This window comes from Osmerus mordax, chromosome 15 (assembly GCF_038355195.1).
Source record: "Osmerus mordax isolate fOsmMor3 chromosome 15, fOsmMor3.pri, whole genome shotgun sequence".
Lineage (NCBI taxonomy): Eukaryota > Metazoa > Chordata > Actinopteri > Osmeriformes > Osmeridae > Osmerus > Osmerus mordax.
In genome coordinates this window covers 15,497,636-15,626,245 of record NC_090064.1, presented here as the reverse complement: position 1 = coordinate 15,626,245, position 128,610 = coordinate 15,497,636, and the positions used below count along the sequence as shown (strand labels likewise).

The following is a 128,610-nucleotide window of genomic DNA, read 5'->3' as shown; positions in this document are numbered from 1 at the left end:
AGCCTAATGGAGACCAGACTTGCGGGGAAATTATACGAAAAACAATTAGCCTTGATGAATACAACTCCTTTCAAGTCGTTAGCCTGCGTTGAACCTCGTTTTAGGGCTGGCTTCAGCTAATCGTTTGTTTCAGACTTCTAAAAAAAGAAAATTGGAATTTAATGAAAGGGCTACAGTGATTAAAAATTGCCTGTAGGCAGAGACACTACATCGGAGAACTGTGGTACACAAGAGGACTGCTAATTAGCTGAAGCAGAACGCTTGTTCAGATCTATTGTTTTCCCAGTTTTAATTGGTTTTACATGACATTCATGCTAAATAGCATGTTATGTTTATACATACGACATTTGGTTTAGTAGCATATAAAGACTGTTTTTATTTATCGTTTACAACGATAGGCCATCGCAGTCTCTTCGATGAAAGCTTGGCGCCACTAGACCCTTGACTGCCGACGACTGTTTGTTTGTTGACCCAGAGGACTAGGGAGTATATCTCTGTCCGCATCTGCGGCTGAGCAGCAGAGGTGAATGACACGCCGAACATCCGGGAAGACCTCCAACTCCAAGGACACAGTTCACTCTAACGCCATCTACTCTTCAGATCTCCATGCATTATTTACATGGCCTTAAAAATCAGAACCTCCCTCGAAGCCTGGTTTTAGAGCCTGTGAGAGATATGCTACTTAAGTAAAGTAGCGTCAGGTGGCTGAGCAGGTGGCTGAGCGGTTAGGGAAGCGGGCTAGTAATCTGAAGGTTGCCAGTTCGATTCCCGGCCGTGCCAGATGACGTTGTGTCCTTGGGCAAGGCACTTCCCCCTACTTGCCTCGGGGGGAGTGTCCCTGTACTTACTGTAAGTCGCTCTGGATAAGAGCGTCTGCTAAATGACTAAATGTAATGTATATGTAATGTAATGTAGCCATGCCTCATATTAATACATGAATACAAAAAGACAGACACGCGGCACATTCGCCAGGAATCCTTTTTTGACACCAACAATTTCCAATATCTCCATCATAGACCATGACCATGGGTGATCAGAAATGTGTCTATTCTCGGTCATGTCGACACCGACGACTTTCGTCGGAAATATTTTGTCAACCTTTCGAAACTTTTTTTTCAAAACATTTTTGTGCAAATCTTCATTTAGAAACTTTACCAGAATTATTTTTCGTTACTTCCCATCTCTGAGCGGAGGGTTAGCGTAAACATAATCTATCACTGCAAAGAACATTGTGGTGTATTATTCTGTGAGGATTCATAAACTGAACGTCTGGAGTCACTCAGCATGTGATTGAAAAAGCCGACTGTCTACAATAACAACGAGACTGTAAATAGAGAATCCAGGGAGTGGCTATTCCTCGTTGATCTTTTCAAACTGCTTTTAATCAGGCAGTTTTGTAGCTGAGTCCTCAGTCCAGGCGTTCAACTCCAAGTAGGATACACACCGGTTTCTCCTGCGCAACGACGGCGTGTAAATAAACACCTCAGATAACAGAAAATACCCTTTCACAGACCATGCTTACCGGGCCTGATCCCTCGGATCAGTCAATCACGCTGTACTACAGCTCTCTACAACTGTACTTTTGACAACTGATATGAGCGGCAAAAAAAACACATGGACACAAACGCACAATGACGAACGTGTTGCAACACCACCTAGCACATAGTTGGCCTTTGCTACAACTTGTCCTGTAATGCTTCCAGCTTTGCAGCTTTCATTACATTAGCTTTAGGGCAAGGTTGCCGTCTCAAAACCACCAGAAAAACAACAATTAAAATACAGTAAAGAACACAGCTGCACAAATCTCAAACAAGTCCTTGTGTTTAGGCTGGCATCAAAAGCATCGGGCCATATTTCCCTCTCCTCCTAGCACTTCCTGAACCTGATCTGTCATCTGTAGGCTGAATGAAACGTTCAGATGTTTTGCCTCTGATGTGTGGATGGCTATCACCCAATTTCAAGATCCACCCCTCATGCAGTAATAATAGGCCTAAAAGCCTATTAATGTCAATAATGTTGTTGTTAATAACATTTAACGCTTTTGAAGCCAAGCACAGGTGGGGATTCGAACCGGAGACCTCTACCTTTACCACTGAGCCGTACCCTCTTCTCCCACTCCAACAACAGAACCACTACCTCCTTACGATCGTAGGGGCGATTACACAAATTACATTACATTTAGTCATTTAGCAGACGCTCTTATCCAGAGCGATTTACAGTAGGTACAGGGACATTCCCCCCGAGGCAAGTAGGGTGAAGTGCCTTGCCCAAGGACACAATGTCATTTCGCACGGCCGGGAATCAAACTGGCAACCTTCAGATTACTAGCCCGATTCCCTAACCGCTCAGCCACCTGACTCCCACCTGAATGTGCACTACACATCAGTCCACCAACACCCTGGGCCTTTAGGACCCTGAAGCTCTGTGGGTTCAAAAGGGTCCAATCTGAAACCTTTCATTGAGAAATATAATAAAATAATGACATTGCACGTTAAAACTGTCTACGCGCCGAACTCCCACTAGATTCTCATAAGAAATCCAAACACTCCTGATTTATTGACCAGCGACAAGCCGTCTCATTGGTTGAGTCGTGTTTGGGGATTACATATTCAATGACTATGCACACACTCACTTGGTTAAGGAAATATTTACCGTCAATGTGATCATGATTCATGAGTGACACTGTAACACTGTTAGCCAGACCAGACTAATAATAATACTACAGCTAATAATAATGACGTATTCAGAAACTTTTATCCAAAGCCATCTGACTCCTGAGGGAGTCAGATGGATGAGCGGTGAGGGAATCGGGCTAGTAATCCGAAGGTTGCCAGTTCGATTCCCGGTCATGCCAACTGACGTTGTGTCCTTGGGCAAGGCACTTCACCCTACTTGCCTCGGGGGAATGTCCCTGTACTTACTGTAAGTCGCTCTGGATAAGAGCGTCTGCTAAATGACTAAATGTAAATGTAAAGCAACATATAGCATAGGCAGGATTTGAACCTGCAACCTCTTTATCAGCAGTCAGTTGCTCTTACCACTGAACTATACCAGTGGTTCTCATCCCTGGTATTCAGGTACCCCCCCCCCCATATGTTCTAGATGTTTCCCTCCTTCAACACACCTGATTCAAATGGTCCTTACCAGGCTTCTGCTGAGCTAGATAACAACCCATTAATTTGAATCAGGTGTGTTGGAGGATGGAAACATCTAGAACATGCAGGACAGGGGGGGGTCCCTGAGAACCAGGGTTGAGAACCGCTGTTCTATATCCTCCCCACGGGCTCCTGGGACGGGCTCCTGGGACGGGCCTGTCGTCAGCGTGGGGGTCTAGTCTGCTGCACAAACTCTTTACCGGTTCTGTCTCCGGCAGCTCTGCGACAAGCTGGAAGGCTTGTTTCCATGATTCCAGACTGAGATGGCTGCTTCCTTGGAAGCAGGGCTGCCTCCTCACCATGCCATTATTCCATAGAGCAGGAATGTGAGCGTGTGTGTGTGTTAAGGGCAGTACCCCAAAAAAAGAAAAGAAAAACAGCTTCCAAGTTAAGACTCGCAGGAGAGGTTCATAAGGAACTGTCAAAACAGGATTGGAGAAGGTGTCAAGGACAAGACGAGTGCTTTTTCCATTTTAATTCCATTAGCAAACACAACATACTCTGTTTCTGAAAAATACTGTACGGACAGTATGTAAGACAGTACAGTAGATCCCTAGCCTGGTCCTAACCAGACCCGTATTACATTTCATTTGTACAGAGGGTCTGGGATCACTCCATTGACAAGCGTTAACTTCCTTGAAGGCGAGTACTCTGTTGAAGTTTAAAACTATTGGATCTGCCCAGAGCCACTCTGATCTGCCATAACCAATCGCTAGCGTTCGCCTTAGCCAACTCCTTCACCACTACTGTAACGGAGCGAGCTGCTGTAGCTGGAAAATCAAAGTGTTCCCGAACCCCGCGGGAGGAGGGCCACAACATCATGGCCACCAACAAAACGTAGCAAAGATTGTTCTTGCATGTTCTCTGACAATGGAGTTACGTAAATGCATGCATCCCTATCCAAACGTGCCCACGCTATCTGGTAATGACTCACCTGAGCCAACACAAGGGGCGGCCTAGCATGGGAGGAAACAGGAAGCAGGGGTGGAGAGAGACAGATAGAGGGAGGGAAGGAAGGAGAGCGAAAGGGAGAAGGCGGGGAGGAGTAAAGAAAGAGAGAGAGATACTTTGTGAGAAAGACAGACTTAGAGAGAGAGAGATAGAAGAGTATAGAAAGGGAGGGAAAAATAATACATAAAGACGGCGAGGTCTTTTTAGACGCCAGTAGAAGGGTGTTACTACGTTCCAAACCTCAGGAGTGCCGTAACCCCGGCAACAGCTGTGGGGGAGACATGAAGTCGTGGAGTTCATAATACCAAGACTTGAACGACAAATAAAGGGTTCTGGGCCATACGTTTTAACAGCTAATGTCTAGCGACCAGTAGCTAAAAGCTTCGAGGTTACTAGAATGTAAATATATATCTTCAAGTTGCGCTGATCCCTGATAAAAGCACACGTCTCTCCAAGGCTGTTGGGGGGGGGGGGGGGGGTAGCCTTTTTGTCATCGCTAGCTCAGCAAAGATCTGTACTTTCCAACTCCTTTCATGGAGACTTTCCTTCCCTGCTTATTGTCCGGGCTAATGATTGGCCCAGCTATCTCTCCCAACGGGCTAATATTTCAACCAAGGTCCTATGAGTAAGGCCAGGCCGGAGCAGGCCAGACCAGGCCAGGCCAGGCCAGACCAGGCCAGAGGGGGGAGAAGGGACAAAGAGAATGAGGCCAGCCAGTCACACCCACACATCACTGATCTCTGCTGGAGTCAAAATATCCTTAATGAGTAATTTAGATACACACAAACACAGAGCAAAGATTAGCTGTTAGTCTGCGTCAAGGCCACACTGGTCTGTGAAGGGCTCCTATCAACCAGAGGTGTGGTCATGGTAGTCCCATGAACCAGCTATACGTTTAATATCCCACAAATCCTCCAGGCGTACTACACAGTACAAGGATGAACTGTCTGTCTGTGGGCTGACTACCAAGTTTACTATTCATTACACACGGTTAACAGTCAACATCCATGACCACCTATGAAGGGGACGTCAATGATTACAGTGGATGTAAAATAAGCAGAGTAGAACAAACCTGCATCTGTCAGTGTGTGTGTGTGTGTGTCTGTGTGTGTGTGTGTGCCCATGCAAGCAGATGGGCATCTCTCTGAAAGAGAAGCAGTGAGATAGCTCAGAGGTCGCTGGTGTTTGTGACCCCAGTTTGACCCCTGTGGAAGCTGTCTGGTAAAGAGAGATAAGGACAGGCCGTGCTGCTTTCATCCTCAGTCTAACAGCGAAAGTGAACCAGACACCCTGTCAGTCAGCACTGCAGGCAGCCAGTCTCTACACAGCATCACAGATAACTAATCTCTACTGACCCAAATTCTGACAAATATGGTGCTGCTGTGTAGTGTTTGATCCTGTATCCCACAGTAGAGTGGTAGCATTATAGGATAGTTACACTACTAATGCCCTAGACCAGAGGAAATCCCAAGCTTTATTAGTTACAATTGGAACATTACCCTTTAGCCAAGCACAACCGCCATAAAGTGTGCCCACTGCCCAGCGACAACGAAATCCCATAGTTTCATCTCTCTGTGTTTGAGGACGACTGGGGGAGGGGGGGGACATTTTGATCTGCAGTCAGAAGCGACCACTGAGCTGTTCCAACTCCCTGGGGTGCTGTGAAGACTGTCTGTCTCACTTCAACCCAATGTTCTGTCTTAGAGTTCCACTGGTATGTCACACTGCAGATGTTGCCTGCGTCTCCACAGTCTCTGGGCCAGAAAGGCCTTCCCTGTGGGCTCCACACCTTCCACTGGGTGAACTGGACCTGTGGACCAGCTGACTGAAAGAGAGGGAGAGGTGGAGAAAAGAGAGAGGGAGAGTGAGAGAGAAGGGGAAGGGAGAGAGGGGGGGGGGAGAGGGAAAGGGAGAAAAATAGAGAGCTACAGAAACAGAGAGAGAGCGAGAGAGGCAGTCAGAGGAAGAAAGGGAGGACTCCGCGGTGTCCTGTGGCCCAGATGAGTCGAGGGTCGCTGGGTTCAGCTTTGGACTGGTCCCCTGCCCCTCCCTGCAGTTCTCCGCTTTCCAACTTCACCACAGACAACTGCAAACGCACGCTGAAGCCGGAGCCAGGCTGCAGCCAGGACCGGTCATATCCTCCTCTGTGCAGCTCTAAAGTCTCAGGTCACATCCTCCTCTGTGCAGCACTACAGTCTCAGTCGTTACCATAATAATATCACTGTTGTCAGTTCGCTGCCCTTGCGCTGACAGGACGAAAGGGGCTTGTCTCTTACGTAACCACAAGCCCTCACAGTGCATCAGAGCTAACGAGAGCTGACACACATTCCACAGACTCGATTCCTACTCTCCTTGTTTGGCGTTTGGATGCAGCTGGCTTCTCAGAGCTCCCCAGCTGAGCCTCAGCAGGGAGGAGGGCTGAGCTGGTCAGCTCCGGGTTCCGGCTGAGAGGATGGAAGCTGTGCTCACCGGCGTGGTGCCTTCCATCCAGGCGTGTCTCAGGACCTTCCTAGTTCCTACACAATCAGCGCTAAGCTGAGAACTTCCAGGAACCTGTCTGACTGAGGGCTGTTGGTGTGAGGTCAGGTGTGTGTGTGTGTGGTTGTGTGTGTATACTGTGTATGTGTGTGGGGTTATGTAGAACTTTATTAAATCTCCCAATCCTGGGAGACGCGAGCAGGGAGCGGCTAAACAGTTCTAAGAATTGTACTGTGTGTGTGTGTGTGTGTGTGTGTATGAGGAATGTGTGTGCACGTGTGTATGTGCATGTGTGTATCTGAATTCGTGCATGTATGGAGGTTAGGAGAGGATGTCAAAGTGCGACCAACCAGAAAAAGATGTGAGAAATGTGGCCGTTCGGGGGACAAAAGGAGGGTTCCAGGAGTCACAGAGCCAAGAGGGAGAACACACACTGAGAGGGGGGGCTGGGAGGGGGGGGGGGGGGGGGGGGTGGCTGGGAGGGGGGGGGGGGGATCAGGTCAACTCAATGGTTTGGGATGTACAGGAACACAGAATAAGACAGGGTCTTAGGAAACACCAACACTGTAGGAAATGGAACTTTCTTCTTCTTCTCTCTCTTCAGTGTCAGGGGTAAGCTATACCATATCCAAAGACTAATGCTGCCGTGTTACAAAGTAACAACACAAGTGAGCAGGGTGATCCCAACTAACGAAGAAAACCACAAACTTGCACCAGAACCTGTTATCTTCTGGGAAGAATCGTTTAGAGGGAAAAACAGCCATTGCCCAGGTACAAACTCGTGACTCACAGCACTCGTAAACCCACGGTGGGAGGAGCCTAGAGGTCTGATCCTGGAGAGGACACGTTCTCTCGGTGAGAACCGACGCTGAGATGAAAGACTAAAAGATAAATCATCATCAGTCTTCATGGTCTGGCTTCAGGCTGCGGCCCTCACAGCTACTGCTCATGTGCAGTACAACCCCACAGCAGAGGGAGCAGCAACATATATGGAAATATCCAGAACAGACAGGGGGATGTTTTCGACAAGATGTATGATGTACGTTGAGTCGGTTTCCAGGAGGAGAAAGTCAGAGAATCTCATATCAAGCCGTTCACTCCCAGATGAGGTCACCACACAGCGCACAGCTAATCAAGATGGGAACTGAAGGGTTCTACCCCGACGTAAAACAATCTCACCTAAACTATCCAACTTGTGACCTGGGTGTACATACATCAAGGTTTTTCTCTCATCCTACATAAGGCCTGTAGTGGGTGGGGTTAGCTAGAGGGCTCTGCTACCTTGTCGACAGCAGGCAGTAACACAGTCTGATGGGGTTCAAGACCGACAGGCCCCAATCAGACTGGATTTTAGAGGAGTCCTCCTCAGCTGTCTGGCTGCTGCTCTCCACCAGCTGGTAAACTACAGAAACAGGCTGCAACTGGGTTTGGGTAGGCATTCAAACCCCTCCATTGTATGTGGTGGAAAGGAAAGTGAGTAGATCTAGACTCGTCAAAGACTAGCTCAGCTCAGAACAGAGTTCATGGTTCACCAGACGCCTCAGGTCCAGGCTTCCACAGCGCTGCACGGATCCGGCCACGGAGAACTGACAGCCGAGCGCCAGGTCCTGTTGGGGGTAAACCTATCCTCCGCTCTTACCTAATCAATGGAACAGTCGCCTACGTTCTGCTGAAGTGTGGGAAACCGTGGCCTGTGTCGGGGGAGGGGATCTTAGTGTCTTCGTCGTGAGGAAACCAAGGCGGCGCCGCGGAAGCAACAGCAGCCAGTGGCCAAGGCTTTATTTAACTGCATCAAGCATGCTGCAAATAATCATCTAGTATTTATGGAGTGAGATTCAAGGTAACTTAAAAGTGTGGGCAAAGTAACTAGACTTAGTCAAAGTCCACATCCGCAGAAAAGCCTGATAATGACACTAAGCGAGAAGAAGCATTTAAGACTTTGGTTTCATTCTTTATTCTCGGTATGGCAGCTCTATGAAGGGATTAAAACACATCTGAACGCTGTTTAATGACCAGGAACGTTAGCCTCAGACAACCTTGCAAAGACTGGCCCGGTCTCTCTCAGGAACGAACAAGGGAAATGCTGAATACTTTCCACGCGAGAACAGCTCCCTGTAAATAAATATCTTGGCAATAGTACCAGCTTTGGTTCACCAAACTATTCAAAGCCCATGAAACAAAAGGTCCATGACGTGACTCCAATATCAATGCAGCCCCATCACTAAGGACCAGTCAGTGTTGGAACTGGCCGTAGCAACAGTAACACACTTTCATTCATCCAATAGACATTAAATGGGTCTAACGCAAACCATTAAAATTCCACAAAGAAATGTACTGTGTTCCTTTAAGGGACCATTCAGTACTGCAGAGACTCACCAATACCTCATACAGGGAGAAATATGAAGCCATCACTTGATTAAGAAATGGTCATGGAGCAGATATCAAACTTTCGGTCTACAATGCAACCTTATGACATGGTGTTGCAAGGTTTGTCTACCTGCTTGACTAAATCGCCACATTACAGTATCTGAGTGTAGAAAATAACTCGTAACTGTCCAATCCTCTGACACTGTCGGGCAAGAACAGACCTGAACAGAAGCAGGAACTGGCTCATCCAGGTAGGCAACAATCTGGATATTGGGGTGTATACTGAAATATGCATACATTACACAACCGCCCAATCAAATTCACCCCGAATCAAAACCTTTCAAATGATCAGACTTAATGACTGATATTCTTAAAGATCTTTAGAAGGATGTTTACTCCTACCATACTGTGGTTCTGGACACATTTTGCTTGATTGCTCTTTAAATGTCTTGGGTCGGCTCAGTTTAGGTCAATAACAGGTCCATAAATGAACATAAATGTAGGCTACTTCAGATCCCTAAACTGTAGGCTACGGAGTTTGTAGCTCATTGGAAGCGGACTTACTATAATCAACACTCATCTACCCTACCCTACGACATTAGAGATCCAGTGAATCATACACTGTGTATGATAAATTCAGTTTACTAACAGTGACCTAATGTAGGCTACTGTAATGCTGAAATGTAAACTATGTGTATAGCATCACGACATTTCCCATAAGTTCTCATGTCAGGAACTTCTCCGATGCTGCTGACACCGCGTTGCAACTTTGACACCATGCGTTTTCTTGCCAATGTGCCAATCAAACCGATCGACCATTCTTCACTCAAACCTCAACTGTGCAAAGTATTTCATTCGTATGCTTTCCATCAAAGTATCATAATCAGATGTTTTCTTAAGAAATGCGCCATATTGCGAAAGCAGCTTCGAGGACAGGCGAGAATGTTTCCATGGGGAATACACATCGAAAATGTTGAAAAGCACCATCGCTTACCTTGGCAATAGCTTTTTTATATCTCACGGCGGCTTGCTCGATAAGACAGTGGATTTTAATGTTTCCATTTCCACACGGAACGACCACCCTGGTCGTCCCAAAACACACAGTCACTTTCATAGTTTTCTACGTCGCCCACCTGAGCGGGTCGTTACTTTTTAAAGACGTACATTAGATTCCTTCAGAGTCGTGTAGGCTTCATACAAATCCCAAAGGGTCGGACGGCACGAATAATATACTCGCTTGATATCCTTAATGTGCTCAATAGCTCAGACCACCTGTTCATTCCCTGAAATGCGTCTTCTGTGATATATTCCGATCCAGCACGAAGCTGGGTGGTGACTGTCTTTGCGCTCCCGACTCCAAGTAGGCTAGGCTGTGTGAAGCAGCCTGGGTTGACTCATAAACCGAAACTTCTAGGCAGGCCTATCCATATCTCGGCACAGAAGACCAGGTAGATCATGACATGGCAAACGACACCCTTTCTTTCGATTAATATAGTTTGGCTTCAGACTTTCATTTTGCATTCCACAAAACATTGTCCAACCGACACATCTGACATCGAAGCAGCAATATGTTCCATGATTAACTGAAAAAGGGTTATATTGTGTAAATTAATACATTATTAATATTATCCTATAAAATGCTTGTAAAAACCAGTTTTCGGCAGTGGTTCAGATCATAAAACTAAGAAGAATATGAATATCGGTGCAGAAGACATCTGGGCCCATAACGACTATGTTTGTGATTAGGAGAGCGTCTTTGACCAGGCAAGTCACCCAAGATATACAGTAGTTAAACATATTAAGTGTAACCATAATTACAGAGCAATATTTCTCAGTAAAACCACAGTAAAATTCTAAGTGACCTACTTTTACCCACTCTAAAACCACATCTAAAACAGATCATAAAAATGACCAGAATCTTCCTTGTTTATACTGAAGTTTATGGACTGTCATATACCCCACAAAGGTTATTATTTTGGTTTCCTGGACCCCTATGGACTCGCATTATTAAGTCCAGATCAAATTGATCCAATTGTCCCCATGAACAAGACAGATGCCGTTAAATCGTAAGTAAACACACACACCTGAAGACTCCCCCTACTGGTAGTGGTCAGCATTACTGACTCCCGCATGAACAAACCACAGGAATACTATTCTCACGTCAGAGACACACGCGCTTATCCAAAACATTTTACATAAAAACCGTGTGTTTTTATTCATTTATTTGACAAGCAGCGGGATCATGTTTGTCACCTCAATTGTTTTTTTTTTCTCTTTACATTTGAAAGTAGATACAATTATCAGTATACCAGTTTTATTACAATATTTTTCTAACTTCGATACATTAAAAAAAGAAAGAGAGAAAACACACACACACACACACAACTGCAAACGTGTGAAAAGAAAGCATGGTTTCCATCTCGTCTCCACCTGCCATGTCACAGCTCTTTTCCCCAATTAATTTTTTTATATTTTTTCGGTTTAGTCGACTAAAAACGTATTATCAGCTTGGCGCTCGAATAGCTATAGAGGCATTTCTTCTCGTTGACGCACTGGTGCGTGGCACTGGTGATGTTGTAAACAGCATAAAATCAGATTGGGCCGAAGAGGGTGGGGTCGGGGGTCAGGGGCGGGGCAGTTAGAAGGGCCGGGCGGTGTGTTGTGGTGGTGGGGTTGGTTGTCTGGCGTGGTCTCTTTAACCCTTTTCCAAGATGGAGGCACAGCCCCCCTCCCTCTCCCCCTCCCCCCTCCCCCCCCCACGAGAACACACGAGACAGCGACAGTCCCAAAAATAAATGAATGGTCTCTCTCTCGTTCTCTCTCTTTCTGTTCCTTGTTGGCGGGTGAGCGCCGCCCCTCTCTCCTGATTCATGCCACGTAACTGTACTCGTCCGCTGAGCTCTGGCTGCGCTCGATGTACTGCTTGTCGATGAGCACCTCAATGCACTTCTTGATCATGGCAATACTGGGGTTGAATCTGGCTTTGGACTGGTTGATGACCTGGGGAGAGAGAGGCAGGGCAGAAACAGGAGAGAGGAGGGTTAGATTGGTTGTGTCTGCCGGCTCGGATCATCGGCTATGTTTCCCTACGTCTCTACATCATCTAACCCTTCATGAACACACAGAGAGAAATAAGATAGGGAAATATAACAATGTGTGTGTGTGCTCACTTTGCATCATCAGATAGATGTTTTTGTGCGTGTGTGTGTGTGTGCGTGGGCACTTGGGATGGACAGATAGATGTTTTCGTGCGTGTGTTGACAGCTAGCAAGGTGCCATGTTAAGGCCAGACGTGTCGTAATGTTTTCCCAGAAAGAGACACTCATTCCTGACACACGTGTCAGTCAGGGCTGTCTTATTAGCTTAGACATTCCCCTCCACGACTCTGTGAAAGCCCCCCTTCAAACAGCGACACACATAGGGGCTCTTGCCCTGGGGGCTCAACAGACCGCGGCGTGTCTTCATCCATGTAACACGGCTCTAAGAGAGCCTACAGAGATGAGATCTTATCTTCTCTCTATGTTGCAACCACAGTTGTTATTGGCCCTCTCCCCCTCACCTCCTGGATGAGGGCGTTGTGTCGGAGCAGTTTGCGCGCCTTCATGATTCGCACGATAGCAGCTTGTAAATACATTTTGCGGTCCTCGTCCACAGCACTCCTCGTCTGTTCCATCTCCTGCCAGGACACACACACGCACACACGCTCCGTTAAGACAGGCACAGGCACAAAACATTGCTGCGTCAGCCAGGATGCCCAGCCGTCAAGCTCACCTGTGGTGTGTCTTTCTGCATCGACGTCGTGATCTTGAACTTTGTTCTTTTACTGGTGAAACTCATATTTAGCGAAAACGTGGATTCAGGCTCGATCTCCTCCTGTAAGGAAGGACATAAACAGTGTCAGAGGAAATTACCTTCCGACAAGCAACGGCCGAAGAAGATCCTCTAGTAGGATAGTGTCCCAGACAAGCTTCTAGGCCTAGAAGGTTTTTGGTGGTCTAGCCCTCCTGGGGCGTGGGGTGTGGTCTGACCTTCTGGGAGTCATGGTTGAGCATCTTGACGTCCAGCAGGGACCTGATGGTCTTCTGCAGCTCCTTCTCGTTCATCTGCGTGCTGTCCTGCAGCTCCTTGTAGCCCACCGTGGTGCCGCTGTTGAAGGCCAGAAGCACGGCCATCTGGTAGGTGGTCACCATGGCTACGTAGGGCTTGGACAGGTAGTTCATCTTGACCTCGCCTAGGGGAAAGGGTCACACCATGAACAGACTCCAGCAACATTTTCTCTCCACTCTATTTAAAGAAGAAACAAGAAATTGTCTTTTTTTTTTTTTTTTCCACACCCACATCCACCTCCCCCCCCACACCCACATCCACCACCTCCTCCCCCCCCCCCCCCCCCCCCCACACACACACACACAGACAGTGTCCCCCATGCATTCTACAACAAGTTGGGATTAGGCCCCAATCCTTTAATAGCAGTACTGATGTGCCCCCATACAGCAAGTTGGCACAGTCTCACTGAGCTGCTGCTCAAAAGATTAGCAAGTGCAGCGTTGGGTGGATCAGTGTGTGTGTGTGTGTGTGTGTGTGCGTACCTGTGCAGAGATAGTGTAGCCAAGTCAACTTCCTCCCGCTGAAGTGTTGATTATAGAACATCTCAAACTGTTGGGAAACAGAGAAAGACACACAGACACACACACACACCATCAGCATCATATCAGTATCAGACTATAGAGCAGCTGAGGGTAGCCTTAGGACAACGTCCTCAGACAACCCCCACCCCCCCACAGGTCTGGACTGGGACTGAAAAACGTCCCAGGACTTTGAAAGGCAGACTGGTTCACAGCCGTGTATTATTATTATTTTTGTTATTGTTTTTGTTGCATTATGTCTCCCGACGGCCAGTCCGACCCAGCCCCCTGCCCCCTTCTCCCTGCCCCCCGCCTCCTGCTCCCTGCCTCCTGCCTCCTGCCCCCTGCTCCCTGCCCCCTGCCTCCTGCCTCCTACTCCCTGCCTCCTGCCTCCTGCTCCCTGCCTCCTGCTCCCTGCCTCCTGCCCCCTACTCCCTGCCCCCTGCCTCCTGCCCCCTGCCCCCTGCCTCCTGCCCCCTGCCTCCTGCCCCCGTCTCCCAGATCCACGCTCTCACCATCTGTACACTCTTTTCCAACTCCTGGGGGATGGCAAACGTAGAAGAGGGGACATGTGTGAGGGGCCAGGCTCCTGCCTGTAAAGACACACACACGCACACACACGTTGAGAACTCAACACCAGAGCCCTCAGCTAGAAACCTGCTGGAGATGCGTGACCTCCGAAGATTCCTGCAGAGAACTGTGTGGGAAAGAACCTCTGCTATGACAACGGCTCAGATCCCAAGGCAAGACAGATGAAACTGTGAATACTGAGATTATTCCATAGATGAAGGACACGGTACGAACAAGAAGAGCAGCTAAAACCTAAACACTGATTCAAATAATGACCATATTCACTCCAGTTAATGATACGTTAAAATACCGTTTTTTTTTTTCTTCTTCTATTCACCCTTCATTCACTGAAGTTTTTATTGGCCCGATCTCACCCCACCTCAAACCCCGGACCCCGTGCCCCCCTACCTGGCCAACCCTCACCTGTAATACGTAGATCTGGAAACTGATCCCCAGGTCCACCACGGTGTCCTGGGTCTTGATAAAGTTATTGAATTTGTTGTTGAGGTCGGCGCTGACGCTCATGTCTGTGTACATTCGGTGGAGCTTGCTAGTGAACTCATAACCGCACGCTTGCTGCAGAGAGAAGAGACAGAGAAGGGGGGTCACACAGAGGGGTGGGGGGGGGAGAGAGGGTGGAGCACAGGCATGCAGAATTTAATAATCTTGTCCTTCACTGTTATCAGTCAAATATCACTCGCTGACAGAAGACTGAAAGCAGACTGGCGGGGGGGGAATGGCGTGATTATACACTCGTGTCATTCAGTCAAGGAGAATGCGCTCTACAGGCTGGACACAGACTACAATGAGGGTAACGGGAGGCTTTCAGAATGAGGACTTTAATTTAAAAACAGTTAAACTTTCATTCTCACCTTTAGTTTGTTGATCATGGCTTCTTCAGAGTCCATAGACAGTGACAGGCCATGTATTAACCTCTTTGCAAGCATTCTGGCGTAAAACTGTGAGAAAGAAAGAAAGAGAGACAGAGAGAAGAGAGCAACCAAATAGCACTTTTGAGTATCAAATACCAGCTTCTTAGCAGGAAAGTAACATCTCCACATCCTCCTTCACTCAAGTTTGCACGACAAGAAATATGTATTCCGGCGAGGATAGCGGCGCCAGCAGTCACCTTCTGAAACACATCCTTGTCGTCTATGTACTTGAACACTGTGATGAAGCTGGTCAGCTTGTCCTCTACCTCGTTCTCCGTCATGCCCTTGGCGGACTTCTTCAGCAGATTGTCACAATACTTGGCAAGCTGTGCGGGAAAACAGGATGACAATAGGATGAAGTTAACCTCGGACAAACACGACGCGGGAAGATTCTGTCTCTCTGAGTATTTGGTTGGTTTCCACTCACCAGTTCTGGGGCTTTGCAAATGGATTTGGGCTCTCTGTAGTTTACCACTGAAGTCAAAGCCTGAAGGAAGAAAATGAAAATGATTTTAAGGTAACAATTAAAAACTCAGTCACTTTCATATGATTTTACAGGAATTATACACTTCAATACGTTAAACACGTGTTCGTTTAGGTATTGATTCTAAAGGGATCTGAGGAGACAATTACAGATAGCTCATTACATTACAGCTGTTTGTAGCGCCATCTACTGGACAGTGGTCATGACAAGCTTATCCCACTAAGGCTCTTTACTCCAGAGTCAGAGGTTAATACCTTATCAAGTGCGCTCATAAAGTGCTGATCCCCGTTCAGCACTGTGTTAATGAGCTGAACAAATTTACTGTGAACCTCCAACACGGACTCGACAAACAGGGTTGGCATCTGTGGGGGGGGAAGGGAAGAAAATGAAATCCAAATAAACATCTCTACTGAACAGAACTTCAGAATCTCACCAGGCAGAATGAAACAGTCTCTGAAGTCGCAGAAACCAATGCAAGTAAAGTAGATTTCTCTTCTTGAGGGTATGGTGTTGTGGAGTGAGCGTGTGAACAGGGGACTGACGTTTTCCTGAGAGAGGTTACTGGTGGCTCGAAGGCCCTCGTCGTGGATGTGGATCTGGAGTTCCTGGATCATGTGAGGTAGGCCACTGGCCACAGCCCGCAGCAGAGTGTACATGTTGGCCATGTCTGCAGCAACAGACACACACAGGGGAGGAACAGACAGTCACATCTCAGGGATGGATAAGCAAAATGTGTGTGTAGGCCAACTGATGATGGACACAGATTGCAGCAGACGTCTGCTGGGGGGAAGGGGGACATCACACAGCTGGATAAGTGAGTACAGTGTGTGTGTGTGTGTCTGACCCTCTCTCTTCTCCTGCCGGATGATGTTCTGACACTCCCCGTGGAGGAACTGCAGGTGGTCTGCCACCATCCTCTGTTGACATTCATGGATGACTTTGGCGTAGGAGCTAGGGTGCAGGTACTTCCGACACCTCACTTCCTCATCTTTCAACCGGCCCAACACCTGTGGGGGAGGGGGGGGGGGACACACGAGGATTTGATTTACATAACATTCACTCAACAGTGCGCGTTGGCACTGGGACAAGAGAGACTTTTGACATCATCGAAAGCTACACAGCCCTGGTCCCTGATAGGCCAGGCTGCCAACAAAGCAAAACAACACGCAAACAAACAGGCTGTGAATGCAAGAAGAGGCTGTTGACTTGGATGTAAACACAGTCATCTACATTGTCTCAAACAGGATGTAGACACACAGTCATCTACATCATGTCTGTTTAAACGTGAGCTTCGCCGACGCTGGGCGGGGAGGCGAAGCTCACGTTAGCCCCAGAGTTATAGAGCCTTCATATGACCTCATTACACACACACAGATGCACACGCACACACACCACTTCCACTTTCCAGTCAGCCTCAGAGTTATGGAGTATATTTGACCTCATCAGACACGAACACACGCTCACAGACACACACGTTGCCCCATGGGTTTTCTCAGAGACAAAACTAAACTCAAACCGTGCAGTGAGTCAGTGAAGCCACCACAGAACCACATGAGACAGGGCAGGTAGCGTTTGACTCTGTATTGCAGGGCCCCAGCCGTGTCACACCTGCCTGCGTGTGCATGCACGCTGACCTGCTGATGCTGCGCTCGCTGAACCCAGAGCTGCGTACAGGAACAAGGACGAGCCGCGGCTTACCTTTTCCATATACTGTGAACAGTTGGACTCTTGCAGTAAATTGGAGGCTTCTTGCTTGTAGTACTCTCCTGTTTTTGTCAGAAACGGCCCTTCGAAGATTTCCTGATAAAACTGGAAGACAGGACAAGAAACCCGTAAGTGCCTCAGGAGATAAGAGGACACACTGGTTGTGTACGGCACTCTGAGGAACCATTGATTTTTGCGGACTATCTCACCTTAAAGGGGAGGATTAGCCAGGATTGAATCAGGGGAGTGATAGTTGTCTTGAGATGTAGATCTGAAAGACTTACCTTTAGAGGAAACTTTTTCTTGTACTGTTCAACATGAACAAAGGAGTTGATGACGCCATGGATTACTTTCTGGTTCGGATCCTCACCACACCGATCGCTGACAGATACAAGCAAAACAAGCATTTGCCAAAAGGGTCCGTGGAGACGACTGTTTACTTATTTTTGCTTTAATGCCCAGGTCGCCATTATGTGCTAACCAATAGAAAACAAGGATGCAATGACTTACTTCTTGATTTCGTTCAGCAGCATGCGGATCAGAACGGCTTGAAGGGGCTCAATCATCAACTTCCTCCACATATCGAGTGCCAGCTGAAATACAAAGGAAGGCAAACACAGGCATGAATCTCACTAAAGACCAAAACACACACAGCCTTCTTATACTGGGCATGGGGAGCTCTCATCGCCTCCATGCTCATCCGGTAAAGCATGGTGTCCAAGTTTGGTTAACACAGAGCTTGTCGCCAATAGCAACAGACACACCGTGTGCTGCAGAGATCCTATATTTTACCTCCCCGATTTCCATAAGTGGTTCATTCAGGTCGACCCCGCCATAGCCATACTGCAAGTCTGCCTCGGTGAGTTTGTTCTTCTTTATGAACTGTGTGTTCAGGTACCTACACAGGCAGGAAGGAAGATGATCTGCATTAGTCATCATGTACATTTACATTTATGCATTTAGCATACATTGTGGGAAACCAAATAAGTGCCAAAGGGAAGAACCATAAGAGCATGCAGTTAAACAAGTTACAATTGAACAGCATGAAACTCCCCACAAGAGTGCAAGAGTGTACCTGTAGAAAAAACTATCAACAGTGAAATATTTCACAGCGAGTACAAGAATTTGAAACCGTTACAACTAACCAACAAGAGCAACAAGTCTCTCAATACGAGTCATTGTGATCCTGGAGGAAACTAACATCAGGTCCAGCCAAGCATTCCTAAGTGCCGTTGTACTTGTAGTGTCATAATTCATTTACATTTTACATTTAGATTACATTTAGTCATTTAGCAGACGCTCTTATCCAGAGCGACTTACAGTAAGTACAGGGACATTCCCCGAGGCAAGTAGGGTGAAGTGCCTTGCCCAAGGACACAACGTCAGTTTGCATGACCGGGAATCGAACTGGCAACCTTCGGATTACTAGCCCGATTCCCTCACCGCTCAGCCACCTGACTCCCCGACGAGCATAGACACATGCAGTCATGAATCCCATCCCTTATAATATTCCCAAAGCTTTATTTACAATCTGGGGGAATTACCTGTACAAGCAATCCATGTAGTCTGCCCCCTTACTATACTCCTCCCAGTATCTGTGGTACATCACTAAAACCTTCTCCTCTGACTCCAGAACTTTCTGAAATGTAGAAAAAGCAGGAATATCAGTACTAATGTGTCAGTCACCGTAGCCTATGCTTAATCTCACATTCACTTAAGGATCAATGTTTACCTTGTATAACTGCCCGACATGATTCTCCAGAAACACTTTTGTCTCTGTGTACAATCTTTCCCCTAGTGGCTCCGGGTATGCGACACACAAGGCATAAATGTCACTGATATAAATGTTAAAGAAAGCAACATTGAGAAGAGAAACAGGTCATCACAACTAAGGCAAATTACGTAATGGTCCACACCCTGGATTGGACATGAATCTCCTATTGGGCAACACATTTAGACAGCTCATTTCTACAGCAGAGAAGAACCAAGAATGGTGGATACGAGAAGCGGTCGTTCCACGTAGCCCTCTCCACATAGTCAAGCATCACAACTGCCTTGATCGTTGTCAGAAGCTTGTTCCATGTCTCATCGAAATCCACCACCCGCGGCTTCAAGGACATTGTATGGCTTCTTCACTCTGCAAGAGGAAAAGGGGTTAAGGTGGTGGCTTGGCTTATTGGGTGAAAGGCTACACCTTCATATTTTATTATTTACATTTAAAAAATGGAAAGCAATATGACTCTAATTCTGTAAATATTACTTTAGATTATATACTTAATCACATGCGACAAAAAAAAGTGTATGGTCAGAACCACTTACAGAATCTTTGTTCAAAGTTGCGAATCCTACAACCCTATTATGAAATATACTTTCAGCGTTGGCCTCCTTCTGTACATTACAATTTCGCAAGCGATGCGGTATATCCCACAACAAACCAATAGCCTTATTACATAGATCAAATTATTAGCTTGTTTTTGTCACTACACAATGACACATTAATCCAAACAATGAAACCGTTAAACAATGCTAGGTCGTTCTTTGATTATAATGTCAGGACAGTCCACGAACGACCACTGACAGTCACAACAAGACTGTAAACATTGGCCGAATCAGTACCATGCCCGCTATTGGCTACAGTTACCTGTGTATGTAACTAACTGGCTAGTGTGGTAACTAATGATGTAGCTTCATTCCTTTTGGCAAATGCATAGGCCTTACTAACAGTACTGTGAGTGTTTGCGTGGTCTGCGAGCTAATTCACAGATAATATTAGCAATCGAGTTCTACCAGCTAATGTCACCTGAAATGTGAGTTTAACATGGCCTAGCTAGCTAACATTCTAGAAAACGAGAATGTCAGAGAAGGCCTGGCTGGATAGCGAGCAAGCTAGCTTAGCTAACTCTCTAGTATCAATTTCATTCGTCATTCAACCGATAGTGCTAACGTTAGCTAAGTAGCCTAGCTAAGCTAACTATTAAACAAGACAACATTGCATGTTGTGGTGTCTGTTTTCATACTCAATGAATCTTGCTGAATATTAAGTATTTCAACTGAATTGTATACTGCCTTCACAAGCATTAACTGCGATAAATGGCTAGGCTACTTGTCTGGATGATCTGCTACCAACCAGTTGTGCAGGCTAGCTAGTTGCTATCAAGGCATCTGTCAAGCGAATTTGGGCATTGGGAAACAGCGACCGTCTACGGTAGCTAGCCAGCTAGCACTAGCTTAGCGAGCTTTCTTGCTCCGACTTTCTTACACTTTTTCCTGACAGCACGGTCCCAGGTTGTATTATTGTTTACAAATGCATGTTTAAAAGGTCAAGCGATGATTTATGTGTGATACGTACCCCTGGCCAATATGTACTTGTTTTAATATTTCAAGTTTCGCCGATGTCACAAGCTTGATCTCTTTTACTTACAGGTCTTCCATTACCCCACCACTTGGATTATACCTTTGAATCAGCTGGAGGGGTAACCGGGACTGTCATAGTTCCGTACTTTGTAATTTCCTGCATTATTTACAGGGCGATTTTAAAGGATTGCCAACAATGTGCATATGTCAAATGTATATTGTGTTAAAAATTGACACTTTACTGAAAATAAATACTTGAATACTTGCTTCCCAGAAACAATAAATATTTGACTTCCCTGTGTCTGATTAGTTTTGCCTAAAACTACGGGGCACTACTTGGTAACTTTAATCAAATTATGAATCGCATTTTTAGATTTATTAGATTGCTTTCTGTTGGGAAATAGAAATAGTGGTGTAATTCACAAAATACAATTTGTGACATTTAGTGGGTTTATAAAGCTTTGTATACTTTTACTGAACATATGATAAACATTAAATTACAATTTTAAACGGATTATATCCTTGTGTGTGTGTTGTAGGGCCTATTGCTAGGTCTTTTTGACAGTGTGTGCATGGCATTATTTGTATTGTAGCCTACTATTTTTAATACTTTCATTCAGGCATATATGCGTAAAAAGTACACTCATTCAATTTTAAACGTTCCTACAAGTGTGTCTGGTAGTGTCTGGTAGTAGACGGCGAGCCATTGGAGGTGGGGTGGTGATGTGACAGAGTTTCGACACTCTAATCTGGATCGGGTAGTCCTAATCCAGGCAAAACAGTTGACGAGTTTCTCATTATCCTTTTTAAAATGGGGTATATAGGGTATTTTGATTTGCAGTGTTTGACGCTGTTGCTTTAGCCTGTGAGGGACATTACATTATATTAACTGACATGTTAATTGAGATGAATAAATGACCTGTAGGCATACATTTGTGAACATTTTAATGTTCACCTCTGTCTTGCTCTTGTACCCATACATTGCATCTGTATTTTTACATTGAGAAAATACGCAATAAGGAAAATATCACGACCATGAGAAATAGCCATCGTTTCAAGACAGTAAACCCTGGACCAATCAAAATCGTCAATGGACCACGCGCTAAACTCAATGCTTTTTAAATAATTACGGTTATAGCCTGGCAAACCACCAGATAAACTAAATGTATCCTTAGATCGTAGTAGTAGCTGATATCTAGTTGGTGGTTTATGACACTTTGTTTTATCAGAATTTTGGTCCTCAATCCTTTCCCGTTTCAGATCGCAGCATCATTATATTACGTAGTTTCTACTGTACATGTTCGTCGCTTCAGATTATCCTTCTGTTAACAGGTCTGTGAAGTTTGTACTACTGTACTGTACAGTACGTTACTGTAGCTAGCAACTGAACTGTACAGTAGCCGCTAGAGCTACTAACTGTAAACTAGCTTTATCATCTCACAGATAATTTCAGACGAAATACTACCTAACCTTACTTGATAGTATTAGCTAGCACTGTTGGTAAGACTTGTTAATTCGTCAACTACAGTAGCAGCGAGGCACATCTACAGTTCAGTAGTGATGGATTGAGACCAAGTAGCTCTACAGTATCCCAGTGTGGTCTTAAATTGCCAAATAAACTGTAATAGTCAGTAGCCTACCAGTATTGTCTACTGTACAGTAAATAATGGGCAGTACAGTACCATGGTGGACTTTCTTGTATTATTATTATCCCCATGCATGTAGACTAACGTCCGGCCGTATCGTTACTAGTGTACTAGCAGCAGAACAACGGTCTTTGATTAGTTAAAATCAGGGTAGGCCTAGCTACATGTGTAGCTAATTATAGCTATTAATGTGGGTCTTTCTCTTTACAATAGTCATAATGGAAAGTCTTGAAGGGCAGAACCACAACAGTGCTTCACAGTGCTCTCTAGTGCAGGTAAATGTAGGCACAAATTGGTTCAGCGTTTCCATAGTTTCTGCTTAGCCAATAGCTAACTGAAAATTGTTCTTACTGTATAAAACTGTTGTTCAGCTCCACTGTCATGCACCATGCTTTTAAGAGTGTATTCTGTTCTCCTTCATGTTTCATCAGTTGACAACTGTTCTGTACTGTCTCAGGTGGCAACTAGAGCTAAATCAATTGACAGGGAGTCCAAACAAGACGTTTCAAACCCACAGAAGAGAAGAGAGGTTCCCCCTAGACGAGCTTGCAGGTGAACTGAAGGGCATTTCTTTGATCACAAGAAGGCATCCTGTGAAGCTCGTGCTGATACAGTAGACATAGACAGAGAAGGCACACAATCACTTCATTTGACAATAAGGAAAATGTTTTCACTTTAGAAGAAATGCCAATGATGTGCCGCCAGAGGCAACAGGCATTCCCCAAATAGAGCAAGTGAAACCAGAAGCTCCCTGTACTCTGACTGCAGAGCCCATGTCAACAACTCTCTACCAGACCAATCATGGCCAGTTCAGTAAGTTCCTGCCGATTTTGAGGAAAGTATGACTACATACTACAACGTTAAAGATTGCTAAATATGTACATCTTTTATTTCTTAACTTATAGTTGCTTTCACCCCTGGAGGTGCTATTCAGCTTTCTGAGACTATGCAGGGTCTGCAGCCTCTGACTATGACCAACAATGGACAGTCTGCCGCTGTTGTTCAGTACTCTGCACAGTCAGGGGATAACAGTCAACAATACTACCACATGCCGGGCAACAAGGTGATGGTGCAAGGTAGGCTAAACACAGGACTGAAAATTACATTTACATTTAGCAGACGCTCTTATACAGAACGACTTACAGTAAGTATAGGGACATTCCCCCGAGGCAAGTAGGGGGAAGTGCCTTGCCCAAGGACACAACGTCATTTTTAACGGCCGAAAATCGAACCGGCAACCTTCTGATTACTTACTGACTCCCTGTCTTTACTGACATTACTGGTTGGTTCAGTCAGGTTGTAGACATGTATAGTGTAAAGCTATTTAGGACAGTCGTCTTGTATTTCTTAAAGATATCAGATATTAAATGTATAACTTCTCTAACCACAATTTTGGTGTCATAAATGAGCGACTCAATGTTCAGTTTGCATCGTTCTGCTTCATGACTACCAGCAGAGGGAGCCACAAGTCATATTGTTGAAGTGGAATCACCAGTGGCTACATGACTAGTTGCTAAAGCATGTATTCACCCTCCTTTAATTTCCTCCAAATGAATCTCTGAGGGATTAGGCATGTGTTGTCTTTGAGGTACATATGTCATACATAAAATATTTTGACAATCTCTCAACTGAATGGGCGACACCTGCTAATCCTCCAAAATAAAATAAAAAGAAGACAATATATATGAATATTTAAAGCTATTTGTCAATGCAGTAATAGCATAAGCTATGCCTTTAATAATACATATTTAGCAAACATCTACTTTTGCATTCTGTTCCAGTCCAGTGAAAATAATTTATAGAGAGCCAAGAGCTAAACACCAAGGATAAGAGCAGAGCAAGGGGGAGGGGTCACAACTATCAATGACTGACATCAGGGGGGCAATGATGTCATAGTGATGTCAGTGCCCTTAATTGTAATAGAACACATAGCCGCTGCTTTTGGAAACATTTCAGTCAGTGACTTGAACGACAGGATTTATCTGGGAACACTTGGAGGGTATGGTTGTTACGGGGAGAGATGACACGGAGTCTGGTATGTGCAACTGTACTTTTATTTAATTAATAAAGTTACAAAGGGACTACTGTACATGGCTTTATATTGTTTAGATGACTGCTTAGTGAAGCTCTGTTTACAAATCTTACAGTTCCGTTCTGGTAAATGCCCGAAACAAATTTACCATAAAGATATTCTGAAAACATATCCAGGGATATTTGGCTTTTCAGACACACTGTACCATTGATGGTTTTGTAGAAAACACGCATGCAAACGCAAAATAACCCTATAATAATGTTGTCAAGAAGATCGAGAGATGATGTTGACTAGTCGTAAGAAATGTGGAGAACCAAGGATCTGATTATTCTCATTGACTTGAACGTAACCGTCAGAAGAGGATATTTTCATAGTGTTTCAGCGCTTTACTAACCCGCTCGTTTTCGCTCGGTGAAACGCTTCCTCGCTCGGCTCAGCACACTCTGAACACACTGCGGATGACGTCACCGGTGTTCCTGTAACAGCCCCCCTGTAGCGAAATGGAAACGCTCAAGGGCCGGCGAAATGCACATTGACGTCAGTCACGGCCACGCTGCGATTACTGGCAGTTCCGTTGATGTTGGCAAATGAATCAGCGTTCTAGATGGTGCTACACAGCTTCCGTGCCAATAAGAAAGCACCCAGAGCTCATAAGTAGGATTGCAACGTCTCAGGTTGCCTCTAAGAAAATATGAATCGCTGTTCAATGCCTGAACTTACTGTCTTTTGGACTTGTACATAACTTTTGATACATATCTGTGTTACATTACAGAGTTGCTCAATTGAAATAAGGATATAAAATGACAACAAATATTATGATGAGACATTAAATCTGTACCATAACAGATAACGGAAGAATGTGTAATACCCTCCCTACACACACAAACACTGACAGTTCACAGTGACATAGCCTTGCTGTGTCATCCAGTGCAGTCAGTTTTTCAGTTACCTCATGATGCTAGCTAGTTAATCCACTCTCCTGTGTGACTGGCCTTTCCAGTGAAATACTGGACATAGGCATTGCGAAACGCCTATAAAACTGCTGAATCGCTTTTGCTAGCATGTTCAACATAAAACAAACTGCCTTTCTACAGACCACCCACTTAATTGCTGACCTTGTGTATTGACTGACCTCTGTCCCGTGTGTGTGTGTCTGTTTCTCAGCTGCCACCGGTGACATGTCGGCCTACCACCTCCAGACTCCCACCTCCAGTCTGCCCCAGGGCGTGGTGATGGCGGGCTCGCCCGGCCCCACACGCAACCCTCATCAGCTGGTCGAGGACGCCACGCGCAAGAGGGAGGTCCGTCTCATGAAGAACCGGTACGAGCCACCACAGCACCCTCATCTCTCTCTCATTATCTCTCTCTCTCTGTCTCTCTGTCCATCCCTGACCTGCTCCGACGCTCCTCCCAGCTCCACACCCGCTCCCTGGTCACCTCTCCCTGCGCCTGCTGAGGGCTTGTCTGTCTGGTCACTCCCTGTCCTGTCTGCTTGGCTGTGTCCCTCACCCCTGTGAGCTCATAGTCTGCCTCGTACACTTCACGTTTCCTCCGTGTTTGGTTTTCTGGGGAATACGAACCTGTAGCTCCTATTGGCACCTGTTTGCTTTCCTGTGCTTGAACCGTCTCTATCTGGCACCTTTGAAACAAACAAACAAACATCTGGAGAACTTTGCTGCATGCGCCAGTGCACCGCTTGTTTTTGATCCATCATTTTTTTTTTTTTGATTTCTCTTGAGCTAACCTGCAGCTTAGCCTCTCACAAGGTCCACCCAGCCTGTGGGGATGCAGCAGTGAATGTGGCTTACTGTACAGTCGTACAGGAAACAACCAGCCACAAGCCTTTGTTGTCTCGCCGGACTGCCTTGTCTTTTTGATCGATTGCATTCCCCTGAGCTGTCCACAAGTCTCCTCTGTAGGTGAACACACAGTGTGTTGTGTTGTCAGAGGGGCATATTCTTGACTCTGTGCTATGCTGAGAAGACTTGGAGCAGTTTGGTTCATGTCTGTTCACTCACTTCCAGGGAGGCTGCTCGCGAGTGTCGCCGGAAGAAGAAAAAATATGTCAAATGTCTCGAAAACCGCGTGGCAGTCCTTGAAAACCAAAACAAGACTCTTATTGAAGAACTTAAGGCTCTAAAAGACATGTATCACAAATCCAACTGAGGACTGGCTCAGTCCAATGTGATTATAGACTAATGTGGGCTTTGGAGTGTGTGTGGTTTACATAACGGTCTGTGAGACCATCCACTTGATATCCAGCATTGTTGTCCAGGATTCATACACACACAAACACACACACAAACAGTCTTTTTACACAGTAGCCTATAAACATGTTATCCAGGTGTTACTGGATAACATTATAATAATGTACACTATATCTGTGTTTTTGAATATGATCCACAATCATATGCCTTCTGGTCAGGTCTGGAGTTGGTGAGTATTATGGGGTGTCCCTGTTGCATGTGCTCTTATCAGGGAGGCTGCCAAAGAGTGTCGTCGGAGGAAGAGGGAGTACGTCCGTTGCCTGGAGACGCGTCTCACCATGCTTGAGGCTGCCAATAAAAAGCTGATGGACGATCTTCAGTACTTCCACGAAGTATACGGCTCTAAGACAGGTTAGGAGAGCAGGAAAACAGATGTTATCTTTTCACACACGTTAATGAACATTGCTAACATCAATGCCTTTGAAAACTTGCCTGTTAATAACATTCCTCTGCAATCGGTTTAGATTTTCATGGATTGAAACACAGCTTCAAGCTTTTTGAAATGTCAAGTATTTGTCCCCAAAATACTAAATTGTCTGCACGATTCGGGTTAGATGACCCATCAGGTAAATGACCTCCTGTGGGGGGTTATGTTACAATCAGATGCTGAAGTCCTGACACTAATGTTTGGTTTAGATAACTGTGATAACTTATAATACTGAGGCCTCAGCCTACCTTACCTTCGCTGTCATTAAACAGAGACACCTACTGTACCAGCAGAAAGCCTAATGGCATTCCTACGAGTCATTTAATCTTTTTAAAGATTGTTGTTTTATTTATTGGATATTTATTAGGTTGTTGTCAGTCATTGTTATGTACTGTAGCTTTGACTTTGTATTTACATTGTGTGCCTTTCTTTGCTTTTTATCTTCCAATGAGTCTTGTTGTTGTCTGAATGTGAATGAATGTACTGTATTTCTATAAAGCTAAGCACAACTTGAAAATGCTAAGAACACAGAGAGTTCCTTCACAAAGTGGTTAATATGTTTGTTTTGTTGGATTCAGATTAAATTATACTCTTGTTTCTATTCATTTAAACCTGCTTCGAATTCCATTTATTTCACAATTGAAAAATTTAATAAAATATGTGCATAGTATTAAAAGCATATCTAGCTTTGCTTTTATGTATACAAAACAATACACAGTCAGTAGTCAGTGCTGCCGAATACTATTCAGTGTGACAAGTTAGCCAAATACTGTAATCAGACATGAAGCCTCAGAACAACTAAGAACTGTTGAGATCTAAGAAATAAACTTTGAAGGCCCCGTGATTCATGGGAGACTTTGTGTATCACTGATTTTCAACCTTGAAGCTGTCTCAACAGAACATGATGTGCTGTCCTTTTGAATAGGCTGGCTTGAATGCACTCCTCAAGGCTACAGTGTCACCGTCGGAAGAAGTCTCATTTCACCACACTCCTTTATTTAGTTTGTAGCATACTGATACTGGTAGCATACGGCGTGTCTATAGTGTATTTTTGCATTAATGTATTAATATAATGTGAGGTCCAACAGGTAGGTCCTAATGGCTACTTGTTTTTTAAACATTTCAAAACTTTTTTTCCCACACACAACACGACACAAAAAAGTTTAAATTTTTTTCTTACGTTTTTTTCGAAAATGTTTTTCTTGGTGCCTTCTTCCTTGCTCTCCATGGTAGATTAGTAGACTAGCAAGCTGATGTTTGTTGCGTGATAGCCACAAAATGACAAAAGGCACGCAATGACAATAAATAATATTGTTCATGCCACCAAATACAGATTAAAACTAACAAGACAGTAACAAGTAAGTTACAAGACAGAAGTAGAAAGTACCGATATTTGTAAAAAGAAACTGAGGAGTGAAAGTAAAAAGAAAAAGAAATATTTTAGAAAAATAAATAGTGAAGTAAAGTACTGATACTAGAAAAATCTACTTAAGTACAGTAACAACGTTTGAAAACACTGCATCACAAAATGTTACAGTTCATCATATTTTATTACAACACTATGAAACTACAGCTGAATAAAGTCAAGATTCATGTTCAGGTGTACACCAGTAGAATACAAGAGTGAGTTTCATTGACTTACTATGTTGTTTGTTGTGCACCAACCTACCAAAGGGATTTACTTCTTTGTGTGAACTTACTTGGCAATAAACCAGATTCTGATTCTGAGCTGACTAAGCATTTGATTTAGAAAATATAAGTACACAAATGTAAATTATATTTTTACCACAGAGCTAAATGACTTCAGATACTATAATACATTAAGAACACAACGCTACCTATAATTCCCTCTCATGTTGATCATTGTTCTGTGTACCTGGATGCTCATGTTAGAGGCTGGTGGTCTTCATGACAGGAAGGTTATAAACACCCAACATGCTGTTCTACTTTTACAGAGAGAGGTGGTACCATCTCTAATGACTGCTGTTCTGCTGTTACAGAGAGAGGAGGAACAATTTGGAATGACTGCGCTGTTCTGCTGTTCCAGAGAGAGGTGGAACAATCTCTAATGACTGTGCTGTTCTGCTGTTACAGAGAGAGGAGGAACCATCTCTAATGACTGTGCTGTTCTACTGTTACAGAGAGAGGTGCTACCATCTCTAATGACTGTGCTGTTCTACTGTTACAGAGAGAGGAGGAACCATCTCTAATGACTGTGCTGTTCTACTGTTACAGAGAGAGGAGGAACCATCTCTAATGACTGTGCTGTTCTACTGTTACAGAGAGAGGAGGAACCATCTCTAATGACTGTGCTGTTCTACTGTTACAGAGAGAGGAGGAACCATCTCTAATGACTGTGCTGTTATGCTGTTACAGAGAGAGGAGGAACCATCTCTAATGACTGTGCTTTTCTGCTGTTACAGAGAGAGGAGGAACCATCTCTAATGACTGTGCTGTTCTACTGTTACAAAGAGAGGAGGAACCATCTCTAATGACTGTGCTGTTCTACTGTTACAGAGAGAGGAGGAACCATCTCTAATGACTGTGCTGTTCTAATGTTACAGAGAGAGGAGGAACCATCTCTAATGACTGTGCTGTTCTACTGTTACAGAGAGAGGAGGAACCATCTCTAATGACTGCTGTTCTACTGTTACAGAGAGAGGAGGAACCATCTCTAATGACTGTGCTGTTCTACTGTTACAGAGAGAGGTGGTACCATCTCTAATGACTGTGCTGTTCTACGGTTACAGAGAGAGGAGGAACCATCTCTAATGACTGTGCTGTTCTACTGTTACAGAGAGACGTGGTACCATCTCTAATGACTGTGCTGTTCTACTGTTACAGAGAGAGGAGGAACCATCTCTAATGACTGTGCTGTTCTACTGTTACAGAGAGAGGAGGAACCATCTCTAATGACTGTGCTGTTCTACTGTTACAGAGAGAGGAGGAACCATCTCTAATGACTGTGCTGTTCTACTGTTACAGAGGCCTTCACTGGTCAGATCCTCAGAGGGTGGGGAGGACAGCCAATATAAATGCATGGAAAGACTCTCTCAGTGAAGGTGTGTGTGATTGTGTGCAGGTGTGTGTTTCTATCAGGGTCAGAGAATGACAGCTTTCCTCCGTCCCAGTCCAGCTGCACTCTGATCCTCTGGGGGTTCTGTCTCACTGTGAAAACAGTGCCTGGACCTGATGAGGATGCTGCCGTGTATTTACCATTGCAGAACCAGATTCTCCAGCGTTTACCCAGTTTTTCTCCCTTCCTCTGGACAGACTCTGCTAACACACCCAGGATCCAGTATGTACTGTCTCCAACCTCAACATCCCAGCTGTGTGTCCCTGAGTTAAAGCCCTCAGAGCCCAGGACATTTAAATATTCATCAAACCTCTCTGGGTTGTCAGGAAGCTGCTGTTTCTCCTGACTGTATGTCACACTGGTCAGATCCTCAGACAGGATGAGGCGTGGGTGGGCAGTGTTGGGGTCCAGAGTCACAGGAGCTGAGGAGAGATATCAGGTTTGTGTTGATGCAGTGTTTGATGTTTACACCCTCACCCACCAGGAAGTGACACCATGACAAACCCAGTAATGATTACATATCATGTATGTGGATGTCAGGGGGTTTCTACATGTATGTATCATGTTGTATTTAACATAAGGTATTGGTGTGAGATTTGGTCATTTACAGAATGTAGCCTGTACTGCAGTGATAAGGATGGTCTATGCCATGGACTGATGGTCTATTTACTTTATCAAATGAATAATAATAATGTAGTAATGTAGGAGACTGCAAGTACTTTGTTGACCATAACTACATAATCTAATACTCACTGTATGTGACAATGTCCTGAATCTTCTCCCAGACTCTGAAGGCCAGGTTGCCCAGGTGTTTGGCCACGTCTATCAGCGCTCCTGAGACCAGCTGTGGATCCGGCAGAGTGGACTGGGCTCTGGAAGAACATTCTGGAGTCAGAGCTGCTGTCGGGTTGGGTTCACAACCACAGACAAGAGAGAGACAGGAGGCAGGTCACTTACCTCTTCACTGTGTCCTTGTAGTTCTGTGGAGATACAGAAGATGAAGTTAGACACTCATAAACACACCCAGCCAGCCGTTCCATATGAACGTAGAGAGATCAGTCCTGACCTGCAGGAATGAGATGTCTTCAGCTCTCAGATCCTCCTCTATGGCTCTGATTGTGTGTGAAAGTGTTGATATCTCTCTGCTCAGCCCCTCAATCTTCTCCTTCATCACCTGACTCTTCTGCTTCTCCTCCTCCCTCAGTGCAGCTATCCTGGCCTCCTCTTCCTCTTGTAGAAACTGGTGAAGCTTCTGAAACTCCTCCTTAATCTGCCTCTCTGTGTGCTGGGTCTGGATCTGCAGACATGGAGGTTCATACAGGGTCTAGGTGACCAGTTCTTAATGTCAAAACAGTGTTGTATAATTTTGTGACTCAACATATTTACCTTAATGTGTTGTGCTGTTTGATCACAGGTTTTTTTCACTTCATTAAAAACCTCCAGTTTCGTCTTTAAGGACTTCAGAGCAGGCTGGAGTTTCTCCTGGAATGAAACAAATCAGGTTTGAAGGAAAAGTGAATCATCTTGTCATTTGACCAACTGGTTTTGAGACGTGTCTATCTGACAACACCTAGTAGAACAGCCGAGAAGTTGTGACAGAATTATGGAATGTGATACTTCACATATAGGAAATAAAACACGTATATATATATATACATTATTTACTGTATACAGTATTCTGATACCAACATACAATATATATTCTAGTACTAAGTTATCATACCTTGTGAACCTGTGCAGCTTCACCTATGGGTCTGAATCTGTGGTTGAGGTGTAGTTTAGAGTCCCGACACACGACACACACTGGCTGTTTGTCCTGCACACAGTAGAGCTTGAGTTTCTCCCTGTGCAGACTGCAGAGCACCTCAAAGCTGGTTGCCATTTTCTCACCCAGTCACACCCTGCTATATAAAACGCTGTCTGGAGTTTGCTTTCACTTTTGAGTTTTATTCATAAAAACGTCCTCTGGTTCAGTCAGCAGTGAGTTCAAGTCTCTGTTGATGACAGTATTCCTCCTGTAGCCGTTTGTCTGTCTCCTCTCAGTGTGAGCAGAGCGTCGAGTCTCAGAGTAGACAGGTTCAACTCAGAGCTGCTTGGTGAAGATTATTACAGACACAGGTGTGACAACACTAAATTTTGTTTCCTGCTTTCTGACAGGTAAGTCAGTGAGGACTAGGTTTTGAGACCCCAGGAAATAAACTGCATCGGCACAATCCGGAAATATGACATTCCACCTCTCTGCTACTTCTTGATGGTGGATGTACATCATACTTCTCATCTCCACGCCCATTTCTCTCCTGTCTGTTCCTGACATCCTTCCACAGCAGGATGTGAACCTAGTCCTGTGGACACAGGACACTAGCGCCTCCTGCTGGCCGTGTTTCACACTGACGCTCACGTTCAACATGCTGTTTCAGTTGGAGAATCCTTGAGAGAAGTGACATCAGGAGCCCAGCTGGGGTAGCGGACTGTGTCATGTGACCTCATGCAGGTGACAGGTCATGTGACTCTGACATAGCTGTGATCACATGGGGTTCCACCAGGAAGCTGCTGTCTCTAAGATGGTCCTATAAAGGCAGTGAACCTCTGACCAGAGACAAAGCTAGATGTCCTCCCCTAAACCAGGATGCACACTGTTTGTATGATATCAACTCTTTATTTGATATCACACATACTATTATTTACATTTACATTTACATTTAGTCATTTAGCAGACGCTCTTATCCAGAGCGACTTACAGTAAGTACAGGGACATTCCCCCCGGGGCAAGTAGGGTGAAGTGTCTTGCCCAAGGACACAACGTCAGTTGGCATGACCGGGAATCGAACTGGCAACCTTCGGATTACTAGCCCGACTCCCTCACCGCTCAGCCACCTGACTCTATTATCTATAATTTCTGTCAAGTTAAATAAATCACCAGGCCTAAGTGGGGATATCATGAATAAACTTTGTGTGTTTACAAGAACACACTAGTCTATGTCATTTTAGCATGCGTATATTTGTTTATTTATATTACAGATGTATACATGTCAGTTACATAAAACATCATGTTTTCATGTTTCAGCAAATCCCTGTAGATGCTGCTGAGAGCAGACAGCTGAACTGAACTGCCTTCTTCACCCTACTAACACTAGTATCAGGTGATAACATGGACACATATTAATCACATACCTTTAACCATACAAACACATATCCTTTATCATACACATCTATACCCTTAACCATACACATCTATACCCTTAATCATACACATCTATACCCTTAACCATACACATCTATACCCTTAACCATACACATCTATACCCTTAACCATACACACGTATTCCCGGTGTGATATCAATAGCTATTTTTGTTCACTTTCAAATTGAAAATGTAATTTAAAAAAAGTTTGGTAACCATTTTACCAGACAAGTGAATTAAGAACTCAAAATAGCAATGTGGTTACAGACATAAGGTCTACTGTTACAGAGAGAGGTGGTACCATCTCTAATGACTGTGCTGTTCTGCTGTTACAGAGAGAGGTGGTACCATCTCTAATGACTGTGCTGTTCTACTGTTACAGAGAGAGGAGGAGCAATCTCTAATGACTGTGCTGTTCTACTGTTACAGAGAGAGGAGGAGCAATCTCTAATGACTGTGCTGTTCTACTGTTACAGAGAGAGGAGGAGCAATCTCTAATGACTGTGCTGTTCTACTGTTACAGAGAGAGGAGGAACCATCTCTAATGACTGTGCTGTTCTACTGTTACAGAGGCCTTTACTGGTAAGATCCTCAGAGGGTGAATAGTGCTCCCATTATCAATGTATGGAAAGACTCTCTCAGTGAAGGTGTGTGTGATTGTGTGCAGGTGTGTGTTTCTATCAGGGTCAGAGAATGACAGCTTTCCTCCGTCCCAGTCCAGCTGCACTCTGATCCTCTGGGGGTTCTGTTTCACTGTGAGAACAGTGACTGGACCTGATGAGGATGCTGCTCTGTATTTACCATTGAAGCAGATTCCCCAGCGTTTACCCAGTTTGTCTCCCTTCCTCTGGACAGACTCTGCTAACACACCCAGGATCCAGACTGTACTGTCTCCCACCTCAACATCCCAGCTGTGTGTCCCTGAGTTAAAGCCCTCAGAGCCCAGGACACGTCTATAGTAATCAAACCTCTCTGGGTTGTCAGGAAGCTGCTGTTTCTCCTGACTCCGTCTCACACTGGTCAGATCCTCAGACAGGATGAGGAGTGGGTAGGCAGTGTTGGGGTCCAGAGTCACAGGAGCTGAGGAGAGATATCAGGTTTGTGTTGATGCAGTGTTTGATGTTTACACCCTCACCCACCAGGAGGTGACACCATGACAAACCCAGTAATGATTACATATCATGTATGTGGATGTCAGGGGGTTTCTACATGTATGTATCATGTTGTATTTAACATAAGGTATTGGTGTGAGATTTGGTCATTTACAGAATGTAGCCTGTACTGCAGTGTTAAGGATGGTCTATGCCATGGACTGATGGTCTATGTACTTTATCGAATGAATAATAATAATGTAGTAATGTAGGAGACTGCAAGTACTTTGTTGACTATAACTACATGATCTAATACTCACTGTATGTGACAATGTCCTGCATCTTCTCCCAGACTCTGAAGGCCAGGTTGCCCAGGTGTTTGGCCACGTCTATCAGCGCTCCCGAGACCAGCTGTGGATCCGGCAGAGTGGACTGGGCTCTGGAAGAACATTCTGGAGTCAGAGCTGCTGTGGGGTTGGGTTCACAACCACAGACAAGAGAGAGACAGGAGGCAGGTCACTCACCTTTTCACTGTGTCCTTGTAGTTCTGTGGAGATACAGAAGATGAAGTTAGACACTCATAAACACACCCAGCCAGCCGTTCCATATGAACGTAGATAGATCAGTCCTGACCTGCAGGAATGAGATGTCTTCAACTCTCAGCTCCTCCTCTATGGCTCTGATTGTGTTTGAAAGTGTCGATATCTCTCTGTTCAGCCCCTCAATCTTCTCCTTCATCACCTGACTCTTCTGCTTCTCCTCCTCCCTCAGTGCAGCTATCCTGGCCTCCTCTTCCTCTTGTAGAAACTGGTGAAGCTTCTGAAACTCCTCCTTAATCTGCCTCTCTGTGTGCTGGGTCTGGATCTGCAGACATGGAGGTTCATACAGGGTCTAGGTGACCAGTTCTTAATGTCAAAACAGTGTTGTATACTTTTGTTAATCAACATATTTACCTTAATGTGTTCTGCTGTTTGATCACAGGTTTGTTTAACTTTATTAAAGACCTTCAGCTTCTCCTGTAAGGACTTCAGAGCAGGCTGGAGTTCCTCCTAGAATGAAACAAAACATGTTTGAAGGAAAGTTGTTGATCCTCTCATTTGACCAGCTGGTTCTGAGACGTGTCTATCTGACAACACCGTAAAACAGCCGAGAGTCTAATTCTAAGTATATCACACATCTGGAGCATTAAGTCATCATACCTTGTGATCCTGTGCAGCTTCATCTATGGGTCTGAATCTGTGGTTGGAGTGTAGTTTAGAGTCCCGACACACGACACACACTGGCTGTTTGTCCTGCAGACAGTAGAGCTTGAGTTTCTCCCTGTGCAGACTGCAGAGCACCTCAGACCCTGCTGAAGCTCTCTGACCTCTCTCCTGTGAGAAGGACTCACACAGGTTCTTCAGAGCCAGGTTAAGGGGAGGATCCATAGAAGATTTTCTCCTGCAAACTGGACATTCTCGTGATTCTCTGTGTTTCCAGTATTCCTGCAGACAGGCTTTACAGAAGCTGTGGCTACATGACAGGATGACAGGGTCTGTAAAGATGTCACAGCACACAGGACAGGAGAGATCCTCTTCTGGGAGAGACGAGCTGGACGCCATTTTCTCACCCAGTCACACCCTCCTGTGGAACGTAGTGTGGAGATTACTTTTGAGTTGTATTTCGTTAACTCACGTATACAGTCAGCAGTGAGTTAAAGTCTCTGTTGATGACAGTGTTCCTCCTGTAGCTGTTTGTCTGTCTCCTCTCAGTGTGAGCAGAGTGTTGAGTCTTTCAGAGCAGACAGGTTCAACTCACCATCACCCCCTCCTTCTCCTCAATTTCACTTGACTGTCTGTAGCTACCACTTGTTTACAGGATTGAAGTCATAGAGCAGTATTCTCTTCTGAAACTAAATTAAGTAAACTGAACTGCATTTATATGATGGTTTTCTACCTCAGCGGCATTCAAAGCGCTCCATATTTCCCTCTCCACCTCCTAAGCCACAGCTGCCCTCACTAGTCCTCTCTACTGGCTCAGTTGTGCTGATATTTGCGTACAGCGCAACTTACCCCTCCTTCATCCGCTCTCTGACTTAGTAGGCCAGTCACTCTGGAACTGACCCACAGAACTAAAGTGTGGATGGTGTGTGGCCTGACGAGCATGAATACCCAATAACCATGACCTCACAGAGACGGTACATAATCATTTGTTACCGTAATAGTCATGTGCCTCACCAGGTAGAGTCCCAACATAATGATATATTCACAAATCACAAATTTCACTTGCCTGTCTGTAGCTACCACTTGTTTACAGGGGTGAAGTCACTTACCTTGGATCAGTGTTCCCTCCTGTAGCTGAGAGAAGTGAAGTCCTCTCTACTGGGTCAGTTCATGGTTCCAGACTTGTCTGCTCGGTGAGTGCAAAATATCTTTCTCAGCAGTTATAAAACTCAGAACTTTGCTCCTTGTGTTCTCAGATAACAAGCAGAGCTGCTCATACCAGGAAGTAATCTTTCCACTGAATACAACTGCTTCAAAATAATATGATGTGTCTATTTAGGTTACTTATTAAACAATATTACATCGATAAGGATGGTGTGTTCATGGGGGCTGGAGGCAGAGATGGCAAAGTACACACATCCTTCACTTTAGTAGTACAGATACTCATGTTTAAAAAGACTGGTAAAGGTTGAAGTACTGACTACACTTTTTCACTCAAGTTGAAGTAAAGAAGTGTGGACTCTGACAAATACTTCAGTAAAAAGTAGCCATTACTACCTGTTGGACCTCACATTATAATAATGTAGACATTCGCCAGGAATCCTTTTTGACACCGACAATTTCGAACATCTCCCTCATATATGGTCATGGGTGATCAGGAATGTGTCTATACTCAGTCCTGTCGAAATCGCTGACTCCCTCTGTCTCATCCATAACGTAGGGCTTAATTGTTCTTTTTTAAATATTTGTTCAACCTTAAGAAAGTTTTTTTCGAAACATTTTGTCATACTTTGTGTGACACAGAAAAGGTGATGGACTTTTGAAAAACTTTTTTTTTTTTTTAAGTCACACAAAACACGACACAAAGGTTTCATGTTTTTAGAAACTTTTTTCAACCTTCTTAGAAACTTTATTTTAAAGTTGTAAGTTAAAGGTGAGGGGATGAGAGAGGAAGAGAGAACAGAGAGGCCTAAAACAGAGTTAAGGAGAGCAGAGCAAAGTACAATAGATTACAGTAGCATTGTAGTCCTCATCAAGTACTCATCAATGATGCGATGCAAAAGCATGTTTTTCTAACCTTTCCAAAAAAAAAAGAATTCAACCTTTCCCCCAAAAAAATTAAGAACCTTTTTTCGAAAAAGGGACACCATCAGAGACACTGACTGTCTCCCAACCTTCAAGAAAAGGCTCAAGATGCACTTGTTCCGGGAGTACAACGGCACTTAGGAATGATTGGCTGGACCTGATGTTAGTTTCCTCCAGGATCACAATGACTCTTATTGAGAGACTTGTTGCTCTTGTTGGTTTGTTGTAACTGTCTTAACATTATTGTACTCGCCGTGAGATATATTATTGTTGCTTGCTTTTTTTCCACAGGTACACTCTTGCACTTTTGAGGTTCTTACTGTTTAATTGTAACTTGTCTAACTACATGCTCTCATTGTTCTTCCCTTTGGGACTTATTTGGTTTCACAATGTATGCTTCATGTTTGGCTCCCCGCAATGTTTGGGGCTTTCTCGTTGTTATGATCAGTGACCTATGCACTTTTGTAAAACTCTCTCTTGGAAGTTGCTTTGGATAAAAGCATCTGCTAAATGCATAAATGTAAATGTTTTCGACAATGTTTTTCTTGATGCTTTCTTCCTTGCTCCATGGTAGCTTAGTAGACTAGCAAGCTGACGTTTGTTGCGTGATAGCCAGGAAATGACAAGATGTGCACAATGTCAAAAAAATAATATTGATATTGCCACCAAATACAGCTTAAAACTAAAGTAACAAGACTGTCTTTAAAATGTAAGAAGTAGAAAGTACAGATATTTGTGTAAAAAATGTAAGGAGTGAAAGTAAAAAGTTGTCAGAAAAATAAACAGTGAAATAAAGTACTGACACCAGAAAAATCTACTAAAGTACAGTTACAACGTTTTAAAACACTGCATCACAACATGTTACAGTTCATCGTATTTTATTACAACAATAAGAAACTACAGCTGAATAAAGTCAAGATTCAAGTTCAGGTGTACACAAGTAGAATACTAGAGTCAGTTTAATTTACTCACTATGTTGTTTGTTATGCACCAACCTACCAAAGGGATTTACTTCTTTGTGTGAACTTACTTGGCAATAAACCAGAATCTGATTCTGAGCTGACTAAGCATTTGATTTAGAAAATATAAGTACACAAATGTAAATTATATTTTTACCACAGAGCTAAATGACTTCAGATACTATAATACATTAAGAACACAACGCTACCTATAATTCCCTCATGTTGATCGTTGTTCTGTGTACCTGGATGCTCATGTTAGAGGCTGGTGGTCTTCATGACAGGAAGGTTGTAAACACCCAACTTGCTGTTCTACTTTTACAGAGAGAGGTGGTACCATCTCTAATGACTGCTGTTCTGCTGTTACAGAGAGAGGAGGAACCATTTTTAATGACTGTGCTGTTCTGCTGTTCCAGAGAGAGGAGGAACAATCTCTAATGACTGTGCTGTTCTGCTGTTACAGAGAGAGGAGGAACCATCTCTAATGACTGTGCTGTTCTGCTGTTACAGAGAGAGGAGGAACCATCTCTAATGACTGTGCTGTTCTGCTGTTACAGAGAGAGGAGGAACCATCTCTAATGACTGTTCTGTTCTACTGTTACAGAGAGAGGAGGAACCATCTCTAATGACTGTGCTGTTCTACTGTTACAGAGAGAGGAGGAACCATCTCTAATGACTGTGCTGTTCTACTGTTACAGAGAGAGGAGGAACCATCTCTAATGACTGTGCTGTTCTACTGTTACAGAGAGAGGAGGAACCATCTCTAATGACTGTGCTGTTCTACTGTTACAGAGAGAGGAGGAGCAATCTCTAATGACTGTGCTGTTCTACTGTTACAGAGAGAGGAGGAACCATCTCTAATGACTGTGCTGTTCTACTGTTACAGAGAGAGGAGGAACCATCTCTAATGACTGTGCTGTTCTACTGTTACAGAGAGAGGAGGAGCAATCTCTAATGACTGTGCTGTTCTACTGTTACAGAGAGAGGAGGAACCATCTCTAATGACTGTGCTGTTCTACTGTTACAGAGAGAGGAGGAGCAATCTCTAATGACTGTGCTGTTCTACTGTTACAGAGAGAGGTGGTACCATCTCTAATGACTGTGCTGTTCTACTGTTACAGAGAGAGGAGGAGCAATCTCTAATGACTGTGCTGTTCTACTGTTACAGAGAGAGGAGGAGCAATCTCTAATGACTGTGCTGTTCTACTGTTACAGAGAGAGGAGGAACCATCTCTAATGACTGTGCTGTTCTACTGTTACAGAGGCCTTCACTGGTAAGATCCTCAGAGGGTGGAGAGGACAGACAATAGAAATGCATGGAAAGACTCTCTCAGTGAAGGTGTGTGTGATTGTGTGTAGGTGTGTGTTTCTATCAGGGTCAGAGAATGACAGCTTTCCTCCGTCCCAGTCCAGCTGCACTCTGATCCTCTGGGGGTTCTGTCTCACTGTGAAAACAGTGCCTGGACCTGATGAGGATGCTGCCGTGTATTTACCATTGCAGAACCAGATTCTCCAGCGCTTACCCAGTTTTTCTCCCTTCCTCTGGACAGACTCTGCTAACACACCCAGGAGCCAGTATGTACTGTCTCCAACCTCAACATCCCAGCTGTGTGTCCCTGAGTTAAAGCCCTCAGAGCCCAGGACACGTCTATAGTAATCAAACCTCTCTGGGTTGTCAGGAAGCTGCTGTTTCTCCTGACTCCGTCTCACACTGGTCAGATCCTCAGACAGGATGAGGTCTGGGTGGGCAGTGTTGGGGTCCAGAGTCACAGGAGCTGAGGAGAGAGATCAGGTTTGTGTTGATGCAGTGTTTGATGTTTACACCCTCACCCACCAGGAGGTGACACCATGACAAACCCAGTAATGATTACATATCATGTATGTGGATGTCAGGGGGTTTCTACATGTATGTATCATGTTGTATTTAACACAAGGTATTGGTGTGAGATTTGGTCATTTACAGAATGTAGCCTGTACTGCAGTGTTAAGGATGGTCTATGCCATGGACTGATGGTCTATGTACTTTATCAAATGAATAATAATAATGTAGTAATGCAGGATACTGCAAGTACTTTGTTGACTATAACTACATGATCTAATACTCACTGTATGTGACAATGTCCTGCATCTTCTCCCAGACTCTGAAGGCCAGGTTGCCCAGGTGTTTGGCCACGTCTATCAGCACTCCTGAGACCAGCTGTGGATCCGGCAGAGTGGACTGGGCTCTGGAAGAACATTCTGGAGTCAGAGCTGCTGTGGGGTTGGGTTCACAACCACAGACAAGAGAGAGACAGGAGGCAGGTCACTTACCTTTTCACTGTGTCCTTGTAGTTCTGTGGAGATACAGAAGATGAAGTTAGACACTCATAAACACACCCAGCCAGCAATTCCATATGAACGTAGAGAGATCAGTCCTGACCTGCAGGAATGAGATGTCTTCAGCTCTCAGATCCTCCTCTATGGCTCTGATTGTGTGTGAAAGTGTTGATATCTCTCTGCTCAGCCCCTCAATCTTCTCCTTCATCACCTGACTTTTCTCTTCCTCCTCCTCCCTCAGTGCAGCTATCCTGGCCTCCTCTTCCTCTTGTAGAAACTGGTGAAGCTTCTGAAACTCCTCCTTAATCTGCCTCTCTGTGTGCTGGGTCTGGATCTGCAGACATGGAGGTTCATACAGGGTCTAGGTGACCAGTTCTTAATGTCAAAACAGTGTTGTATAATTTTGTGACTCAACATATTTACCTTAATGTGTTCTGCTGTTTGATCACAGGTTTTTCTCACTTTATTAAAAACCTCCAGTTTCATCTTTAAGGACTTCAGAGCAGGCTGGAGTTCCTCCTGAAATGAAACAAAACAGGTTTGAAGGAAAAGTGAATCATGTTTTCTCATGTGACCAGCTGGTTTTGAGACGTGTCTATCTGACAAAATCGAGAAGAACAGCCAAGAAGACAGAATGATGGAACGTGATACTTCACATAAAGTCAATAAAACACGTATATATTTACATTATTTACTGTATACAGTATTCTGATACCAACATACAATATATATTCTAGTACTAAGTTATCATACCTTGTGATCCTGTGCAGCTTCATCTATGGGTCTGAATCTGTGGTCGGTGTGTTTTTTAGAAGTCTGACACACGACACACACTGGCTGTTTGTCCTGCAGACAGTAGAGCTTGAGTTTCTCCCTGTGCAGACTGCAGAGCACCTCAGACCCTGCTGAAGCTCTCTGACCTCTCTCCTGTGAGAAGGACTCACACAGGTTCTTCAGAGCCAGGTTAGAAGGAGGTAAGTCCTTTGAAGATCTTCTTCTGCAAACTGGACATTCCCGTGATTCATTGTGTTTCCAGTATTCCTGCAGACAGGCTTTACAGAAGCTGTGGCTACATCGCAGGAGGACAGGGTTTGTAAAGATGTCACAGCACACAGGACAGGAGAGATCCTCTTCTGGGAGAGACGAGCTGGACGCCATTTTCTCACCCAGTCACACTCTGCTATATAAATCGCTGTCTGGAGTTTGCTTTCACTTTTGAGTTTTATTCATAAAAACTTACTCTGGTTCAGTCAGCAGTGAGTTCAAGTCTCTGTTGATGACAGTATTCCTCCTGTAGCCGTTTGTCTGTCTCCTCTCAGTGTGAGCAGAGCGTCGAGTCTCAGAGTAGACAGGTTCAACTCAGAGCTGCTTGGTGAAGATTATTACAGACACAGGTGTGACAACACCTTTGTCTGTAATAACAACTTTGTTTCCTGCTTTCTGACAGGTAAGTCAGTGAGGACTGGGTTTTGAGAGCCCAAGAAATAAACTGCATCGGCACAATCCGGATATATGACATTCCACCTCTCTGATACTGCTTGATGGTGGATGTACATCATACTTCTCATCTCCACGCCCATTTCTCTCCTGTCTGTTCCTGACATCCTTCCACAGCAGGATGTGAACCTAGTCCTGTGGACACAGGACACTAGCGCCTCCTGCTGGCCGTGTTTCACACTGACGCTCACGTTCATCATGCTGTTTCAGTTGGAGAATCCTTGAGAGAAGTGACATCAGGAGCCCAGCTGGAATAGAGGACTGTGTCATGTGACCCCCTGCAGGTGACAGGTCACGTGACTCTAGGTACGTTTGACTTCATGCAGCGCCGGCGTCGCCTGCATGACCCGGCTGACTTGAAGCAGCCAATGGCATTCTCAGCTTCAAGTCAGCCGCCTGCAGCCGGCTGCAGCGCTGCACAAAGTCAGTCCATGTCGAATGCACCTTCTGACATAGCTGTGATCACATGGGGTTCCACCAGGAAGCTGCTGTCTCTAAGATGGTCCTATAAAGGCAGTGAACCTCTGACCAGAGACAAAGCTAGATGTCCTCCCCTAAACCAGGATGCACACTGTTTGTATGGTATCAACTCTTTATTTGATATCACACATACTATTATCTATAATTTCTGTCAAGTTAAATAAATCACCAGGCCTAAGTGGGGATATCATGAATAAACTTTGTGTGTTTACAAGAACACACTAGTCTATGTCATTTTAGCATGCGTATATTTGTTTATTTATATTACAGATGTATACATGTCAGTTACATAAAACATCATGTTTTCATGTTTCAGCAAATCCCTGTAGATGCTGCTGAGAGCAGACAGCTGAACTGAACTGCCTTCTTCACCCTACTAACACTAGTATCAGGTGATAACATGGACACATATTAATCACATACCTTTAACCATACAAACACATATCCTTTATCATACACATCTATACCCTTAACCATACACATCTATACCCTTAATCATACACATCTATACCCTTAACCATACACATCTATACCCTTAACCATACACATCTATACCCTTAACCATACACACGTATTCCCGGTGTGATATCAATAGCTATTTTTGTTCACTTTCAAATTGAAAATGTAATTTAAAAAAAGTTTGGTAACCATTTTACCAGACAAGTGAATTAAGAACTCAAAATAGCAATGTGGTTACAGACATAAGGTCTACTGTTACAGAGAGAGGTGGTACCATCTCTAATGACTGTGCTGTTCTGCTGTTACAGAGAGAGGTGGTACCATCTCTAATGACTGTGCTGTTCTACTGTTACAGAGAGAGGAGGAGCAATCTCTAATGACTGTGCTGTTCTACTGTTACAGAGAGAGGAGGAGCAATCTCTAATGACTGTGCTGTTCTACTGTTACAGAGAGAGGAGGAGCAATCTCTAATGACTGTGCTGTTCTACTGTTACAGAGAGAGGAGGAGCAATCTCTAATGACTGTGCTGTTCTACTGTTACAGAGAGAGGAGGAACCATCTCTAATGACTGTGCTGTTCTACTGTTACAGAGAGAGGAGGAACCATCTCTAATGACTGTGCTGTTCTACTGTTACAGAGGCCTTTACTGGTAAGATCCTCAGAGGGTGAATAGTGCTCCCATTATCAATGTATGGAAAGAGTCTCTCAGTGAAGGTGTGTGTGATTGTGTGTAGGTGTGTGTTTCTATCAGGGTCAGAGAATGACAGCTTTCCTCCGTCCCAGTCCAGCTGCACTCTGATCCTCTGGGGGTTCTGTCTCACTGTGAAAACAGTGACTGGACCTGATGAGGATGCTGCTGTGTATTTACCCTTGCAGAACCAGATTCTCCAGCATTTACCCAGTTTGTCTCCCTTCCTCTGGACAGACTCTGCTAACACACCCAGGATCCACAATGTACTGTCTCCAACCTCAACATCCCAGCTGTGTGTCCCTGAGTTAAAGCCCTCAGAGCCCAGGACACGTCTATAGTAATCAAACCTCTCTGGGTTGTCAGGAAGCTGCTGTCTCGTCTGACTGAGTCTCACACTGGTCAGATCCTCAGACAGGATGAGGTCTGGGTGGGCAGTGTTGGGGTCCAGAGTCACAGGAGCTGAGGAGAGATATCAGGTTTGTGTTGATGCAGTGTTTGATGTTTACACCCTCACCCACCAGGAGGTGACACCATGACAAACCCAGTAATGATTACATATCATGTATGTGGATGTCAGGGGGTTTCTACATGTATGTATCATGTTGTATTTAACATAAGGTATTGGTGTGAGATTTGGTCATTTACAGAATGTAGCCTGTACTGCAGTGTTAAGGATGGTCTATGCCATGGACTGATGGTCTATTTACTTTATCGAATGAATAATAATAATGTAGTAATGTAGGAGACTGCAAGTACTTTGTTGACTATAACTACATGATCTAATACTCACTGTATGTGACAATGTACTGCATCTTCTCCCAGACTCTGAAGGTCAGGTTGCCCAGGTGTTTGGCCACGTCTATCAGCGCTCCCGAGACCAGCTGTGGATCCGGCAGAGTGGACTGGGCTCTGGAAGAACATTCTGGAGTCAGAGCTGCTGTGGGGTTGGGTTCACAACCACAGACAAGAGAGAGACAGGAGGCAGGTCACTTACCTTTTCACTGTGTCCTTGTAGTTCTGTGGAGATACAGAAGATGAAGTTAGACACTCATAAACACACCCAGCCAGCCGTTCCATATGAACGTAGATAGATCAGTCCTGACCTGCAGGAATGAGATGTCTTCAACTCTCAGCTCCTCCTCTATGGCTCTGATTGTGTTTGAAAGTGTCGATATCTCTCTGTTCAGCCCCTCAATCTTCTCCTTCATCACCTGACTCTTCTGCTTCTCCTCCTCCCTCAGTGCAGCTATCCTGGCCTCCTCTTCCTCTTGTAGAAACTGGTGAAGCTTCTGAAACTCCTCCTTAATCTGCCTCTCTGTGTGCTGGGTCTGGATCTGCAGACATGGAGGTTCATACAGGGTCTAGGTGACCAGTTCTTAATGTCAAAACAGTGTTGTATACTTTTGTTAATCAACATATTTACCTTAATGTGTTCTGCTGTTTGATCACAGGTTTGTTTAACTTTATTAAAGACCTTCAGCTTCTCCTGTAAGGACTTCAGAGCAGGCTGGAGTTCCTCCTAGAATGAAACAAAACATGTTTGAAGGAAAGTTGTTGATCCTCTCATTTGACCAGCTGGTTCTGAGACGTGTCTATCTGACAACACCGTAAAACAGCCGAGAGTCTAATTCTAAGTATATCACACATCTGGAGCATTAAGTCATCATACCTTGTGATCCTGTGCAGCTTCATCTATGGGTCTGAATCTGTGGTTGGAGTGTAGTTTAGAGTCCCGACACACGACACACACTGGCTGTTTGTCCTGCAGACAGTAGAGCTTGAGTTTCTCCCTGTGCAGACTGCAGAGCACCTCAGACCCTGCTGAAGCGCTCTGACCTCTCTCCTGTGAGAAGGACTCACACAGGTTCTTCAGAGCCAGGTTAAGGGGAAGATCCATAGAAGATTTTCTCCTGCAAACTGGACATTCTCGTGATTCTCTGTGTTTCCAGTATTCCTCCAGACAGGCTTTACAGAAGCTGTGGCCACATCGCAGGAGGACAGGGTTTGTAAAGATGTCATGACACACAGGACAGGAGAGATCCTCTTCTGGGAGAGACGAGCTGGACGCCATTTTCTCACCCAGTCACACCCTGCTAAATGAAACGCTGTCTGGAGTTTGCTTTCACTTTTGAGTTTTGTTCATAAAAACTTACTCTGGTTCAGTCAGCAGTGAGTTAAAGTCTGTTGATTACAGTGTTCCTCCTATAGATGAGTAAGGACAGTATCTCTCTCTTCTCAGTGTGAGTTGTACTTTAGTCCAGTTTTCTCTTAGAGCAGAACGGTGAATCTCAGAGCCTGTCAGTGAACAGAGAAACACTGAACTCTACTTCCTGGATTCTAATAGGTGAATCATCTAGTGGGCGGGGCTTCATACACCAGGAAGTAAACTGCATCACTGTGTACTGAAGGAAGGAAAACAAATATCTTTTCCTTTCAAAGTTTCAAAAAACAAGTTTCGAAAAATTGAAAAAATAATTTTGAAGGAAAGTTTTTTTTTTTTTTTCAAAAAAGAAAAGGTAGCGCATGTTATGGATGATACAGAGGGAATTAGCAATGTTGAAATTACTGAGAATAGAGACATTCCTGGTCACCCATGGCCATATGTGAGAAATTGTCGGTGTCAAAAAGTATTCCTGGCGTATGTGCGGCGTGTCTATAGAATCAGAATCAGAATTAGAATTCGGTTTATTCGCCATGTATGTTATACAAACACGGAATTTACTGTGGCAGGGAGGTGCAAAACACTAAACATATACAGATCTTAAATTAAGTAAAAGTACAAAAGTTTAACTATTTTTAAGAACTAAACAATCTAAGAATACAACAATTTAAATATAAAATAAAATATATATAAAAATAAGAATAATAAGAATAATGATGAATAATGAATAATATACCGTGTATTTTTAAATTTTAAGTACTTTTTACTCAGTATATGTCAGAGCCCACACTTATTTACTTAATCTTGAGTGAAAAACTGTAGTCAGTACTTCAACTTTTATCTGTCTTTCTACACAAGTATTTGTACTTGTACTTGAGTGAAGGATGTGTGTACTTTTGCCACTCTGCCCAGCACTAATGATCTGTGTGTGTATGTGTCAGGTGTGTGTGTTTGTCAGGGCTGGTGTTGCTGGCTGTTCTCTCCCCAGCCTCCTTCCTCTCTCCTCCAGCCAGCTGTGTTAACAGGCTGGACGGGCAAGTGAAGGATGTGTGTACTTTTGCAATCTCTTGTTGCTGTCATCATATCCATGATGCACTCGGTAGTAAAATAAATAGTTAAATCTGTTCAAACACACAAGTTATATTGTTGCTGATATTTGAACAGTTCACGTTGTGTTCAAGATCAGTTACAGTGTCTGGCAAGCGACTGTATTCACTGTAGCCTACACAACTGCAATATACTAAACATTCCTGTCATCGTCATTTTATTGTAAGACTACATTTAAGTAATGATGTTGTGTCCTTGGGCAAGGCACTTCACCCTACTTGCCTCAGGGGAATGTCCCTGTACTTACTGTATGTCGCTCTGGATAAGAGCGTCCGCTAAATGACTTAATGTAATGTAATGTAATGGCTCTGACCAGCAAAATAGCCTACTGTTGAAGAATGCACTTGTTGTACTCTTGGTCTTCTGCTAAACTTTCTATGCACTGTTTGTGCAAGATTGTGCTCAAATGGGAAGTAGTTTGAAGCCGTGAATAGTCTTCTTAAAATAATTGCTTGAATTATACTTTTCTAGTAGTATAGACTGTTCCTCAATCCAGATCACGTTTTAATTTGAGAATCTGTCTCCACCAAGTGGACACACATTGAACTACATGTCCACTGTCCATTCATCTTGGTCTATCAATGTTAAGTGTGTAAGAGGAGCAACCAACCGTCTTAGATTCCAAATACAGCCTCACCCCCTCAAACCATGTTTTGTTACCAAACTGATTATGAAAAAGGGAACTCAAGTTTGTGTTACCGCAATTGAGGATTATTCATGGGAAAATACCATATCCATCATCATGATGTCATTCTGTCACCATGAATCAGCAAGGCAGTAGCCTATACCGTATATTCTGACACGGTATCTCAAATGTTTGTTATGATTAATTAAGTGGTTGTTTTGCCTTTAGACTAAAAGAACAGTTTATTGTTTGTAATGAGTTGTCTGCACCAGTAGGAAGCACTAAAACACAACACCAAATCAGTGTTGTAGGTTTGTTACTCCAGGTTTGTTACTCCCAAAAAAACTAGCACATTGTCTCCATGGATAAAACCCAGGATTCTGTAGAAATCTATTTAAATCGATCATGTGGGCCCTGAGTTATTACAATGAGGATTCGCTTTTACAGGAATAACACACCAATAATCTATTATCTAAAAGATACATTACAGAAGTTACCTGTTTACCCCTATGCACAACATTTTTGAGAAGTAAGAGACACACATTGTACAGTATGGCTTAGGTGTGCATTGTATTGCACTGTGGTTAATATAACATTGACATAATGACAATGTTATCCAAATTAATGACAGCCCACCTGTATGGAATCTACGGTGATGCAATTACATACATAAAAAAAACACACATCATGGTATAAGGACAAACCGTGGCCTAAAAGTTAGCTGTAAAGTCACTCATATAAGTGACATTACAGCATTTATTTTGCAATTTCAAGTCTCTCAGAGTATATTTCCCTATCTATATATAGCCTATCTTACCAGTCTACCAGACAAACAAAAATGGCAAAGAAGACCCACTATGATTAAAATCGTTTAAAAATGCAAATTATCTGTAGAGGAGATAAGAGTGGGTGCGTAAAATGTTGCCTTGGTTTTTTCGCCTCCCATTTGACCCGGAACCTTTTTTAATGGAGCGTACAGCAGCCTAGCCCCGGCTTCTGCGCGCCGTCTCTTCGCTTGCGCTTTTTTTGCTCCGGAGACTCAGTTGCAAAAGCGGCAGTGCACTAGCAACAATGTAGCGGACAGATCACTCTCAATTGTGACTATTTCCGATTATCTTTAAAATGTTCAAAATACAGATGGACAAAATGTCTGAATTATAAGGGCTGTGTGGACGAGAGAACATCTGGCAAATGCGTGGGAAGAGCATAATTTTGTGCGTCCACATTTGAAAAAGATGCGATATTGATTTATTAGTATTTCTTCTCACTTTTTGAATGGGTGTACGTTTACCTCCGCCCGTCTGAATCGTTTACACATCGCCACAAGTATCCGCGTTACCGCCCCATTTTCGCCTGTCTCCGAGGCGCGGATAAAAGGAATTAGATACATTTTTGCTGTCAGGCCGCTACTTCTACTGCGATCTGACGATGGGGAATACTACCTCCTGCTGCGTGTCTTCAAGCCCAAAGCACCGTAGAAATAACCATTCAAGGCTTGAACCCTACCGCCCTGAACAGCAGCTTAGTAGGGAGGACACGGGCTGCAACCTTCAGCACATCAGCGACAGAGAAAACATAGACGGTAGGATTAATGAATGGATGCATTTATGTTTGTTAAGCTCATTAAACTGTCTTAACCAAACACGAATTTGTTATATGGGAATTAGAGGTAGAAGTAAGAATATATTATTGTTGAACTAATATCTTGCCATATTAAAATAACGTAACTTACACTTGACGAAATTGATATAACATCGTAAAAGCCTGCAAGCTATTACAAGCATCAAGCTCTTCTGGGTAAGGCACTGTCTGAAGATCCAGAACCAATGAAAAAATCCCCCAACTTGCCAATTCAGATCTATATTCAGTGACGTTTAATCTTCCTATTTTAGTGAAGGGTGTGCAGGAAAGAATTATTTGACATGATTCTCCCAGGATGGTTGTGTGTGAGTGTGTGTGTGTGTGTGTGAGTCTGAGTGTGTGTGTGTGTGAGTGTGTGTGTGTGTGTGTGTGAGTGTGTGTGAGTGTGTGTGTGAGTGTGTGTGAGTGTGTGTGTGAGTGTGTGTGTGTGTGTGAGTGTGTGTGAGTGTGTGTGTGAGTGTGTGTGTGTGTGTGTGTGTGGGGGGGGGGGGGGCTGGTCCATTCTTCATTCAAGGCCCCAACAGTAATTCTACTGTAGATTACTTGATGCAGGCTGTAGCCTTCCGCCTATGTTCTCTGTGTGTGTGTGTCAGTGTTCATAGGCCAGAAATGTGTGACACGTATGTGATGGTGCCAGGTACTGCCTGCGTGTCAGAGAGTGTATGTGTGTACTGCACGCTCATCAGAGGAGCTGTCCTCCAGCCTAATCTGGTGTTACGTAGCGGGGGTTCTGGGGCAGTGGCGGGCGTTCTGGGGCAGTGGCGGGCGTTCTGGGGCAGTGGCGGGCGTTCTGGGGCAGTGGTGGGCATTCTGGGGCAGTGGCGGGCGTTCTGGGGCAGTGGTGGGCGTTCTGGGGCAGTGGTGGGCGTTCTGGGGCAGTGGTGGGCGTTCTGGGGCAGTGGCGGGCGTTCTGGGGCAGTGGTGGGCGTTCTGGGGCAGTGGTGGGCATTCTTTGCAGAAAACAACTTTAACCATGTGACCAAAAAGCATCCAACATCACATCAACCCTAGATTGTAGTCATCAGTGGTGAACAGATCACAGCTTGAAAACAATCTGATGATGGAGGGATCATTCCATATCAGTGTCATCAATGCCTGGGCCAGTGATGTGTGTGTGTGTGTGTGTGTGTGTGAGAGTGTATATGTGCCAGATGTATGTGCCAGGTGCCGACTGGCCTGGGGAGGGATGCTGTCGGTGGCAGTCTGAATCTGCCCGTTCTCCATAAATCTCCTTGGTAAGCTAAACATGACCAGTGAAGTGAGTTAGCACTCATTAACACCAGAATGGTGAGCTGGAGCGCTGAGTCTCTGTGTTCTGTGAGTCACTCGCGGAGGAAGCTCTGTTCACAGATAACAAAGGCTGTGTAGAACGCAATTAAACAGATACAACGAAAGGAATTTGATCACAACACCTACTTTTAATTCATCATGTCCATCTCTGTTATCACACTTTGGTTTTGCAGATATAAGATTTGAGTTCATAAACTACATCCTAATATTAATCTATTAACAACCTAGCCGTTGTAACAACCGAGAAAGAACACACCCTGTCGACTCAGCTATTGAAATATAGCAAGAAGTTGACACCCAGAGTGAGAGAGCCTGTCTCTAAACCAGGGCTGCATGGTGTTGCTGAAGACCCAAGCAGACCCGGTGGTCCCAGCGCTCTCACTAATGTACCCTCACAACTCGTCCTTCAGCTCTGCTCTCCCCTCCCTCTTCCTCTCCTCTCCCTCTCCTCTCCCTCTTCCTCTCCCTCTTCCTCTCCCTCTCCTCTCCTCTCCTCTCCTCTCCTCTCCCTCTCCTCTCCTCTCCTCTCCTCTCCTCTCCTCTCCTCTCCTCTCCTCTCCCTCCCCTCTCCTCTCACTCTTCCTCTTCCTCTCCCTCTTCCTCTTCCTCTCCTTCCCACCCCCTTCTCTTTCTTCCTTCCCCTGTCCTTCGTACTGAGTTGTTTGTCTTCGGGTATTCACTCCACTGATTGGGTTTGACCTGTTGCCCGTCTGTATTGGTGTCCGTGGGACATTCCAATGTCAAGTGACTCCTTCAGGAGTATCTGAACTTGTAATCACCCCGTGCCTTACTAAGAGGGCTGTGGAGATAGACGTCCGAATGCAGTGTAAATTCTTGAGGTATTTTTAGACATTTAAGTAGGGTGCACACATGCGATAATGCTGTTTCCCTGTTGATAGTGCAGTGAATAGTAACATCGGGTCAACGTGTGTGTGCGTTGGCGCGTATGAATGGACTGTGATAAGAGAGGTGTGTGATAATGCAGAGGTTGCATGAGCCACTCGTGACTGATAGCTGTGTGTGTGTGTGTGTGTGTGTGCATGTGTGTGTTTAGGTCTGTGTATGACCCCAGCACTCTTGTGTGACAGCGAGAAAATCAGCCATGGGAACTGCTGACTGCTATGACCAACCCCCCCCCCCACACACACACACACTACACTCACATACACACAACTACAGACCTAAGCCCTACATAGTACCCTTTCAGTCTCTCCATGTGTCCTCCAGTTTAATCGCAATGCCGACAGATCCCCCATACCAGAATATCAGATATACCCCAGCATAATCCCTCGTGTGAACACATTTTCATTCAGTCATTTAGCAGACGCTCTTATCCAGAGCGACTTACAGTAAGTACAGGGACATTCCCCCCGAGCCAAGTAGGGTGAAGTGCCTTGCCCAAAGACACAACGTCATTTAGCACGGCCAGGAATCGAACCGGCAACCTTCTGATTAATAGCCCGATTCCCTAACCGCTCAGCCACCTGACATCACACCATTCCAACATTTACCGTGGGCTAGAAGGTGTAGCGTGAAGATCCATCTGTAAGCCAGTCATCCTCGTTGATGTGGAGGCAACAAGACTGTTTACTCCTCTTCAGCCGTGTGAGCAGTGAAGTCTTAAATCCAGTCCTCCGGTAGCAGCCTGGGAGAGATGGTTGTGTCTGGTCTGTTAATAGACCCTGGCTTCATCTAGGGTGACACTAGGACACCGATGGAGACTTCATCTACAGAGGGGATGGAGAAATGGATGGAGAGGTAGATAGAGATGAATGCATAGGATGGTGATGTGGTGTGATGGGAGCGATCACAGGTCGGAGAAGGAACAGGTTGTCAAGAAGTGAGTGAGAGACTATGCCCTGGAGGAGAAGAGAGATGGAGGTGAAGAAAGGAGAGAAGAAAGAAGACTGTGGAAGATAAAATATGAGGTTTTCTTCAAGTAAAGGATGGACATAATTCTCTGTCTTGTGGAGCCCCGGGACTTAAAGAGACCAGTGAGATATTTTTACCGGAACCATCTATTGAGAAAGTTATTATTTTGGAGCGTTAAGCCTGAACATGAAGCCTGCACATGTCTATTAGATAGACTAAAGAGCCGAGTAGGTGTTTTCTAGGAATAGAAAACAATGTGCATGATTAAAAATTATATCTAACCCAGTTAGGATTTTATTCAACATTGACACAGCCCACAGGCAGTACTCATTAGCAGGCCTAGTCTCACCAGTGTGAACACACTTCTTTTAGTACGCAACTGTTATCTGAAATTACTGAATCATGTCTGGCTAAATATGACAGAGCAATATGCAGACACAAACACACACAAACATACACGCACACACACAAACACCGCTTCATATACTTGCTCGTTCTACAGTCCGTTCTGTCAGAGCACACACACACACACACACACGGTCCCCTGTATGTAAGTGTGGGGTGATTATGTGACATTAGCCTGGAGCTCCCAGCAGGCTGGAGTGTTCTGTCTCCCAGTCTCCCTGGGGGAGAGAGAGGGGGAGAGAGAGGGGGAGAGAGAGGGGGAGAGAGAGGGGGAGAGAGAAGGGGAGAGAGAGGGGGAGAGAGAAGGGGAGAGAGAGGAGGAGAGAGAGGGGGAGAGAGAAGGGGAGAGAGAGGGGGAGAGAGAGGGGGAGAGAGAAGGGGAGAGAGAGGGGGAGAGAGAAGGGGAGAGAGAAGGGGAGAGAGAAGGGGAGGAGAGGGGGGGAGGGGGAGAGAGAGGGGGAGAGAGAAGGGGAGGAGAGGGGGAGAGAGAAGGGCAGAGAGAGGGGGAGAGAGAGGGGGAGAGAGAAGGGGAGAGAGAGGAGGAGAGAGAGGGGGAGAGAGAAGGGGAGAGAGAGGGGGAGAGAGAGGGGGAGAGAGAAGGGGAGAGAGAGGGGGAGAGAGAAGGGGAGAGAGAAGGGGAGAGAGAAGGGGAGGAGAGGGGGGGAGGGGGAGAGAGAGGGGGAGAGAGAAGGGGAGGAGAGGGGGAGAGAGAAGGGCAGAGAGAGGGGGAGAGAGAAGGGGAGAGAGAAGGGGAGAGAGAGGGGGAGAGAGAGGGGGAGAGAGAAGGGGAGAGAGAAGGGGAGAGAGAAGGGGAGAGAGAAGGGGAGAGAGAGGGGGAGAGAGAAGGGGAGGAGAGGGGGAGAGAGGGGGAGAGAGAAGGGGAGAGAGAATGGGAGAGAGAGAGGGGGAGAGAGAGGGGGAGAGAGAAGGGGAGAGAGAGGGGGAGAGAGAGCCTCTCCACAGAGAGAGGTACAGTCTCAGTTGCAGGGGCGGGTCCCTCTGCTTCGCTCATGTTCAGCCAGGTTCAGCCAGGTTCAGCCTGGTTCAGCCAGGTTCAACCAGGTTCAGCCTGGTTCAACCAGGTTCAGCCTGGTTCAGCCAGGTTCAGCCTGGTTCAGCCTGGTTCAGCCAGGTTCATCCTGGTTCAGCCAGGTTCAACCAGGTTCAGCCTGGTTCAACCAGGTTCAGCCTGGTTCAGCCAGGTTCATCCTGGTTCAGCCAGGTTCAACCAGGTTCAGCCTGGTTCAGCCAGGTTCAGCCTGGTTCAGCCAGGTTCAACCAGGTTCAGCCTGGTTCAACCAGGTTCAGCCTGGTTCAGCCAGGTTCAGCCTGGTTCAGCCTGGTTCAGCCAGGTTCATCCTGGTTCAGCCAGGTTCAACCAGGTTCAGCCTGGTTCAACCAGGTTCAGCCTGGTTCAGCCAGGTTCATCCTGGTTCAGCCAGGTTCAACCAGGTTCAGCCTGGTTCAGCCTGGTTCAGCCAGGTTCAGCCTGGTTCAACCAGGTTCAGCCTGGTTCAGCCAGGTTCATCCTGGTTCAGCCAGGTTCAACCAGGTTCAGCCTGGTTCAGCCTGGTTCAGCCAGGTTCAACCAGGTTCAGCCTGGTTCAACCAGGTTCAGCCTGGTTCAGCCAGGTTCAGCCTGGTTCAGCCTGGTTCAGCCAGGTTCATCCTGGTTCAGCCAGGTTCAACCAGGTTCAGCCTGGTTCAACCAGGTTCAGCCTGGTTCAGCCAGGTTCATCCTGGTTCAGCCAGGTTCAACCAGGTTCAGCCTGGTTCAGCCTGGTTCAGCCAGGTTCAGCCTGGTTCATCCTGGTTCAGCCTGGTTCATCCTGGTTCAGCCAGGTCTGGCACGGATCATCTCAGTCCTGGGCTCCTCCCCCTCAGCTGGGCGTTTCGGTTTGTCTGGAATCTTCTCTCATCTTCTCTTTACTGCTTTCTCTCTCTCTCACAATATATCTCTTCCTCTCTCTGTCTCTCTGTTGTTGGAGAGCATTTGGAGAGGTTGGCAGTTCTGTTTCTTATCAGTTATTTATAATTTAGAGAGACAACTCAACATAATCGTATTCATGGTATTTCTCAGGGGTTGCACACTTTCACACTTGTGAAAGAAGCTGTGTAAAATTTGGTCTGGCATTAGAAGCCACTCTAATACGTTGGAAGGTTGTGAAGAATCTCCATGGAGACAGCCAGTAGCAGAGAATCTTGTTTTTTATAAAGAAGGGCGTTTTGTTGATTGTGTGTTAAAGCCCATTGGAAACATCACCTTGGTAACATTTAACATCAGTCTACTGTTATTCCTCAAAGGAATGACACAATTTCCGCTCAATGCATTCCAATTGGCTGATTTACAAAGCAGTAATGAAAGAAAAATTGCCTTTTACTATCTCATCTTTCCCCCAGTGGAAAAGACTGATGTTCTGAAGAACACTGGATTATAATCACTGGCCCCCAACCATATTGTAGTCATGTTCCAGAATGTTCAGTGAGAAATGAAGTATTTCTTTGTTGATGGAGAGACATGTATTTCCCTAGTGGGGGAAAAAAAAGAAAAAAAGCCATCTCCATTGAAGATCCATTAGTGCTCGTGACGCATGACAGCGGAAACTGTTTCTCAAATATTAAATTGTCCTCAATCACTGGTTTCCACGGTAGCGACTGAACTGATTTGTCACAGAAAAAGGGACGTTAAACTTTAGGATTATTTGGTTCCGGTTTGAGAAGCGTCTCAGTTTTAAATCGCAATAAATTCAAAAGTGCATGTTCTGCTTTTGCCTTTGAGATCTAAAGACATAAATGCCTGGCACTGGGCTGTAAAGTCCTAAAATGTGAGCTGCCTGTAACCTCACTGTACATTCACACAAGTGCCATCGAGACATTGACACAGGAAGGGTGTAAATATATATTTTTTTAAACAGCTTTTAGAGGGGATTCTGGGAAAAGGAAAGAGCAGTTAAACAGCAGGAGTTTGACTTTGGTCTATTTCAGACTTTTATATATCTGTTTGAAGATCATATAGAACTTCTTGGTTTGATGTCAGCCCTCACTGTGCTCCACTTAATGGCTTCTTGAAGAAAATGTAGAAAATGTTCTAACATGGCAACATATTAGACAATAAAGCTTTTTTGAATTTGAATTGAATTTCTCCCTGTTCCCTCTGCTGGTACTTTGGTTCCACTCTCAGGGAACAGGAAGAGGTTGTGAATGAAGACTTGCACGAACTGGTCGAACTTGATGACAGGTTTTTTCCTGGATGCATGATGGCTGGTTTGTAAATGGGACCAGGCTAGGTCTGAATGTGTTGGCAGGAACAACATCAAACAGACTATCCTTCTAACCCACCAGTATTAGGATTTCAGTCTTCAAATACATGGCAGCATTCTAGTCACCTTCAGTACTTTGAGCATGACTTTCAAAGTTACTGTAGCCTTACCACTGGCCTGTTGAATCTCTCGATACTGCCAAACCTACTGGTGGACAGCCAGCCTATCTGGTGGATAAATGGGCTGATGTTTTGTGGGAAAGTAATTTATCTTCCCTGATTACAAAAGAAAAGGACTGCATTGTTGTGTTTATTTTGTTTCTTTCGTGTTTTCGAATACCCTTGTTACCGGAAGAATCACTTTTATCTGTGGTTCTTGTCTAAGTGTCTGGGCTCAGACTTCAAACGCTTCAACAGAATCGTGGTTTCACTGTAGTTTGTGAAGATAAACATTGTGCTCTCCGAAAGCATATTGAGGCTACTGTCTGCAGTGTGTGCAGATATCTGTGTAGTGTCTGACTGTGCTGGATATCAGGTTCAACGGCAATTGGTTTTGGTACTTATTTGCTTTAGAGATCTGTTCAAGGAGGCTATACTGTGTGTCCACTGGCATCAGCTTGTCTTCTCTCCTGCAGGGAATGTGCAGATAGTATCTCTGGTCCTATTCCAGCGGGTATTGATAAAAAAGAGGCCAGTGTTAAAATGGAATGGAGAGTTGCGTGAGAAAATAGTGACTTTTTTCTCGGAACAAATACTGCCTTATTTCTACACCCGATGATCCATACTTTCCTAGTTGCACACTGTTATTCAAAACGTGTTTTTCTCTCCTTGCAGGCAATTAAAAAAAGAACAGTCGCTTCCCTTTTCGTGGTTTCCAATGAACGTGAAACTTTGGGTTAATATTTCTGGTGCTAATGACAGATGGATGATAATGTAGACACAACCTGTGTATGTGTGTGTGTGTGTGTGAATGTCACACAGACAGTTTGGCACAGAGAGCCTTCCGGCCGCCCTCCTTCGACAGCATGACACATGACAGACCTCCTCTCTCCTAGACAGGATAGGATTAACCTGAGGGAGGGAGAAAGAGACAAATAGAGATGGTGAGACTAAAGAGAGGGAGGGATGAGTAGAGAGGGAGAGACAAGTAGAGAAAAGGTGAGGTGAAAAGAGAGAATGAGAGTTGAATCAAGGAAGATAATGGATAGACAGTGATGGTAGAGAGAGAGAGATCGACAGATGGAGAGGATTAAGAAATGAGGGTTGTGGAATGAAAAGACAGGAGAGGAGACAGGTTGGAGAGAAGGGAGAAGAAACAGCAGGGAAAAAGAAAAAGGCTGATGAATCACATGTGGGAGATAAAAGCCTCACGCCTCTCTCCTCAAGATGAGCAAGTGTTTGTTTAGTAAACCGTCTTGGTGTGCATGGCCGAGGTCACTTGCTAGGGAGAACATCTGTCTTGCCTGCTGCCTCAATGCTTACTCTGCTTCTCTCTGAGGTGTTGTAAAGAATCTGAATGAGAACTGTTGCACCAAACAAACCTTACTGTTGAACAACAAAAGCATGAACATTGATAGAGTTGTAATCGGTGTAAATCAACAGCATCAATTTGAGTCTTTCCCCTCAGGATAACCTGAGCTCCACTGAGCTCATGCTTTTTGTAGCCATTCAACCCTGAATGACTCGGTGTGAAGCCACACAAACACACCTAAACAAACACAGTTGCATTCACACGTATAATCACACTTGCGCTCAAACACAAACACACACTCTCCAATCATTGTCCCCTCAACAGCTGTCTGGGTCTGGCCCAACATTCCCCTCACACAGCCCTGCTTTAATTGGTCAGCTCCCTTCCTGTGTGTCAGCACCTGCAGGACCCCAACCTCTCACTGAGGCGTCCATGCTCCTGCCTGACCAGCTGGGCACCACTCCCAGGGGAACTATTCTCATGTCTGCTTTTCTGTGTGTGTGTGTGTGTGTGTGTGTGTGTGTGGTGGGGGGTGATACCACAGGTGAGCTGTGTGTTTCTACTGTGACAACTGACAGAGCAAGATGTTATTGTTAGCCGTGTGGTAAATTGGGAGAGAGGAATAGAGGGGGAGTTAGAGAGAGACAGGGGGAGGGAGAGAGAGAGAGGGATAGAGGGGGAGTTAGAAAGAGAGAGAGAGGGGGAGAGAGAGAGAGAGGAATAGAGGGGGAGTTAGAGAGAGAGAGTTCCTGATGAGATTGTCTTTGCCAGCGGAGTCTTTTCATGCCTGCGTTGCTTGGTAACGGGGAGCGGAGTAGGAAGGGGCGGGTCTCCTCTTGCTACCCCCCACCACAACCGGCACACACGCACACACACGCACACACACACATTGAATTACGCCTCACCTAGCCAAGTTAGTGAGACCATTGAATTCAAGAAGATTAATGGTGCATGCATCTATATACATGCTTCTGAGTAAAAAGACCCCACTCAGACTGTGTTTGTGTTTGAGAGTTGGCCTTCTCTCTCGCCGTCCTCTCTCTAGTACACACTCCCCAGACAGCGTCCTGGTTGTTCGGCTGGGCTCATGCCCTGCCCTCACGCTTCCCCCCGTTGCTAGGGAGCCATCGCTGGAGGCTGGCGGTGTGTGATCCACTCCACCTGCCCGGCTCTCTGGCCACACACACACCCACACACACACTCACACGCACACTCACACCCACTCACACTCACACACACACGCACACTCACACCAGCTCAACACATTGGTATGCATGACAAAGTGTCAACAGAGACATTCACACTGCTATACTGAATTAAGTTTTCAGATGTTTCACATTCATTTACATCATTAATCTTCTTAGGTTTCGAGTCTTCTGCATTCTGAGGTCTTCCAGTTCCAGTGTCCTTATTCCCTTCTTGGCAGTGAATGTCATGAATGTTTCAGTCTGGGCATGACGTTATCATCTCAGGGGTGAGAGCAGGATGTGACCCGCTCTCTGGAACAGGAAGTGCCTTCCCATCTGTCAGTGCTCACAGGAAGTGAGCTACATGCTGGTGTGCTTGGCCTCCTCAGGCCAGATGGCTGCGAGGAATGACTGATGTCCCTCTGCCAGGCTGGAGCGCACACTGCCCTGCCCCTCCTCCACCGGAGGACTGGATCTTCTCAGCCTCCTGCTGTCTGCATGACGTGCAGGGGTTGCGTAGGGTAGTGTGTGTGTTTGGGGCAAGGTGTTTTTTTTCTCTTTTTTTTTACGTCAAGGCCTTCTCAACCACCATATGGACCATTAGTAGACAAAGTGTGTGTATAAATATTTCCTCTGGCGTGGCTGCTGGCTACTACCCACTGTGTTCCCCATCAGATTAGCTCTCCAACGGACATCCATTGTTAGTCCAAGCCTGCTGAGTGCTGACCTTCAGTGCTGTGTGTGTGTGTGTTCGTGTGTGACTCCAGATAAGGTCAGTGTTACCAGGTTTCTTTGACTCCCGAGTCCCGAGGCAGAATAAATGTCCTGAGCCGAACCAAAGCAACAGGCAGCCTGCCGCTGAAGGACTTGCACACCAGGCATGGGGTTGAACCAGGGGCGGTTCTACCCTAGTCCTACATTATTTTATTTTTTTACACGTTTTTCTTCTTCTAGTAGTCATCATGAAACGAGGAAGGGACATTGCAGCCTTTTTTGCCCCAGTAAATAAAAAAGTGAGAGAAACATATCAAGGTATTGAGAGAGCTGAGGAGCTGGAAGAGGGAGAGCCAGAGCCGTTTGTATGATTTTAATGTAAAGCTAAATTAAAGTATTTTATGTTTAAATATCATTTGTTTCCGTTTTTTAATATGCCCCTCTTATTAAACACTGGCCCCCACTTGGCCCCCCCAGTAAAATTGGTCTAGAACCGCCACTTTGTTGAACCCTACGAGACCAACACTTGGCTTCCATTCTGGACCTCCCCAAATCCCAACAACAGCCCCTTACAGCCACTCAGAACCCTGTGAGATGTTCCAGTCTACACTCGGTCTCTATCCCCACCTGTGTCTTCAGTCGCTCTGACAGAAGTTAAAGAGAAAGGATCAGTTCCTATTCACCTCCCTCTGCCTGCTGAACAAAGCATGCATTATTCAGACCGGACTCTCCAATAAGGGGACAGACGAGAGATGGGACCAACTACTGCTCCGTCTGGGGAGTCAGATGGCTGAGCGGTTAGGGAATCAGGCTAATAATCATAAGGTTGCCGGTTTGATTCCAGGCTGTCAAAATGACGTTGTGTCCTTGGGCAAGGCACTTCACCCTACTTGCCTCGGGGGGAATGTCCCTGTACTTACTGTAAGTCGCTCTGGATAAGAGCGTCTGCTAAATGACAATGTAAATGTCTACCTTGACTGTGGTCCTTTACGGAGAAAGGCTACTTATCTCTGCAGAGGTTTTGATGTAGGCCGGTGATGCGTTCTACCCTAGGAGGTCTTATTACAGATACAAAACAAGCAACATGCGTAATTAGGATCTTGGCTACCGAGCTGCTGTTGTATTAGCTCCCTGGAAGTGTTAATTAGCTCAAATCTATTTAAGGATCTTATAATGATGACAAATTACTTTTTCTAGGTACAGCATAATGGTGAATCATAGCTAGTGTTTCTCCTGACTCGATTAAACACGAGGTTTCCGGCTAATAGACTTTCTACAAGTGCCTGTCGTCGTTCTAACACTGATCATCAGTTTCAGAAAGTATCCAACGGAATCGGGTTTGATTCTCTCTGAATCAGAACTGATCTGAGAGGAGCCTGTCCGAGCAGAACGAGAACCACATGTTCCGCGTCTCTCAGATCTTCAGAAGGTCACGTGTCCCAGGATTCCCTGGGGAGTTTGTGTGGCTCCAGCACCTCCTCAGAGACTGAGTGATGGATGGCAGCAGGTCCAGGTGTGTTGAGCAAATCTGATCCCATCAGAAGATCAGTGTCCTGACAGACACACACGCACAGACACACACACACACACACGCACACACACAGACACACACACACACACAGACACACACACACACACACAGACACACACACACACACACACACAGACACACACACAGACACACGCACACACACGCACACACACAGACACACACACAGACACACACACACACACACAGACACACACACACACACAGACACACACACAGACACACACACACACACACACACACAGACACACACACACACACACACACTCCTCAGGCTGCAGCTCCCCCCGCCACAGTGCTCTGCCTCTCATCCTTTATCACGTTTCCCACAACGGCAGGTCGGCCAGTGCAACACACCCTCAGCACAGCTCCCTCTCATCAGCAGTGGGTGCTCTACACCCTCCTCCCTCACACCCCCAGGGTAGGGCGCTCTCATCAGCAGTGGGTGATCTAGGCCCTCCTCCCTCACACCCCCAGGGTAGGGCGCTCTCATCAGCAGTGGGTGCTCTACACCCTCCTCCCTCACACCCCCAGGGTAGGGCGCTCTCATCAGCAGGGGGTGATCTAGGCCCTCCTCCCTCACACCCCCAGGGTAGGGCGCTCTCATCAGCAGTGGGTGCTCTACACCCTCCTCCCTCACACCCCCAGGGTAGGGCGCTCTCATCAGCAGGGGGTTATCTAGGCCCTCCTCCCTCACACCCCCAGGGTAGGGCGCTCTCATCAGCAGTGGGTGCTCTACACCCTCCTCCCTCACACCCCCAGGGTAGGGCGCTCTCATCAGCAGGGGGTTATCTAGACCCTCCTCCCTCACACCCCCAGGGTAGGGCGCTCTCATCAGCAGGGGGTGATCTAGACCCTCCTCCCTCACACCCCCAGGGTAGGGCGCTCTCATCAGCAGTGGGTGCTCTACACCCTCCTCCCTCACACCCCCAGGGTAGGGCGCTCTGTCCCGGTGAACTCTCATGTTCTCCTCTGTGATTGTGAGGTCGATTTCCCCCGGGGCTTTTCATCCGTAACACAGACGCTTCTTCAACCACCTCTTGCAAGTCCAGCCAAGTGCAACTTGGCGGATTAATGATCTCTCTCCGGGTGATTGAAGACATTTGTGTGTGTGTGTGTGCGTGTGTTAGACAGACAGGCATACAGGGAGGAGAGCTTTGCTCATGTGATGGAATAAGAGCGTATTTCTCCTCTGCTGATTCATAGAGGAGGACTTCACTGAGTACCTCCCACGACATGCTCCTGACCCCACTTGTTCCTCCCCCACCCTCCCCCACTTCTCCCTGCCCCCACCCTTCCCCACCCTCCAGACAGAACAGGGAAACTGCTGAACTACCATTAAACACAGCAAACCAGATAATCACCCCAACCTCTCAGGACATGAAAGCTTTAAAAAAAGAAAGTGTATGTTGTGGTGTTGGAGTGATGGAATTCAGACCAGAGGAAATCCATGTGGTTGGAGCACAGCAAAGCAGCTTGTGTGTGTGTGTGTGTGTGTGTGTGTGTGTTTGAGTGTTGAGAAGACCCCTGGCTACACTGTGAGAGCCTATGAAAGAGATCATTGCTTATGATGACTCAGCAAGCCGGATTTAATGGAGTATGGTTCAAGACAAGGAGAGGATAGGAAGAGAGATTGTCATCACTGGGATACTAATCCTACACACACAGACAGACACACACAGACACACACACACACACACACACACAGGTAATGTCAGTGATCCAAAGAATAGCATGAGACACAGGTGAAAACCCCAGTGTGGATAACACCAGGCATTTATCCTTTGCTAGCCAGTTCTCTCAGTCCAGGTTTACATCTAATCCATGTTCTACTCCCTGCCGCAACACCAGCCGAGGCAGGAGATTAACCCTCAGCCCCTCACATCCACACTCGTCTAACTACCTGAGGACCTTTGTCAGGGCTCCCCCGCTCCCCCCCTCCCTCCACGAGCGGGGCCCCCCCACCCCGGTATCGACCGCTCGCGCTCTCTGCGAAGCCTCCCACCCGTGGGCGATAAGTGAGAGATGAGAGCTGAGCTGGGGTGTGTTTTATATCTGTTTCTTGTTTTAACCGGCAGACTGACGGTTTAGCAGAGGGAAGGAGGAAGAGGAGAACAATGAAGTGGAAAGGAGAAGGCAATGAGAGATAATCTTTCTGTTACAGAGAACTATAGTCATCATGAGATACACGCTTCAAACAGCCACTGTCAAAGTACACTAGCAAAATTCAGCCTCCTTGCCTAAGTGACAGTCCATTGACAGCCCTCCAAGAGGCCCTGGCAGTACCATCTGGTGCCCCCTAGCTGTCTCCTCAAGGGCTGTGATGAAGAAGGCCCTTCCTCTCTGGAACCATGTGTTGCTCTGGTACCAACCAGGGTGCCAGTTTAACCAGCCAGCCAGGCACCATGCTATCAGCCAGGCACCATGCTACCAGCCAAGCACCATGCTACCAGCCAAGCACCATGCTATCAGCCAGGCACCATGCTATCAGCCAGGCACCATGCTACCAGCCAGGCACCATGCTACCAGCCAGGCACCATGCTACCAGTCAGGCACCATGCTACCAGCCAAGCACCATGCTATCAGCCAGGCACCATGCTACCAGCCAGGCACCATGCTACCAGTCAGGCACCATGCTATCAGTCAGGCACCATGCTACCAGTCAGGCACCATGCTATCAGCCAGGCACCATGCTACCAGCCAGGCACCATGCTACCAGTCAGGCACCATGCTATCAGCCAGGCACCATGCTACCAGCCAGGCACCATGCTACCAGTCAGGCACCATGCTACCAGTCAGGCACCATGCTACCAGCCAAGCACCAAGCCTCACTGGCAAGCTGGTGAGATGGGCATCATGTGATGGACAGGAAACCAGGCAGATAGACAAGTGGACAGGCAGGCTGGCAGGCAGAGATCGGAAATAACGAAGTACAACAAATATATATATTTTTTTTTTAAGGTTTTGAAAGGTTGAAAAGTTTTGGTTTTAAACACCCTTTTTTTAAGGTTTCAAATCTTACCGGTTGTCGCTATTGCGTAACACAAGTAAACAACTTCCAGTAGCTATCAGTTTGCTCCTTGGTTCTCTCACACAAAATGCAGTTTTTGTCAAGGAGTTTTGATTATCTTCCCAAAATGACAACTAACGATGTACATAGGATTCTATGTTGCTGCCCTTCAAGCAAGAGGGAAAAGGGGTTGAAATTGTATGTTTCAAGCTACATCGACAATTACGAAGTTACAGTTTATCTAACTCGTGTCTCTGTGTGTGTCTGTGTAAAAGGGCAAATGGGCTGTGTTCCTGCTTGGGACACAGGAAGTGAGGACATGAACAGCTCCCTCTTTTGTCAGAGCTCTGAAACAATGGAGGTTTTGGTGTAACTAGCTCCTCTGACTTACTTCCTGCCTAGCTTCCTCCAACACAGGAAGTGCCGTCGTGGTGGGCGGGACACGAAGGGTGGAACTCAGACCAAAGAGGAAGAGGACCACTCCAAAGAAAACGGCTGTGATTCAAACGCCACGGACACCAGCCACAACTCAGTGTGTGTGTGTGTGTGTGCTTCTAGTGCTGCAGTGTGGGTGTGGCAAACATCACATATCCACAGAGTTCTGATGCCCCAAACAGACTTTCCTCCCATCTGAATATAAATCCTCAGTTTTCGTCTCTTAAGCATCTCTCGTTGTCTCCTTCCCACCCTCCTTCGTGACGTTAAATCTTTTATTTATGGCCGTTGCTTCGAGTACTGAGCAGCAGTACCTCACTGGAGTGTGTGTGTGTGTGTGTGAGGAGCTGCGTCCTTTGAGGCTGAAGGGCCTCTGAAACACAAAAGGACGGCGGTTCAGACGACAGGGAGCACAATGGCGGCGCTTCAGCCTGACCAGGCCTTGTTGGGTCTCATGCCAAAACCACCGAAAGTCGCCCCCTTCCTCCCCACGTGACCCGTGTGTGTCAAGGGAGTGTGAGGTCATCAGGCGTTGTCCGGCCGGCTCCAGGAGGCTAGTGGAGACTGAGGGCGTGTGCATCCGACTCCAGCCACACTCTCTCTTCTCATCCTTTCATGACCTCACTCGCTCATTCACTCTCCCCCTCCCCCCCCCCTTCTTCTCTCCCCTTGCTTCTCCTTTTGTCCTTCCTCCCTCAAGCCCTCTCTTCTACTGTCTTTCCTGTCTTTCTCTCTCGCCAACACCCCTCCCGGACTCCTCCTGCTCCTCCTCCTCCCGGACTCCTCCTCCAGCTCTGCACTGTTTCTGTGGCTGGTGTTTCTCCTCCTCCTGTTTCTGTGGCTGGTGTTCCTCCTCCTCCTGTTTCTGTGGCTGGTGTTCCTCCTCCTCCTGTTTCTGTGGCTGGTGTTCCTCCTCCTCCTGTTTCTGTGGCTGGTGTTCCTCCTCCTCCTGTTTCTGTGGCTGGTGTTCCTCCTCCTCCTGTTTCTGTGGCTGGTGTTCCTCCTCCTCCTGTTTCTGTGGCTGGTCCTCCTCGGCTGTGTCTGGATGTGGCCCCTGCCTCCATCCTGTGGAGATGACATCCTCCCTGGAGGCGTGGAGTGGCTGACAGGGTCACGACCCAGGCCCTGAGAGGGGAGGGTCGGCCCAGGCCCTGAGAGGGGAGGGTCGGCCCAGGCCCTGAGAGGGGAGGGTCGGCCCAGGCCCTGAGAGGGGAGGGTCGGGGAAGAGGTCATGGACGTGTGGAACAGGCCTCACTGTAGTGTTACTTTATCCTGGAGGGAGATGAATGACGTCGTCCCAGGTTACACCCAAGAGCTATAAAACCAAGCACTGTGGCTATCCTGTCGAATTGTGCATGGAGATGAGACATTTCCATTGGACAATAACGTGTAGCCTGCCTGGTCACTGCTCTTCCAAGGCTGCGGCCACCTGCTGGTTGAGTCGTGCAACTTCACCCTCTACATCATGTTTGGAACAGATGGCTCGTGTTGTAATGTGTGGAGTTGAAAGAGTGCGGTGTTTATTAGACACAATATCTCCTCTTAGTCGCTCAGCCAGTATGCTGTCTGTGGTAAACGGAACCATGCACTCGGCCTCAAAAACGAATCAATACGCTGCTTTTGAGTGTGGTAACTTTGAATCGATCTGCATGTGTACTTTCACAGTGAGCGACGGTCTGAACTGCATGATGTGAAACTGACAGCTCCCTTTTTTTTCCCTTCCTTCTCTTCGTGTTATCAGAGATGAACATGGAGTACAACCCTTCAGACCACCCGCGAGCTAGCACCATCTTCCTCAGCAAGTCCCAAACGGATGGTGAGTAGGTTCAGGCCGATGCGCACCGCAACAACAACACTGTAGTATCCAGGTTTAGCTGAATGGTTTGATGCCGTATTTCTCCTGCAGCGTATGTAGATGGGTTTGTGTTTAGTGTGCGTAGCAACTTAAGGGTAGAGCTTTTAATCCTTTCTATAACTCTCTGTCTGTGCTCTCCAAAAAATTGCTTTTCATTACGTAGGGAGCACGCTGTCCCAGTTCTTTCTGTCTCTCTCTCTGTCTCCCTCTTTCTGTCTTTGTCTCTCTCTCTCTCTGTCTCCCTCTTTCTGTCTTTGTCTCTCTTTCTCTCTCTCTGTCTCCCTCTTTCTGTCTTTGTCTCTCTCTCTCTCTCATTTAGGTAGATTTAGGTACAGAATTGTTTTACGGTTGACCTGCATGCGTAGCAAAGAATAATGTAAAAAAATGCACAGCATGCTGATAGCGTGAGGCTCCTCCTGACCAGTCCAGATAGCCTGTCGCTCCTCCCTGTTGGTCAAACACAGACAGCTCCAACTCTGTGTCTTTTCAGTTGCTGTCCCCAGCAAGAAAGGTAAGAGTGTGCGCGACAGTGGGATTGGCAGGCTGGTTCAGTGTGCTTCTGTCTGTTTGAGGAAAGTTCTGGTAAAAGCCCTTTATCCTATCCCAGCAGTCCTTGTGCTTTTGCAAAGCTGTGTGTCTTTGCAGTCATGTGTTTCTTTGGTGTGTGTGTGTGTGTGTTTGACATACTATGTGTGTGTTTCATATACAGAGCTGTGCTAAATCTGTGCGCCCACACACACACCATGCTCCAGCCCCCCTCCAGATATTTGGCTGGAGATACGAGACTAGAGAACGTCACCAGACATGATGCTGCCTTGGCTGTTACACCGCCAGGGAACCTCCCGTCTGGGTTTCTAACACACACTCACACACACGTGTCACACACACTCACACACGTGTCACACACACACACGTGTCACACACACACACGTGTCACACACACACACACATGTGTCACACACACACGTGTCACACACACACACGTGTCACACACACACACACATGTGTCACACACACACACGTGTCACACACGCACACGTGTCACACACACACACACGTGTCGCACACACACACGTGTCACACACACACACGTGTCACACACACGTGTCACACACACACACGTCATACATGACATCAGGGAAACCTGCTGTCCATTGCCTCCAAAACCTTCTACTTCCTACTGCGAACATTTGTTTGGGACATGCACACACACGCAATCAATGACCTTACCAGACATGGTGAAACCAGTCATGTCAGCACAACCAGTTAGGAGAATGGGCAGGATGTGCTTCATAAGAGGCAGGAGGACCGAGTCAGTGGCCTGAGGATCAGACGGGGCTGGATCAATATCAGAGAGAGAGGCAGAGAGGCAGAGAGGCAGAGAGGACATGTTTTAAGCACATGAATGAAATCCTCCATATGCTATTTCCTTGAGACCCATTAGGAAGAAAAAAAAACAGAGTAGTAATTAATCACACAGAAATCTGCTGCTTCGTTCAGGCAATTAGTTCCCAATCACCATCCATTATCCAGCCTCGTTAGTTAACCGTTCACCATCCATTATCCAGCCTCGTTAACTGCTCTGAAAGTCGGCAATCTGTTTAAATGAAAATGCTCGGTTATGCAGAGGAAAGGAGCTCTGATATTTTTGCCAGATTGTCTGACCGTACGGTAGACCTCAAGACATCATACATCATTCCTCTTCCCCCTCGGATGGTCATGTGACGTCCTCACATAAGGCTCCCTCTCCCAGCTGTCAGGACTCCTGCTCCACGGCGCCCCCTGTCTGTCTGGATGGAGAACTGCAGCCAGACTTGAGGCCTCCCTCTCATTCTTAGCTCTCTGTGTCCTGTGTCCACTGCAGGGATGCTCCATGTACCTCCATAGATTAATACAGTGTTCATCTGTAGGATTTTCTTGCAGTGACATCGTTAACTCCAGACCTTTATCATTGCAGTGCGGGAGAAGAGGAGGAGTCTGTGCATCAACCATGTAAGTGACGCACATTTCGGAGAGCAAGGTAAAGCATGACCTGGATGATTTACGGGAATCCCCCCGGTCACATGCTGCACACCTCCTCAGACAGCAGCAGTCACTCTCGCGCTCCACACCAGTCTCTGTGGACCAGGAGACTGGTGTGGATATTACATTAGATCACCATGGTATAGTGAAGACACTCTTGTGGGGGTGATATGTGGGGGAAGGGGGGGGGGGCAGTGTGCAGGTGACTGATCAAATAAACGTTACGGTAGCTCCCCCCCTCCCAAAGAACGCTCATCCTGTTATAAAACCCTGAGACTGGTGAGGAGGACAGATAGAGGTGGAGGGAGAGGAGGAGGACAGATAGAGGAGGAGGGAGAGGAGGAGGACAGATAGAGGTGGAGGGAGAGGAGGAGGACAGATAGAGGAGGAGGGAGAGGAGGAGGACAGATAGAGGAGGAGGGAGAGGAGGAGGACAGATAGAGGAGGAGGGAGAGGAGGAGGACAGATAGAGGTGGAGGGAGAGGAGGAGGACAGATAGAGGAGGAGGGAGAGGAGGAGGACAGATAGAGGAGGAGGGAGAGGAGGAGGACAGATAGAGGTGGAGGGAGAGGAGGAGGACAGATAGAGGAGGAGGACAGATAGAGGTGGAGGGAGAGGAGGAGGACAGATAGAGGTGGAGGGAGAGAGGTATGGTTGTCATTTTGGGCTCCAGGTGCCCCAGTTTCCCTGGTTATTTGGAGCTTGTCTGGGTTTCAGGGATACAGAGATAATACAAGGTGACAGGTGTTTGTTTTTCTGTACGTGTGTGTTCTTGTGTGTGTGTGTGTGTGTCCGTGCATGTGTACGTGCATGTGTGTGTGTGTTGCAGCACCAGCCAGGGGGCCCAATCAGGAGAAAGTACAGCTCGTGCTCCACCATCTTCCTGGACGACAGCACAGTCAGCCAGCCAAACCTCAAATACACCATCAAGTGGTAAACACACACTTCTCAGTCCCCTCTCACCGTGACATCACCGCACTGAGGCACATGAAGCCATGTTCGTTTACATACTCATTTGCATATTCACATACATATTCACGCACGCTAGTACTTTGCAACAGACATAAAACAAAGTATAACAATAGTTCCAAAAGCGGAAACTCGACACATGAAAATTGTCTGAAATATGTGATATACATGCCTACTGTAAGTCTCAGAGGATACCAAACAAACAAGCTAAAGCTGGACAGATGTTAACATACCTGCTTCTTTTTCCTCAGCGTGGCTCTGGCTATATACTACCACATCAAGAACAGGTGAGGCATCCTGTCAGGCGCTCCTCTCTGTGGACAAGCTGTCCTGTCCCCTCCAGCTCCCCCAGAAGACTACCTCCTCCTGCCTCTCCACATCAGCACCAAGGGGGTCGAGGGTCACACATGAAACGACTAGGTTCCCTTTGACTACAGAAATAGCCACCACCCCCCCACTCCCCCCTTGCCTGGCCTGCTACAAAGGTCAAAAAGTTATATATATATTTTTGTGACTGCATGACAGGAAGAAGGTAGACAGGTGCTCCACATACATTTACATTTAGTCATTTAGCAGACGCTCTTATCCAGAGCGACTTACAGTAAGTACAGGGACATTCCCCCGAGGTAAGTAGGGTGAAGTGCCTTGCCCAAGGACACAACGTCAGTTGGCATGACCGGGAATCGAACTGGCAACCTTCGGATTACTAGCCCGATTCCCTCACCGCTCAGCCACCTGACTCCCTACCCCTACATACCTAGGTGCTGAGCCGGGATTAATGTTCCCATGAAATTGTATGCGACCGTGATTGGTTCGTTTTCTTGTCGTCCTTTTTTCCGTGTTTGCTGATTGGTTGTTTCTGTCTTGTTGTTGCAGAGACAACGACGGAAGAATGCTGTTGGATATTTTTGATGAGAAGCTTCACCCGCTTACGGTACGGCTGTTACACACACACACACACACACACACACACACACACACACCCACACCCCCACAGACACCTGAGACGCTCCTCTCTCCTGTCTGCAGAAGTCCGAGCTCCCGTCGGACTACGACAAACACGACCCGGAACAGAAGCAGATCTACCGCTTCGTCCGGACGCTGTTCAGCGCCGCGCAGCTCACCGCAGAGTGTGCCATCGTCACCCTGGTGAGAGAGGAAGTGACATCACCACTGCAGACCCAGTCTCTCCAGTCTTCTCGCTCTCTCACTCCCCCTCCTCTTGTTCTGCCAGGAAATACCTCCCCCCCACAACACCTGCTCATCCTGGCAGAGGGGGGCGTCCTCTGACGGGGATACCAGCGTTCATGGGTTGTTGTGTCTGCTGTTGTGTCCCATGTGACTTCACAAGCCAGCTATCTCACCAGCCGTGGTTTCCTGACACAAGCACACACGTGTGTGTATGTGTGTGTGTGTGTATGTGTGTGTGTTTGAAACCAGCCTTGCCACCACACACTGCATAGTCCACCTTCCCAGAGGAGAGCTGAGATGCCTACTGTAATTAAACAGGGTGGTTATAGGCTTACCCGCGTTGTGGCTAAGTATAGATGGAGATGTGCGTGTGTGTGTGTGGTTGAGAGGGTGTTAGCATGCTTCTTCCCTGTCTCCTTGGTTACGTAGCTCCTGTCCTCTCCAGCTTTTGAGACTTCAGGAAGTTGCGAAGCAGAATGTGAGTGTGTGGCGTGTGTGTGTGGCGTGTGTGTGTGTGTGTGTGGAGTGTGTGGCGTGTGTTGAGATTACATGAAAACAGCCGTGTCTGGCACGGTTTCAGTCTCTGTCTGGAGATCTCCCTCACTTTCTCTCTCTCTCTGTCTCTCTCTCTGTCTCTCTCTCTCACACTCTCTCTCTCTCTGTCTGTGTCTCTCTCACACTGACCTCTCTCTCTCCTAGGGCCTTCTGTTCTACCTCAGCATGCTACACCCAATTAAACTGCCCAGTACTGTGCAAGTAGGCCACAACTTTGATTGCTGTCTCAAAGACAGAAAACAACTAATTCTTCCCTCCACACCTCTTCCTTCCTCCCTCCTTCTTTACTTTGCGTTCGCCCCTAATGAGAAGCATCCCTGCTGTTTGCTGTTGGAGCAGCTGTTAGACTGAAGCTCAGGGGTTCAAATGGACTGCAGTGTGACAGTGTTGCCACTGGGATGTAGATGCTTGCTAGACGCACTCACCATCACCTCTTCCTGCTCGCAATGCCGATCGCATAGCTCCCCTCAACAGCCAGGCCTTTGTTTGAGACGGGGAACTTTGTTGATATTTCTCCGCATAACTCCAGACAATTATTTGTGTGGATGAGAGTCTGTGTGGCCCGGCTTGTTCGATGATCCACAATGTGAATCTAGAGATATTCTGCTGCAGTGGGCGAGAAAATATTTGCGGGAGAGAGAGAGAGGGGGGGGGGGGGGGGGGGGGGAGCAGGAGTGGGAGACAACAATAGAGGAGAGAGTGTTGAAAAGAGAGAGAGACATAGAGCAGCATGTGAATCCTTGGAGATGCCTGCATGAATAGGTGAACTGTCTACAGCACATTTACATTCGTAAGTCAGACACATTCAGAAAGGTTTTGTAAAGACACCCTCATCACACAAGAACAAAAGCCTCACCTGTCTATCTCTCCCCCCCTCCCTCCCCCCCCTCCCTCCCTCTCCCTCCCCCACCCCCCCTCTCCTGTTTCCAGGTGTATCTGGAGCGGTTACTGACGTATGCTGAGATGGACATCGCTCCGTGTAACTGGAAGCGCATGGTGCTGGGGGCCATCCTGCTGGCCTCCAAGGTGTGGGACGACCAGGCCGTGTGGAACGTGGACTACTGCCAGATCCTCAAGGACATCACCGTGGAGGACATGTGAGTCTGCACTGCCCTCTGACCTCTGACCCTCTGGTCTGACCCAACCTCGGCTGCACCTGGCACCCTAAAGGCAGCCTCCAGTGCCCTTTGACCCCCGTCCAGCATACACTCGGTTGGTTGTCTTGACCTTCTGCAGGCTCAAATCACTTAGCTCTGCCTGTTACGCAGAAACACAGAAGCATGCGATTCTCCTGGAGGAGAGGAGAGGGGAGACAGCAAACATTTTTATTATACAGCATTTCTTCACTTCTGGCTATATTTAGCTGCAGTGTTGCCACATGGTACGTCTAAGAATGTGTGTGCAGGCAGAGAGGAAAGCTTGGCGTTCCAGCAGTATACTTAAGCTTTCTCACCTTGTGATCCAGCATGAGATGTTTGGGGGTGGAGGCACTGGGCCGTGGAAGGTCTCTCATGGGAGAGGTCAGCTGCTGGAGATACACTGTATGACATGGAGCATAGAGATTCCTGCTGAAACTGCTGTCAGCAAGTCAAGGGATTGTCCGCTTACTAGTCTTGTGGGTCAGTTGTGTTTCCACAGAATATATTGCGAAATACATTATTTATTCATCGTTCTCACTCTGGGTCTCCCCTCCCTCCCTCCCTCCCTCCCTCCCTCCCTCCCTCCCTCCCTCCCTCCCTCCCTCCCTCCCTCCCTCCCTCCCTCCCTCCCTCCCTCCCTCCCTCCCTCCCTCCCTCCCCCTCCCCCTCCCCCTCCCCCTCCCCCTCTCCCTCTCCCTCTCCCTCTCCCTCTCCCTCTCCCTCTCCCTCTCTCTCTCTCTCTCCTCTCCTCTCCTCCCCCCCATGAAGGAATGAGCTGGAGCGTCAGTTCCTGGAGCTCCTGCAGTTCAACATCAACGTTCCCTCCAGCGTCTACGCCAAGTACTACTTTGACCTGCGCTCTCTGGCCGAGGGCAACAGCCTCAACCTCCCTCTGGAGCCGCTCAGCAGAGACAAGGCCCACAGACTAGAGGTGACACACACACACACAGACACACACTCAGACACACAGACACACACTCAGACACACAGACACACACACTCACACACAGACACACACACAGACTCACAGACACGCACACAGACACACACACAGACACACACACTCACACACAGATACCCACACCAACACACACACAGACAGACAGATTCCCAATGACTGTCTTTACATAACACATTGTGCAGTATTGAAAGTTCTATACAGTATGTTAACATGAGCTAGTCTCTCTGGATGACCATGCTATGGAGACTTCATATCACAAGTTACATTATATTATCTTATCGTATCTTATATACTCTTGAATTCCAGGCCATCTCCAGGTTATGTGATGACAAGTATAAAGACTTGAGCAAGGTGGCTAAGAAGCGCTCGGTGAGTGCTGACAATTTAACGGTTATGCAGTGGACGCCGGCCATCATTTCCTAACAGGCCCCCGACCCCAAGGCCCCAGCCCCCCAATCCCTCCCACCCCCCGGCCCCCCCACTCCCATCGCCAAGGGAACCACCAAGAGACAGATGCAGTCCGGCACATTTTCTGAGACAGATTTGTGACAGAAAATCCCTTTCGTTTGGAGTTTGGATTGAAAACCTACAGCCACAGCCTTAGGGACCACTGTACAGACAAGATGGAGCCCTGCTCAGCAGAGGACAACAGACTGAGGATTAAAAAGACCCGCACTGACACAGTGGAGGCGTCAGACAGTGAAGGAATACGCTTGAACAGGGAATTTTTATGAAATCGGCACACCAACAACTGCATTCCACTTGCCCTTTTAAAGGTCGACTGTCTTGTGTGGTTGAGATCAAAGTATTTGAATGAGTACTTTGTACATTCCTTAATTTTACAACCCTCTCAGATTGTAGAGTATTGATCAAATACAAGATGGCTATTATTTATCTACAGGCAACTCTTAATTTACAGAAAACATTCCTGAAACAGTGATGTTTTTGTCGAGGGAAATACATTTGCTGCTGTTTGTTTGGAGAGAAATCATCTGCTTTACCAACTTCCCACAGACAGTGTAGAACATGATTGTCATAACATGACATTGCCAAATCTATTCTGGTGGTGTTTGGACAAAACATCTTTAAATAAACCAAGCAATATTTAATGTGCCACTATCAAAAACTAGCACATACACAGGCTCTCCAACAACATACACTTCAGCAGTCTAAGGGGATGGATAGCACGTCAGCTACACAAGCAAGCCTGTCTTTTCTACCGTGAACTTGCGGTGTGATATGTTCACTGCCATTGTTCTGACCATGTGGTGCCTGTAAAAGTATAGTGCAGCATGATGACCGTATGTCCCTGGTTACCAGAGGAAGTGTAAATACACAAAGGGGACCGTTTATTGTTCACAACCTTGAATATTTCCTTGTCGTTTTTTCTCAGTCACAAAGAAAAAGCACGTCGACTTTCGGAAGCAAAGTCTCTCTGCATGTTTTTCTCTGGTTACGTCCTGCTGTGTTCTATAACTCTCCAGGACGTTTTTAAACATGGACACTTCTCACAAAAGCAGTAAGAATACAGTTTGTTGACTATTTTGCAAAATGACGGTTTTGTACAGTGTATACGAGATTTCAGTGTGCCGAGCAATATCACACTGTAACTTTCAAACAATGAGCAGTTTGTTGAAGTATTTCTATCTGATCAGACTGTTGACAGATTGAGGATAGTGGTGGACCAAGGACTATCAAACCACAGGAAAATTTGGATTCTCAAAATATTTGATACAGATTAATATTGTGTGGTATCCTTCAATGTGAGACCAATTTCATTTCACACCCAAACATTCCATTTAGACAGATATAGCCTTTTACCTCTTACACTTCACATTGATATGGTGTTTTCTGTGTGATTGTATGACATTTTATAAGTCTGTAAGAACAGCAATTCACACACAGGACTTTCATTAAACAAAGATACTGTAAAAAGGGATGGAATGAAATGCCAAAGTAGTTATGAAGGACTATTCTTTGCCGGTGTTATTGTACCACTGAATAGTCTGGCTTTTGCACAAGATAAACCAAGTGGAAAGACCTAGAGATGGAATACATGGTGCTGTGAAAAACTTCAAGTCCAAGTGTCTTCTAAGGGAAACAGAAACTTAACAGTCGGCTGAGGCGTTGGTTGTGAGTCAAAGATGTTCAAATATTATATAGCCTATTTATTGTGTGTGTGTGTCTGTGTGTGCATACAGTGCAGTCCGATGATGGCTTTCCTGAAATGAATTCAGCACGTCCATAGAAGCACGACTAGACTGTGGAATATGTTAGGCTGCCCATGGTGTGATAGTCTTGTGGACTGAACTCTACCTCTGCATAGGGTTTACGCTTATATTTTCCTTCTCTCTCTCTGTCTCTCTCACACACATCTCTTTATCAGAATTTTAGGATTTTACTCATTCAATTCTTGTGACTGCTGTAGTTGTGAACTTTTCTTTTTGTATTTTTTTTTTTCCTTTTCTTTTAAAATGTTTTATATGATTTGTAAGACTCTTGTTGCTGTTTGATTCTACTTCCCGGTAGGTCTGTTAAGTTTATCCTTCTCAGTTTGCCAAAAGCAGATCTATCTGTCCCTCTGGCCATCCCGTCCAGTAGTCGAACTGTAACTTCTGTTCTGTGAAGTGAACCTGGTTCTGCAGGCCTGCGTTTCTGCAGCCCTGCGGTTCTGCAGCCCTACAGGGCTGGAGACCAGCATACAGACTCTCCTTCTGTCTTTTCGTTTTTAAACTATGATTTCAATTGACTCTCTCAATTCCTCTGAAGCAATGTTTAGAAAACCTGCACAATAAATAAACTTTTAAACCTTGCAATAAAAGCATTCTCAATACAGTTAATTCTTAAATCAATCTCCTTCAATTGAATATCAGTATCATTTTCTGTATACGTTTATTTTAAGTGTTGTTTAATGTCCTATTAAATATCTCCCAGAGAGTGAATGACCTTCATACCCTAACCGACCCCCCCCCCCCCCCCCACACACACACACACACACACACACACACACACACACACCTCCCTCAAACTTAGTAATGGTAAGGCCTGCTTAACACTTCTAAATGTGTCTGTGATGAAACGCTCGGTTAAAGGGGGGGAGAGATTATCACCTTCCGGTCCTTACTACAGCCACACTTCTGCAAGGCTCTTTGTCAGACTCGGTGGTTAATCACTGCCTCATGCCTCGTGAAATTGAGTTAGATAGAAAGAGCATGGGAGAGAAAGAGCGTCACAAATCCTGTTAGAAAGACTGCATCAGTAACACGGTCCCCAAACACGCTAGAATGTTTATCATGTTTATCTGTAGGGGAGTGTAAACTCACTGTTTCCGTGTATCTTGGTGTCAAATTGATAAGGAAATCACTGCTGGTCTACCTGTTACGACAGTGGAAATTCGCACGTAAACATTTGCACTATAAGATACAGACTTGAATTTGTATTCAAAGACAATGCCTTGATTGTTTATGCGGCCTCTCGGACGGTGAAATGACTTCGGCTCAGAAGAGAGATTAGTGTTAGTTAGAATTAGTGTTTCGCCTACACAACAACACAGTTATTAAGGAGCGTGTCTAAACACCCACATTTGCTTTTCAAATAGTGTAACAAGTAGCATTTTAAATAACTCCACGAGTCAATTGATTTTCTGCACTGACATTTTAGGACAAAACCGAGGGATTACTAGTAATCATCTCGCTCCCAACGCACACCCAATACCAAATAACACAGGCAAACATTCGCACTTCAATATTGATGTTCAATATTGATGTTCCCCGAGGCTTCGCCAACCTCACTGCAAATCCTCCGCAGTCATCGTACTTAACACGGATCTGAAAGTGAAAGCGCTATACACAATGTAAAATCTTCAAACATAACTCACCCCCACCAACTCCATATGAGAGGCATGTCCACACCGTCAAATGGAATTTTAGCTCTGAATCAACGTAAAGCTCCAGTGATTAGAGGACTAGCCCTGTCTTTCCCTGCCGTGTGTCCCGTTTAGATGCCCTCCTCTCCGGGAGGGAAGACGCACGCAAAGGGGGCTACGTCCAGGCTTTGCAACTTCGGAAGTCTCTGTCCGGGACACCACACGTTGGGAAATGAAAGTATGAATGAATGAAAAAAGACCAATACACTCACTCAAAGTCAACCCCATAGATGAATATTTCATATGGATGATCTTCATGCGGAAAGTAAGGCTGGTCAATTCTTACTCTGGTTTAATAAATACAGAGATACAGACATGTACAAAGGACATGGCTCACTATCAATTATTGTGAAATTGGCTCACTATCAATTATTGTGTATTCAGTGTCATAAATCTTCAACTAATTCCATTTATACACAACCTATCTAAAATCGACAACCAGTGCCAAGTCCACGATCTTACACATGATAAGATGATGACACACTGACCCCCAGAAGCAGGTATTTGACCTAGCTTGGGTCTGGCTCTTACATGCCTTCCATTGTGCCTCAGAACTTAATACAGCAATTTAGAGGAGAGTAATCCACCGGCTTGTTATTCTCCTGCAAGGACAAACAACCCTGAAATATCTCGGCAATGCCGACAGGATAGCAACGTGCCTTGGCCAGTGGTAAGAATAGCCCCACAATGGGGCTCACAACTCCCATCTTCTGTTGTCTGAGAACAGTTGTCGCCAGGACGGGGGCAGAGACAGAGGCAGGTCTGAGGTGCTGGAGCTCTGGAGGGGGGCCGCCGCTGCGTAAAGCCCAAGGAAACGCCATCGGCTCTGGGTAGGATTACCCCAGAGCAGCCCCGGGAGATTCCACTTCCACTAGCAGGACTACCGGGCTTTCACCTGGTGGAGATTGAGGTCTGTCTGAGGTGGCTGGCTACAGTGACTGGAGGAGGTCAAAGCTGCCTGGGGCAGACTGGACACACAGCCTCCTGTGGACTCTCTGGGCTGGGGAGAGTTTCTGGTGATCCTGTGTGTGTTACGGAGGACAGGAGACAGTGTTCCTGGTCCGAGACTTGGGCCTGCAGGAAGACTGGCTGTACTGAAAGAGCTGCGTTCGGCAGACGACATGGGGAGGATGAGCACTTCTGAGATCCTCTTTGTTTCTGTCAGCCACAACATTACCCTGGTTGGTGAGTATGGTGGGCTTTGTAGATGTAAACAGTGCTTATAGACTTGGTCAGATATCGAAGGAAGGTGTCTTTTTCAAAACTGACCAACTGCCAAAAACAGTTATAGTCACACTCATAGTATACAAATTAAATCTTTCATTTTTCGCCAGCAAATTCTATATCATGTTTTTTAATACGATTAGTTAGTGCTGTTCTGCTGACAGTGTTAAGTGTTTTCATGATTGACTGCATGACACGTGGACGATCAGAGAACAAAGTGAGAACGGTGTGTTCTCTAGCCGGTTCACCCTAAGTGGCTGACATCAGAGGGTATATTCTTGTTTTAACACAGTTAAAAAAAAATCTGATGACTCATCTTCTGTAGTAAAACTAACTGCCTATCTGTCTGCACCAGTTTTCAACTTAATGACTGAACTACTCAATGACCGACGGGGAAAAAAACGATCTCAAGATGTCTTTCAAGCGTAGGACAGGATAATTAGAAACCTTTTGAACATGAAGTTAATCCCAGGTTCAGACACGGCTAGCGAGATACTCAACCAAGAACATCAGAATGTCTCCCCTGCAGAGGGCTTGTATTGGAGCTGTGTCCCTGTGGGAGGCAGGTGGCTGAGCGGTGAGGGAGTCGGGCTAGTAATCTGAAGGTTGCCAGTTCGATTCCCAGCCATGCCAAATGACGTTGTGTCCTTGGGCTAAGGCACTTCACCCTACTTGCCTCAGGGGGAATGTCCCTGTACTTACTGTAAGTCGCTCTGGATAAGAGCGTCTGCTAAATGACTAAATGTAAATGTGTCTGTGTCCCCCAGGGAAGGTGTGGCTGATCCTGATGGTCCTGCTGAGGGTCGGGGTCCTGCTGCTGGCCGGCTACCCTCTCTACCAGGACGAGCAGGAGCGATTTGTGTGCAACACCATCCAGCCCGGCTGTGCCAACGTGTGCTACGACCTCTTCGCTCCCGTCTCGCTCTTCCGCTTCTGGCTGGTCCAGCTGACCGCCCTCTGCCTCCCCTACGTCACCTTCATCATCTACGTGGTGCATAAGGTTTCGTCAGGCCTCGACCCCGACCCCGACACCTCGGACCCGCCCGGCTCTGGACCTCTGTACAAGATCCGCCAGGAGTCCTTCAGGAAGAAAATCTTGAGGAACACGGTTCCTCTGAAGGCAGACCAGCGCTTCAACGGAGTCTACATCCTCCAACTTCTCTTCCGGATCTTGCTGGAGGCTGGCTTCGGGGCGGCACACTACTACCTGTTTGGGTTCTACATCCCCCGCAGGTTCCTGTGCCAGCAGAACCCGTGCACCACGCAGGTGGACTGCTACATCTCCCGGCCCACCGAGAAGACGGTCATGCTCAACTTCATGCTGGGGACGGCGGCTCTGTCGCTGCTTCTCAACGTGGTCGACCTGTTCTGCGCCATCAAACGCTCCCTTAGGCAGAGGTGCCGGAGGAAGATGCTGGTGGAGAATCTGTACGAGGAGGAGCACTACTTCCTGTCGCCAGCAGGGGGCATGGGGGTGGACGCCACCCTCCCTCTAGCCCAGGATCAGGGAGAGCCTGGCGGAAGCTTCCGGAAAAGACCGGCCAGTAAGTGCTCCAGCACGGTCGGTGGTGGTTCGGTGGGGGCCCGTTTGGATCTCCCTTTACCCCCTCATGGCACTCTGTCCCCTGGACTGGCAAGCTCCACCCCGCTAGGTGCCAGTGACTTCCCCCCTCACCTGGAGGACGGGCCCGAGGCAGGGGGGAGCGAGGTGGCGCTCTGTCCTCCGCTGCCCACGGGATCGCCACTCCTCATACGGGTCAGTAAACGTGGTCGCCTCAAGCCGCCTCCGCCGCCCAGACGAGACCTAGCTCCACCCCCGGGGCCAGGACCCCTGGACGCGTCCACGGCGGTGCGCACCCGGAGGATGGGTCAGTACACGCTGGTGGAGCTGACGAGCGGTGGGGAGCTGGGGGCGAGCGAGGAGGGGCAGGACAAGATGTCTGAGTGGGTGTGACTCGGAGAGCTGGAGCTCCGAGCTGGTTTCGTTTTCCCGCGGGACTGAGGAATGTCACGTGAGACCAGGGAGACCGCACTCCTCAGGGTTGTGAGAAGATCATACATGGGCTGCAAACGTGGGTTGCCTTCCCAGTATCACCCCTCCCAGTATCACCCCTCCCAGTATCACCACTCCCAGTTCATTCTGACGTGAAGGCAACAAACCAAAGAGTTCAAATTCTGCACTTTGTTCACTTACACCAACTACACTCTCAAAACAACGCTCAGTGAACATCACAAAAGAGACTGAATGACTTTGGTTTTTCAACAGAAGAGCACTAAAGTGTAGGACACACAACAGCAAAATTAGCCGCCTACAGCGTCCTTGAGTCAAGCCCTACCTTGGGTGGATCTATAACTGTGTAACCACCTGTTGCTGTTGTTAGCATTAGCTAACCCTGACTCACTGTCAGTGAACAGAGACATACCTTGACCTGTCCTGCTCTCTCTGGTCCCCTGCCTGGGGCACTGACACCACTCCTGAACTCTGACCCCGGAAGTGTCAATATTTGGTTGTAATGAGTGGTGTAAAAAGTCATTAGTGGACATGTGTCAATAATAAATTGTGGTTGCGGGGTAAGACTAAGTTGAAGCATACAATTAAAGAGATAAAGTTACACAAAGGGTTGGACAGACAGAAGTGTGCCAGCCAGCCAGCTATAGCCATTAGCCAACCAGTTCCCAGTAAGGTGTTCCTCCACAGCACCATGTCAAGGAGGAAGGAAGACTTTCCTTCAGAAGTGAAGGACACAGCAGATTTCCAACCCTGGGGGCTCACATGGGCTCACAAAGCAATTACAGCCCCCGATAGGGCTCTGTATTTATGGTGATGGCTTGTCACTCTATTTCAAGGCCTCCAAAGGCTTTGGAGTTTGGGCTTCAGAGACACACTGGACACTGAAAATAGAGGGCTGTGCTCCAGTGAAACAAGACACTGGTATCTTACAGCCCTGTTGGTCTGCCCTTCAGGTTGCGGGATGTCACTCACCGTCTCTTGGAAAATAGTAGCCTGCGTCTGGCGCGCTGACTGGATCTGTCGGGCTCGTGTCAAAAGTGGTGAAAAGCATTCGATGTCTTTGACACGCTATAAAATGTGTCATGGCACCACGAAATTCATCCATTTGATGAAGTACCCTTGGGCGTGACTGACATTTTCGTATAACCCCTGTATTAATGTCCTTTCATTGCCAGACAGACGTATTGCCCCTGATATAGGAGACATCTGACATGTGCTATTTCATCCAGTGAACTGTCGGTTGAGCAGATCTCGTATGCGCTTTGTTCCTAGGTTACTGGCATCCCATTCAGTGTCTCCTGTGTCTGGAGTGTTGTGGTGTCATGACTAAAACCAGTGATGGAGGTTTATGTTACGTAGCAGAGTCCAAGATTAATCTGAGTCTCGCAGACTGTGGTCGAGTTTGACGTTGCCAGGGGGGAAGACCGTGTGTAAGGGGATCGCTCTTCATCTGTCTGTTTAGCCATTCTCTGTTTCTCGATCCTCATAAGGGCTCTTTGAAGACGACAACAAAAGCAGAGTCTGATTTGTTGTGATGAGAGTGACCAGTCTGAGCCTCTGTCTCTCCCCCCTTGATCGCTGTTGTTCTAGGATGGGGGAGAACTGAACTGTTGAGGACTGAACTGGTAGAAATACTATATGTGACCGCATCTTGTAAGACGCGGATAACAAACATTGCGGCTACCTTTGTTTCACGGATATGGCAATGTTCTATTTGTCTTATTTACTTTACTATGACTTTGAGAGTATTTTGTGTTTGGATGATTTTAAATGTGAAGATGATTTGACCACGGCTACTAGAGTGTTAAAAGTACTAACCAGTAGAAAGGATCTGTGGAGTCTATATCAGTGTATATTATATCCCCCTATGTCAATGAAATGCATTGATTTGGTCAACTGATGGAGCATTTGAGATTTTTTAAATATAACACACTGCCCTCCAGTGGTACAAACTGGAATGTAAGGTTTCAACTGAAAGTCAGTCAGCTTTTACATTTAGTCATTTACATTTAGTCATTTTACATTTAGTCATTTTAGCAGACGCTCTTATCCAGAGCAACTTTTATATAGATCACATTTCACGCAATTATTAAAATAATAATTCCTTATTATTACTTTTGAAAATGATGGGTTTTTGAATTTTGTTTGGATTGTCAAAATAGTTTTATTTTGTGTATTTGTTTTCCAGAGATACTTCGTTACGGTACTTAAGTCGATTCTTCTGGTATCAGTACTTCACTTCACTATAAATTTTTCTGACAACTTTTTACTTTTTTACCCAAATATCTGCACTTTTTACTTCTTATATTTTCAAGCCAGGCTCATTACTTTTATTTGGTGGCATGATATCTCCTCTCTCCTCACCTCTCCTTTCACTGTGTGTGAAAAAATATTTGTGGAAAAAAAAAGTTTAGAAAGGTTGAAAAAAGTTTTTTCAAAAAAGAGAAACTTTTGTGCCGTGTTGTGTGTGTGCGGGGAAAAAGTTAAAAGTTAAAAAAATATTTTTGAAAAAAAAAATCAGATCTTTTTTTAAAGGTTTACAAGAAAAGTTTTGAAAGGTTGAAAAAAAAAAATCGATAAAGTTCTGAAAAAAAAACGTTTTGAAAGGTTGGAAAAAAAAAATTATAGGGTTCAGAATTTTTTCGGGGGTTGAAACCAAAGGTTGGATTTTTGGGTGGATATATAACTTTCGAAAGGTTGAAAAAATACTCTGGTTGTATTCACTCCTGGTGAAGGTCACAGTTGAAACAATCCTTCTAGAGTCTGGAAAAGCATTCAGCCCCTCAGATATCAGAGGAACTTTTCCCATGAGTGTCTGTAAGTCATGGAGGGCAGTGAGAACACAATGTTCTGATGTGTGTGTGTGTGAACTCTGGATTCATTGATGGTCTAATGATCCGCTGTAGGGTCATTGTTACAGAGAAGACAGACTGTAACTCTGTAACAATGACCCTCGGCAGTCTGGCAGTCTGGTAGTCATGCTGTCATTTCTGTCCTCCAACTCTGGCTCCATTCCTTTTTATTCAGAGACCAAAAATAGAGAAGTTGGCTTACAGAGCTTGTGTCCTTTTTTGCAAAAAATCTGATCCATGATTTTGGAACTGAAAGTGGCTGTTGCTTGCTGTATAATGGTGTAAAAAAAGAAGCACGTCAACATAAATATGTTGGAGGAGGTGAGAATTTTCCAGTAGGAAGGCATTTCCCATTACAACAGTTCCCTTCCTGCATCTAAATAAATTATACTTTGCAGCTCTTTTGCAGTTTCTATCCCCATGTGTATGATCAAATAAACGTCTGACAGGGCTGTCTGAGAACCCCATACTCCCCCAACATCTGTGTCTCCAACGGGCCTGCAGGGACTGAGTACACGAAACCAGGGCCCCAAACCTTATCGTTCATGAGGAGAGGGTCACGAAGTTGAACAGTTACACAGAGCTCAATCTACATAGATGTGGACTCCAGGGACTGTGAAGATGTAACTGGTTGTGTGCTTTCATAGAGTCAATCATCTACTTCTAAAATATTTACATCTACACTACATCGTACTTTACACTCTGTTTGATCTCATAGCGGATTAATATAAAATGCAGCGAGTCCATAGCAGTCAAGGAGTTACAAAGGGATTGATGACTTATCGACCAGGTCCGTTAGGATTTCTAGGGACCAGATGATCTGAGTTCACTGTGAAGTGGCTGCTCCCTCCGCGCGGTCCTCTCTTCTCTGTATGTCTTTGTAGTAATGCAGATATACTCCCTCCTCCACCCTATCTCCCATCATGCTCCAGCAGATTAAATTCTTCCAGACCGGGAATGGCAACCAGCCAGCGATCAATAGCATTAATAACAATGACCCGGCTATCACCCCGCTCAGTTCCCATGTCTGCCTCTCATCAAACGGCTAGATTAATATTTGATGGCTAGCTATGTCAGAAAGCTTCTCCCGACATGAGAGAACACAACACTAGCCGAGCTGGAGGCCGCTGATTAGGAAAGAAGACGAGTCAATCACCGCGCTGCGTCTGGGGTCGTTTCTCGGCTCGTTGGGCAGGCCTGAGGACATCACACACGCTCTCCATTTTATAGTTCTCATTCCCTGGATGTTGGACGTGGGTTCGCTCCAGTAACGGCTTAATCGGTCATTTCAGCGGTCATCCGCGCGCACTCTTTGTTTGGACAGTTGTAGACGCGTTAGAATTGTTGAGTGCATGATTGGATATGTCGATGCACTAAATCGGTTCATTTGCTCACTGCAATCATATCGTAATTCATCACATTATTTATCAGTAGATGCCTGAGCTGAATCAGGATACTTAATTATTTGGGAGGTTGTCACTTGTTGCCATAGCACAAAATGCCAATACATTTGTACATTGTCTGTATAGGCCAAATAGTTGCGGATAGGATAAGAAGGTCTGTTTGATGTGTAGATATTTGAAGACTGACACACCAGACAAAAAACGACTCAAAGAACATGTTGGGGCATAGAGGAATTTAGCAAACATTGAATTTAAACCATCCATGAAACCACAGATTAGAAACCATCCATACGGCTGACGTTAGTGAATAAATCTTCTGATCCATGTGAACACTATCCAAAAGGACACTCCCTGGCTCACTGTTTAACTTAACCAAATAAAATTCCAGAATAAGAATCACGGCCTCCAGCAGAAAAAAAGGCGTCTCTCTCATAATTATATTGCTGTGTCAATCCGCCAAACTAGGGCTTGCTCCGCGCCTGGACAGTGTCATCGCAAAGGCAGGGGCACCGTCTAACTTTCGCCACAAGATGGTAGTATGAATCAGTGTTTCTCCAGTATGTGATGGGTAATTCCATTACTTGTCCCCTTACATAAATCCAGTTTTCGTTAAATCGTTTAGAACCGTAAACTCAATCCATTTACTCAAACGAAATAATCCAAGTCTACTTCAAGATGCATCAGATACTTTGAATTTTAACAACAACAAGTTTAACGGTTGGATTGTTGTTCATGTGTCAACCTACAAGCAAAAATACCAATATGTGATTAGAGCTTCAGAAGCAAGTGAACACCTGAATGTTGTCTCAACTTATCAACAAAAAAAACACTGTTTAGTCATGTGTACTGAATACAGACTTAAAGACAGCTGACCTTCCATCTGCCAGAGCAGCTACACATTCTAAGATATTGAATATTACTTTCTACAAGGGAAAATCACAGTTGACGTAAAGATTAAAGACAGTTCTACATTGTATCATCTAATGCTAACTGCATTGGGTTAACCGAGGATGCTAACTGCTAACTGCTAACTGCATTGGGTTAACCGAGGAGTCAGGTGGCTGAGCGGTGAGGGAGTCGGGCTAGTAATCCGAAGGTCGCCAGTTCGATTCCCGGTCATGCCAACTGACGTTGTGTCCTTGGGCAAGGCACTTCACCCTACTTGCCTCGGGGGAATGTCCCTGTACTTGCTGTAAGTCGCTCTGGATAAGAGCGTCTGCTAAATGACTAAATGTAAATGTAATTGGACATGGTGATACATTAGTAGCAAAGCCACCTCACTCAGAGGGGGTTTTAAGATGTGAGATCACGTGGACAGGCCACCCGTGGAGCTTCCATTGCCATTTCAATATCATTCATGTCTGAGTCTTGTCTCCTCTAATACAAGCGTCGTTTGATGGGGGAGATGTTTCAATTCAGCTCTATGAAATACTAACAGCGGCTGAGGCCTAACTGCTTTCTCCTTTCCTCTGACAAACCAAAGTCCAGAGTCCAAACCCTTCTCTAATTCAACGTCCATCAGAGCACAACGGCGCAAATTGGACATTTAGGAAAAACTTGGCACATCTGACAGACACTTCTAACTACACGTCACCTTTATTCTTTGCCGTTGAAGAAAAGATCAAAGTTTCAGCAGATGAAAAGGGCCCGTTCCCTACATTTAGACTATTCATTCGCTCCTCTTTTACTAAATAAAGAAGCGAGCCTCGGCAAGCACGTGAAGAGGAGTTCAACAATTACAGAGATGTTCCAACTCAACCCCTGGCTCTAATTACACTTGTTTGATGGTTGAGAGTTCCCTTTGACAGAGTCTCTCAAAAGCAGGCTACCGCTGCCCTTTGTGTCCACAACTCAACACTGAGACTGGTAGGAGATTCAAAATACTAGGTTACACAGAACGTGACATTTATCAAATGTTTTATTGTCAAAATAAAAGTCATGTTTGCTTTTAACAAAGTGACATCTACACTTTATACAAATTTACATAGCTTATAAATTTTCTTTTGTACACAATTTACAAGTTTGTACACAATCATTACATAAATACATTTTTCAGCAATAAAAAAAACGACCCGCACAATATTTGGGCATTATTAAGGCTTAATTTAAACCATCTTTGACACTGATTGATTTATACAATTCTATCCACTTGGCACTATGTAAATGGTGAACCCAAAGAAATTCGGGCTGAAACGTTTCCCCACGTAAAAGACAGAACAATTAATGGCCATTATACGCAAAAGCACCAGTCTGACAGTCTGCACTGTTAATACATATAAATGAAGCGGAATTAACCGGCGTTAATGACAGATACATTGTCAGAACCAGTTTTTAACAAGTCCCTCACAGGGTAGCCATCAACAGCTCGTTACTATGCTAATGGTTGGAAGGTGCTGGGTTATCTCCAGAACAATTAGCCGTCCATAAGTCCCTTTCAGACCTGGGACAATGGCATCTGCTTGGGGCAAGATACCGAGCTAGCAGTGCCGGATCTCCACGTTAGTCCGGTACTCACGTCACTATACATTGAGCCACTGGTGCCTTTGCTGCCCCAACAACAGCGAGTGCAGAAAGTCCTCCATGATTCTAGCGTTTTCCCAGACCAAATCCACACGCCGGACGTGATGCCCACCAAAAGGCACATAAAGTACTTTAACATAAAAACAGCATAGTCCGGTTTCTTTAAGTCCTGCTCCGACAAACAGGAGCAATTGTGGGTTATTTCCCAACTTTGTCTGTTGTGTTGCTCATAGAAGTAACAAGCTACTATGATAGTGGCAGGCACAGTGTATAACACTGTAAATATACCAATTCTTATCATCAGCTTCTCCAGCTTGTCCGTTTTAGTGCCACCTTGTTTGATGACGCTACGGATTCTGAACAGGGACACGAATCCCGCAAGGAGGAACATGGTGCCGATAAATAAATAAATCACGAGCGGAGCCAAAACGAATCCTCTCAGATTGTCCAAGTTTTGATTGCCTACGTAGCAGATTCCGGCCACAGAGTCTCCGTCCACAGAACTGAGGGCCAAAACAGCGATAGATTTCATGCTGGGTATGAGCCAGGCAGCCAGGTGAAAATACTGGGAGTAACTAGCAATGGCCTCATTTCCCCACTTCATCCCCGCGGCCAAAAACCAGGTCAGGGACAGAATTACCCACCAAATGGAACTGGCCATACCGAAAAAATAAATAAGCAGGAACACTACAGTACAGAGCGCGGGGCCCGTGGTCTCGTAGTGTATGTGCTCCACGTCATACTCCCGGTTACAAGCCACCTTCTCGTGCCCAGCAATTAATCTCACTATATAACCGACAGAAACAAACATGTAACAGGCAGAGAGAAAAATAATAGGTCTCTCTGGATACTTAAACCGCTCCATGTCTATTAAAAAAGTAGCAACAGTTGCGAAGGTGGACACAAAACATAACACAGACCAAAGTCCTATCCAGAATGCAGTAAACGTCCTCTCGTCTTGTGTAAAATACGGGTTGTGGCAAGGCATTGCACAGTTTGTAATTTGGCCGGTCTTGACCCGGTTATAGAGGTGGTGTCGGTCTGTGTTTACCGGCACCATGGGTGTAAGACACTTACACGCTGGTTCGCAAGGAGCCGCCGGTGGTTTGTATTTACCGGGAAGAGGGGGCCGGTTGGATCTGTCCTTGTTTCTTTGCGGATTATATGCTTTGCCGGGATAGTTTGTTGGTTTAGATAGTACCGGGGAAACTGTGGTCGAATCGGTCCTATTGTAGTCCATACACAGCGTGTCGGGGTTGCCTTGAACAGGCAGCAAGTCACATTTCATTCTGTCCGGCCACGGAAAACCATACTGCCTCATGAGAGGAGCGCAGCCCGCCCGAGCTCTCTCACAGACACTCCGGCACGGTGGCAAGGGCTTCTTATAGTCCTCAAGGCAGATAGGAGTATACATGCTGCACAGAAAGAACTTCAGGTCTGGGGAACATTGTATTTCAACCAGAGGCCAGAACTGGTGCACCTCCAAGCCCGCCTCGTCCTGCGTGTCGTGGTTGAATTGGTTGGGCATGTAGGTGTAGTTGTAGCCGATTCCCTTACACAGTGGCACAGCGATCTCCTGGCAGGTGATCTCCTTCGCCGTGGTTCCGCTGGATCTGGGAAGAATAGCGAGTGAAAGCAGCAGGTATACCCCCAACAGGTAGTACTCCATCCTCTGGCGCTTGGTATCACTCTCCCCCGTTGATTAAACAGCGGTGTAGAAGTCCTCAGTGGCTCGTTTCTCTTGTGAGAGCACAGTCCAGTTAGATATCATAGAACGGACCCATCTCCTTTTACTTGCCTGGCACGGAGTTGCAAGCAATTTGCAAGCCGTGTTTACTTTCAGCGGAGGCGCGGGGGGAGCGGGGGGGTAGCCTTCAGGCGAGCAGGCAAGATGGCTGAGGATAGGCGAGACAATCCGTGTTCACCGGCTTTCTCCCCTGCAAATATGTCTCTTCTATTATTTATATCCGTGGGCAGCTTCTTGCCTTCCAACTGGTTAGCGAGCCGTATGCGATAAAACGTAAAGCCTATACGCGTTTCTGATGTGAGCCTTCTGTGTCTCCTGAACACAGTGGCTACATTCGTCGGATGCGTTGTCCGCTCTGTTTCCCATACAAATCATGATAACGATGATGCTGCGTAGAGTACTTATACGAAAGCTGTCGGAGTCACTCCCCCTATGCCCGGCTGTCCAATCAAAGGACAGTGGGGGCGGTACTTTGGGATAAATCAGTCAAACTGTCTCGAGGTGTTATATGTGGTGGCAGGTTTCTCAGTTGTTCCGTGGCCTCCATCGCCAAAACAAATCATTTAATTCAACATTCATTTATCTATTCTCAGAATAAGCTTTATTTAATGACGATCGCCCCAGTTAAATGAGTTATATATCAAAGTATATATTTTACTATCCAGTTTTATACATCTTGTGTGATTTACTGTAGACCTAATGGCAACATTTGATTTGAGTTGTGAAGAACCGGTAGACTACTATTCACAGGGTTAGATGGAAATCCGTAACAATACCAATCTTGGTATTCTCTGCAATCGGTTAATTTGCGCCTGATAGATTGCCCAGGGGGTTGTCTGTTCATACAAAGGTGTTTTTTTATTTAGTAATTGAGGTGCTAATGTTTCGTTTAGCGCTTATATGGGGGTCCACGCGGGGGGCTTAATTGCACGCAACACCAAGAAGAACATGCTCTCTTGTTTGTAAGGGTAGCAGAGAACTCGCATTAATATCCACCATATTGTGGTTTGCGTTTTTCATACAAACTTGTGAGCATCCTATTCGCACTGAAAAGTAAGAATAGTTTAATAATAGTAATAATTATTGTGATATGATTAAGTATATGCCTTTATAAAGAGTGGCATTACCGTTTTTAGAGTTGAAATGAAACAGTGATATGGTTACCTATATCAACTTGGGTACAGTTTTACACCCATTCATCTTTTACGTATCGACATAAGAAACGATTGCATCAGCACACACAACACTCTGACAGACACATTATACCCCGGTGACGACCTGAATTTAGTGTTGATATTCACGTGTAGTTAATATCAGAAACCACCTCGCTTTCTGCCTACAGCTATGTAGAAGAATAATAGCATTCTCAGGCGAGTGAGAGGTGTACTACAGGGTTTAGTACTATTGTTTGGACATGGGCCAGCCTCAGGTCAGGTGACACAGCTTTCCCAGCGAGTAGGTAATTGTAATAAAATATCACTTTTGTTCATCAGTCAAACTTAATGTTCACCAGTCAAACTTTCTATGCAAAGTCTACTTTGCATAGAAATACTACAATTTACTTAATTATGATAGTGATTTCATCTTGTTTGTTATAAAGTGATAAGAGTACATTCTAATGGACGTTTACTTGTGATTGCGTGTATGGGAGGGTGGGTTTCAGTTATTTTCAATACAGTGCAGATGGCAAAAGTACACACATTCTTCACTCAAGTAGAAGCACAGATACTCATATTTAAACATACTCTGGTGAAAGTTGAGGTACTGACTACACCTTTTCACCCAAGTTAAAAGTAAAGAAGTATGGCCTCTGACATATACTTAAGTAAAAAGTAATTATTACTACTACCTATTTTAGTGTTTTAGTCAAATGTTGTCGGAAAAAAGTACTGACACCAGAAAAATCTACCTAAGTACGGTAACAAAGTATTTGTACTTCTCATCTCTGATTCAGTGAGAGAACACACACATAATAAAAAGGAGTGAGGTCATATGATGATAATTTAAAAGGGAGAAAGTGTGTGTTTGAGAGAGCGAGAGAGAGAAAGAGGGAGAGGTAAAACTGTTGTCCACAAGTAATGATTCACTCCGAAATAACCAATTCCTTTTAGGTTTATAACCCAGACCAGTTACTCAGTGCAGGAGAGAGACCGTGTGAAAATGTCCTCTGCAACCTCGTCATCCAGAATACCGTTTGACTCATGAATATGTTTAACCTACCACTTCAAAACGGGAAGTTAATAGCTCATTCAGTCCACAGAGTATTATCAGAGAAGAAAACAAGCCATCACGTGGCTCTGACTGCCCTTCCCTGGACCTAACCTGCCAGGGAGAAATCCTGCTGGATGCAGATGGTGAAAAAGAAATGGCGACGGAACGTGATCTCGTTAAGGCTAAGCATTCAGAGTTTAGGCCCGATCTGCTGGACACAATTCCAGGAGCCTCCAAGGCATCAAACAGGATGACGCTAAACCACTGCCGCTCGTCAAGACTTCATTATCCATGTTTGCTCAGGCTCTCATCTCCAGGCCCCGGCCGTAGACCCCCTCTCTGTCCCACCATACACTCTCCTAAAAACGGGCTGTTTGCTCAGGGCAGGCCTGATAATCAGTTTCAGGTGGGGCTTTTGTGGGCTGAGTGGGTGGACAAGGGTGGGTGGGGATGGGGGTGTAGTAGTTTGGGTTCCCCTCCTCCTACCAGCTCCACTCCCCTCCCCTCCCCTCCTTCAACCCCCTGGTCCATAGTGGTACCCCTGAGGTAAGGGAGAGTGTACTCTGTGAACTACCTCACCTTGGGGTCCATTACCTTGACAAACAAGGCCGGCCCCTCCAATCAGCCCACTGCCGGGCAGGGTGAATCCAGAAAATCCTCCCCGTTCGTGGGCCTCCCTCAGCATGCCACAGACCCAGCCCATCCATTCAAGGAATCTGGACTGCGAGGTCCAACTCAGCGTTGCACTCTCAGGTGTATCGTTAGGATGAAAGCATGGCTACAGTGTAAAGTTGTGTGTGTCAGTAATCCCACGGAGGCCCACGGAAAACATGGCACGGTGTGAACCCAGGCATGTCCAATACATTGTTGTCGGAAGGTGACACTGATCTCAACAGTCTCAGTCGCTGTCGCTCGTACTGTGGACTCTCCCTTTCACGGCCCTGCTGCCAGCGTCCTGTTTACCAGCTGGTGCAGGGTGCTGCCACCCGACACCCATGTCTCTCGTCTTGTAAAACAGCATGTGTCTTGTTCTCCCCATCCAGTCAGGGGCATGTGAGCTCAGAAAGAGAGGAGAGAGGAGAGAGCGCCCCCCCACCCCCCCCTCTCCTCTGAATCATAAAGAGGGCTTGAGTTTTTAACCCCGGATTGTAATCTGAGACTAGGCCTGCCATGCCCGGCGCATAGAGAGGGCTAGGGCTTGCAAATACAGCGGCCATCTGGCTAAATGAAATGGGGGGTGGAAGGGCGGATGGAGTTGTATGAGCCTAGAGATGCTGGCTGTAATTTCATTTTCCTGCTCCACTGAGCTCATTAGAGCAGAGATGGGTGTCAGATTGTCTGGACGACAAGTTGACAGCTGACCCTGCCCGGTTTGGCCATGAGAGCTCGAGTGGGAGATAAGACAACCTTCTCTTTGTAGTGCAGAGAGAGTGAGAGAGAGAGAGAGAGAGAGAGAGAGAGAGAGAGGAAAGGAGAGAGACCAAAAGAGAAAGCAAGGGAGAGACAGAGAGAGAGACAGAGATAAAGAAAGAGACAGAGAGAGAGAGAGACAGGATGACTATTGACTGTATTGGTATCCTAACCCCACTGTTTCCTCCGTCTTAAGGTCACAGTAGAGAAAAGTACCACATGTGACACAGTCATCGCTGGAGAGTCGCTCAGGTCCATCTACCTGTAGTTCTGTGAACACAGCATAACTGTACATTGACTATTCATGCGGCTCTCCAAGGGTCAGAGTTCAACCAGTGTCTCCCGTGATTGACAGGCAACTCATCCCAGGGCTGCTGTGTGTCCAGCGAGACCCAGGAGATGCTATCACAGAGTCTTTATAGTTCCTCAGCCAACTCTTATTTAATGATCTGGGCTCACTCTGCACAGCGGTGGTCTCTCTCGCTCTCTCTCTCCCTCGCTCTCTCTCCCTCGCTCTCTCCCCCTTTCCCTCGCTCACTCCCTCTCCCTTTCCCTCGCTCTCTCCCTTTCCCTCGCTCTCTCCCTCTCTCCCTCTCTCCCTCCCTCACTCTCTCTCTCCCTCACTCACTCTCTCCCTCACTCTCTCCCTCTCCCTCTCCGAGAGTGCTGCTGAACAGATGGCGAGGGCAAGGATGGCCGCCAGACAGAACACGAGGAGAGAGATAGAGAGAAAACGACAAGGTGGAAAGAGAGTAACAATATCCGGCTAAGGGAGAACGAAAAAGCAGATGTATACCACAAACGACCTTGCAGAGATTTCAGCTCAATACCAGCAGGGCTCATACACCATGTCAGACCGTCAAACACACACACATACACACACACACCCACCACAGGCAGACATAACTTCAGCCAACCACCCCAGGCCCCTATAAGGCTCATTAGCAATCGTATTAAGACATGTTTATTTATGTAATAAAACACGTTTGGTAAACACAGGCTTATTTATTAATTTACCCTTCACATCCAGTGCAGCGGCTTGACAGATCGGATTGGGGGAATTGACGCGGGCGAGAGGAGTGCTTGTTTGAAGTTCTTCAGCAAACATCTGCGTCGAGGTTGGGGGCGAACCGAGGAGTCTCACAGGTGGGTGATGTTGGGGAATTGGGGGAGAGAGAGAGGGTTGACAAGCAGGGAGGTCAGGTGGCTGAGCGGTTAGGGAATCAAGCTATTAATCAGAAGGTTGCCGGTTCGATTCTGGCTGTGCAAAGTGATGATGTGTCCTTGGGCAAGGCTCTTCACCCTACTTGCCTCGGGGGAATGTCCCTGTACTTACTGTGAGTCGCTCTGGATAAGAGCGTCTGCTAAATGACTAAATGTGAGAAGGGGGTTGGAGTTCTACGGTCCCCAGCTGAATACTGCCGGTCTTTTGTGAGTCTCTAAACTGTGTAAAATTGACCTCTGTCTATCTTCAGTCTCACAGATAACCAAGGCCAGGGGTGACCTTGCGCGTGTCATTTCCACACCCCAGTCCAGTCATGTCCTTGAGACTCCACACCACAGAGCTCTCTGTCTAACCATCACACCGGGGGTCTGGAGACACTCACTGACACGGCGTAGCGACCAGACAGCTTTGTTATGAACACAACATCTCACTGTGCACTGCTAAGATGTGTTTGCAGTATCATTTCAGAGACGCAGTGTTTCACACATATCTGTGAAACTAACAATGTAGCTTTGAGGTACAGTCAACCGATTTGTGCAAACTTTATCCTGTAGAACGACCAGTACCCGTGTCTGCGACAGTTGGAAACTTTAGATGTGAAATAAACTGATTGGCAACTTGAATGAGCGAGCTTCTGAGATTAACTCAACATATACAGTATACCTTCAGGGCAAATACTGTTCTGTATTTCAATGTTTGTGACTGGGGAGGGCTTTTGTTGACCGTTGAACAAGATTCTGTGAAGAACTTTGAACCTTGACCCAGTCAGGTCACACCCACGTCATCCATCGACAGGCAAGCGCCTCTGGGACACTTTCACTTATCGCTCCCCTTATCAGTCACCTAGGAGACGACAAGCCGAAAAATCACACCACCGAAAACTCTCTGGAGCTACCGGAACGAACAACTCAAGATTCCTCGATCGTCCTGGTCTCAAGGAGAAACACTCTTGTAACGCAATCATTCTGATTAGTTCAACATAATGTGCTGAACAGAACAGAACAGTATCTTTGCTGCGTACATCAGCAGTCACACACTTTGAGGATTGGACGGAGCATTTCAGGGACATACAGATAATAGCTAGATAAGGCGTTGCCAGAGGGTCACAGTGAAAGGATCGCTCTACCCCCCCTCCCTCCCATCACCCCCACACCACTTGTGTGCGCGTGTGTGTGTGTGTGTGGTGGTGTGTGCGTGTGTGTGTGTGTGGTGGTGTGTGCGTGTGTGTGGTGGTGTGTGCGTGTGTGTGTGTGTGTGGTGGGGGCATTCAGAATCTACATAATTCTTTATCTAGCATTAACTATCTTGATGTAGGTCAATGAGCTACAACTAGTGGATGTACACAGAATCTCTACAAATTGCGGGCAACTTGATAAAGGCTGCTGCACAGACAGGCGACAAAGTTGAGGAATGGGAGCAGAATTTAAAATCCTGATGGTTTGTCATCCATTCCGCTGCAATATTCTCAGCGCTGCGTTACCGTAGTGATTTGCGTTCCGGATTTGGCATGGCGGTCTATGTCATGGTAATAGGAGCGATTTACTAAACCGATTGTGACACAAGGGTGTGTCTGTCGCAATGCAATGCTTCTTAGCTGAGGTTATCAACTCTCTCAAGGAGACCAGCTGATTGCATCAGCCAGATTAGATGCCATCTGCCCGTAAACGTAGGTATGACTGAGGTCCTCATCTGTTAAGGGCACCATTAAGATTGCCATGACGATGACGGGAGAGCTATGCTAGCATTGTTAGGCTTCTGATTCTAAAAACAAATTCTGATTCTAAAAACTAATTCTGATTCTAAAAACAAATTCTGATTCTAAGGGTGTTGAGCAGGACTCAACAAGGCAGAACTGACTCTCTCAAATCCACTTTCCATAACGGAGCACTCCTGTCCAAAAACCATGATTTATGGATGAATGCTATATATTAAACGTACGAACACAGCCAATATCAACATGGTAATCTTAGGTATCAGGATTTTCTACAGTCTGATGAGAGGGCGAGGACCTGGCACCGTCTTCAGGCCGTCGATCCAATCCAATTTTGCGGAATCATCAAAATCCCTGTTTCCGAACCTCAAAAGCAATTTCAAAATTCAAAGCAGCACTTTGGCAATTGGAGTTATTTTCCTCTGTCAGAAGTGACGCTGGGCCTGTAGTTCAAGACCTGCTTTCTGTGTTGAATGATCTGCAGAGTCTTGGAGCGGCTAGTTCGAACTGGAAACACCACAGGTTGACATGAGGAGAGTCCGGTGGCAGGTAGGGTCTCTCTGGTGACTGATGGTTGATTGACAGGGAACAAGGTACACACACCTAAGCCTTTGACCCCTCTGATGACCCCACTCTCCCTCCCCCTCGCTCTCCCTCCCTCCCTCTCTCTCAGTCTCTTACTCTAAGAGTTTGAAACGTGATGAGGGCCAAATCCGGAGTGGAATGGCTCGGGGCAGCAAGCTACTCTAGATGGGGTCACTGAGAAACAAAGGCCATTCAGGTACAGGGGGCCGAGTTGAGCCACTCTGAGACAGGCTCCCATGCAGATAACACAGAGTTGGGTTGTGTGTGTGTGTGTGTGTGTGTGTGGGGTGGGGGGGTAGTTGTGGTGGAGGGGGGGGGGGGGCTAATGTACTTGCGTTTGCACAGTCAAAGCCGAGGGACTTAGCCCAATGCTGAGGGGGGTTTGTTTCAATCAGGAGAGAGAGAGAAAACAGATTGACAGGTGAGTAAACACAGTAAAGCTCCATAGACATTCTTGAAATGACTAACCCGTGTTGAAAATATTCCATACAGAGGCGCTAATCCTCTTTAGGGTGGCTGAGCTGCTGCAAATTCAGAACTTACAAACGCATAAGGCGACTTGAAAAACTCCCTCTCTTTCCCATCTCTCTTTCTCTCTAAATTACATTTTCTCTTTTGCCCAAAAAATCTCTCTCTCTTTTCTCCATGGCAATCGATATGCTTTGTGTCGATAAGTGCTTTTCCTCGAAAACAGCATTGATCATTTTAGTTGAGTCAATTAAGTAAAAAAAAACTCAATGTCTGTGGGGAATTTAAACCTGTATTTGACCTAACTAGGTCGTTTCACCCTTGAAGCCACTCTCAATGGACCTTGAAAATGGAAAATATTCTAACTGGACTGAACAGTTAAAATAACTGTGGGTTTGCAGAATGAATACTGAGTGTATCACTTTGAGGCAAAGCATGAGCAATTCAGAGAATCACATAAACAAACAGCTTCACAAACCTACATGGCATGGAAATATATTCAAATCTGTTTAACTAGTAGTCCTCAAATGGGCTGTTTCTGCACATTCCTGGTGTCAGTCACGCCAACAGGGACTGCATAAATGATAGGTAGGGACTGAGGGCATTTTGTATGCTAATGAAAATGTAGATTTTTACCCCCTCCAACCTTTCTAACTTATGTGCAGAAAAGACATGGAAGAGAAGAATCGTTACTTTTTGATAGTCTGTGTGTGTGTGTGTGTGCAGCAGGAGCAGCTTGGAGATTCTGCTACGTTTGTGTGTGAAGATCCTGTGTTCTCTTCCAGCCTGAACTGACTCTGTGCTCGGAGCAGAAAACACTCGTTTCCCACGTGAACTAGGCTCCCAACGTCCAATCTCAAAGCCTCTTCAAAAGTGTTACCAGCACAGCCTGTCGCACGCATTCACCGTCTGTCATCCGAATGCATTAATCAACACATGAAATAGGTATGACTAGAATGCGTTCGTTTGAATTTGACCGACCCCGCTTGCCTCTCCACACCTAGCATCCCCCCCTCACCTTCCCCCCCCCCTCACCTTCCCCCCTTCCCCCCCTCCCTCTCTCTTTTCTTTACACCCCCTTTCTTTACCTTGTCTCTTTCCAAGCAGGTCTCACTCCACTGTCTGAAATGCCATTCTTCTTCTGCCTTTTGTATCTACAAGCCTTTTTGCTATTGAATGCCTCTCTCTCTGTCTCTGTTGCTGTTTCTCTGTCTCTCTGTCTCTCTGTCTCTCTGTGTCTCTGTGTCTCTGTGTCTCTGTGTCTCTGTGTCTCTGTGTCTCTGTGTCTCTGTCTCTGTCTCATCTCTCTCTCAAATAAATGTATCCTTTGGGCAATTGGCAGAATTCTCAAGGAGCTTCTGCTTTCTTCTAAAGGGGGACTTTGGAATCGGTCGGGCCAGAGATTTTTTGAGTCCTGAATGGGACAGCTAATCAGAGGACAAAAGGCTGGGTTCAACTACTAGCACGTCTGCCATTGTATGGGCAAGGCAGGATGCCTTAATTTAGAACCAATTGCAAAGAAAAAGAGGAGGAGGGCAGAGAAAGAGAAAGAGAGAAATAAAAGTTCTTGCGATTGAAAAAAACACACAGCGTGATATTTCCTTGATGTTGACGAGAGACGGGCGTTTGAGTGGCCCGGCAAAAAAGGCTCAACCTTCGGGGATCCCACAATGTTGTGTGTTTACATCCAATCTCTTGTCGAGTCTACCGACACGAGAGAGAATGATCCCTGAACGCTACAGAGGGATGAGCGGTCCTTAACGCTACAGAGGGATGAGCGGTCCTGAACGCTACACAGAGATGAGCGGTCCTGAACGCTACAGAGAGATGAGCGGTCCTGAACGCTACAGAGAGATGAGCGGTCCTGAACGCTACAGAGAGGAGAGCGGTCCAGAACGCTACGGAGAGATAAGCGGTGTGGAAATCTGCAAGCATGCGACTTCTGCGGTTCCTCCTCTTGATGCTCCCTCACTCCCGGAGACAACAAGGCAACATCTCAAAAACACCCAGGCCTGTTTTCATCCCTCCTCTACCCCTCCACCCCCCTGCTCGTCCCCCCTCTGCTCCTCCACCCCCCTGCTCTTCTACCCCTCCACCCTCTGCTCCTCCACCCCTTTACCCTCTGCTCCTCTACCACTCCACCCCCCTACCACTCCACCCCCCTGCACCTCCACCCCCTGCTCCTCCACCCCTCTGCCCCCCTGCTCCTCCCTCCCTCCACCCCCCTGCTCCTCCACCCCTCTGCTCCTCCACCCCCCTGCTCCTCCACCCCTCCGCCCCCCTGCTCCTCCACCCCCCTGCTCCTCCACCCCTCCACCCCCCTGCTCCCTCCACCCCCCTGCTCCTCCACCCCCCTGCTCCTCCTCCGTGTTGTGCCCCGGCACGCACACTCCAAACTGTCGACTCAGGAGTCTGGGAGACCTTTTGCCATCTCTGAAGGGTGAGGAGGAAAAGAGAATGGGAGATCCTCCGTTATCTCCTCCCCCTTTCTCCTCCCCCACCCCTCTTTCTCTCCCCTCAGCTCTATCTTTCATCCCTGATAATCACATCGTCAGCCATCCCCGGCAACGAATAAATGAACTCTCCTGGTCATTAAAATTAAGCATTGAATTATTGACATGCAATTAGCCTGGGTTTTGTGGGAGACAGTGAAAACTTTCTCCCTGCGGTGAGGGAGACATAATATGAGTGCTGCAGTCATCAGAACAAGAAAAAAAAAAAAGATATAGAACATGCCAGATATCCAGACTTGGTAAATCCTATTTATCACATAATATGAGCACTAAGCCTGGTTCCATCTCATTTAGCAGAGTTTTATTCCCATAAGGAGTAGTCACTCGTGATCGCCTTCGTCATGGAGATAGCAGTTCTGTTCCTGTATTACGCCGTGGATTATGCTAATGTTGCCAAAACACATGCACAAAAACTAATATTCAAGTGTCCTGTGTGAGCGTGATTTTCTTATTTACTAATCTTGTTTATCAGTTTTTGTTTTTCATTATGCATATCCAGGCAGGTATTCTGTAGTCGAGATAGCTGTCATTTTCCTGTCAAAACTTTAATTATGTTTACCACTCCATTCCTGAAACACAATGAACTGGTGAATGACAACCTGTCACGGATGTTCAAATGATTTATATTTTTGGAGAACTGAGCTAGATATGCACTTCTCTCAGCTGCCAATTACAGGTACAATATGCCAGACGCAGGGGTATTTTTAAATTGTAAGAGATACAGTACTTAGCCATAAGCTTGTAAATCAAATACGCATTTGCAGCTGGCTTCATTCTGGCAGACCAACAGTTTGACAAGCTGTTTACTTTAAGCTTGAGCAAATCAAATTCTGCATTCGCTTTCCCAGTAATCTCATTTTGTTTACAGCTAATGCTAAGTACATTAGCCTCCTCCCTTTCTGTTGACACCTCCTCAGGTCTCTGTACTGTACTGGCTGGGAGCTGAATGGAGACTGGTGTTTTGAAGTGAAGGTAACCTACTGTATATTCATGAACTTGGCCTAAGCTGACACCAAGACAGGAATTCAGCACTCCCGAGTGCTGCATCCATGCTAGGCAGAGATTTTCCTCAAGCATATAAAGATGCTTTCGTTTTTGAGGACTAGAGACTTTCTCTCTCCCGTTGGTGTGTATGCGCAAGAGGTGGTGAGTCACCGCTGAAGGAAAAATGTGCAAATCCCGCTCAGAAAGCGCGTCTGTAGGATGCCCACTGGGAAAATAAGGATTTGCTTTGGAATGTTCTACCGCTGTCATTCCGGAGTGTAACGTAATTCCGGAATGTTTTACCGCTGAGGTTTACCCGTGGAAGAAAACGTATCACTTTGGGCAGAAGTAGGGTTAAATAAAACATTTAAGGATCACAGGTCATATTGTTTGCAGGGCTGTGTTTTTTTCGGGGGGGGTGGGGGGGTGGGGTGCTGGAGGAGGGTGAATCACGTCTCACCTAATGTGCGCTTCTCCTGTTTGTCCACAGTGCCAGAGGTTGAGCGCATCTCCTGGTTCCCACAGTGCACGCCTCATTAGACGGCTCAGAGCTCAGGAACCCCACAACTCAGTCTCAGAGTGACAGGCACTGATGGGATCTGCAGGTTCTAGATGTTTCTGTCGTTAGGCTTGTAGACAGATCTGGATACTCTGTGTGCTGAGTCGTGTGAAGAAGATTGAGTGGACTGGAAGTTCCTGACTGACCTGCTAATCCAGACTTCATCTCGGCAGTTGGTGGATAAAGGTGTAATAAATATTTTCTAACAATATGTTTTTGGTAGTAAACAAGTACGTGCAAGTTAGCTGAAGATTTTAAAAAGCCCATTTCCCCAAATTGTGATGTTTAAATATTTTACTGCTTTCCAATCCATAATACCATTTGAGGATCCTTTTTACAGTTTGTGCCAGAGATCCATTTAGAATTCAGACGAGATTTCGAAAACAAATACAATGTGTATTCGGACTAAAACACTGAGGATTTCATAAGCTGCTTGTTTACTTGAATCCACAAGCAGCAGATCTTCTGCCTATCTACCGTGCTAATGACTGTTTGGATGCCAGCGCAAACAAATGATTAACACGAGTGTTAACGAACGGCAGTGTTTGGCTGGGGCGTTGTTTTGCTAGAGCTTCCAAGAGTAGGCAGGTCGTCTCTCACATCAGTTATCTACAGAGATAATGTCCCTATTCCTCAGAGCCAACACAGACCACTTAGCCTCTGGCACCAAGTCCAGAGGATATCTACCATATAGATAGAACACCTACAGTTGGATAAGAAAATAGAGAGATTAGTAGTCCTGTGGGCCTTGTTTAACAAAGGGTCTTTTCCACACTAAAGTTGTGGATTACATCCACGCTATGCGAAACATCTGTTTAAATGGCAGGCTGTATCACTTCTATAGTGCATGTAGTAGTTGCACCAGTCGGCACTTTTAAAATACCTTATCAGCACTTTTCTTTTCAAATATTTAAACCGTTAACCTTTAAACGCTTACTAAGTTACCAAGCACGAGCGAGTACATATTAGCACTAAGAACCAATAACAAGCTGATAGTCAAGTTGTAACCGGTTGAATCTGATCTTTTGGAAGAAAGAAAAATATATAAAAATATTACATTTCAAGAGTTGAGTCAAGTGCTTTTCCGTTTCCTTCAGTGTACTTTCAAGTCACTTCTCCACGCATTGCTATGTACGCCTGGCCTTAGCAACGCCTCCCATGTTCTACAGTGATGAAAGACTAAATGTGACTCCTCCTCTTCATGTCTGTGCTTGATTTTCCTCTCATTCTGCCAGGATCAAACACGGTCCACACCTGTTGCTGTTCGCTGGTTCATTCAGCCGCCACACTGAAGAGTGTCAGAGTCTGGGTCGTTTTGCCCTGTGGCAATGCAATCTCAATATCCCAGTGCAATTATCAGGAAAATACATTTTCCTCTGAATGGTCAGGGCCAAAGTTGGCTGCCATGGTGTGCTGAACGGAGAGTTGATTGAAAAGTCTGTGTTATTATCTGTGGAACTGCAAGGCCTTTTTGTGTTCTAACCCCATCTATCTGGTCTATGGTGAGACAGTTTTACACAGCAGATTGCTCCTTCTCACTCACCATCAATTTCTGGGTTACTTTTTTTTTTTTTAAGAAGAGAAAATGAGAACATGCTGCTGCTGTTTACAACTGATTAAATCGTGCCCCTCGTTTATCTGTCCAAAGCAATTAATCATGTTGCTTGGGGGTTGCTTGCTAGCCCCTTGTCTCAGTGTGACAGCGACACATCAACCGTCGCGACTCTGTAAACTTTGTCAATTTAGCAGTTAGCTATTATTCACTGTAGATTAGTTTCCTCCAATTTGCTTGACGGAGACAGTTGCCTGTGTTTTAAAACAAAAAGCCAGTGTCCTGGGAACAGACGGTCGCTGACTGAGTCAGTGAAGTATCGTCTCCCTCGTTGCCTGTGTGGTTTGTATGTAAGACACGCTGCCAACAGCCCCAGAAAACAACCACGAAGTACACACACTTCATTGATAAATGCCACAGTCGCACACGGGGAGACACCAGATACGAGCAACATGTCCATTTGGATTTTTGATCAATTTTTAAATTCCCTGCTTTCATGTTGTGTCCTAATTCTTTATGCAAAACCAATTCCAGAGAACATAGCTGAATTCCTGCTTGACTGGTTAAAAATTAATGGGGCTGTCAATGGCAGAGCATTATGTTACTTTTTAACCACGCGCTTCGTTAAATATTCAATCTCTGGAAAAGCAAACACCACATTCTTTTACCTTTAGCTGTGCCTTGTCGCCTTGCGTTGTTATTTCTTCTCTCTGTTTACTCTAGCGAGGTATATAGTTTTCGGCTTAATTGGCTCTTTCTGTTGAGCTTTTTTCTGTTCCGCTTTCCGTCGAGCGTGCTAGACAACACAGACGAGCACCTCAAATATTTATTCATTATTTGTACACGGTTGTGTGACCGCGGGAGCATATATTAGGTAACCTAATTTAAGGGGTGACTATCAATCCAATTAGGTCTAATTGGAGGCTGATAAAGCAGTCTTTAAAGGTAACCTGCCTTGACACCAGCGTATTCTCGCGCCATGGGCTGCAGTTTCTCCAGCGTGAACGCCACAGGCCGCTCCTGTCGAACCTAACACAATTACATCATAATGAGATAGTTGTATTAGGCGGTTTGGACAATTCTGATGTATTCATGGGCGAAGGGAGGGCCAGTAGCGAGGGCTGACGGAGTGAGGGGGAAGAGGGCATGGAAGAGGCTAATCCAGCGAGTCAACTGCCACAAAGCCCAGGACAATGCCCCTAGTCTGGGGCTTTTGTCTCAAGGGCAGGGACCTCCGTGGACCCCCCCTGCCCACCCCTCGGTCACGCACACAGTAGGGCCTGGCCTCACGGCCGTCTTTCAGACATGGCCCGGAGACGGACATAGCCTACTCTGAGAGAGAGAGAGAGAGAGAGAGAGGGAAGAGATAGAGGAGAGGGAGAGGAGAGAGAGGAAAGGAAAGAGAGAGAGGAGAGAGAGAAAGGAAAGAGATAGAGGAGAGGGAGAGGAGAGAGAGAAAGGAGAGGAAAGAGAGAGAGTAGAGAGAGAGGGGAAAGAGATAGAGGAGAGGGAGAGGAGAGAGAGAAAGAGAGAGGAGAGGAAAGAGAGAGAGGAGAGAGAGAGAGAGGAGAGAGAGGAAAGAGATAGAGGAGAGAGAGAGGGGAGAAAGAGAGAGAGAGGAGAGAGGAAAGAGAGAGAGAGAGAGAGAGAGAGAGAGAGAGAGAGAGAGAGAGAGAGAGAGAGAGAGAGAAATCAAATGATTGCTCAATGGAAAATCTGCAACCATCCCCAAAACGGTCACAATCTTGCCATGATCCTAGGTATGGATTAAAGGGTTATGGTGTATGGTTTTCACAGTTTATTATGAAAGTATTCTGCACAATTATTGTGACAATTTTGGAATTAGAGAGGGCTGGCCCAGATGACATCACCTCACTTTGATGATCCAATCTGACTGACAAAACACACGACTTGAGAGGAACAGTCAGGGTACACATATACACGCGCACACACACACACACACGCACCAATGTTTCCCTTCCAGTGGGGATACTGATGTGATTGGACGGTCCCAGGGCTTGGAACATGATGTAAAGAAAATGCCACAGGCCTTTGAAATAGCAAACGCACCATTAGCAATTCTAAACACCCGGAGTTAGGTTAGCGATGTTGGTTTATCGGAGGACTGCCTCCTCGTGCGCTCACGTCTGTGTTTTATTTTTTACGCGGTCAGAACTCTGCTTGCCTCTGTTTAAACGGAACCATACATCAGACAAAATGACATGGCCACAGACAGAAGCCCGCACAAAATGGGGGGTTGCTGAGCGGTTAGAGAATCGGGCTAGTAATCAGAAGGTCGCTGGTTCGATTCCTGGCAAATGTCAAATGACGTTGTGTCCTTGGGCAAGGCACTTCACCCTACTTGCCTCGGGGGGAATGTCCCTGTACTTACTGTAAGTCGCTCTGGATAAGAGCGTCTGCTAAATGACTAAATGTAAATGTAAAATCACACATGCATTCACGTGCGCACACGCACACACTAACACGGAACCTTCAACTGAAAGATTAAGACCAATTGGTTTTAGAAGATTTACAATCAGAAGGGAAGAGTCTTGTGCCAAAAAAACTGTTAACTTTTCACCTAAGTGTTTATCATAAGTGTGGTTCTGATGCCCGGATACTGAGAAGTGGAGTTTTACAGCTCTAAGGGAGTAAGCCTGTCAGATTAAGTATAGGGCAGAACAGGTGATTCTCCCCTCTAACCACTCCCTTCCTGTGGCAAAATGCCACAAAGGAGGATAAGAATGTGGAGAAAGGTTATTTTTGAGGAAATAGCACTAAATTATAATCATCTGACAGTTTGTCATGTCAGAAGCAAGACATATCCTGTTGGGTAAAAACCTTGTTTTTGAAAGGGAAGAACACCATTAGTACAGTTACTCTGAACATAGCATCAAATTTAAATAGGAATGAAAGTTTGCAATTTAGATTTATTTAGTTCCCAGTATCCTGGGATGCAATTAAGAGATATACATATTTAAAAAAAACATTTAGATAGACTCATTAGAATGCATACTGTCTGCAGAGTGGGATGGTGGACTCCTGTAGTGGTTTAGACAGACAAGCTGTCAGACTGATTCTCTCTGGCACCACGTCTGGTAAATTCGATGGATGTGGGACCTCTGGACAACTAAACATGTTCAGCCCTTCCCTCACTGTCCGCTGTACAGCCAGGCTGGCAGGGAGACTTCCTGACAGGCAGACAGGCAGGGAGACTTCCTGACAGGCAGACAGGCAGGGAGACTTCCTGACAGGCAGGCAGACACCCAGGCAGGCAGGCAAGCAGGGAGACTCCCTGACAGATAGACAGGCAGACTTCCTGACAGGCAGGCTGGCAGGGAGACTTCCTGACAGGCAGACAGGCAGGGAGACTTCCTGACAGATAGACAGGCAGACTTCCTGACAGGCAGGCAGACACCCAGGCAGGCAGGCAGGCAGGCAGGCAGGCAGGCAGGGAGACTTCCTGACAGACAGACAGGCAGGGAGACTTCCTGACAGACAGACAGGCAGGGAGACTTCCTGACAGGCAGGCAGGCAGGCAGGCAGGCAGGCAGGCAGGCAGGCAGGCAGACTTCCTGACAGATAGACAGGCAGGCAGACACGCACATCCCCTGCAGTCATTTGAGCCCTGATTGCCAGGGTCTGGCTGGAGTCAATATGACTGGAGGCAAACAGTCCTAGAACTCTGTAAAAAACTGCACCTGCAACCCTCATTCAATATGGGCTCTACCAGTTCATTAACAACTGTCCTTCTCTCTCTCAACAAGACAAGGAAGGGGAGGAAGGGAAGGCAAGCTGCTCCTCCCCCTCCTCCCCTCCACTCTCCTCCTCCCCTCCACTCTCCTCCTCCCCTCCACTCTCCTCCTCCCCGCCACTCTCCTCCTCCCCTCCACTCTCCTCCTCCCCTCCACCCCGCCACTCTCCTCCTCCCCTCCATTCTCATCCTCCCCTCCACTCTCCTCCTCTGCTCCTCCCCTCCAGTCTCCTCCTCCCCTCCATTCTCCTCCCCTCCACTCTCCCCCTCCCCTCTCCTCCACTCTCCTCCTCTCTCGTCCTCCTCTCCTCCTTCCCTCCATTCTCCTCCTACCCTTCACTTTCCTCCTCCCCTCCACTCTCCTCCTCCCCTCCATTCTCCTCCTCCCCTCCACTCTCCTCCTCTCCCTCTCCTCCCTTCCACTCTCCTCCTCCCCTCTCCTCCTCCCCTCCTCTCCTCCTTCCCTCCATTCTCCTCCCCTCCACTCCCTCCACTCCCCCCCCCTCTCCCCTCCTCTCCCTCCACTCTCCTCTCCCTCCTCCCCTCCACTCCCCCCCTCTCCCCTCCTCTCCCTCCACTCTCCTCTCCCTCCTCCCCTCCCCTCCACTCCCTCCCCTCCTCCCCGCCACTCTCCTCCTCTCCCTCCTCCCCTCCACTCCCCCCCCCTCCTTCCCCATCACTCCTGAAACCAAAAAAAGCGACCTCCCCATATCACATCTAACTTGGGAGAAGTGTGGAAAGTTCAATCGCAGAATTTTGAGAGGAATAATAATTAGAATTGAATGGCGCTTGGCAGTGTGAGTGATTGCAATGGAGTCAGAGAGAGCAATCCCCTCTCCTTCTCTATCTTTCTCTCTCACTCTCTCTCACTCACTCTCTATCTCACTCTCTCACTCACTCACTCACTCACTCACTATCTCACTCTCTCACACACCCACAGATGAGAATTTTGCTCATTATTTCACAAGTGTTCTCTATCAACAAAGAAGAGAAGCAAAGTCATTGCCTCTCAGATGGTACAGGTACAGCATAGTGTCTCCCTAGGTGAGATCATTCAGGATAATCAATGAGAAGTATTCCTGCCTGCCTGTCTCCAGGTAGCTCAGGTGCAGTTTCATCAAAGAGTAACTATTGTTGTTGGACAATCCTTCTCATATTGTTTTCAGACAAAACAATGAGGAATCCATGACACCAACATGTTTTCTTTTTCTCCTCTCATCTCGCATTGATGAATTGAGTTGAATTGTTTTGAGGAACTAGATATTGAGACAGAATCCGATGAATAGCACAGCCAGACCCTGCCTTCAAAGCGAAAGCCACAAGGAGTTTGTACGTGTGTCCCATTGTCATATTTAAGCGTGAAATCTATCCCTAAGTCTGTCTCATTGCGTCCTGCTTGAGCGTGTTTTAATAACAAATCTGCAACTTCTACAGTTTTGAGGTCTCAATAACAAAAGTCAGTTATTTAGCGACCGTAACAGATGCGACAGGGCATTTTCAGGGAATTTCTATGGCAACAATCCTTAGGAACTATTTCATTTTTCAGCATCAAATGGAGAAAACTGCGCCAGGATAATTAGTATTGTGTGCGGAACCTGCTTAAATAGACTTCAAACCTCCCAGAGGAGAAAACAGAGACTTGAATCCACCCCCCCTGTCAGTCAGCATTAGCTCAGGGTTTTGTCGCTCTGATTTTTCTTTGTAATCGAAAACACTTTTCTTTTAAAACAATTTCGTTAATTACTTTATTTAATCATAGAAGGACCATGGAATTATTTTTTTGTAGCCGGGAGGTGATTTTGAACTTGCAACAATAGCTTTGTGAATATCAGTTTATGAGAAGCTTCTCGGCTAATCGGAAGTCCTGTTAAACCACTGCAAGGTAGTCTTTCATGTTTCTGTTTTCAAAGTTAACTGAGACAACAGAGAATTATATTACACCTGAAGAAAATATTCCCATGCAATTAGTGCGGAACTAGAAATATGGTTCAGATTGCTGTTAATAGTCCAATAGACCTACATATTAATTTCATAAACTAGTATAAATGATGTGTTTAGGAAAACAAGCCCTACTTAAAAATCAAGGCTTTCTACTTGTACTGGCACCATCGTAGCTCTGCCCTTCAAACCCACACCTGTTTCTCTCTACCCCCCTCTCTCCTTGTTCCGTTTTGAATTAGAGAAACCAAGAGCAGGGCAGCAAATGGTGTTTGATAGAACAAAAAGAAAGGGGGGGGGGCAGGGGGGTGAAAAAAAATCAAAGGGAAATCGGCAAAATGCTTATTTTCAGAGTCTGCTGCAGAGTTGAACTGAACAGAGCAGGCCCAGGCCATATGAAAAGAAATGGAGACTGGGTTGAATGCAAATTAAATCCCCCTCATTCCTGCAAATATTGTCTTAGCCATTAGTGAGAGCTTGACAAAAAAAAAAAAAGGAGTGGTCTCTCTCATTGTGGGCCGGCCAGGGAGAAGTCAGGGGAAGAATTCTATTCAACGGCGGTCTCTGGGGCTCTGAATCCTTGGAGACTGTTGGGGACTATTCAGACGCCTTAGACCGTAGCAACAAAGAAAGCTTTCAGCGTACCTCACTGTAAAAGCATGTGAAAAAAGAAGAAAAAGACAAAAAAAGAAGGAAAAAGTAGGGGGGGGGGAAAGCATCAACTGGAGAGTGGGGTGGTGGGGGTGTGTGTGGGGGAGGGGAGGGGGGGGGGGGTTAGCTGGAAAAGTTGAGGTGTAGATCCAGGGAAGGAGCAGGGGGGGTGTTTTGTTTTGGATTGTCCAGTTTATTTCGCTCAGTAGGAGAGGGAAGGGCAGCATGCAGGCTGCTGTGGTTTACTTTAGTGACTTTTCATCACTTCCCCTCTGCACGCTTACACACACGCGCGCACACACACACACACACACACACACACACACACACACACACATGAATCCTTTGAGGATGGACTCTGTGTTGCCTTTTCCCGTTCAGCTGTTTCAGTAGGGGTATGAAACCATAGCTGTTATGAATTTACAGACCCAACTCTGGATACTACATCAACTTGAATGGGATGTTAAACTTTTTTGGTCCCACAGCTCTAAAGTGGAACAGTTGCAACTAACTGACTGAATCAAGAAGGTAAAACACACACAAGACTGCCACACCAACATGACAAAACACACTTATGGACTCACGAATCTTCCAACTCCTTTACTGGAACTCCATGGTCTCCCGTAGCCATCAGACCCATGACCCAACATGAGTCTTCAGACTCAAATGATGTTTGTCTGAGCCTGCATGAGCAGACTGACCAGGAGCCTGCATGAGCAGACTGACCAGGAGCCTGCATGAGCAGACTGACCAGGAGCCTGCATGAGCAGACTGACCAGGAGCCTGCATGAGCAGACTGACCAGGAGCCTGCATGAGCCGACTGACCAGGAGCCTGCATGAGCAGACTGACCAGGAGCCTGCATGAGCAGACTGACCAGGAGCCTGCATGAGCAGACTGACCAGGAGCCTGCATGAGCAGACTGACCAGGAGCCTGCATGAGCCGACTGACCAGGAACCTGCATGAGCCCACTGACCAGGAGCCTGCATGAGCAGACTGACCAGGAGCCTGCATGAGCCGACTGACCAGGAGCGCGTCAGGAACGTTTGCTGATCTAGTTGCCAGGTTGCACCGTGACTCCCCAGGTTCAGACATGGCTGTTGCATCCCCCGAGTCAAGAGAGGGAGGCCCAGAGCTCACAGATAATGAGGGATGGTGATGATAATAACAGCTAGAGAATTAGAGTAGGAGAAAGAGAAGGGGGCTGCGAAAAGGAAAAAGGACCCCTCCCTCCCTCCCTCGTTCTCAGAGGTTTCAGTGGAGGCAGACGGTAGGTCTGTTTGTGTGTATAGGTGGAACTGGGCGTGTGTTTGTGTATAAGTGTGTGTGTGCTCACGTGTGTATGTGTGTGTGCAGAAAGCAGAATACCCCTTGGCACTCAAAACTGTGTTTTCTTCAGTTCCTCTGCAGCTGCAGTGTGTAGCATAGATAGAAGCAGGGCTGGACCGAAGTATAACAACCAAATTCTAGACTTTTCCTCCACAGAATCTTTCCTCCCTCTTTACTTTAGAGAGATGGCTAGCAGCCAGTCAGCTGTATAACCAAACCCCTCATTTATACTTTATATTGACAGATGCTACTTCTAGACTTGGAGAGAATAAAGATTGTTATTCAAACCTCCGGGTAGGATTGAATTTCGTGGCAGGACGATATGTAGAACGGAAGACTGTGTTACTTTTGGAAGGCGCCTATTTTGTAAATGGTGGGTTGAGCAAATACTTCCACTTTGTTAAACAGGAGGGACCTCAGCCCAGATATACCAAGGAGTCAGGTGGCTGAGCGGTTAGGGAGTCGGGCTAGTAATTCGAAGGTTGCCAGTTCGATTCCCGGTCATGCCAACTGACGTTGTGTTCTTGGGCTAAGGCACTTCACCCTACTTGCCTCGGGGAGAATGTCCCTGTACTTACTGTAAGTCGCTCTGGATAAGAGCGTCTGCTAAATGACTAAATGTAAATGTATATGCTGGTCTCACAACACATGAGCATCAAACGATTTAATTTACAAAAGAGCTAATCTCTGTTCAGTTTTGTGTGTGTGTGTGTGAGAGAGTGTGTGTGTGTGTGTAGAAGTAATACAGAGGCTCTGTGTCATCAGAAGGAAAAAATGGTTGTTGTCCGGGACATTCTCCTCTGACAGTGAGCAGCTTATAAAATAGCACCTCTGCTCCTTGCAGGCTTCCCTTTACAGAAAAACCCTCAGTGCTTCCCTCCCTCCCTCCGTCCCTCCCTCCCTCCCCAGTTTCAGAATTACCAGATGTGCTTTTTGTTTGTACAGTATTTGGTTAATACATGTCATCCATGAAATCCTCCCATCAATGGGGTGTTAACAGTCTCTGCCAAGACAATCGAAGGGGAGAGGAGAAAACTGGCTTCTGGTGACAGATGGAATGGAAGGACTGATTTCTTTATTTTAAGAACTTTATCTTCTTTCCTTCGCAGGCAGTCTGTCGTTTCTGTGCTTCCTCTCAGTTTTTTCCAGAACAAGATGATTTTACCATAAACCACGGTTAGGCCTACCATGGCTAACACGTCCATTTCCTTCACATAATGTGTGGTCCAGCACACAATTTACAAAATCTGCAACCGCACTGCAATTTCAACAATCCTGATTTAATTTGTCTCGATGTTTAGCTGTTTTAAGCAGCTTTCACTGGCGTTCTTGCATCTCTACTTTGGTTTTACTTGTGTTTGATTATACCTTGGAAAGTAAGTCGTTTCATATTATCTCTCTATTTCTTCCCTTCTCTTTCTGTCTCTTACACCATTCCAAATATCTTTCTCTCCTTTTGGCCTGCCTCTACATAACTTCCCCTGCAGCGATGACAGGATTATATCTACATGTTTAAGGAAGTGGCTTTGGCAGACAGCGATAGGAGGCACGCACACACACACACACACGTCAAAACACAAACACACTGCAGTTCCAAGCTCCAGTCAGCAACCTTGAATCCGACAGGTTTCAACGGTGAGTCTGTCTGTCCCGCCCAAACTGAGATTAATCGGCGTGTGAGGAGGGACGGCGATGAGAGAGGAAGGTTACCATTAACTTTCTTATCGGTACACGTGTCACTTAAAGTGACAGAAGAGGACTGTGTTGCTGGAAACCGATCACCTGTGTTTGATACGAGTTTGGACTTATCCATGCTTAGTGAGAGGGAGGTGTTGGGACAGATGTGGAAAGCCAGACAGGCAGTGTTGCCAATTTAGCAATTACGTTGTTTAGCTAGATTGACCAACTTTTCACCTTGCCTAGCGACAACAAATCTCAGATGGCGACTAGCGACAAATCTGGCGACTAGCGACAAATCTGGCGACTGGCAACACTGCAGACAGGCATACGATGGAGACCTTCACCTGTTGGTTCCACTGGCCACGTCCCTGCCAAGAATTTAACAAACGACAACGTAGTTAAAGAGAGAGAGAGAAAACATTAAACGCCTCTGTCAGGCATGGCACGATTTCAACTGATCACACCCCTGGTATTGTGTTAAACAACAAAAGGACTGGAAGTCATGAATCTCAACTTAATCACGGGTTTGATGTCTAAATGATGACTTGAGAATTTGGAATCACAGCCCTCACCAAAAAAGTGTTAATAAAGTGCAGAATACCCAAACGTTCTGTCTGTCTGCCTGCCTGCCTGCCTGCCTGCCTGCCTGCCTGCCTGCCTGCCTGCCTGCCTGTCTGTCTGTCTGTCTGTCTGTCTGTCTGCCTGTCTTTTCAAGCTGTGTCTGTTAGTTCTCCCTCCAAGGAGAACAGTGAGATTGAGAAAAGGGTAGAGAGAGACATGCAGAGAGAGACCAACATACTTGTCTAAAAGACAGTTGTCTGTCATCGTTCAGCATCCTGTGCAGTCGGAGGGAGGGGAGGGGGAGTTCTATCTGAGCAACAGAACAAACAGCAGGAACCAGAGAACAACTGGTACATATCGAGGGTTCCTCATACTTGACACTAACTCCCCCTTCGTGTTCCAACCTGCTTCACCCTCTCTACTGCCCCGGAGCTGTGCTTCTTACCTGCTTCACCCTCTCTACTGCCCCGGAGCTGTGCTTCTTAAACCCCACGTGTGGAGGATTCAGACACACCGTCCGGCCCTACTCCTCCTCCTTCCCCCCCCCTCCTCCTCCTCCTCCCCCCCCCCTCCTCCTCCCCCCCATCTCCTCCTCCCCCCCCCCCCCATATCCTCCTCCCCCCCATCTCCTCCCCCCCCCCCCTCTCCCTCCTCCTCTCCCCCTCCTCCTCCTCCTCTCCCCCCCTCCTCCTCCCCCTCTTCCCCCCCCTCCTCATCCTCCTCCCCCTCCTCCTCATCCTCCCCCCCCTCCTCCTCCTCCCCTTCCTCCTCATCCTCCTCCCCCCCCCTCCTCCTCTGTCATCCCCCCTGTCCTCAGTCTTGTGAAGTTTTATATGAACTCGTGGACCATAAATCAACACCATATGAGAGAGAAAATGAGACATGGAAGCTGCTTTCAAAAGAAGTTCAAATGTCTTTTGAAATGTTGCACTGTCACGGACAGGTGTTTATGTAAAGTCCCTATCTTCAGTCTTCGTATGGAAGATGGCTTTTGTATGAATGTGGGTTTTCATCATGTATGTTTTATCCTCGGCTGACGGCACGAAAGGACAGACGTTTCCTTTCCATGGCGCGTCATACTGTCCATGCAGAACCTGCGAGAGAACTTCGTCTTGTGGAATTCGCAAGGTTCACGAGCCGTTCTGCCTTGTGAAGCACAAACCAGGAAGGAATGAGCAGCAGGCTTGTGTGAACCTGAGACGTTTAGTCTGCGTCAGGGGGCATCACATTCCAAAACAAAATCCCAAAACCGAAAAAGGCTGTGTTCACAACCCTAATAATGCATCTCAGGCAGTACAGTTACTTAATTGACTTAATTTAAGATTTGTATATGTTTAGTGTTTGCACCTCCCTGCCACAGTAAATTCTGTGTTTGTATAACATACATGGCGAATAAACCGAATTCTGATTCTGACATGTAAGGCAGTTCATAGGTTAGACACACAAGCAGTCTTTTTTGTTTATTTAGAAGATGCACTTTGCCAGCTGTAAACGTTTTTTGGGACATCAGTAGTTTTGTATGAGAAACATGCATTTGAGGAAAAAAAAATATTTGACGTGGTTAAGAAGCAGGCCAGGCAAGACTTCTCTTCTCTCAAATGATCCATTTGTTGAAGCAGGATAAACAAATGTAACTCCAGCTTGTCCAGTACTCTAGTTTCTCCACAGTCCAGGCAAATAAAATGTAAAACTGCAGACTCTGGAAGGCTCTACTGTAGAGAAATGTTTTGAAAGACTGTTGTTCTTGGCATTCTCCTTTCCTATTTGATTTATTCTTTAATAGTAATAGATTGTGGTTCTGGTAAATACCACAATCCTGGGCCAGTGAATGTGTGTTTTGGGGAAACCATTCAGTGGTCGGCCTAAAATAAGTCGTAGGTTGTTATGGCTGTGTGGATCCAAGCTGAGGCCAGTCGCTATTGTGTGGTTTGAACGAAGTCCTGTTATTCCTAAATAAACGGCTAAATACACTACCTCATTGCACCCTCGGGCCTTTATCCAACCATCTAACCATCTTAAGCGTGTCCATTTTCTTCTCATATTGACAAATGGCCTTAGGGACGTTGATATTTATGACTTGGTTTATTTAATGTCTGTAAAGTCAAAAGGCTATGGAACAATTGTTGTAATCTCTCAAATAAATCACTTTTTAACAACTTGACTTTGAATACTTGGCTAAATGGCTTGATGTAGTCTTGTGTCATATAAATACAGGGGAATCGTCTCACTTTAACTGTGTAGTGTACTGATGAAAAGGAATCCTGACTATTGGCCAGTGACTTATGGAATCTCATTGGAATTGGAACTGTTGGAACTGTTGGAATGGTTGGAACACTTTGGAGCACATCAACTGTAAAAGTAGGACAGACCATGAACGGAATAGTCAGTCTGTGATGCAATAATGAAGAGAATGTCTGACACCCTGGCCTCTTTATCAGACACACACCATCAGTTTATCACCGCTAGCTGGAAGGAGGTGGTGTGTGGACCGATGACATGCAAAAGAGGGGTCTGCCATCACAGCAGAATCCCAGCTCTACTTCCAACATCACCTCTCTTTTTCCCTCTCACTGTATGTGGGAGGGAGACTGTGTGTGTGTCTGTGTGTGTGTGTCTGTGTGTGTGTGTGTCTGTGTGTGTGTGTCTGTGTGTGTGCCTGTGTGTGTGTCTGTGTGTCTGTGTGTGTGTCTGTGTGTGTGTCTGTGTGCGTGTGTATGTATGTGTGTGTGTCTGTGTGTGTGTCTGTGTGTGTGTGTCTGTGTGTGTGTGGCTCAGCCAATCAAAGCCACTCACAATTACTTTGGTCTTCCCCACAGAAGTAGTGGGTGGAGGAGTAGTTGAAAAGAAGAAAAAAAAGCTAAAAACACACGCACATCACACACACACACACACGCTACACGCACGCTACACACTACACCATCCCTACCTTTCTTCTCTTGCCAGCGGCCAGCTCGCCTGTCATCAACGGGCCACATTGTTTTTTAACAATTGCTGATAATTTACCATCTGGTCGGGGGTGTCTTTTCTAGAGGCATTGTGCCTCAGTCATTAGGACCTCCTCCCAGGGAGCTGGCGGCCCGGGCCAGGCTCAGAGGAGACGCAGGGCTGCCTCTGTGGCACGGAGCCTGAAAGGTTAGGACCAGGGGATCAGCTTCCCAGAGCAAGGACCTGACCCTCCCCCCCTCCTCCCTCCTCCCTCCCCCCACCCTTGTCTCATTCTCTCGCATTCTCGCCTCCACCCTCCCCCCTCTCCCTTTGCACGGCCTCCTGGGAATGTGGAGTGATGTCACTGAACCTGAACGAGTAACAAAGCATTGGTGCCTCTCGCCAGCTTTCGTTATCTTGTTCTCTCTCCCTCTCTCTCCCTCTCCCTCCCCCTCCCTCCCTCCCCCTCCCTCACCCTCCCTCCCTCACCCTCTCTCCCTCCCCCCCCTTGCTAGTTCTGGTTATGATGAGAAGCTGTGTTTTCTGTCCACAAATCAATAAGCCCTTTCTCACTTTGGTAGCGCTGAGTCTCACCGTGCACGGCGGAGGGGGTGGATGGTGGAGGGGGTGGAGGGTGTGGAGGGGAGACCCAGGGGTAACACAGCTCCTGCATTATTGAGGAGTGTGTCTCACCCATCAGATGCAAGGTTCACTGGAAAACTTATGAGCTACTGTAGTCAAAACTTCAGAGGAAAAAACCCTGACCACAGCTGAATTCTGTGGCTGTGTTTGGAAGAGCTGGCTGTGGTATTAATGCAGAATGTGTTCTGTTAGTGCAATGTATTGATTTAGGCTACATTTTTTTAATATATTTTCATCACAATACCCTATACAGTAAGTTCTAAGTACATTCTCACTTTTCTCCTTATGGATAACCCAATAAAGTAAATAATTGCTGATGTTTTGTAATACAAATTTCACGGTCATTAGTGAATTCAACTGCATTCCACTTTTAAAACATTATATTTTTTTGATGAACTATATATGTTGAAATTCTTAAGGAATTTTGATATTCTGGGTGAAACTTGGCCATACTATATGCAAAATGTAATGAATTTAGTGATATTTTATTAATATATTGACACTACAGGCTACTAAAATATTTTTGGATTAACAGTACTACGCATGAAAATATAATACAAAATGGACGAAACATCATGATTGAAGAAGTTCAGCATCAGGAATATTGAAAGGCAGCATAAAATATTCACTGGGTCTACAAGACCAACATGTTTCTACACAGCATACTTTTAGATTTTTTTCGCAACTGGACTCTTTATTTAATGCAGGTAACCGTCAAAAGATATCCTGTATGAGATTTGTTAAATGTTTAATCTTCAGTTCATTAAAGTTCAATCCAAGTGAATCCTGATTCAGCTCATAAATCAGCAACAGCAATCTTCACGATCAACCTGGTGATATTACAAATCACTTAGCAAGCTGTCTGCGATGGTCAGAAAATTAAACCTATACTTATCATCTTGTAGATAATGTAAAATCTCCAAGGATATGTGCTGCTTTGAGAAAACTGGTCAAAAACCTTCAAATAATCCAAACCTGACACGTAACAACTGTGTGCGCTGGGTACACATAGCAACCCAGCACACGGGATCGAGAAAACATATAAAAAATCTGCATGTCTACTCAGTTTAATTGGCACATCGAAACTTGACATGGCATGTGACAGCCAAAGAGGACGCTAGGAGCCTAGATCAGGATTTTGACGTTTCTCCATTGTTAATGAATGTTGCTGTTCCGTGCGTGGAGACCCTTATTGTCACATTCTAAAGGAGATTGCTCCTTTATTGTTCAACAGGCTGTATCCTTCCAACAGATACACACAAACCTACAAGTTGTATATGATTTATCCTTTATCTGTAGCTACATCCCCCAGTCAGTGACGACAGCAGAAAGAAGACCTCATAAACACGTTCTGAAGATGTAAAACTTGGATAGGGTGGAGCGGGGAATGTTCAAGGGAGCTAACTAGTTAGCCATCTAGCCTCAAGACCCAACGCCTGCTGTGTGGACTATCCTATCGTACCATTACTTAAATGGGGTCACCAGACTGCAAGATAAGATAACTACTTCCTCATCACCTACAGAAGTTTATGCAATATGTAAATCTGTCCAGGACTACAAGTGCATTGGTCGAGAATGGATCATGTGCAGTAACCGGTTGGAAATATACACAAATATATACATATCTGTAACCGATTTTTTCCATCAGATAGCTTGGTCTGCTTAATCCTTTAAGTCTTGACTTCAAACTGGATTAATGCTAACAAGTCAAACAGCATTGCAGTGCACATTTCACTGTGCTTCAATAACTTTCTTATTAAAAGTGTCACTCTGAATCTGAAGATCTGAAAAATGTATGTGTGTTATAGGCTATCATAACACACCTATTGACTACTGACTTAATCATCCATATCTGTTTTTAGTCTTGTTCCATGTGTAATGCACAATATACTCTAAATAGAGCATGCCTACAATACACTTTCACTTGCTCATAAAGCTTTAACAGTGTCAAATATGTAATTTGCTGTCAAAGTCTACAGAGCATAAAAATAGTTCCAATATTGATGAAAATGTACAATGGCTCCATTGTGGACAGTCACAGTATGTCACTTATGTAACATTATTTTCCTCAATGGAGCCATTTCAAACTTTCAATGATACTGAAACTTTCTTATTGACTGTCGTAACCATAACTACCTGCCCATCATGTGAGAGGTACGTGAGTCACTTCACAGGAAAGACTACTTCACATGAGTTTGACATCGAATTACACTTTCTATCTTCAAAAACCAGCATTCAGTTAACAGTGACCCTCCCAACAGCCTAGCGAAACAGCAGCACAACCCAAGTTTGAAATGTAACTCTCCAAGTACCGGAACTGACTAACAATGAGGAGTTGTCTAACCCACAAACGCACACACACACACACACACACACACACACACACACACACACACACACACACACACACACACACACACACACACACACACACACACACACACACACACACACACACACACACACACACACACACACACACACACACGCCAGGGGACATAACTCCTAACCTCTGTTGACACCATGTGATAAACGAGATGGAGAATTGAGGACACACATCCCGTCCGGACAGCCACAGTCAACACCTTCTACGATTTAAGAGCTTAAAATTCCAAAATGTGTGTCGTGTGGAACTATGTCATTCAGCCTGGTGGCCTCTGGTGAGGGAGTCGGGCTAGTAATCCGAAGGTTGCCAGTTCGATTCCCGGTCATGCCAACTGACGTTGTGTCCTTGGGCAAGGCACTTCACCCTACTTGCCTCGGGGGAATGTCCCTGTACTTACTGTAAGTCGCTCTGGATAAGAGCGTCTGCTAAATGACTAAATGTAAATGTAAATGAACACTAACCAGACTCCGTTTAGATCTCTCCAGGAACAAGCCATCTAATGAATCTCTTACCAACTTGTGTAAATAAACTTGAATCACTGAAGGGAGGCTGTTGAACTGTGCTCACTCTGAGGAGGGCGAACGTACCATGACCTCCAGTGATTTGTACCTCTGGAGGAACTTCATTCGGCCTTCCAGGGGGCCCGAACAATGCAGCGTATATTGGATTTGTTTACACCTCAGCAGGCCTCAAAGGCCTGGGCCACGGGTGGTGGGGAGAGGGAGGCCCAGAGTGAGGGAACACGGGACCCATTTGGTGAGTGAAGCCTGGAAGCACCACCTCTCAATCCCACTGATCTCAGAGCAGACTAGCCAATCCTCTGTCCCGACTTTGAATTCTTGAAAAGAGTAGTGATGCTGGCCTGGTGTCTGTTTTTGGCGACTTCTCAGAGTGACAGGACTCCCGCAGAGCCACAAAGGAAACACAAATCCTGATTTTTACCAGCTTATTGATTGAAATGTCTGTCAGTCTTCCACACCATCCAAGACACAGTGGTAGACCGACCAGAGGGGAATGACAGATTATGATGAAACCAAAACTGCACGGGTGACCATGAAACAATCACATGCGTGTGACAATCAGTCAGACACCCCGAACGCTGTCTCTCTTCTGCAACAGAAGAAACTTTGAGTCCAACGTCATCACATAATCAGTGATGTCTTCTGCCTGCCTGCCTGCCTGCCTGCCTGCCTGCCTGCCTGCCTGCCTGCCTGCCTGTCTGCCTGTCTGGCTGTCTGCCTGTCTGGCTGTCTGCCTGTCTGCCTGTCTGTCTGGCTGCCTGTCTGTCTGTCTGGCTGCCTGTCTGTCTGGCTGCCTGGCTGCCAGCCTGCCTGCCTGGCTGGCGAGAGAGCTGCATCTGGAGGTTTCAAGGAGGCAAGACTGCATGAACGCATCAAGTAGATGTTAATTGGCGGCCCCTGCTCCTACTTGTTGAACCCCCCCCCCTCTCCCCCCCTTGTCCCCCTGTCTCCCCCCTCCTGCCCACTGCCCCATCCTCTACTCCTTCACATTCCCATCCATCCCTTCTGTCTCACTCCTGCTCTCACTCCCCCACTTGAAGAACAAATGTTGAATTCCTGCCATCAGTTATCTGCTCTGCTGACAGCCCCAGTGGCCCGTGGAGGACTCTGCTCCCTCTTTCTCTCCCTCCCCATGCCTCCATTCCCTCCCCCACACAGCCTTTCCACTCCAGGAAAAGGCTGTTTACACAGTGCTGATTGGGAGAGCCTTGCATTGCCCTTTTGCCCTGCCCCCCCCCCCCCCCCTTCCCTCCTCCTCCTCCTACCCTCTCTCCCTCTCAACCTCTCTCTAACCACGCCTCCTCTCAGCGCTCCCTCCCTCCCGCTACTGAGGGACAGTGCTCGGCTCAGAGGAAGCCCGGTCATTAGGGATGTAAATCAGTCATGGTTTTTACAGGCTCTTCTCAAGGAGCCCACGGGTCCTTGTGTGTCTGCTAACCCCCGATTTAGAGTCCTTCACAGGGACGAAGTGACTTGTTCTGGGTAGGGCCGAGGTCTCACACAGCCACTCACTACCTTGATTAAAGGATTTCACTTGGCCAAGACGTGAGGCTCCGTCTTGTAACATTGTAGAAAGTACTGAAATGCCTTTTTACATAAAGCTCTCAGGAGGATTTAAGACGTGTGCCGTATCAAATCCATTTAATCAGGCGATCGACACTCAAACTGCTCTAAGACCTCTAAGAGTGGTGCTTCCCATGGCTGGCATACAAGAAAACAAGTATTGTATTTGGTAACACTCTGGCACGAAAATGCCTTGCCTTACTAAGAAAAATGATGTTTGTCTGAACGATGAAGGATTTGAACAAGGGGAGGAAGAAAGGTTTTGAGGAAGAAGTGGTGAGGGGAGAAAGGGAGAGGAACGGGGAGAGGTGGAGTGAAAGAGGCAGAGCGAGAGGAAGGAGGGAAGAGAAAGAGGGCAGGTTGTGGGAGGAGCTGGCTGGCTGGAGAGCAGTGAGACCAAACTGTACATCAGTGTGTTTTTTGTCGGGGGGGGGGGGGGGGGGGGGGGGGGCACAGCGCGCCTCTGATGTCTGGAGCCCATTGGCCTCCAGCTGTGAAGGAGGCCTGTGGAACTTGTCATCACATCGGGAGGCGGCTGATACCCAACCACCCCCCTCCCCCCCCCACTCCCCTCCCTCGCCACAACCACTGCACACAGTACTGTAGGCTGTAGCAGGCTGAATGACCAGACATCCAGCAGGGTGGGCATCATCGCCAGAGACAGATTTGACAAGATCATGGAGATGCATGTCAGGGGAGGAGGTTCAAGTGTATGTCACATGCTAACCAAGGCATGTGCCAGCATCATGACTCTGCAGAGACCTTTTTATGTTGGTGTTTGGGTTACATCTCTCTCTGTCCCTCTCTGTCCCTCTCTGTCCCTCTCTGTCCCTCTCTGTCTCTCTCTGTCTCTCTCTGTCCCTCTCTGTCTCTCTCTGTCCCTCTCTGTCTCTCTCTGTCTCTCTCTGTCTCTCTCTGTCCCTCTCTGTCCCTCTCTGTCTCTCTCTGTCTCTCTCTCTCTCAGTATTTGTCTCTCTGTCTTTCTCTCTGTGTGTGTTCTCTGTCTCTCTCTTTCTCTTTCCCTCTCTCTCCCTCTATCTCTCTATGTGTATAAGTGTGCGTACAGGAGGACTATTGCTCGTGGCATGTGCAGCAGATGGAATGGGGGCGTGGGGGCCCAGTGTGATGACCCCAGAGGCAGTGACCCCAGAGTAAGTCCTGTGTCGCCCCCACCCCCACCCCCGCCCCCACCCCCCTTCTCCTCCCTGGTTGGACCGAATTCCACTGTGTCTCCAAGCGTTCAGACGGCAACCCCTTAGGCACAACAGCAGGGTTCAAATCCCTCTCTTGAACACATTTCTAGAAACCCCATCACATTTTGAGTCCACTGGCCTTCTCTGGCAAGCTACCAACACATTCATTGCATCACATCTAGTTTGCGGTCGAGGTTACTGATTCACAAAGTGATTTTGAAAGCAGCCGTTTGGATTGGTCTGTCATTAAAATACTTTGAATGAGCTCAAAGTAATTATGTTTTAACAGTCACAGTTTAAAGAAAGAACTAAAAAGCAAGTTGTCAGATAATCAGACAGGTCTTCATGTGGCGAGAGCTTTCCAGACTCACAGATCTGTGGATGCTAGAAATAACACCTGTTTGTCTGTGTGTGTTTCTGTCTCTCTGTCTGTCTGCCTCTGGTCCTGTCTATTTGTCTGCCTGTCTGTCTGTGTGCCTGTCTGTCGGCTTGCCACCTACCTGCCTGTCTATGAATCCTCAGTAGTTGAGCAACTCCATGGTGTTGACTCAGACTGTATTTACCGTGGCGTCAGAGAGATCTTTCTCGTGTTTGATCTGAGCATCTGAACCCTGGTGTGGGGGGGGAGGTTTTGGAGTTGGAGGGGAGCCGCCCCAGCCCCTGACTGACAGGAAGGAGTGGCCTGGTGTGGAAGAGGTCGAAGGTCGGATCTCCGTTGAAACAGTGAGATGAATGGTGTCCTGAGGAACTGGGCTGGGATCATTTCCATAGTGTTCTGCGTGACAGACGAGAGGCTGTGTAATCCATGGATGTGCGGAGAAAGAGACATGCAGAGGCTGGAAATAGCAGCAAGGAGGCTCTCTCTCTCTTCCTCTCTCTTCCCCTCTCTCTCTCTCTTTCTCTCCCTCTCTCTCTCTTTTCCTCTCTCTCTCTCTCTCTCTCTCTCTCTCTCTCTCTCTCTCTCTCACTCTCTCTCTCTCTCTCACTCTCTCTCTCTCTCTCTCTCTCTCCCTCTCTCTCACTTTATCTCCCTCTCTCTCTCTCTCCGCTGTTTGCCTTACCAAGTTTGATTTGACATCCTAATTGCCACATGGAGGAAGAAAGTACTCTGAGGTTCCTAAATTGAAGTTGCCGTCGAACCAAACAGACTATGTTTAGAGGCCTAGGCTATCTGTATGGGACTTTCTTTTATTTTTCGCTTTCTCTCTCACTTTCAGTAACAGAGAGAAATACATTTTCTGGAGGGTGCCAATAGGGGAGAAAATAACAAGAGAGAGATACCAAGCAGAAGAAATAAATTGGTTCATCACTGCCTTTTATTTATCCTCTTGTGAAACAGCCCTTTTCTCTATCTCTCTCTTCCCAATCCCTTTTCTTATTCTATTTCTACCTACCCCCTATTTTGTCTGTCTCTCTTTTTCTCTCCCCCTCTCTCTCTCTCTCTCTTTCTCTCTTTCCTATCCCTTCTTCCCTGAGCAACAGCAATAGGCAGCAGGTAGCTGACAGGCAAACTGAAGCCTGGCAGACTGGAATAATTACATGTGGCTGTCGGTGTGGAACATGACAGCTCTACCTTCAATTAGGCCCAACGAAGGCATTTTCATCACCCACCCAGTGCTTCCAGTCGGTCTGTCTGTCTGTCTGGGTCTGTCTGCCTGTTGGCATGCCTGACTTGTCTGCCTGTCTGCATGCCTGCCTGCCTGCCTGCCTGTCTGTCTGTCTGTCTGTCTGTCTGTCTGTCTGTCTGCATGCCTGTCTGTCTGCATGCCTGTCTTTCTGGGTCTATCTGCCTGTTGGCATGCCTGACTTCCTGCCTGTCTGCATGCCTGCCTGTCTGTCTGCATGCCTGTCTGTCTGCATGCCTGTCTGTCTGCATGCCTGTCTGTCTGTCTGCCTGTCTGTCTGCATGCCTGGGTCTGCCTGTCTGTCTGCATGCCTGTCTGTCTGCATGCCTGGGTCTGTCTGCCCCTGCAGGGCGTCGGGCTGGGACAGCAGCCTCCTCTAGGCAGCCTCTACCTCCCCTCTGATTACGACTGTTAATGATCCCAGACGCAGGTGGCACAGCGCGCTGTCCAAGCGGAGGCACAATCAAAGTGGATGGGAGCTAAACATGTACTAACACACCAAAATACTGACAATTAACCTCTGAACTCAGCTTAGCGGTTCTACTGTCTGCCTCCCAGCGTCGTCACCGCATCATCAAAGAGGGACGGGGCTCTGATGTGGACGAGTGGTAATGACCCAGCCAGGAGGGCTCAGCTTTGTCACCTTGGTTGTGTCACTAGTTAGGGGACACAGACTTTGCTAAAGACAGAGATGCTAATGATGTAATCAGTGATATGAACAGACACAGCATGACAAAAACGGTTAGCTTGCTTTTATAGGAACTCGAGTTGATTGTGGACACACGGACACGCAGTCATTGTGCACTGTGGGCGTTATGTCTGTTCCTCGCTTCAAGCGTATTCTTTGAGATCATAAATAATAAGTACACAAGTTTAAGAAAAAAACTATTTAGCTAATTTGGCCTGTTCGTCACTTAGTGGTCGAAAGGAAAATGAACTGCCTTCAATGTGTTTTGTTACAGACAGAACAGGCACTGTGGGATTATGTCTATACATCCCCAAGCCTGTCAATACATCGAAGTTTCTCCTAGGTAAACAGCAACAAATCATCCTCCCCCCTCACCAGACGCCCCTCTTACACCTGTGAGAGGTTACCGAAGAAGCTGAAATCCTGACAGACCAGGCAGACAAGATTGATGTGCCCAACGTTCGGGCGTTGTTGCAAAAACTCGCTCTACAATTCACAAGGTGCTTATTCACATTTTCAGTGATTACAGACATCTCACGGCTCAAAGCTTTTAAAAATTAACTACCTGTCCGAACTCAGAAAGCCCCTGCAACCAATCTTCCCTTTTCACAGTTGGTCAGATGCATAATGCAGCTGTGTTTGTTGCATCGACAGCCTCAAGTGTGGCAGTGCTTTTAATTCAATGTCAGTAAACTTAACATCCAGCAGTAATGGATTTCCCTTCCCTGGGACGGCCCACACCAACAAGGCCAAACACAGAACCCGTTGCGCGGAACACAAATCCAGGATCGAAGATAAAGTCCAAGCACCAGCGTGACCCTGGGTTACGAAGACGGACCTGCTGAAGGTCTCTCGGTGCCACGAGAGACGTGAGGAAACTTGGATCCGGACCAGGGGAGGCCAGCGAGGTCGGACCCAGGATGGATGGAGCGGAAAGAACAAATAAACAGGCAGGGTTCCGAGACTGTTCCTTGGAGAACGTTTGTCTTCCTGAGGCCTCAACAGCCTGTGACGCTCTTCTGTTCACCATGGAAACGGGGGAAAACATGGGGAAATACTCCTGCCCCCCAGCTGTGTGCCCATGCACACTGACACACACACACACACACACACACAATGGAAGCTGAGGATGAGATGGTAAGGACAGACGGTTGACTAAACGCCTCGGGTGAAACGAAAGCAATGCAACGAGAAATGGAGAAAGACGTAGACCAGTGTCAGCTGACAACTCAAACTCCCGAGATCACCGCTGTAGAACATCGGCTCTGACGAGAGGGCGCGCATGCAGAGGATGCTGGAGCCAGAGAGACATTTTCCATACGATCCACAAGAATCATTACGTTCACCTTCAGTGAGAGAAGTGTCATCACGCTTCCACAGTTTAAAACCACGAAACCTGACTTGTGATGTTCGGTTATATACGTGTCCTGTGTTTAATCTGTGTCCGATGGGAAACTACTATAGCTCAACTCCTAGTCCACAAGCCATCCTGACTCCCCCCTCCCACTCTCCCTCCCCCTTCCTTAGTCCCCCTCTGCCTCCCACTCATATAAATATTCAGGATGAGAGGGATGTGGGGTGGCTCTGCCTTCGCGTGGCTCACGTGTTGCACGGGCCCCTCAGCTGGGAGGACAATGACCCGGCCCTCTGAGCCCCTATTAAAAGGCAGCAGCCTACGGGCTAGAGGATTAGCCTGAATAGGGCCTTCTCCCCAGGTACAGGCTTTGCTTCACATTAGCAGCCCTTGCCCTTGGCTGCCACCGCTAACTCCTGTTCAGGTCACTTATCTCACAGGGCCAGAGGAACCTGCATTGGAAACTTATAGCGTTTACAGTATAAGTATATAGTTTGGTGTTGATGTGTGCTGCCTTGTAACCACAGTGGAAGAGAGAGTGTGTTAGGAAGTAGCAGGACTTTTTATTTGGAGGTTTACTTTGCATCTTTTGGAATATGGTTTCTAGTGAAGAATTGTCGGACATTGTTTTTCATGCCATCCTCAGAAAGAAGATTTGATTTAGTTTAGCTATTCTACAATCTACTTGACCATGTAAAAAAAAGCTGAAAAAAAGCTGCGCTCAAGGGATCAATTTAAATTTTAAACCCTCGTTTTTTGGGGGGAGGATTAGGTGTAATTCCATGTAGTAGCACTGGAGGTGGAATTCAAATGCATAAAATTGACGGCATGAAAAGATTTGTATAATAAATGCATGCCTGTGTGTGTGTGTGTGTGTGTAAAATCCTACCAGTGGATCGAATCATTGAATATAGGTTCTGATTTTATGAGGATAAACACCCGCATTTTCATTCATATTTAATCATGGCGATGGCAGGATGGTGACTGCTTGTCCCCTCTGTCTAGGGACTGTGACAGATGTCCATTAGGCTGACCCTGTGCCACATCCAGGGGGGTCCTGGTAACCTGTCCCTCCCCAGGTCTGGTAGTCCCCATCTGGCGAGGGGGGCTGATTGGCGGTGGGTGTCGACTCCGGTCCAGATCATGTTTCCGGCGCAGGATGTGGGGAGTGGAAAGCGGCCTTGCCTAGGTCTGACGACGAGACGGAAAGAGCGCCTGAACCGTAAACACACAGAGGATGTTGTAAAAGGATACCTACATCTTCCCGAGCCCTGACAGACAGCTACAATCAGATAATGTTCACTGCAGGCTGTCTGGGTGACTGTTTCCCCATCCTGTTTCTAGACCTTCAGATAGCAGCAACACGGAGAGCAGGAACCCTCCCCAACACCACCACCCCCGCCGCCACCACCACCACCACCCCCGCCGAATCCATAACAGATCCATAACATAACAAACAACCACCGTAAACACAAACAATCCCGTCATCAACAAACACAGCGTGTCCCGCTGGGGACCAGCCGGGGTGGTGAGACTGACACGAAATATCACCCAGAAGAAGCATCTGTGGTTGTTCCCCAGGAAGGGGGAGGGCGGGGGGTCACTATCCAGGGTGGTCCGAACTCAGAGACCAGCCAAGGGACACCAGGCCAACGCACGAGACACAGCCTGAAACCAGAGACCCAAAGGGATCTCACAGAGAGGGGCTCGGGCTGGCTCTTCAAACTGGGGGACAGGAGAGAACAATCAAAACTTACGACACTTAGAGAGGGTAGAAGGTTTTACCTGCTCAGCGGACAAGCAGAGTTAGACAGTCTCTCACAAAGATCACAGATTGAGCTGTGAGCTCTAGAAGTTAGAAAGTTCAGGATCAATTTAACTAAATATCTCTACGCTGTAGACAAAGTTGGCTTATCAAACTTCTAAAACATGATTCGATTCAGCTCCGGCAGTCGTAGTAAGTTTGTGAGCTCAAGTTTGAAGAGCGTGTACCGTCGTGTAATTTGAGGGATTTGCATCCATTTCCACAGAATTGTTTGTAATAAAAAAACAATGTGTTACGCTAATGATCTTCTTAACATTTCCAGTTCAAAGGGACTAGCTTAGTCGCACACAACTCTCACCCTCTGTGTGTGAGTGTGTGTATTTCTCTCCCTGTAAATGCAACATGTCAGGTGAAGGAGCGAAAGAGCGAGAGAACTGGGAGAGAATGAGACAGAAATAAGGGCCCCGTGAGGGAGAGAGGAGTGGTGAGCACTTGTTTCTTTTCTGTCTTTATTTTGGGAAACTTTTGAGCTGCTTTTCACCGCTTCCCCATTCCCTATTAATCAGGTGCTGCCAACCTGCCAGCCAAGGCAGGACGCGGGCCCTTTCAAAACAGCCCGCTAATTAACAAACCTTTCTGCCTTCCCCTCCACAGCAAGCGCATCTGCCATAGAACTCCGGGGGAAGAAAAAGTACATTACCGTTAGCCTGAGTGGATTCCTTTCTGCTATGCGCAGGCCTGAATAGATGTGTGTGTGTGTGTGTGTGTACACTGTGTATTTGAAGGTGTGTGTAAAGTTCTTCAACACAGGCTCTCACAATATGTGTCTTTACAGCCTTGACAGCTCAGCCTCGTGTGTGTATGTGTGTGTGTGTGTGTGTGTCATTGGCATTGCGTTGTCCATCGATCAAGCAGCTGAAAGCTTGAACAGGCCACTACCTTAATGATTGTTTACACGCCTCAGACACAGATTCTAAAGATGTTTCTGCTGTAACTGCGGGTGCTGCATCACATTTTTACATAGCTGTCTCACTTGATTCACTTTGTACAAGAGCTTTGATTACTTTCTTTTCTATTCTAAAGGTACCCCATTTAGGAGTTGATCATTAGAGCCGGGTACTGTGTTTCTCGTCAGGTTTTGCGGTGCTGTTGAGTTCAGTAGGACATAGAATGGAGTAGGAATAGGAATGTAAAAAAAAAAATGAATGTGCCAGGTCTCAATTATAAATAACATTTTCATCAAGGTGTCAGTCATGGAAATTATATGATTATGACCTGGCTGCTTCAGTTAAGACGTAGGGGAAAAGAGGTGGAGACTGTCTAAACAATCTTGGAGCAAGGTCTCCGAAGCTCTTACAATCCAAATATTTTCTTAAATCAGACCTACTGATGAAATGACCTTATGAGTACATGGTGAGAGAGGTCTTATGTGTTAAATCAATATATAACTGAACACAGGGGGGGGGGGAATACAGACTCATTTACACAGAAGTTGATCTTCTGAAAGCCCCGGTAAATCGGACAAAGCGGTCAAAGTCACATTGTTTTCTTACGAGCTTCCAAACGACAGTTATTCTTTCCAGACCCGGAATCCCACCCCGTTTCCGTTCGTCTTAGAAGGCAGCAACGAGGCCCAGGAGAAACCTGGAGAACCCTTAAGGAACCCAGGCTCATTTCCTCCCAGCTAAC

The 128,610-nt window shown here is 46.5% G+C and overlaps 8 protein-coding genes and 1 pseudogene across 10 annotated transcripts; 3 read left to right on the top strand and 6 right to left on the bottom strand.

Annotated features, from left to right (window-relative positions):
• Positions 1–11,117: 11,117 nt before the first annotated feature.
• On the bottom strand, positions 11,118–20,703 carry cul2 (cullin 2). Its single transcript, XM_067251429.1, has 21 exons — positions 20,616–20,703; positions 19,268–19,403; positions 18,999–19,101; positions 18,811–18,905; positions 18,059–18,164; positions 17,777–17,859; positions 17,551–17,647; positions 17,261–17,371; positions 16,407–16,569; positions 16,105–16,229; positions 15,817–15,924; positions 15,506–15,565; positions 15,276–15,404; positions 15,019–15,105; positions 14,570–14,722; positions 14,092–14,169; positions 13,541–13,607; positions 12,980–13,182; positions 12,723–12,824; positions 12,511–12,627; positions 11,118–11,951 (listed from the first exon to the last, which is right to left on the bottom strand). Exons 2-21 carry the CDS (start codon positions 19,384–19,386, stop codon positions 11,820–11,822), a joined length of 2,238 nt encoding a protein of 745 aa, XP_067107530.1. The 5' UTR covers positions 19,387–19,403; positions 20,616–20,703; the 3' UTR covers positions 11,118–11,819.
• Positions 20,704–23,236: 2,533 nt separating this feature from the next.
• On the top strand, positions 23,237–27,597 carry LOC136957460 (cAMP-responsive element modulator-like). 3 transcript variants are annotated; one of them, XM_067251402.1, is made up of 3 exons: positions 23,237–23,342; positions 25,463–25,619; positions 26,323–27,597. In XM_067251402.1, the coding sequence occupies exons 1-3, from the start codon at positions 23,237–23,239 to the stop codon at positions 26,462–26,464; spliced, it is 405 nt and encodes a 134-aa protein (XP_067107503.1). In that variant the 3' UTR covers positions 26,465–27,597. The 3 variants fall into 3 exon arrangements, with proteins under 3 accessions (XP_067107503.1, XP_067107504.1, XP_067107505.1); XM_067251403.1 differs by lacking the exon at positions 23,237–23,342 and adding an exon at positions 24,225–24,301 and having other exon boundaries at positions 26,777–27,597; XM_067251404.1 differs by lacking the exon at positions 23,237–23,342 and adding an exon at positions 24,225–24,301.
• A 2,317-nt stretch (positions 27,598–29,914) lies between these two features.
• LOC136958026 (nuclear factor 7, ovary-like) lies at positions 29,915–32,475 on the bottom strand (annotated as a pseudogene).
• Positions 32,476–33,476: 1,001 nt separating this feature from the next.
• Positions 33,477–36,084, bottom strand: LOC136957497 (E3 ubiquitin-protein ligase TRIM35-like). Its single transcript, XM_067251458.1, has 6 exons — positions 35,539–36,084; positions 35,293–35,388; positions 34,973–35,203; positions 34,864–34,886; positions 34,660–34,778; positions 33,477–34,328 (listed from the first exon to the last, which is right to left on the bottom strand). Exons 1-6 carry the CDS (start codon positions 35,938–35,940, stop codon positions 33,790–33,792), a joined length of 1,410 nt encoding a protein of 469 aa, XP_067107559.1. The 5' UTR covers positions 35,941–36,084; the 3' UTR covers positions 33,477–33,789.
• A 3,568-nt stretch (positions 36,085–39,652) lies between these two features.
• On the bottom strand, positions 39,653–42,074 carry LOC136957498 (E3 ubiquitin-protein ligase TRIM35-like). Its single transcript, XM_067251459.1, has 6 exons — positions 41,655–42,074; positions 41,325–41,420; positions 41,005–41,235; positions 40,896–40,918; positions 40,692–40,810; positions 39,653–40,360 (listed from the first exon to the last, which is right to left on the bottom strand). Exons 1-6 carry the CDS (start codon positions 42,057–42,059, stop codon positions 39,819–39,821), a joined length of 1,416 nt encoding a protein of 471 aa, XP_067107560.1. The 5' UTR covers positions 42,060–42,074; the 3' UTR covers positions 39,653–39,818.
• Positions 42,075–43,867: 1,793 nt separating this feature from the next.
• Positions 43,868–46,187, bottom strand: LOC136957496 (E3 ubiquitin-protein ligase TRIM35-like). The gene is made up of 6 exons (XM_067251457.1): positions 45,698–46,187; positions 45,452–45,547; positions 45,132–45,362; positions 45,023–45,045; positions 44,819–44,937; positions 43,868–44,487 (listed from the first exon to the last, which is right to left on the bottom strand). Exons 1-6 carry the CDS (start codon positions 46,097–46,099, stop codon positions 43,946–43,948), a joined length of 1,413 nt encoding a protein of 470 aa, XP_067107558.1. The 5' UTR covers positions 46,100–46,187; the 3' UTR covers positions 43,868–43,945.
• Positions 46,188–49,349: 3,162 nt separating this feature from the next.
• On the top strand, positions 49,350–73,877 carry LOC136957502 (cyclin-Y-like). Its single transcript, XM_067251463.1, is given in 12 exon segments — positions 49,350–49,503; positions 66,496–66,570; positions 67,100–67,120; positions 68,567–68,604; positions 68,606–68,629; positions 69,461–69,564; positions 69,852–69,887; positions 70,477–70,534; positions 70,630–70,749; positions 72,277–72,443; positions 73,254–73,416; positions 73,753–73,877. Coding segments are annotated over 12 exon segments (1,077 nt in total). The 3' UTR covers positions 73,870–73,877.
• Positions 73,878–78,492: 4,615 nt separating this feature from the next.
• gjd4 (gap junction protein delta 4) lies at positions 78,493–80,549 on the top strand. The gene is made up of 2 exons (XM_067252265.1): positions 78,493–78,556; positions 79,363–80,549. The coding sequence occupies exons 1-2, from the start codon at positions 78,493–78,495 to the stop codon at positions 80,547–80,549; spliced, it is 1,251 nt and encodes a 416-aa protein (XP_067108366.1).
• A 6,218-nt stretch (positions 80,550–86,767) lies between these two features.
• On the bottom strand, positions 86,768–89,470 carry fzd8a (frizzled class receptor 8a). Its single transcript, XM_067251400.1, has one exon. It carries the CDS (start codon positions 89,048–89,050, stop codon positions 87,296–87,298), a length of 1,755 nt encoding a protein of 584 aa, XP_067107501.1. The 5' UTR covers positions 89,051–89,470; the 3' UTR covers positions 86,768–87,295.
• Between the last annotated feature and the right edge of the window lie 39,140 nt (positions 89,471–128,610).

Coding starts and splice junctions, on each gene's coding strand:
- cul2 (XM_067251429.1), bottom strand. CDS start 19,386: ATGTCCTTGAAGCCGCGGGTGGTGGATTTCGATGAGACATGGAACAAG. Junction 17,860..18,058: donor CACTTATGGAAATCGGGGAG/GTAAAATATAGG, acceptor TTTGTATTTCAG/CTGGCACTCGATATGTGGAG. Junction 12,825..12,979: donor TCAACCATGACTCCCAGAAG/GTCAGACCACAC, acceptor CCTTCCTTACAG/GAGGAGATCGAGCCTGAATC.
- LOC136957460 (XM_067251402.1), top strand. CDS start 23,237: ATGACCAACAATGGACAGTCTGCCGCTGTTGTTCAGTACTCTGCACAG. Junction 23,343..25,462: donor CAACAAGGTGATGGTGCAAG/GTAGGCTAAACA, acceptor TCTGTTTCTCAG/CTGCCACCGGTGACATGTCG. Junction 25,620..26,322: donor GTCCGTCTCATGAAGAACCG/GTACGAGCCACC, acceptor ACTCACTTCCAG/GGAGGCTGCTCGCGAGTGTC.
- LOC136957497 (XM_067251458.1), bottom strand. CDS start 35,940: ATGGCGTCCAGCTCGTCTCTCCCAGAAGAGGATCTCTCCTGTCCTGTG. Junction 34,887..34,972: donor AAGACATCTCATTCCTGCAG/GTCAGGACTGAT, acceptor GTATCTCCACAG/AACTACAAGGACACAGTGAA. Junction 34,779..34,863: donor TACAAGGACACAGTGAAAAG/GTGAGTGACCTG, acceptor ATGTTCTTCCAG/AGCCCAGTCCACTCTGCCGG.
- LOC136957498 (XM_067251459.1), bottom strand. CDS start 42,059: ATGGCGTCCAGCTCGTCTCTCCCAGAAGAGGATCTCTCCTGTCCTGTG. Junction 41,236..41,324: donor AAACAGCAGAACACATTAAG/GTAAATATGTTG, acceptor CCATGTCTGCAG/ATCCAGACCCAGCACACAGA. Junction 40,361..40,691: donor GCAGGACATTGTCACATACA/GTGAGTATTAGA, acceptor CTCTCTCCTCAG/CTCCTGTGACTCTGGACCCC.
- LOC136957496 (XM_067251457.1), bottom strand. CDS start 46,099: ATGGCGTCCAGCTCGTCTCTCCCAGAAGAGGATCTCTCCTGTCCTGTG. Junction 45,363..45,451: donor AAACAGCAGAACACATTAAG/GTAAATATGTTG, acceptor CCATGTCTGCAG/ATCCAGACCCAGCACACAGA. Junction 45,046..45,131: donor AAGACATCTCATTCCTGCAG/GTCAGGACTGAT, acceptor GTATCTCCACAG/AACTACAAGGACACAGTGAA.
- gjd4 (XM_067252265.1), top strand. CDS start 78,493: ATGGGGAGGATGAGCACTTCTGAGATCCTCTTTGTTTCTGTCAGCCAC. Junction 78,557..79,362: donor CCACAACATTACCCTGGTTG/GTGAGTATGGTG, acceptor TGTGTCCCCCAG/GGAAGGTGTGGCTGATCCTG.
- fzd8a (XM_067251400.1), bottom strand. CDS start 89,050: ATGGAGTACTACCTGTTGGGGGTATACCTGCTGCTTTCACTCGCTATT.